General features: G+C 38.9%; 1 long non-coding RNA gene and 2 pseudogenes across 1 annotated transcript; all 3 read right to left on the minus strand.

Moving 5' to 3' along the window:
* Positions 1 to 47,233: 47,233 nt before the first annotated feature.
* On the minus strand, positions 47,234 to 71,316 carry LOC121267212 (annotated as a pseudogene).
* LOC121267440 lies at positions 63,033 to 69,357 on the minus strand. The gene is made up of 2 exons (XR_005940998.1): positions 69,210 to 69,357; positions 63,033 to 63,300 (listed from the first exon to the last, which is right to left on the minus strand). It is a non-coding gene; the product is annotated as an uncharacterized LOC121267440 (long non-coding RNA).
* Positions 71,317 to 96,535: 25,219 nt separating the features above from the next.
* Positions 96,536 to 100,186, minus strand: LOC121267214 (annotated as a pseudogene).
* Positions 100,187 to 144,179: the final 43,993 nt, after the last annotated feature.

The raw sequence follows: 144,179 nt of genomic DNA on the forward strand, positions 1-144,179 counted from the left end.
AGTCCTAGGTTGATCTTCGTGCACACTCATGTTAGATGAAGAAAATGATGAAATAGAATGTGTATCAAAATTAGATGGCTTGTCAAACAGATTAGCAAAGAGAGTATTAGTGTTTACTTCAGGTCTCCATGTAAATCTACCTAACTCATATCTTTCTCTATGCATGCAAACACTGAAAGAGAGAAAAAAAAACAAAAACTAAAATTAAAAGAAAGCAAAAGAAAGGAACAAGTTTACTGCCTTTGGTATGTCAAATTTAGCAAACCTATTCTTTGAATGCGCTTCTTGAACCGTCTCCTTGGTAATGGTGCCAAAATTTGATTATGCCCAAACTATTACGCAGTTGTATTGTATAGTTCAGAGTGTCGATTCACAGGGAGTCGGAAGAAACACTACAAGACGCAAGCTTAAAGGAAAATATTAAATGCCAATATGACAAGAATCTAAAAATTGTATTTAAAGCACGTAATTAAAATGAGATTAGGGTACGGATAAAAATGCAAGTAAAACTTCAAACTTCTATCAACCGGATCCAATACTCAGACTTTTTTAATCTAAACTATATACACAATTAAGAATTATAGTACCAAATCTCTAATTGGAAGATATGACATTATATTCATGTACTTTCTCAAATTTATTTCTAGAATCTATTCTCCCTTTACAAACCATAGTTTTCATATATAAAAATGAACATCACATCTAAAGATGACACTATGTTCCCAAACAATAGTGCAGAAAAAGATCACATCAATGTCATGAAATACCTGTTTAAGTCACAATCATATATTCATAATCCTATAGCTCAACAAAATCAAACTATAGCAAGATTTAATATAATTGTCTCAAACTTATAAAAATCCAAAACAAATAGAGAATTGAATCTTAGAATTTAAACAATAAAGGTTAATCTATGAATTGAAATATCAAAATATTTTCACTAATCAATTTCCGCCCTAGGATTTATCCAAGATTTAGTTCTACATAGAAGAAATAAAAAATAAAAGAGTACTTTTTGTTTTCAGAACTGAGCTCTCTATCCCCTCCTCCCCCCAATTTCATGCCAATGATATGCATATATAGGGTAGAAAAGAAACCCTAACATTATCATGATTCCCACAAAAACAATTGTCTAACTTTTAGGATTCAGCTTGGTAGCCACGTACTCGCTTCAGGATTTAGATTGTAAAAATCCTTACTAGATACAAATTTGTAGCCCGTGAAGATATATTTTCAAAGCATCAAGAATCACATCAATCGGATGTGTAAGTGGAAAGTTATAATCAAAATACTAAAGTAGTATGTCTAGGTTGTCTCCTAGGCATTTCGGACTTGGACTTCTTGCGGTTTCCTTTTGTGATTTCTTTCTTTGTTTTCTTAGTCCAAATTACTCTCAAACCCCCATCATTATCCTTATTTGAAGAGTCCTACACTAGTTGAAAGTTCTAGTTGCTTCCAATGTCTTGCTCACTTGAAAGTCCTCCTACACTGAAATTGCAGCTCACTTTGAAATTCCTTCACTCGTCTAAAATTCCCTTGAATTTGACTTGGCTTTAGCTCTCTCTTTTATGCATTCTAAAATTAAACAGAAAAATGTGCTTAGGAATATCTAAAAGAAATAGAAATTAAATTCAAGAATACAAATTAATTCGTATGATTTAAATTTATATTTTAGCATTCTAGTCCAATAATTGTGTATTTAGAGCGTACTTTTGTACACTCATCACTTGTTGCTCGCTGTAATTCTTGCCAGCGCTTCGGCCTCCACCCACTTGGTGAAGTAGTCTACTGCAACCATCACGAACTTCACCCTCACCTTTGCCCGGGAGTAGGGGGCCTTCCAGGTCGACCCCTTATAGGGTGAAGGGCTAGGGTGAGGAGATCAATGTCAACTCTTCTGGCGGGCGATGGAACACCCCTAGATATTCTTGGCATTTTCTGCACTACACACATATTCCTTAGCGTCCTTCAAGGTGCATGACTAGTAGTATCCCCCCCCCCCCCCTCGGCACATTGCTTTACCCGCTAGCACTCTGTTTCCAGAGTGGTTGCTGTAGATTTCCTCATGTATTTCCTCTAGCACATGTTGGGCTTGCTCATTTGAAATGCACCTCAAAAGGGGTGATGTATCCTCTTTAGTACAAGATGCCATCAATTATGGTATACCTTGTCGTTTGGTACCTAACCTTCCTAGCCCTTCTCTGTCATCGGGTACTTCATCAATGTCTAGATAAATGAGGATTTCCACTGCTCATTCTGGTGCTCTTGGCCTGATCTCTAGCATCTCGATCCCTATGGTTGACACTTCAGCTATCCTAAGAAAGACCGATTATGGAATTGGGGCAGTTTATTACCTGAACACCATTTTTGCTAGCCTGTCCGCTTTGTGATTCTCAGCCCTCGAGATTTGTTGTATATGGAAATATTTGAAGCGAGTGCGCTCAGCCTCTATCGGTGTTAGATACTTCTTCAATTTCTCACTTTTCACTGTGAACTCTCCCTACACCTAGCTGACCACCACTTGGGACTTGAGTCGAACCTCCACCTCCTCAACGTCCAAAGACTTGGCGATCGTCAGGCTGAAGAACAGTGCCTAATACTCTGCCTTGTTGCTCGTAGTTTTGAATGCTAGCTTAACGGCGTAGTCGTGCTCCTCGCCTTTATCCGTAATGATATACACTCCCACTCCCCTGCCAGCTCGGCAAGACGAGCCGTTAACAAAGACTTGCCAGGGCTTTATGGGTTGTGCATGTTTAGTTTCTTCGAGAAAGCCCATGAACTCTGCAGTGAAATATGCCAGTACCTGTCCCTTTTATGGAGGTGCGTGAGGCATATTCGATGTCAAATTCACTTAGTTCCATGACCTAGTTGGTGAGGCAGCCTGAGGCATCTGGTCTCTGTAGGACCTTTTTCAAGGGGATCTTGGTGAGGACTTTGACCTGGTGGGCTTGGAAATAGGATCGAAGCTTCCGACTGGTTACCACCAAAGCAAAGGTGAGTTACTCAATGAGAAGGGTATCTGGCCTTTGCCCCTATAAGCTTGGTTGACGTAGTATACTGGCTGTTGGACCCCACCATTATCTCGTACCAGGGCCGAGGAGGCCGCTTGTGGTTAGATGGACATGTATAAGATTAAGACCTCCCAACATCTGGGTTTGCTGAGCAACAGAGGGCTGGTTAGATATTTTTTTAGGGCGGTGAATGCCTCGTCACACTCCTCATTCTAGTTCTAGGCCTTTCGCAATACCTTGAAGAAGGGAAGTAACTTATTAGTTGACTAGGATGCAAAACGATTGAGGGCTGCCACCCGGCCTGCGAGCTTCTGGACATCGTTAGTGCTCCGCGGAGGAGGCATATCGAGGATGGCCTCCACTTTCTCTGGGTTGGCTTCATTCCCCGTTCTGACACCATGAAGCCTTGGAATTTCTTTGAGCCTACACCGAATGCACATTTTGTTGGTCAGCTTCATCTTGTACTATCTCAACACTGTGAAGGCCTTTCAAAGACTAGCAGGTCATCCACACAGACCTCCATATTTCTCCTGATTTGGTCCTTAAACATACGGTTGACCAAGCACTGGTAGGTGGCCCCTGCATTCTTCAAGCCGAACGGCATGGCTGAGTAACAACCAGCCCCTGGTCCATGATGAACGAAGTCTTCTCTCCGTCGTCTTGGTTCATATGGATTTGGTTGTACCTGGAATAGGCATCCATGAAGCTCAGCATGCGGTGGCTTGCTGTTGAGTCCACAAAGAGGTCGATGCAAGGAAATGGAAAGTTGTCCTTAAGGCAGGCCGTGTCCAGATCGGTGAAGTCCACGCATATTCTCCACTTGTCGCTTGGCTCTTTACCAGCACTACATTGGACAGCTAGTCTGGGTAGTGTGCTTCCCGTATGAAGCCTGATGTGAGTAGTCGGTCGACCTCTGCAACGATGGCAACATTCTTCTCTACGCTGAAGCTTCGACGCCTTTGTCCTACCCTATTGTCCTTGAGATCCACACTCACGAGATGCTGCATGACCTTTGGGTCGATTCCTGGCATGTCCTCATGACTCCTGGCGAAGACGTCACGATGTTCCATGAGGAGTTGTTGCATTGCGGCCCTTGTTTCGACGAACATCCTGGTGTCGATCCTGGTAACGGTCTCTAGGCGGTTTGGGTCCAACAGGACTTATTTTAGCGGCTCATTCGGCTCTACCTTCTTGAGTGCATTCTCATTCTGCACTTCTCCCTCTATTGGGGTGCACTTCGGTGTAGGTGGGAGGACGGCCTATGTATCCTGCCTTGTTTGTACAGTGTTGGTTCCCCCTCCAACATCTCCTAGTTCGTTGGTGGCACCAATACTTGTCTCTTTCTCCGTTCCTTCTGGCCATACTACTTCCATAATCTCTACTTCCACACTTATCTGCACTACTATCTAGCCTTGTTCTCAAGCTGTCTGAGAACGGGTTCTCGCAAGCATACGAAGGACACGTAAAGAATTTTTTGAGGATCCCAAAAATGGTGGCACTGTTGATGTCGTGTTTCGTATGCTTTTGGGTTGGGCCCTCAGTAGCTCGGGTCTCTAATCTTGGCTCTACAAAGACAGAGAAAACACCAGGAGACTACGGTAGTGGTGGTGGGTGGGCTCGAGCATCATTTTTATTCCTGGGTTCTGGGATCAGGAGCCCATGCCCTGTGGTTGGGTGTCGCAAGCCCCCGTAGCTTTTCCAGCCACGCTCATTTAATGTGGTGTGGCCCTCTGGAAGGTGCATTTAATGTGGCGTGGCCTCTGTCCCATTTGCCTGCTATAAGTGTGATACATCGGATCGCCCCTCCCTTTATGCTTCCATTTGGTAGGCTACTTGGTGATCCTACCCCTCTGGGATCTGGTGCCTCTGCGGCTGACTCGAGCATCCACTATTCCTCTTTCTTTGGGCCCGGAGTCCCTCTGTGGGCTGGAGTTCATATGGCTAGCTTAGGCCTCTTGTGCTTGGGCCTACATTCTTGGGCTGAAGGCCCCCAAGGTGAAAAACCCCCTAACAATATATTACAAAAATGCCATATGCTTCTCTCATGTTAATACCCTTTAGTTTTGTGTTACATTTCTTTCTTGCCCTTTAAATTGTAAGTTGGGTTTACCTTACCATATAGGCTTATTTTATTATGGGTATAAAATCTGATTATATTATTAAGATTATAGTTATAAAATAAAGATATGCTTAGGATAATTATGTGACACTAGAAGTTATTAATAAAACAAAACAATTGTTAAATTATTTCCATATGATGTATTTAACTATTAATAGAATATTATGACATGTCCTTCTAGATAATTTAGTGACGTTCAATACTTCGTATTAGGATGAACTACAAGGAGAGATTCCAAAAATTAGCCCTTCAAGGTAAGTAGTTTGATCATAAATTAGGATTAGCATACGTTAGGTAGTTATATATATTATTATTGAAGCCAGTTCTTTCGAAGCCAGTGTTTACATACCATGCATATCATGATATTTGCAAGCACGTCATTCATCATGTTTCATTCTGCATATTATAGTTATGTATGTATTATACATCTCATGCATCTCACGTTGTATAAGACACGTAAGCTTTCATAAGATTAAGAATAAGATAAGCTCAGAACAATTAATTAGATGGCCATTTAGATGCATGGTACCAATGCAGTTTCAGGGTGGGCATGCAAACCAAGGACTCAAGCCTAATCCACCATAGTACACTAGAGTACTTTACAGTCGACTTTCTTTGTTCTAGTAGGGGAAGTTAGTGCACAACCTTGCACTGGCCAGTTAGATAAGTAAGATAAATCAGATCAGTCAGTTAATTCAGATAAATCAGTCATATACATAGCATAAGCATCAACATGATCAGACATGATTTTAAGATCTTAACATTTAATGTTTTATAAAAAACCTTATGTTAAGTATGCTTATGTTATGATGGATTTCTTACTGAGTCATCGACCTATTTTAGTTGTTTTTATGTTTTTAAACCACCCTAGGTAAGCATGATGACGAGTATGAGCAGGTGCGCGAGGCTTAGTTGGAGCAGTTGATTAAATTCCAGACTCCCTAGAATAAATTATTTTTTTTTATGACATAAATTTTATTTAGTTGTTTCATTCAATTTTATTTGGAGACATGTTTTTATAAAAAAAAAAAAAAACTTTTATGAAATAAATGGTTATTTTATAAAAAAAAAATGAGATCTCTTCCCGATATATTTTATGAAAACATGTGGCATCCCTAGCCTATAGGAAGGGGTGTTACACATACACTCGAAAACATATCCTAAAACCAATTTTGCACTTTGAAATAACGTAGATAGAGGGATTTGAACATATCAATTCCCCTAACCAATGACAAACTTTTTTCCTCCAAAATAGACTTTTGGAATCTAAAAACTTTTCAAACTGATGATATCATTGACTCTTCTACATTACGGTTATTTATAAATAACAACAATAGGCATCTAAATTTTCCAACTTCAAGAACATCAATCCGAGCAACAAACCAAGCCATTCTCATTTCACTCCAAGCTCCTATGTTAGATGGAGGGGGTATATTCATCCCCTACCAGGATGGGCCCGATCCACCTCAAGAAGGCCCAAATGCAAGAATATAACTAGGCAAATCGTAAAGGAGAAAAGGACCCAAGAACAGCGTGGGAAGATGGGACAACACTCATTTTGGTACGCCTCTACCCAAATAATCCGTAGGAGAGCTACATTGCATTAAAAGATCATATACGGATTATAGGGAAAAAATCTCGGCGAAAGGCTTTATCCCTAACAGAATGACCAGATAAAAGCCGCACTTTACCACCTGTGGTAGGAGACACAACTCGAGGAAGCCACACTGCATTAAATGTGACGGCATGGTTTCCAGAATAGTGGACAAACACCCCAGGTACATAGGAAGTAGAGGTCCCACTTGAGGAGAGGCTATACAAGCCTAACCACAGGTAAAATTCAGACTCATGTATTATCACCAACTCTCTCTCAAGAGAAAAAAACTAACTTAGGTATCGGAAGTGTCATCTACCCACTGGCCCTTCATGTTTTTTGTATTATAGGTTCATTGAACTCATCGGTCAGGATGCGAAACACGTCTATAACAGTGGTGTCGTCTGTGGGATCTTTGTAAAACTAACGTGTCCTTCACATGCTTGCTAAAACGCACTCTCAAGCAACTTGCGATTAGGAGGCTACCTCGAGGAATATGAAAGGAAGATTCGTAGAGATGGAGGAGATAAGGAGGATGGCACTGGAGATGGAAAATCTCCAATAAGAAACTCTAAAGAGAATAAGCGTTGGGTCTGGTGAGGATGCGACACTGAGTAAAAATGAGCATGCCGAATCACGGAATGCCGGACTAGTAAATGACGACGAGGAAGAAAGGAGAAAGATGCACCATGAGCTATGTAGCCTCATGGATAAGTATGAGGAGATGACCAAGAGAATGCGGGCATCTTCGTTAGTTGACCAGTTGCTTAATCGCATCCACTTGCCCTATAGTGCGGAGGTAATGGCGACAATACTCCAACCAAAGTTCAAAGTACCGCAAATGGATATGTGTGATGGATCCAAAGATTCCCTTGAGCATTTTGATACCTTCAAGGCTCACATGGCTCTCCACGGGTTTCCTGGAGGAGTGGCCTATTCAGCTTTCCCATTGACACTAAAAGGGGTAGCAAGAGGATGGTTCGGAGCTTGACCACTAGGCTCAATTGATAGTTTTGGAGATCTAGCCAGGCTGTTTCTGATGCATTTTAAGGCGAGCAAGAGAAGGAGGCAGCCTACAACATACCTCCTAACCGTTAAACAACGGGAGGATGAAAGTCTGAAGGTATACCTGGTACTATTCAATAAAGAACGTATGACTTCAAATGATCAAGATGAGAATATTACGCTGGCAGCCCTCTTAGGAGGCATTTGGCCCCAAAATCCTTTCATGACTGGGTTGGCGAGAAAGACACTGACAATGCTGTGGGAGTCATGGACAGGTTGGATGATTTCATCAATGCCGAAGATTCACTTAGAGCCTTAACAACCCTAATGAAAATTGAGTTGGAGCAAGCAAAAAGGAGGTCCAATAGACCGGTTAGGGGAAAAGCCCCAGAAAGGGCTAAGAGAGGGGCCATCACGACTGAAGAGGAGAAGGGAACACATCCTTAAGAGGGTAGGGCGCCAAGCAAGTGCATGCCAGTTTGAACGTGCAAGCAGAAAACCAACCAAGCACCCAAGACTGTAACAACCATGTTCAGGGAAGTCGTTGCTTTTGTACATACCATTATACGGAAAGCCATAGGACCAAAGACTACTACACCCTTAAGAAAAAAATGTAAGAGATGAAGGGGAGTGGAGAATTGGGACACATGGTCCCTCAGCAATCGATGACCTGAGGGCAATTATCAAGACAGAGGGTGGAACGGCTTGGATGGTTGTTCAAGAGTGAAAGCCCCAAACAAAAAAGAACAAACCACAAAGATACCTGGAACGCACCTTGCATGAGCCTAGGCTACAACGATGGCCCCCAAGGCAAGATCCAAACCATAGCAGAAGGGTTTACCGTGGGAGGCCCCACCTCCTCTAGCAGGATGGCATACACGAGAAGGTATTTCCACGGAAAGACCCCCAAAACAAATAAGGCGTCTAGATACGGTCACCATTTCTTTCGATGATGAAAATTGCAGGGGGTATTTTACCCCTCAATGGTGCACTGGTGGTAACCTTGCTAGTCGCCAACTATACCACATAAAGGATTTTAATAGATAAAGGTAGATCGACCGACATCCTTTTCTGGGATGCCTTTGCAAAAATGGGGATTGATCCTAGCCGACTACTTCCATCACCCATGTTGTTGAAGGGTTCTCAGGGGATATGGTACAGCCCGTGGGAGCCATAACTTTGTTAATCTCCACCAAAAAAGGCCCCCGCACAGCCACAACCATAATCGACTTCCTGGTATTGAATGCTTCATCTTCATATAACGACATCCTAGGGCGCCCAACCATGAACAGTCTAAGGGATGTGACGTCCACCTATCACCTAAAAATGAAGTTCCTAATGGAGGCAGGTGTAGGGAAGGTCCACAGGGAACAAGTACTTGCACGAGAATGCTATATGCAAGAACTCAGAAGTAGAGGGAAAGATGTTAGGATGGTAGAGAATTGATCATTGGTGGTGGTAGGGGCATAAAAGATCAAAGCAGTAATGGATATGATGCCACCTTAGAACATAAAAGAGGTATAAAGGCTGATGGAACAAATAGCACCACTTAATAGTTTCATCTCTAGGTCAACAGACAAGACCTACCGTTCTTCAAGGTGTTGCAAAAGGCACACTCCTAGAATGACGAATGCAACTAGGCCTTTGAGAAGCCTAAGGAATATTTGGCCAACTTCATAGTCGAGGTCACCAAAAAAGTCCAAACGCACCAATAGGAAAGCCCTAGCAGGTCTTCGTTGACTATTCGTCATGCTGTGCTGGAGGGGAGTTGGGGTGCACATCACAATGGACTCTAGGTAAGAACACCACTATGCAATAAAACTTGCTTTCAAAACCGCCAATAACAAAGCATAACAGTAAGCATTGTTGGCTAGGCTTTCACTAGCTGAAGCGCTAGGTGCCGTAGAAATTGAGTGAGAGCTGACTCCTGAGTGGTCATCAACCAAGTTTAACAAGAGTTTGTAGCGAAAGGTGAGAAACTAAAAAAATATTTGCAATTGGTATGGTAGAAGTGCAATCATTTTCGATACTTTAACATTTGAAAGATACAACGGGGAGAAAACTAGAAGGCAAACAAACTGGCATGAACCACCTCAAGATAGGAAGAGTTCGCCCTTCCAAAATAGGCGATTACCAGAACAATAGAAGTTCCCGCCATCAGGATTGGAGTCTTGGAAGTAAGGCCGGGGGCACCATAGTGGGCAATAGATATGATAAAATACTTGGACATCGGGGAACTCCCAGAACGAAAAATGGGAGGCGAGGAAGGTCAAGAACAAGGTGGCCTATTTCATCTTGATAGATGGGGTGTTGTACAAGTGAGGCTTCTCGGCTCCCATTTTGAGGTGTGTTTCGCTAGAATAAACCTAATACGTATTGGCCGAAATACACAAGGGAGTGTGTGGAAATCAGTATGGCAGGAAAGTCATTATAGCAAGGCACAATGGGGGATCGAACTCGTTGGCCACTTGCCCCAAAGCAAGGGAGGCGTGAGGTTCGTGATTGTTGTAGTAGACTATTTTACCAAATGGGTGGAGACAGAAGCACTGTGACTATCATAGCAAATAGTATCACCGAGTTCCTATGAAAGGTTGTTGTGTACTAATTCGGCATTCCCTGGAGTATAATCTTGAATAATGCTACTAGTACGCAGAACTAGAAATTTAAATACTCCTCTTCGGGTCATTCGTAGGCTAACGAACAGGTCAAGGCAACCAACAAGTCATTGCTCGGAATTCTGAAGAAGAAATTGTCAGATAAGAAAGGAAGTTGGGCCGAAGAACTCTCGGGGGTTCTACTGGCATATCAGACCACCGTTAGGATGCCAAAGGGAGAAATCCATTTTGCCCTAACCTATGGGAGATAGGTGGTGGTACCGGTGGATGTGGGGATGGCCACTTACAAAAAAGAGAGAGGAAGCCAAGATCTGAACGATGATTAATAAAATAAAGGCAGAAAACTACTTTAACAGAAGAGTTAAGTTGAGATCCTTCAAAGTGGACAATTTGGTTCTAAAGGAAATAGGAATAGCCACACAAAAGGTAGGGAAGCTTGGGCCCCGGTGGGAAAGAACATTTGTCATCACTCCAACAACAGACCCAAGTATTCGGACGAGCATGGGAATGAACTGCCACCGCTTGTGGAATGTTAAACACCTGAGAAAATACTTTGCTTAAATGTACTGATGAACACTAAAAGCCATGAATAATATTGTCTTCTTTATCCAACTCTGTGTTTTTCTTACAGAGTGCCTACCTCCAAACTGTAGCCCTAAAGTCGAGTCATTTGACTTGCAGTGAACAACGGGCAATAACAGTCCCTTGACTGCACAACCCTCACCCACTAAATCGAGTCCCTTGACTCACAGCAAACAACGAGTGTGACATCCCCTTGACTACTCGACCTCACCCATTAAGTCGAGTCCCTTGACACGTGGTGAACAATGGACGATGACAGTCCCTTGACTGCTAGACCCTCACCCACTAAGTCGAGTCCCTTGACTCGTGGGGAACAACATGCAATGACAATCCCTTGACTGCTCGAGCTTTCCCCCAGATACCAAGTCTCTTGACTTACGGTGAGCAACAGGTGATGACAGTCGACTGCTCAACCCTCACCCACTAAGTCGAGTCCCTTAACTCATGGGAAACGAGGGATGACAGTCTCTCAAATGCTTGACCTTTGCCCTCAAAGCCGAGTCCTTTAACTCGCGGCAAAATATGGGCGAAGGCAGTCCCTTGACTGCTAAACCCTTGGCCTTTAGACGAAGTCCTTTGACTCACGATGAGTTACGAACATTAACAGTCCCTCAATCATCTCGACCCTTGCTCTGAAATCTGAACATTCCACACCTAAGCCGCCGAATTACCCATCATTCAGGGGCAAACGAATGCACGCTAGGCGCAAAGGGCATAACATAAAAGAGACTAATCGGGCCTATCTCCCACCTAGTCCTCAAAGCGAAGCCCTCATGCTTGTACGATGACAAATGAGGAAACAACTTGCTCAAGCATTTCACTCCGCACTTTCTAGCACAATTATATCCAAGCAAGCAACACGAGAAATCTAAAGAGGCAAGAAACAAGCAGAATCAGGAAGGCTCAAGGCCGCCCTAGGGTACTAACATTAAACAAATCTCGTATAGAGAAACAAAGCAAAGACACAAACGCACAAAGTCATAGAAATAATGCAAAACCAGTACAAGTATAAAATCACATCCTTTATGATATTGTTCATGGCCTTAATTTATCCTCATTAAAAAAATTTACAAGTCAAGTACTCAAGGCTGGATTTGGGAAGGCATCGGGCATTAGATTTTTGCCTAAGGAGTTAACAAACTGGACTGACTGGCGGTCGGGCTTGAGGGTCTTCAAGTCAATGGTACTCAGTAAGGTTTGGAGATTCTCCATTAGATGGTCCCTCAACCTCTCCAAGCCCTCTTTATACCCAAAGCCCCAAGCACTGTTGCAGACCACCTTGGCTACTGTCCGCTGAGGAGAAAGTCAGACCAGGTCTTGTGACGCCCACAGATTCCGTTTGGGATCGGACGGACATCTGAAGCGTCTGGACATGCAACACAAGGTTACCGACCCCCGTTCATGACATATAAGATGCAATGTTCCTAACATGCATCTAGCATTATGCAATATTCGCAGCGGATAATTTTTTTTTTCTTTTGGCAATACTATGTACCAAACTTATGATATCCCAAATACTTAAAACATACTTCATACATAAAGACATACTAACAACCGAGATCACAACACTAGTCCAAAATGATTGTGAACAAAAGAGTGCTGGAGATTGAACTCCACAAAATACAAGTAGTAATCTAGGGCAACTACATCTAAGTCGCACCGTCGCTTAGTCGACCGTTTTCAGCTAGTCGATCCCCGGTTCTCCTTCAAATCCAGTAACAAGATCTACCATTCGGGAGGAATGGTAGTTGAGACTACCACAGTGAGATTTGATTACAAATCTCAGCAAGTTAACAAAAACCTTCACACAGGTAATGATGCATGCATGGCAATAAAGACATAAATGCACAATCAAAGTCAATAGAAAACATAACATATCCTGACATAGCATGGTATGAAATAATAAGCATAGCATGACTTGACATAACATGGTATGAGCTGACATAACTTGAACTGAAACTGAAACTTAGCTTGACTTGACATAAACTTGAAACTTGACATAAACATAAACTTGAACATAACATAACGTGAAACATGACTTGAACGTGAAATACATGAACTTGGAATCTTATTCAGTAGACTTAATCATTAAAGTGACCATACGGGTGCTACACAGGTCCTCCTGAGCCGTGTGTCCCTGTCGATTACTGCATCACAACACATGTGTCTATACCAGCTGTGAGTGCGATAATACGTACTCCACAATTGTTGTGGCCCCATGTATCCTACGTGTCACAATTGCTGTGTCCCACGTAGTGTATGCTCCACAGTTGTTGTGACCCCACACTTCATGCTCCACAGTTGTTGTGGCCCCATGAATTGTTTGTGCCACACTTGTTGTGGATACACATAAAATAAAGTTTGGCTCCATCGGCGTTAGTGCCTGGCGCGCTCCGGTGACCAGCTAATTAGGCCCCATTCGCAACCTATTGACTGTACTTCGTCAACCCAGGGAATTTCACACCTATTTAGACACTCCAGCATGAACAAAGGAGTTTCACTAGGATACTACCCCATCCTAGCGCTTAGGGTCGTGATTGACATGAATAACTTAACAAGACTGTTCTCGAGATACACAAACTGTATTCGAGACGGAATGACAGGAATATGAAAAGACAGAAGTCCTGACGTAGCGTAATGTGACGTGAACATAAGATGACATACATGACTTACTTTGAGACTTACTTGTAACAGAAAATATTTTATAACATGGCATACATGTAACAGATATTATTTCGTAACATAGCATAACATATAACAGACAATATTCCGTAACATGGCATAACATGTGACAGTGAATATTACGTGACATGAAATACATGTAAGAGATGGCATACTTAACTTAACATGACATACTTGCAATGCATAGCAATGTATAGAAATACGTGATAGAATATCTTGTGTAACAGATGAATAATTCGTGATAGAATAAATTCTGTGTAACAGATAAATATGTAATGACATGGCATGGAACATATGATAACATGCATACATACACTTTAGTTCCCTTACTTATCACTCATACACATTAAACTGATAGTAAGTTAAAAGCTAACTTATCTCGATAGTCGCATTCTACGAGAATAAGTGCGAAACACGAGGAACTGTAAGAGGGTATTCTAAAAGTTAGAAATTAATTACTAACAATTAGAAATGTGAAAAGAGGCAACTTAGAGTAAAATTACCATTTTACCCTCTACATGTGGGAAAATGACTATTTTACCCCTAACTTAAGGATTTCACATCCTAACTCCAGAAATTACCAAAATTTATATTCCTCATGTAAATTTTATTCTAAACTCAAATATCAACTCAGAAAAATTTAAAACCATTCACAACTATAGAAAACTCACTATTGCCGAAACCTACATAGGCCATTTCTCTTGATTTTGGTTCAATTCTTTCAAAATTCAAAACTCATGATTAAACCAAAATTTTGTAACAAAGATCTTCCTATCCTAAGTTTAAAAACACACTTAAACTATCCATTAAGAAAAATCTATTCATCAACATCAAACTTTTTGTAATAAAACCCAAACTTTTTAACAAAAAGTAAACCCTTAAATCACAAGTTTTGACCTTAATAAAAACATCTCCAAGAATTCCAAAAAATCAAATCTTACCTCTAACATATTCATAACATCATTTTAAAATCAACCATGCTTTAAATCATCAAACAAAAGTCACCAAAAATCACAAAACAACACTTGGAGTTTTTGGTTTTAAACATAGTCCAAAACAGAAACTTTTCTCTCAACTACATTTGATCAATCTCTTGATCCATGGGTTAAAGACATGTGATCTTCAAACTAAAACATCACATGGTCTAAAAATGTATCCTAAAGAAGATCTAACCATCAAACTTAAAATCACATGGCTCAAATTCAACAAAACATGGATCTAACCCAAAAAACATCAAATCTTTGGCCAAACCAAAATCATCTTGCATAGAAAAATCATATCTTTAAAAATAATACTAAGTATCTTCTAAATAACATCCTAACATGTATATAAGAGGCTTAGGATCATCATATAAAAATATCAAAGCCTTTGGAATAAGATTATACCACGAAATATTTAAACTTTCACAAAACAAAAACTGTTTTCCCACTTACAGTTTTCAAGTTTCTAAATCTAAGGAAATCTATCATTAAAAGCTTTAGTCATACAATAAAACCTCAATGAACATTCATAAACACATGTTAACAACACTCCATAAAATTTTTGGACCAAGATATGTCCATTAGCTTGGTCAAAAATTCCAAAACATATCATACTCTCCAGTTTCACGCCCAGAATGACTTTTCCATGATTAAAAATACTTTTGACCCATCAAATAAGCATGGATTGAGACGAATGATATCCAGAAACTAGACTCAAAGATGAACAACTTAGATGAAGGAATCATCGTGCGAAAATACTTACAAAGGGTCGAAAATGGCCACGCAAAAATACACAGAAATCTGCCCGAGAGAGCGCTTTTGGGTTTCTCTCTAAGAACGGGGGAAAGAAGTGCTGAAATGGAGAGAAGTGTGTCTTGCACGACTTTAGACTCCTAGAAGGGGAAGTTATGGACTTGAAAGACCCTTGATTGGAGTTGGCTATGTGACATAAAGTAGAGAATAGTGAGAGGCATGGACTGCCTGCAGCAGCTGTGAGAGATGGAGGTTGATGAAGTGGATTTCTTCTTCACATCAAGGCACTATTGGGTGCAGCCAATGGCAGTGGATGGTCTGCCATGTGGGGGAGGAAAATTCTCCAAGAATTTTTGCCAAGGTGGCCAATTTCGTGGGCCTTGGTGGGCCCTAACCAAGTGGGCTTCAATTTGGGGTTTAAAGGGGGTTTGGTTAAGGTTTGAGATGCTATCAAGCCCAAAACCAATTTTTCTTGGCCCAATCAAATTTACAAGGTTTAAAAGGTTGGATAATGATGTCATGACAATGATTTGATAAATTAATAGCATGTGGAAGTGATTTAATCAAGTGATTAAACACAAAGCTAGAATTGGATTAAAAAGGGTTTGAAGGCCAACTTAGGGTTTGGGGAAACCGTTTAGGGTTTTGGTTTCAATCAAATTTTTGGGGTTTCAATTGGATTCCAACCATTTAGGGTTTTACTAGGGTTGAAACCCTCTTTGGTCTGGCACAATTTGGTTGAACAAATGAAACAAGGTTTTGCTTAGGTGGCATAATATCACACCTTGATTTGCTTCACAAATCTATATAAAGGTTTCTCTTTGTACCAAGTGTCTAATATTATTCACCATGTGTGGCTAAGATCTTGCCGAGTGTCCAAATAAAACTTCCCTAACCTAATTTGGACATTCCACACTGTGATTTTAAAAACACTGCACTGGGTGCGCTTATCGAGATTACTATTCACTCCAAAAAAATTACATAATAAACTTAGTACTGAAAAATTCTAAATATTCATATTAACCTATAGTGAAAATCGTTTACTGAAATTCAACCCCGAAGTGCCCCTAAAAATAATTTCACAATTTCTAACAGACATTTTGTCCGGAATTATGAAAATAGGCTATTGCGCCATAAAATCCTAAATAATCCACTGATTTTAATGGCGTAGACCATAATGCATTCTGACACTTCTAACTACCTCAAATAATTAAACTCATAAATCTAGCACCATAGTGAGTGATAACACTGATTATGATGACAGACTAAAACCTGAGCGATTGGTCGATTCGTAAAAACGTATGGGTTTTCACGAGGTTCCTAAGGTCAAAAGAAATTCTACCAGTGAATTTTGTGGGCTGTTACAGGTCTTATTTGGAAGAAATTAGCTCATACTCTAATGCGGCTATCTGCAGGGCCCAAGAAATCACTCCTCCCCTAGTAGAGACCAACTTGGATTCAAGGGTCGGGATTTGCCGATCTCGGGATCTAACCTCCTATTTGCAAAACCAAGAGTTGCTGAGCTTCACATACTTCTCCTCCAACCTCTTATATGTACTCTGGTCCAAATCCTACTACCTGACTAGTTTCTTGACCATCCATGTTGCTGACAGAATTGCTTAGAGAGGGGTAGGAGGGGCCTAGACACCCCTCCCAGAGATCCTTGGCGCTGAGTCGAGGTGAGACCCAAGGGAATATGGGTCTGGAATGACAAAAACAAAAGAAATTCCACCTTTAAGGGCGCAACCAAACTACTTTGTGGGGCGAGCATGTTCCACAACAACAAAAATTAGTTGGACAGATTCCTCCTCGCCCCACCTTCCCTGGCAGTAACACCCTCATCAAGATCAGGGGGAAGATCCCCCATCACCCCCAAAGGAAAGATCGAAGGGAGAAAGGATGGAAACCTGCTCCCCACTCACTTCCAAGTCAATGGGTGGGGTCTCACCCATGGAGATGGTGTTAGAAGAGAGTTGGGAGTGGCTTCCTTCTCCCCTAGATCCTTTTGGGCCCAAGGGCAACCATTGACTAGCTACTCGCTCTCCCAACCTGGATCCTCGCCTATCGTTGGTGCAATAACTTCTAGAGGCGTCGAGTCAGAGAGGCCTAGAGAAAAGGTGGCGTAAATATCCACGCCTCCTCTTTGTTGCCCTACGCCAAGTCGATGGAAGGGATTCTAGGAAGCTCAAAGGAAGTCGAGTGGACTATATGAAGATCTTGAGAAGGGAGGTCAAAATCAAAAGTTGTGGCCAAGTCGGTAAGCACTTGCCCCATCAGGTTGTCAAGATCATTTAGGTCGGAGGAAGCCCTGCGAGTCAGCGACTGACCAATCATAAGAGGCAGGGTTTACGAAGGACAATTGTTTATGTGACATGAACCTTCTATGCCTGATCAGGTGTCACTTTGGGCCAAGAGTGTCTTGGGCATCCCATTGCTCCAGCAGCGAAGTGAATCTTGATCTCATTCTTTGATCAATAATGTGAGTCAAACGAGAACTCTTACTTGCTTTCTTAAATGGAGTAATGGTAGACCTCTTCTTCTTAGGAGAAACTACCGCCTTTGTAAAAAGCAAACGATCGCTCACATGGGAACGACGAGGCATAACCAAAAATCGATCAATATTTTCTGGGGTCAGGAGGGCCTCAGTCCAAATGTCATCCTTATTTTCTTGGACCAAGGCGAGAACCATGTCAACATGAGCATGTTCCCGCTCTAACAAAGTGAGGAGCTGGGCACTACGGAGGGGAATATGTTGAGGCCATCATGAGTTGGTCTGGTGATGAGGGTTTTCCTGGTCCAACAGTCCTTCACAGAGAAGTGAGTGGACTGAAATTCAAAGTAGCAATAATTATCAACACAAAACTTAAGCACAGAGACAAGGTTCTTGGTGATGGAGGGAACATGTAAAAGATTTCGAAGTGTAAAAGAGGAAGAGGAAGTAGAGAGAGATGAGTCACCGGAGTTTTGTATAGGCAAACCCGTGCCATCATTGACTCTGATTGTTTCACCACCAGTATACTGTTTAGATGAGAGATTCAAGTTAGTCATATCATTGGTTATGTGATGCGTGGCTATAGAATCTAGGTACCAAGCATTGTCTGGGTACGAGCTGGGATCAATATAATTGGTTCAGAAATTTTGAAGAGCTTCCAATTGAAACGAATGGTCGAATCTGTGTCTGCATTGTAGGGCAACATGCCCAAGCTTGTTGCATACTTGACATGTAGGCCTCGAAGCATTGTACAGATTGGCTGAGGAATTTGAAATAGAGCAACCTTCACGTCCGTTGTAAGAATAACGGCCACGACCACGTCTATGATGACCCCTACGAGGAAAACCACGACCTCTTTGGTCACGAGGTGTAGCTGAGCTGTAATGGGCATACACTTCAACATGAGATATTATATTTCTTGTATTACGAGAAAGCTGATTTTCATGGATGAGAAGCAACTGATAGAGATCATGGGAAGACAGGGGGTTAGTCCTTGTGGTAACAGAGGTGATAAAAGACACATACGAAGGGCCTAATCCATTTAAGAGATATGAGACAAGTTCTTTATTAGAGATAATGTTACCAGTAATTTCCAATGAATCAACAAGGAATCTTACTTTACCAAAGTAATCGGAAATAGTTTGTTCTCATAATCATCTCTTTCTTCATATTGTCTTTTCTTTCGTCTTTCTTTTGCATTCTCACATTTAAGCTTTCTCCTATCCATCTTCTGAAACCCTAGCTTTCGTTGCTTCTTGATTCCACAAATGGCCCAGCAGAGTTCCTCTCAACTTCCTACTCGTGACACCTATTCCTTGGCTCCAAAATCTTCCATTCAAAGGGATGTTCCCTATTGCAAGGGTGATGAATGGCATTCCATCCTTACCCCTGAGGATCTTCCCCACCGTAGTGCTGTCGATGAAGAAGGTTTCGATGAGAAGGTGGCCTTGCCAGCCTTTGCTTTTGTTCATGGTCTGAGGGTTCCTTTTTGTTGCCCTATGTGCGATGTTCTTGATTTCTTGAAGTTGGTGCTCGCCCAACTTTACTCTCATGCTTGGAGGGTCCTCCTGTGGAGTTGTATCATATGGCGAATGGTTCTAAAACCTGCTCAGGAGAAATATCCGAATTTGACTGCTCGAGAATTCATTGTTGTTTATTCAATTAGTAGTTCGGTGGGTAATATATGCAGCTTTAGTACACGTTCCCATCAATTAGCACAGTTTGAGAGTCGACATTCCAAATTCCAATGCCAAACAATGGCAACGAAAATTCATTTTTATTTCTAGCTAGGGTGAAATTTCATTGTCCACTCTGGGTGTTTAAAATGGAGTGGTAACTCCTAGGTTGACAAAGTATCGTCGGCAGATCTCAAATAGATCCTTGTGAAAAGGATACCAGTTTGGGGTAGCACCTAAAGCTAGTGGGTGCCTCGTATGTGTTATATGCAGTGAAAGCAAAATTGTGAACTGCCACATAAGTTAAGGATTATGACGTAGTCACCACGGTCAAGTGGGCCATTGGATGATGCGGTAACTAGCAGAGAACCAACGATGCATAGGGGAGCCGTGAGGCATCCAACTATATGTTACAAGAAGTGAACAAGGCAATGAGCTCAAAGATATGTTACATGTATATTGTTCAATGTGCAAAGATAGAACATCTGTTTTTTTTTTCTTTTAAGTTAAAGTCGCATAAGCCAAGTTTTGTGTCAAGTACATGTGCATGCATTTATTTCATGGTTTGCCTTTATATGTCTATGTTATATGTTGTATTTTGTGTGTTTACTTACTGAGATTTTTCAAAATCTCACGGAAGTAGTTCCCACTATCATTCCCAACCTAGAATGATAGAAGTTGTTACAAGACATGAGACCAATTATGGGGAAGTGCAAGAGGCCAACACCCTGGATAGTCAAAGAGGCCTCGAAGAGCTTTGAGAGTTCGACGGAGCCATCCTTAGTGGAGAGGCTTGAAGCCGCCGTTTATTTCGTTACAGAAGTGCTGCAACTCTTTGATGAGCTAAGAAAGATACTTAACAAGTACAAGGGAAGATATGGAAGGCCTTGTAGGCTTTTTGAGAGGGATCTTAGAAATTGTAGTAAAAAAAATGAAAAAACAAATTGAGGAATTAAGGTTTACTTTTTGAGATCCCTGTTCTTTTGGGAGATTTCAAAATCTATTTTAATGTACTTTGAACAAAATGAAATCTTTTGGGATAAGTAGTTTATGGTACCATGCTATTTTACAAATTGCTTTAAATCTTACTTAGATTTAAATGAATTTTCGTTGCGATTTATTGCACATTGCTAGAACATAATAAGTGCATTGCATCTTAATTGTCATGTACATGGGTGTGTAGCCTTGAGTTACATGTTCGGATACTTCAATCATCGTCTAATTCCCAGCGGGAGCTGGGGGCATCACAACAGTTGATAAGTTCATTAGCGAAGTACTTAAGATCTTCGAGGACTTGCAGAAGATCATAGCGAAAGACGAGCCCAAATAGGATGTGTTTTGGGATTTCCATATGAACAATGTTCTGGATTTGTGGTAAAAAACCCTTCTTTTGTATTGGGATTTTTATAGTTGCTTCGTTTGGTGTAACAGCCCACTAGAAATTTAATGGTGGAATTTCTATAGGCATTAGGAACCTCATGGAAACTCCATAAATTTTCATGAATCAACCAATCACGTAGGTTTTAATCTGTTAGTATAGTCAGTGTTACCACTTACTATAGTGCCAGAAGCACGATTTTATTTATTTGATGTAGTTACAAGTGTGAGAATTTGATATGGTCTACGCCATTAGACTCAGAGGAATAGTTAGGATTTTATGACATAATAAACCCATTTTCAATTTTCGGACAAAACATCCATTCGAAAACACATTTTGATGTTTTAGAGGCACCTTGGAGTGGAATTTTGATTAAAAAAAATTGCACTATTAGGTTAGTATGTTTATTTATGAATTTTAAGTGCAAATTTTATTTTTCACTTTTCCAGATTGAATAATAACCTTAATAGTTCACTAAGTGTAGTGTTTTCAAAATCATAGTGTAGAATGTCCAAATTAGGTTAGAGAAGTTTTATTTGGACACTTGACAAAATCTTATCCACACTCGTGAATAGTATCGGACACTTGGCACCAAGAGGAACCATGAGATGGAAATATGAATGAAATCAAGGTGTGAGATCATGCTACCTAAGCAAAACACTATTCCATCCAACCAACCAAATTGTGCCAAATCAAAGAGGGTTTCAACCCTAAATACCTACAATCCAATTGAAACCTCAAAATGTTGATTGAAACCGAAACCCTAAACGGATTCCCCAAACCTTATAGTTTGCCTCCAAACCTTATTTGATTAGATTTCTATCATTGTGTTTAATCACTTGATTAAATCACTTTCATATGCTATTAATTCCTCAAATTTATGTTATGATATCATTATCCAATCTTTTAAACCTTTGAAATTCGATTGGGTCAAGAAAAATTGGATTTAGGCTGGACAGCATCTCAAACCCTAACAAAACCCTTTTTAACAAATGAAGCCCACTTGTTTAAGGCCTACGAATTTTGACCACCTTGACAAAACTTCTTGCGGAAGTTTCTACCCTCTCATGACAGTCCAACCTCCACCCTTAACAAACTTCTTGAGGAAAGTCCACCTCACCCCTCACTTCTACACGGTAGTAGTGGCAACCCTTTCTCACTCACTATTCGCACCTTTTTGTGACCTAATCACCACCCATCAAGGTGTCACTTAAGACGATACTTCACTTTTCATAAGTGTATTAGGCATGCAAGTCATCCTTTCACTCATATCACCCCTTTTCATTTCCGTTCTTATAGAGAACACATAACAACTCTCTTGAGCAGTTTTTTGAACCTTTTTACATGTTGTTTTTTAAATTCTTTTAAGTATTATCTCACTAAGCTTCCTTCATTCAAGTTATTCTTCTTTGCGTATAGTTTTCGTGGGTACCTTTTTTTTATTTAATGGTCATTTGATCGGTCAAACATTATTTTAAACATGGAAAGGTCAATCTGGGAGATAAACTAGATAGTAGGTTGCATTTTGGAGTTCTTGACCAAGCTAATTGACAAATCTTGGTCTGAAATTTTTAATGGAGTGTTGTCAATAGGTTTATATGAATGTTTTTTTGGAGATCGGTTGCATGATTAAAGCTTTGTTAATGAGTTTCATAGATCTAAAAGGTTAGAAACAGGAAAAGGAAAAATAGTTTATGTTTTAAGAAAGTCTGGATCTTTTGTGGTCTATTCTTACTCCAATGACTTCGATAAATTTATTTGATGATACTAAGCCTTTGATATATATGTTAAGATGTTAGTTTGAGGATTTTTGGTGTTAGTTTCAAGGATATGAATTCTTATTCAAGAGAATACTCGGCTAGGTCAAAAGTTTGTTGATTTTGGGTATATCCATGTTTTGGATTATTTTTAGCCATGTGATTTTAAGTTTAATGTTTGGATCTACTTTAGGACACATTTTTAAACCATATGATGTTTTGGTTTGAATATCTAATTATGGTATGCCTAAAAATTCGGTTCATCAAGTTCATGAATGCTACTAGGGCATTTGTTAGTCCGAAAGTGTAAGACCCGGACCTAATCAAGCTCTATTTTTATCTATTTATTTATTTATTTTTAGTTCATTTATTTTATTATATTTTCTTCACATGTTTATTTTTTTACAGCATATTTTATTTTGTTTTCTTTTCTTTCCATTTTTATTTTTCTTTTCCCCCCTAGGTCTTCCTCTCGTCCGGCATGCATGCACACACACGACTCAGCTTTCATCCTCACACACGTCTCTCTTATCTCTAGGGTTTCACCTAACATATATATAGACACGCGTATGTTTTCCCATGCAATTAGAACTACCCAAACACTTGCCGCCGCACCACCTTAGGCAAGCCCTAGCCTCCATCCCCTTGGATTCTCACACCCCAAGTCATGCAACACCCCAACCGCGGGCCAAGCCGTAACACAACACGGTTGTATCTTCGGTGACGCCGCTGCCCATACCACGCGAACGTAAGCCTCAACCACTGCACTATCATAGGCTGCGTCCTTGTACTTTTGCAACAAACTCGTTCGCACCACCACCTCCATCTCCACGTAAAACCGAAGCAACCCGTGCACACTGCTTCTCCACGGATGGCAGCTCCACCTCGCCGTGCATCACCTCCACTTGACCATCACTGGAAGTCCAGCTCCTCCACCGTACACCGCTACACCACCACCAAAGTACCGAGAACAACCATCTTCGAAGTGATCCGAAACTTCCCTGTTTTAGCCACCGAAAACAAAGCAACACAGCCCAGTGCCCTTGTTGTTCAACGCCACCACACACAGTGCCAGCGCCTCCACGTCGTTACCACCGGCATAGAGAACTCCGACGGTCACTCCACGCCACTCCTTTTCTGCCACGTCCCTTTCGGTAAGCCACCGACAACACCTCCGTGTCACTCTCTCGGCTTACTCTATGTCGTTCATTGTTTTTCCTCATTCATTGGTCTCTCTCTCTCTCTCTCTCGTCCAGTGCTCTGCCGAGATCACCGCCGTCTGCCTAGCCCCTCGCTACGTCGCACGCTGCCGCGTGATTTCCTCCATGAGTAAGCCTTGTAGTGCTTGTTCTGTTGATTTACGTAGGTTTTTGTTAGTTTTTAAAGAATTAATTGAAATTACCGTAATACCCTTTAATACATGATATATTAATGGGCTTTTAATTTTTATTATGTAATAGTACACTCTTATATATTTAGGATTACAGAAAATCACTTAAGTATTTTTAACATGTTATTAAGTAAAGATTTATTTTAAGAGTAAATAATATTGGAGTAATGTTGTTTTTACACTTTAGATATGATTTAGTCTATTTAAAAATAGTTATGTTTATTTTAAAATATTTTGGGATAATTGTATTATCTAGTATTAAACTTTATAGTTTGTTTTCAATAATAAATAGATCAAACTTTTAAATGTTTTAATCATAGTTATTAAATCAACAGTGACGATTTTAGAAAGTGATTATTTGAATTTTAGGTTTTGAGGAATTTAATAGGCTACTTTAGAAGCGTAGGATTGAATATCGAAATATGAGATTAATTGAAAATTTACGAGAATTATGTGATTATTTTATAGGTGACGATTAATTATTATTCGACATTTTTGAGGAAAATTCCGAAAAAGCTAAGAAGTCAAGGTAAGCGGGATTCCTATACTAGACTTTGCATTAAAATAAAACGAGCTGAGGTTGACTTTTTGAAAAATATATATATTTGGTTATGAAAAGAAATTTGAACTACCTCAGTTATTTGTTCTGCATTATTCATGAGATTCTGTTTAAGAAGAAAGTATTTTCCATCATGACTGGTGTAGACATGAGTTTATTTTTGACATTCTATTTCTAATTTATGCAAAAAGAGCGAACATAAAAATTTGTGCATAAATATTATAAATATGTTTTGGATCTGTGTTGATTACGAAGATAATATGATTTTTTTCAGTACTCTGTTTAGATAAGATGTGATTTCTGAAAACCTTTAGCATGACTCTTTGATTCTGAATTTGATTATGTTTCCGTTCTGTTCAGTTACGGCCCTGCCACGGGTTACAATAGTGGATACGGCCCAACCACGGGTAATAATAGTGTATACGGCCCAACCATGGGTTATAATAGTGGATACGGCCCTGCCACGGGTTATATTAGTAGTCTCTGTTTTGAGTGCACACCTTGGTGACAGAGTGATTTATGTTCTGCTTGGTTATCCGCAGATTGCACAACCCTACCACGGGGGTTATACATGACTTCTGTTCTGATATGATGTTCTGATGATGATGATGATCATTTATGTTATGCCAAAAGGATATTTTTGAATGAAATTATTTGTAAATCTTCACTCTGATATATTGATAACATGTTTTGCTTCTGCACTCTGAAAATAAAAATGTTTTGTTCTGCATTTTGATTTCTGTAAATGCTCATGTTTACACACTAGTATATGTCCTCTGCTTACTGAGTTGTTGATAACTCACCCTTTATCTCCATATATTTTTCAGATAATTTTGATGGCTCAGCTGGAGAACAAGAGTATGAAGTTTTAGCAAGGTGTGATGATCGAAGTGGAATAAGTGTCTGTGGGTACAAGTGCTTATTTGAGAGTCGTAGTTAGTAAACTGATTTTATTTTTTGGGTATTTTGATTTGATGAGTTAAGGATAATTTCGAGTCTTGGAGAGTTTTTAATTTATGTTATTAAGATTTTCTTTATTGTCCCCATGGAAGAACTTAGATATTTGGATTGATTAAATGGATTAACATTTTATGGGATTTTCTGGATTTTGTAGTTGTGTTATTTATGTTTGATGTTAAGTGTTAAGAGCTAACTCTCCGGACCTCCGGGAACGGGGTATTACAAAAAGGCATTACCAAAAATTAAAAGTGTCCATAACGAGTCCGAAAAACTATCTTAGGTACATCTTGATCTTTAATCTTGAACTTGTGATACCTTGACTGTAGGTCTATCTTGGAAAATACTGATGCTCCTTGTAACCGATCCAATAAATCATCAATCTGTGGTAATGTGTACTTATTATTAATAGTCACTTTATTCAAGTCCCGATAGTCAATGCACGTCCTCATAGTTCTTTTTGTGGAAAAGAACTGGTGCACCCCATAGGGATGAACTTGGGCAAATAGATCCGTTTTCAAGAAGTGGTAGATTATGAGACAGGAGCTACCTAGAGGTGAAAATCGAGGATGCTCGTTTGAGTGGTTTCTGCAATATCGACACCCAAATTTTATGGGAACGGAAGGAGCCTTGAGAGCCAATAAGTGGCTTATCGATTTAGACAGAACTTTCGACATCAGTGGGTGTACCAAGAGTCAAAGAGTCTAGTATGTTGGACACTTACTTCAGGGAGAGGATGGCATATGGTGGGACATGAAGAGATAGCTTTTAGCACAAGAACTAGGTGATATCGCTACTCTTACATGGGAACATTTTAAGAAAGAATTTGACAGTTGTTTCTTTTCGAAAACAGCCAAATAGAAGAAGGCACTCGAGTTTACAAACTTGACCCAAGGAAGTATGATAGTGGAGCAATATGCAGCTCGTTTCATGGAGTTAGGAGGATTCACCCCACATTTGATTAGCACGAAGAAAATGCAAGCGAGAAAATTCCAAGATGGATTACAACTGAGGATTCGGAACCAGATTGCTTGCTTGCAAATTGAGAGCTTTCAAGGACTAGTAAACGTTGCTTCAATAGCAGAGGCAGAGCAACAAAATTTGATTACCCAGGTTTAGAATGATCGTAAAAAAGGACTTCACTACTCTCTAGGGAAGAATATGGGAAAGAAGAAAGCCCCTTTCACTCTGGATAAGGGAAAAGGAAAGATGGTCAGAAATGTGGTGCCTGTTACGCCACCAACCTGTTGTAGTTGCGGATAGAAGCACAGTGGTGAACTTTGTTTCGCCACCAAAGCATGTTTTGGATGTGGTCAAACTGGCCATATGATTTGAGATTGTCCATGTCATGTGGCGGGAGGAGCATCTATGCTTGGAAACAAGGGAAAGACCTCGTAGAAAGCTAAAGTGTATTCAATCACATCGGGAGAAGTAGATTTGGAAGCTGAAGAAGCTACAGACGCTGGAGTAATTACTAGTAATATTCTAACCCTACTATGGATGGTAGCTTGTGTTGCTAAGAAACCTTAGGTAATCCTAGTTACCTTTGTAGGTAAGGTTAAATTGATGCAACAATTGGTTTGTGCCCTGTTTGATTTAGGAGCTTCGCATTCCTTTGTATCTTATGACTGCGTAAGAAGGTGTAAGTTGAGTGTGGAAACCTTATCCTATAAGGTTTTAGTAGTTATTCCGGACGAGAAGGTAGTTGGATGCGCTCAAATAGTTAGGGATTGTTTGTTGGAAGTTGCAGGATTGAGCCTAATGGCGGATTTAATTGTTTTCCATTTAATGAAATTTGACTTGATCTTAGGAATGGATTTGCTATCTAAGCACTATGCCAAGAAAAATTGCCGAAGAATAAATGTGACATTTGAATTACCCTCAAAGGACAGGATCTGTTATATGGGAGAAGTAGTGAAGTTGATTTCGCCAACCTTAACGGTAGGATGAGTAAAGAAGGCCCTGAAGGAGGGAGCTAATGCTTACCTAGTGTTTATGACTAGTATGATGGAGGGAGTGAAAGGAGTCGAAGGGATTCTTGTGATAGAAGAATTTCCTGAGGTTTTTGCCAATGATTTGCCTAGATTATCCCCAAATCGGGAAACATAATTCGTAATTGAGTTGGAGCCAGCTGCGGCCCAAGTGTACAAGGCACCTTATCGAATGGCCCTAGTTGAGTTGAAGAAGCTGAAGCGCAAATCGATGAACTTCTTGAAAAGGGATTTATTCGCCTAAGTTCATCCCTATGGGGTGCACCAATTCTTTTTATGAAAAAGAAGGATGGTACTATGAGTATGTGCATTGACTATCGGGAGTTGAATAAAGTGACTATTAAGAATAAGTACCTGTTACCACGGATTGATGATTTATTGGATCAGTTACAAGGAGAATCAATATTTTCCAAGATAGACCTACAATCAGAGTATCATCAGTTGAAGATTAAAGATCAAGACGTACCTAAGACAACTTTTCGGACTCGTTATGGACACTTTGAATTTTTGAGAATGCATTTCGGACTGACAAATGCCCCAACAACATTCATGGACTTGATGAACCGAATTTTGAGGTAGTACTTAGATAGTTTTTTAGTAGTGTTCATTGCCGATATCTTGATTTATTCCAGAAGCGATGAAGAGCATAAGGAGCACTTGAGGATAGTATTAAAGATCTTGCAAGAGCACCAACTCTACGCTAAACTCAGCAGGTGTGAGTTTTGACTCATAAAGGTGAAATTTTTGGGACATGTAATTTCCAACAAAGGTGTGGCAGTAGACCTTACAAAGATAGAAGTAGTGATGGAATGGCAGCAACCAACCGACGCCCACAAGATCCAGAGTTTTCTGGCTTTAGCCAGATATTATAGAAGATTCGTCGAAGGATTTTCTAAATTGTTAGGTCCCCTAATGGCATTGACCAAGAAGAATGCCAAGTTCGTATGGAGTAAGGACTGTGAAAGGAGTTTTCAGGAAATGAAGAGAAGATTAACCACAGCACCTGTGTTGCGAGCCTTACAAACTGTATGTGGTTTATAATGATGCCTCTAAGATGGGTTTAGGGTGCGTTTTGATGCAAGAAGAGTGAGTCATTGCTTATGCTTCGTGACAACTTAAGGATCTCGAGCAGAATTATCCTACTCATGACTTGGCACTCACTGCAGTAGTTTTTGCATTAAAGATCTGGAGACATTATCTTTATGGAGAAAATTGTGAAGTATATACTGGCCATACAAGTCTTAAGTATCTGTTTAGTTAGAATAACCTGAACATGAGACAAAGGAGATGGGTTGAAATGATCAGTGACTAGCAGTGTGAGATCAAGTATCACCCCGAAAAAGCCAATGTGGTAGCAGATGCCCTTAGTCTCAATGCCCAGGCCGATATGCAGCCACTTCTTGTGGAAATGAGGGAACTACTAATAGGCAGCTGCCAAGAGATTTCAGGTTAACAATGATACAGGAGATTGTGCCATTAATTGACGAGGACATCATCAAAGGACAGAATAAGGATGATGGAGTGGAAAAGCTTCGACAAAAGATTCTAAAATCTGAAGGACCGCAACATTGTTCGATTGGTAAGGATGGGATGTTACGTTATAAGGAGAGGAAAGTGATTCCTAAAGACCTTGAATTAAAGGGAATGATTCTGAAGGAAGCCCATTGTATGCCATATACTGCTCATCCTGGCAGCACCGAAATGTACCGAGACTTGAAGGGACAATTTTGGTGGGATGGAATAAAGAGGGATGTGGCTGATTTTGTTGCAAAATGTTCAATTTGCCAATTGGTAAAGGCTGAGCACCAAATCCCATAATGGAAGTGGGAAGACGTGTCTATGGATTTTGTGGTAGGTTCGCCAAGCATGTCATCAGGAAAGAATTCAATTTAGGTTATAGTTGACCGATTGACCAAAAGTGCACATTTCCTACCAATTGCTAATACAGATTCGTTGGACAAGCTCTTGCGAGTCTATATTAAGGAAATAGTCAAACTTCATGGAGTGCCTAAATCTATAATATCAATAGAGACCCGCGTTTTACTCCGCATTCTTGGCAAAGTTTACAGAAAATGTTGGGTACAAGTATGAAGTTTAGTAGTGCCTATCATCAACAGACATACAGACAGACAGAACAAACTATCCAGACACTAGAAGATATGCTACATGCTTGCATAATAGATCAGAGTGGCGACTGGGAAAGCCATTTTCCATTGATAGAATTTGCTTACAATAATAGCATTCAGGCTACAATACAGATGGCACCTTACGAAGCATTGTAAGAGAGAAAGTGCAGGGAGAGGATGAAAACAACTCAAAGTCATCAAAGGAGTTATGTCAACAAGCGACGAAGAAACTTAGAGTTTAATGTGAGAGAGTAGGTGTACGTCAAGGTATCACCCATGAAGGAGTCATACGGTTCGGAAAGAAAGGGAAACTGAGTCCCAGGTACGTAGGACCATTCGAAGTTATGGAAAGAGTCAGTACAATCGCATATTGTTTGGATCTACCAACTGTAATGTAAGAAGTGCATAATGTCTTTCATGTATCGTCCTTAAAGAAGAGCTTTGGTGAAAGACAACCTGTAGTGATGGATGCCAGTAGCATACGAGTACAGCCAAATTTGTCTTATGAAGAATGGCCTGCTTAGATCGTGGATAGCAAAGAACAAGAGCTAAGAAACCAAAAGGTGTCATTAGTAAAGGTTCTTTGGAACAATCCAGCTTCTCAAGAGGCAACGTGGGAAAGAGAGGATTCAATGAGGACTAAATATCCTCATTTGTTGTAACCTAGAACTTATGTATTCACAAATCTTGCTTATGAATGATTGATGAATGTATTTTATTTTTTTGTGTATGTTTGTCTTTATGTCATCCATGAATTTTCATAATAATATGTGTGCCTACCATACCCGTGCACAAGGCATGGCTCGTAATAGGAATACCCCTCGCATGTATGTATCTTCGATAGCACAGGTTAGAGCAAGACATGAACATAGTATCCAAAATCGACAAATAAGAAGGGATCAAATGATGAGAGCTCATTGGCAGCAACTGGAGAGATTCGAATATCATCGTACTCACATGTTAGACACGAATTTTCAAAACGATATCTTTTTAAAGAGGGCTCTAACACATGAAGAGCGTCAACCCCCGCATGACCGATTTGTATGGAGAGAAGCTAATAGGTTACATCTTCTTGGACTTAATCCTAAAGTGGAATCCAGTTATGCTGCAGAAGCTCACGTTTCGAGACATAAGCCTTTTGAAACCTCAGATACATCTGTTGATTGTATCCGCCATTGTGAATAAGGACAACCTATTGAAGACACTAAGCTTGAGATAGAGATAGATTGAATGAAATGCGAGTAAATATGTATTACGATTATGACTTGGACGTGATATTCTATTTCTTAGAAGATTCGGTGACAATCGAAGAAGGCGAAATGCCACAACCATCTTCATTTGAGGAATCCATAGCCGTCAGTGTAAGAGGTAATAAGGAGGATTGATTTAACTTCCCCTAGTAAATTTCTTTTGGTAAGAACAAGGTGCCAATTTCGAGGATGACCAAGACTTTCTAGGCTTTGTGTAAATTTTTTTTTAAGCCTATAAGAGTTCCGACCCTTGTAGGAAATTAGGGTTTTGAAGCCTAATGGAATTAGGGCTCATGCCCAACTTAAGGTTTATGTTTGCTATTTGTCATCCAATGAAGTTGTGTATAGGACTACCATAGGAAGATCTATCACTTTTCGCCATGTGTCCCGCATGCATGAAGATCATTGCTTGTGGAAGAAAGCTTTTTGACATATGTCACTATGGGAAAGAGATTCTACAAGAAAATGATTAGGTTATGGAAAAGTAGAACCTAGGAAAGGCCAAGAGGCCATGGATGGCAACAAGGAGAAAGGCAGGTTGTTTTTTTCCATGTGTCATACATGCATAGAGGTAGGTAAAAAGTTGTCTTGGGAAAGGGCAAGATCAAGGTGGAAGAAAAGACCTTACACACCTAGCGTTCTAGAAGGAAAATCTTGAGTAAGACAACTTCAGGTGGACGACTAGGGCATGGTTCTTTGTGCTAGAAGCGACCAATCATATGCTTGTCCAAAAGTATGGTGAAAAGAAGAACTCCTAGGGAAGAGAAGGGTTTAGCAAACCATGCATTTACACACACACACTCCTCACATGCCACTTGGCACACATGTAAGAGATTGAGGAGGATTTGAGTTTAATAAAAGACTTTATAGCCATTAGATACATTGAACCAAGACATAAAATGGAGGTCAAAAGGGGAAGCAAGTTTCAATTTTGGAAGAGGGAGCTGCCACATGTTAAAAATGGTACTTTTGGTTCCCAACACAATCAAATGATGAGCTATAGGAAGAGGTCATAGGGCTACACGCCATTTGGCATCCATGCATGTGCTTGATGCATGCAAGAAGCTTTTTGAGTGTCTATAAAAGAGAAGGAGCCGAAAACCCTAGGACCTTTGGCCATTTTGTGCATTTCTCTTGAGGGTTTCAGTCATCACCTTTTTCCTCTAAGTTTCCATCACTTTCTCACCAACCAAACACTCCTCAACATTCTCTTCTTACCCAAACATTCTTTCAAGGATAAGCAAAGTGAGAAGATACTTTCAAGAATAGAAACATAGGAGGTATGAAGCCAACTTTTCTTTTGTCCCACACACACACATGCACGGCTTCAAGAAAGAAGAGAAGTTTCAGTTTAAGCAAAGTTCATCTAGACCTTATGCTCTAACACCCACACACTTGAGCTAGAAGGAGTTCGCTTGTGTTTTGAAAGGTTCTTCCATATGAACCCATGCCTACTCTCACATGGTTAAATTAGGGTTTTCTTCAAAGAAAGATAAATGTAACCCTACTTGTTTTAAACCTTAAAGCATGATATTTTTTAGGTGAGAGAGTCACGGCACTTGTGTTTTCTTAAGCTAGGGTTTTGTCAAAAATGAGTTTCGGATTCAAGGAGGAAGGGCCCGAAAAATTTGGAGTTTTTTTCTTGGAAAGAAAAAGGTGTAAAGAGCACTAGACTTAAACACATGGGTTAGGGCCCTTCTTGAATAATGATCCTATCTAGTATTACACGTGATTTTTCAGCTTGCTTGCTATAGATACATATTTCAGATTTTTGTAAGTACACATTTAACTTGTACTTGGATATTTTATGCATATGGCTTGTGAACTTGTTGGTTGTTTCGATTTTGTATGGTCATTAGTGACATTGTTGTTCTTCCATGTGCTATGAACTTCCTTGGGCATGATTAGTTTGAAGTATGATTAAACTGGTCTAAGGAAGATGTGTATGTTATGAAAAATGGAACAAGAAGCCATGCTAGGGTTTTGGCTTGTACTATGTTTGTTTGAACATGAATATTTGTCATTTCACCGTTTTGGTATGGGACTAAGTTCATGAAAATGTCATTCATAACCACAAGAAAATGTTTCGGCTATCTATGAGTATTCTTCATTAAAGTTTTTGTTCAAAACAGTAGAAAATTCTAAGTTCATGAAAATTGAATGGAATGCATGATTTTCGAAAATAAGAGGTTTCGGCCAACCCCATAGATGAGGTATGATCATTAGTGTTTTAGGTTTAACCCCATAGATGAAGTATGATCATTAGTGTTTTAGGTTTAATATGTTAAGGATGATTCTTGGTTATGTTAGGGTTTGTATGTTTCAGCCCTTTCATGGGATTTATTAGAATGTATGCTCTTGTTTGATGTGAATGCCTTTAAATTGTTACAAAGGAACATGTTCGCATGTTCTAATATTTTCAAGCCGTAATGCGTTATGTATTGCATGCATGAATGTCTCATGGTTATGATGAAGTATTTTGGCATTTCATGTGTCTAATAAAAGTTCTAAGATTCATTGTCATGTCACATGCATTAGCATTTGTGAAAACGCTTTTGAGAGGAAAAGAGTCATTTTTTTAAAAGTAACGTTTTTATCACGACCCCAAATGCTGGGACGGGGAAATGTCCTAGTGGAACTCCTCTATCATCTCATGAGTGTTTAAAAATGAGGGATACCCCTAGGTCGACAAAGTACTGTCGGCAGATATCGAATGGTTCCTAAAAGAAAAAAAGGACACCAGAGCGAGATCACACCTAAAGCTAGTGGGTGCACCTATGGTGAAGGCGAAATGTGAGCTGCAATATATGAAAGACAAGACATAGTCACTTTGATCAAAGTGGTCAATGGCTGATGTGGTAACTAGCGGGAAACACATGGTGCATAAGGGAGCTGAGGTATCCAATTATATGTTGTAAGTCAAGAAAGGCCACGAGCTCATAAGTATGTTAATGAACAAGTATGAAATAAAGAAAGAATGTTTACGAAAGCAGAAGGTATGAAATGTCATGATTTTACACGATGTCTTTTGAAAGGTCAAGTGCATACGTATAAGTTCATGTCCATGCATTCATTATTAAGTTTGCTTCATATGTTTATGATATATGTTGCACTTTATTTCTTTACTTACTGAGATTTCTCAAAATTTTACTGTTGAATTTACCCACTATCATTCCCTACTTGGAATTATACAAGTTGTGACAGTGTAACCCCCGCTCATTTCTTCTTACGTAAGCTTCTCTCTTTCTTACGTAAGGCTCCTCCTTTCTGAGGTAAGCAAATTCCGATGACGGAATTATGCAACAATCCACCATTCCTTCTGGCGACTGCGAGCATCGTCATGTGTGCCGAACCATGATGACGTGTCTCTTGAGATATTAGGTGACTTCTAAGGCACGCCCAGTGTTTTAAATGTACTGAAATATTTATATGAGGTGTTTCCAGTATCATTGAGTTAAACTTGTTTTTAAATGAGACAACTATAATATTTTGAAGAGCTCCAAAATACTATAATTGTCGGAGATCATTTTAATATTAATTATTAAAATGATTCCAATTATTTGAAATATTATGGGATTTAAATTATGTTGAAAGCTTTAATTAATTTAATGGTTTTATTCTCTTAAAGATATTAAATAAGTCTTCATCATTTTATTAATGAAATATTATTTTATAAACTAAAGTTAGTTTAAAATAATATTTACCTTAATTCCTCTAAGTGCTTTTAATTAAGTTAATGTTTATGCATTTTCAAATCAGTATTTTAATCCTTCGTCGTTGGATCGTTTTGAGGACCCCAAGACAAAGGGATTGGATTATAAACCCAAACCCTCTCTCTTTCCCCTCACTTTTCTCGCCCCTTTCTCTCGGCTTGCATAGCACGCAGCATTCCTCTCTTCTGCCATAGCTTCCATCGCACAGCCCAGCACCGCCATGCGTCGGCAGCCCTCACCGCAGGCACCACCAGCTCCACCTCACTCCGGCGAGCTCCCCCATCCCGGTATCTCTCGCTCACGCTCTCCCTTTCTCCCTTTCGGAAGTGTAATGCCAGAATGGGCATGATGCCCATTCCATCACCGTGCGCGACTCCTACGGCCACTAGGCGCCACCATGGACCTCCCCTTACCTCCCCCTTCCTCCCCCACCTGACCCAAAGCCCATAGCCTCTCTCTAACACACTGGTTTCCTCCTCACACACGCATGGCTTTGCACAGCTCTCACTGCCGTGCACCGCCACCCACTGTGGGTAACCACCGTCATCAGCCTCCTCAGGCCACCACCAAGCCAACCCAACCACCCAAGGCCCCGATGTGCCACCCATGCACGCATACTCTCTCTCACTCTCTCACGGCTTCTCCTCCACCGTGCGGTTAGATCCGCCGCCGTGAGCCACTGTGGCGCCACCTCAGAGCCACCGTGGCGTCACCTCAACGCCACCACGAGATCTACCGCATTTCCCTTAGCCAAGCCCTAGGTCCAAACCACCACTTTATGTGGTGGGAAATCATTGCAGGTGGACAGTCACTGTGCGTGACTGACCGCCATTGTACACGGCTAGAGCCACCATGTTATGCCCCTCACCACCATCACGAGCCTTTCCAAGACCACACTTAGCTATCTAAACGCCCAAATAGTCAATGTACGTGGGTTAGCCGCCACGTACGACCTCTCCAATGTCATTGGCTGTGACGATCAGCGAGCAACGTATGGGTTATCCCGTCGATGGTATAACTCTCTATCCCTCATTAATTATGTTAGATATTGATTAGTTTATTAGGTTGTGGACTGTGCTGTTAGTATTAAGGGAATGACTGTGTAGTATGGAGATGTACTATGTAGCGAAGTGATGGGCGTTTTATGATGTGTTGTGTTGTGAAGTGTTGGGCATTCTATGTGGTGAAGTGTTGGGCTTATCTGTGTAGTACGTTGTGAAGTGTGGAGCATAGTTGGGGATTGTACTGTGCAGTGTAATTGTGGGGCATGTGCTGTATGGATGGAGGGGTGTTGTGTGGAATGGGAAGAGTACACGCTGAGTGTACTCTGTGTGGCATGTTAGGTATGAAGGGAGTACCTGTAGAATGTACTCCATATGGTGGAGCGATGCACCATACGGCGGGTATGCCGTAATGGTGATGTGGCATAACGTGTATGGAGTACACGTAAAGTGTACTCTGTATGGTGTGATGTGTGTAACGGGAGGATGGAGCGATGCACCATATGGCGGATATGCCGTAATGGTGATGGGTTGTAACGTGTGTAAAGAGAGTACACGCAGGATATACTCCATGTGATGGATTGATGCACCGTATGGCGGGTATGCCATAATGGTGATGTGGCGTGTAAGAAGAGAGTACACGCGGAGCGTACTCTATATGGTGGAGTAATGCATCGTATGGCGGGTATGCCATATTGATGATAGGTTGTAACGGGTATGAAGGAAGTACATGTGGAATGTACTCCATGTAATGGAGTGACGCATTATACGGCCGGTATGCCGTAGTGGTGATGTAGCGTAACGTGTGATGGAGTACACATGGAGTGTACTCCATGTGGTAGAGTGATGCACCATATGGCGAGTATGCCATAGTGGTGATGTGGCGTAACGTGTATGAACGTAGTACACGAGGAGTGTACTCCATGTGGTGGAGTGATGCATCGTATGGCGGGTATGCCATATTGATGGTAGGTTGTAGCGTGTGGAAAGGGAGTATAGGTGGAGTGTACTCCACGAGGCAGCGACACTCCGTGTGACGTGTCACAGAGATAAGGATGGTTGTGCAGTTGATGGGCGTAGAACGTGGTGAATAGTGTCGGGAACTGTGGAACAGTACCCCGAAATAGTTGTGATGTGGCCTGCAGTCTAAGGTGACAGGCGTCACCTTAATTGACTTACGACTGGAAGTATAGGTGTAGTAGCAGAATAAGTGTAAGAGTGCGCAGTGGAAGCATGACTGGGCAACGTCACGAAGTGACGTGGTTACTGATAGTCGTGCTTACGATGTATAAGGAGTTAGCTTTGGAATGGAGTAACGGGAACGTGACGAGATGTCACGATGTGACGGGAGTGCTTGAGGAACCGTACTCATGATGAGTAAGGAGTTGGCGTAGAAGTGACGTAACAGGATGTCAGGTGACGTGACAAGGTCACGGTGTATCTTGGGAGTAGTCTCGAGCTATGTGACGTGACATAAGACGTAGTGGGGAACCGAGTCTTGTCACGTTAAGTGTTGGGATGAACTATAAGAAAGGACGGCTAGCATGAAGAGTCATGCTGACCAGGTCAATAGAAGATTGGTATCGGAGTATGTGCTTGTTTACACAAGCAGATGATCAACGTGTTATATGTTGATCTTATGTGATAAGAGGTAAGGCACATGTGTAATCTGGTTAGACACATGTGCCGAACGGATTCACCATATGTAATGGGTAATCTGTCATGAGCAAAGTTACACAGTGCTTAAGCCTCAGAGTTGGCTTAGAGCCGTGTGGCTTGTATAGATGAGAATAAGGATTTAGTATGGGCTAAGGTGCATGAAGGTAATGACGGGTGCATTGTCTAGGATTGGGATGCGTGACTTAGTTAGTCTGAGTCATGCATCAAGATGAGTTCAATGAGGAGAATAAGACGAATGTTTTAGTGTCTTAATCCTAAGATGAATCATGGGTTCCCTTTAGTGAATGAGCACTCGAGGCAGGACTTTGAGTTGGAAGATGTAGTGACCGTAAGTGATCCCCGAAGGTTGTAACATAGTGAAAAGCACGTAAGTGCACGGGATAGAAGGAGAGTGTTTCAAGTATAGTGTAGTTCTATTTCTAGTTCAGTTGTTTATGCATTAGATAGAGAATGACGTTAAGGTGATGTATGCATGTAGGTTGCCAGCTGACACGCGCATGAATGGACAACATGGTACGAAAGTAGCATGGAGTCCAAGTAAGTATTACGTTCATGCCCTTCTAGAGTTTTCTAGAAATTACGAAATGAAAATAAAACGCTTCTCTTTAAGAAAATGCTTACGAAAGAAGATGCTATGCTTTCAAATGTATATGTACGTACGGCCCCTCCATGAAAGCCCCTTTTTATGCACCCAAAGTATTAATTGTACGCATGCGAATGGATAACTATAAGATGTATCTATTGTACATATTTTTAAGAAAATCCATGAACTGATGTAAATGCACAAAAGACGAGCTTGAGCCGACGCCTTCACGGATCCTAGGAACTGACGCTCTCGCGAGCGCTACGAGGTGATGCTCGTGGATGCCGCGAAGGCCGACATTCAAGGTGATGCTTACGGATGCCGTGAAAGGCGAAGTTTAAGCCCATGCTTTATGTTTTATGGACGGTACGAACTGATACTTTTACGAATGCCACGAGGTGATGCTCGTGGATGTCGTGAAAGAGGACGTTCAAGCCCATGCTCACGAAATGATGTTTTCTCACGAAAAAAAATGTTTTCTCATGAAAGGGCTGTTAAAGGAAAGAAATAACTGAATGAAAGCTCCAGCTCTTTAGAGCTGACATGAATGAATGAAAGAATGAAAGGAAAGTATGAAATGTATGAAAATACGTAACAACCACATGAATGAATGAAAAGGGGTACCCAATGAATGAATGGGCAAATTGCAATGCTGGGCAGTAGTACTGGTAGTGCACCCAGTGCTGCACCCTAAAGGAATGGGGTTCCAACCCGTGGCCACGGGTGAATCCATTGGCCATAGGGCCGCTAACCCTAACACATGGGGCGTAACAGTGTGTACTGGCCTATGAAAGTGAAAGAAAGAATGTATGTAAGTATGTATGTACGTATGCACGAATGCACTTTAAGAAATGAAGGCACTGACGGGGGACATGTTTTACGAAAAGAAAGTCCTTTTTTTTAAAAAAAGAAAAATCCCATCCAGTGATGTTTTCAAATGAACGCACGTATGCACGCATGCATGTATATATAGTATGTACGAATGATGAATGCATGAATGAAAACCTATGTCGTTATATTTTAATTGTATGAAGTAATGCTTACGAGTCTTCGACTCATTTTAGTTTTTATGCATGTCCCTCTCCCCTCACAGGGACGGAATGAGAAGTACGCATTAGGACAGACACGGCCATGGGGAAGAGCACGGAAGTCTAGGCATGGGTTTTAATCGTACGAGGGACCATTTTATTGTAAGATTAATGTTTTCCGTTGTAAACCTCTTTTATTGTAAAAGCACATTTTATTTTATAAACGTAAAGTCTTGCACTCTGGGAAAAAGCAAAAAGTTTTAAATCGGACAGTTATTCCCGTCGTCCTTTATCAAAATATTTTATAAAACGTCCCACCACAAGGACGAGCATTATAGACAGGTTTAGTCAACACAAATGACGAAGCGCAAGAGGACAACACCTCCTCCAGAGAGGATCGTGCCTAAGATGGTCATAGCCCCTTCTGAGCCTTCCATTTGGGGCCATCTCGAGTCGATTGATAAAGTAATTATTGAGATAATTGAAGACATAGAAAATTTTAGAAGGTCCCATAATAGGGACAAGGACCGGGCTTCAGAGAAGTGAGTGAGGCCAGAACCTCACTGAAGATCAAGAATGATGTTATGAGACCACTTTTGGGAAAGGACTTTCTATTTAGCTTTAATGTTTTGGTAGTTCTTTGGAAACTCGTAACAATTATATGTCTCTTATGGATTATGAACTACTATTGGGATTTTATGTCTTCATTACCATGACTAATGTTCCTTTAATTGACTTAAGTTCACTTTCCGTCGCGATATACTGCATGTTGTTAGTTATCAGGTGCATTGCATCTTATTTGTCATGTACGAGGGGCAGGTGACCCTAGTGTTGCATGTCCCGGTATTTCAATTTCAGCCAAATCCCAAACGGGGGCTGGGGCCACCACATCAATTCATGCCATATTATATGTCAAGTCACGTAATACATATTTATGATTATGATTATGCATTCATGTCTTTACTGCCATGCCTGCATTTGTAAACTGTATATTAAGTTATCTGTCAACTTGTTGAGATTTGTAATCAAATCTTACCATGGTAGTCTCAACTACCATTTCCTCCAAAATGGTAGATTATGTGCCAAGATCAAGAGATGCGGTAGAAGATCTTCTGAAACCGGTCAACTAGACAATGATGGCATGACGCGGAGCCCATCGCTTCAATGCTTAGCTTCATCGATAGTATTATGGCGTCATTGACCGAGTTGCATAAGCTACTTGATGGATTAGCCTATTAGTTACCTTTATTTTACATGTACTTAAGGAGTTGTGTCTGCAATATTCTTTATGTTACAGACCTGTTGGACGAATATTGTAACCTTTGGATACCAGCTCTCACGTGAATTTTATGAAGCATGTTTATATTTGATATATTACTTCTGGTACATAGTATTGCTCAAAGAAAAACAAATTATCCGCTGCGAATATTGTATATTGCTAGATGCATGCTAGGTGCATTGCATTTTTAATTCTCATGAACCGGGGCAGGTAACTGGTGTTGCATGTCCCGACGATTCTCATGTGAATTTTATGAAGCATGTTTATATTTGATATATTACTTCTGGTACATAGTATTGCTCAAAGAAAAATAAATTATCCACTGCGAATATTGCATATTGCTAGATGTATGCTAGGTGCATTGCATTTTTAATTCTCATGAACGAGGGCAGGTAACTGGTGTTGCATGTCCCAACGATTCAGAGTTTGTTTGGTCCCAAGCAGAAAATGGGCCGTCACATTTGGTACCATGCATTAATTGCTCTAATCTTTACTTAGAATCAAACTTTTTTCGTTGCGATTACTGCATACTGCTAGAAACGTATTATGTGCATTGCATTTTAACTGTCATCAGCGAAGGTGTGTAGCCTTAAGTTACATGTTCTAACGCTTCAGTATCCATCAAATCCCAAGCAGGATCTGAGGGCGTAACATATATGTGTATAGACTATTTATCGATAGCCTCTTTTTATATATCCTCTTATTATAATATGTGATGTATGAAATGAAATTGGTTGCATATTTCTAACTGTTATATGTAGTATCTCCATGTATTAAATGAATAAATCAATGATAAGATAAGGAAATAAAAGACTAAATGAAAAATGACAGGAAATGGACTAAACTGTATTTTTGTCTGTTTGAAGAAAACTGCATATAAAGTGCCATGACAGTAAAAATGGTAACCATGATGCTAAGGGGTGGATTGCAATGCCGAAAAGAAAGACTGGCAATGCACCTACTGATGCCTATTCTCAAAACTTAGTTTTTAGCCACTAGCAATGGAAGAACATGACAACAAGGATTGCTAACCTAAAATACGGGACTTAATAGTATGTACTGACCATGAGGTTAAAAGAGGAAAGAATGTTACAACACAAATGAGATTGATGTGACTACACAATTAAATTGTATGATTGAGGCCTTGAGAAATCAAGGGGATGTATGCATACCGATTAATGTGATTGAATGTGATGAATGTGACTTCGAAAGTTCTTGCGAAAACCTTTGTTTTTATATGTTTACTGTATGAAGTAGTACTTGTTGAGTATTCAACTTATTTTTATTTCAATGAATGGTTATCCAAAGAAATGCTTAAACTGAGGTTTGAAGCCACAGAAGGAACTTAGCTTAGAGAGAAGAGGCAGATGCCTAGATAATGTACATATGTTTTCGTTTATAATTTTAATAGAATAAGACTTGAGGAAATTTTTAACAAGAGCTTCCACAAACTCTCTTTTTGTTTTTCATAAATTGCGTTTTATCTAATGAAAGGAGATCTTGTATACCTGATGCTTCATTAAGAAAATTCTTTTACAATCGAGTTTCATTCTACTCCCTCTGTTATCTAAAATAACTTATTCTTAAACTTAGGGCACTCTCAATGACTTCTCTATTTTGCAATTTTATGTAAAATAACTAACAATATGTCAAAATAAGGCTTTCATTGAATTATGTAATATCAATGTAAAATACATTTGAGCCAAAGTGCTTTTGTACATTTAACATATTCATCTATGTATCATTATTTATTATTTTTTTACTTGCCCCAATCCTTTTTTATATATATTTCTCACATTTACACTTTTAATTATAAAAACATGCAAATTTCAAAATATTATTAGAATATTTTATCGTAATAAAAAGAAAAATACTTATATTAACAATTGTGCAAGATATGACAAAAGGATAAAAAGATCACAAAAAATAGAAAGAACGAGTTTTTTCCATTTATTTATTTTTTTTAGTTTTTTATTGAGCTATTGATAATATTTTGTCAATAGAGAGATATTGCGTTCATATTAAAATATGAAAAATATTAAAAAGATATGGAAATATTACACATTTAACGGTAGGTATAAAAAAAATATTTGAAATGAATATAGAAAGAAAAAATCAAGAATATTTAAATGATATATAAAAAGAATAGATAAATTGATGTATGTTGTATTGCAAAAGCCGTTAGCTAAAATAGAAAAAAGTGAGTTTTAATTATTAGATGAGATGAGATGTGGAGGGGACATTTAGACCCCTGGGCTAAGAGCCCGTCTAAGGCCAAGCCCAAATATGAGGCCGAGTCCATCCGCAAGCCTGGGAGACTTGTGGATGGCTTGAGGCTAAGAGCCCTATAGGTAAAGGACTCACAACCACAATTACGGGTGAGATAACCTCGAAGAGTGGGGGATGAGGCCCAAGGCAGAGTATGAATATCTTGCATGAGATAACTCCCACAAAGTAGGAGATATCCTCTCCGTTTAAATGATAGATCACGAAGGATAAGCACAAAGGACTTGCGATCAGAGTTATTCGCCACCATGCCACATCCTTCTATAAATAACTCAACGGAGGTAACATCTTCGATCATGATCTCTACTTTTATATATTTATTCTTATATTGTTACTGACTTAAGCATCAGAGTTTACACAGGGTGACCAGTGCCGTCTCTTCATTGTTGCAGGTATCGTCCGTGTGGTTGGTGGTGTAGAACATGTTCTTAACAATGGCGCCGTCTATGGGATCTTTACAGACTTCAACATGATTTTCACATGCCAACCGTCACGAGAGCACAAGTTGACCTAGATTCGGGACCAAGCATGACAGAGGCAGAAGGAAGATTAGCGGAAGCAGAGGAAAAGCTGAAGCGAGTGATGGCAGTTGTCAAATAGCTGTAGAAAGAGAACGAGGAATTAAATCGGCAGAGGGATAATCCCCCTGTCCAGAATGGGCAACCTGAAGCAGATGCGCATAGTGCCGAAGGAGTTAATAGTGAAGAAATGGAGAAAAAAAAGATGCATGATGAAATACGCAGTTTAGTAGACAAATACGAGGAGATTGCCAAAAGGATGGGTGGCTCTTCTTCCGTGGAGCAACTCCTCACACGCACGGACCTCCCTTACAAATTGACCTATATGACAGGTCTAAAGATCCCATTGATCACCTTGAGAATTTTAAAGCACATATGACTCTCTATGGCTTCCCAAGGGAGGTGGCTTGTCGTGTCTTCCCATTAACTCTAAAGAGAATAGCACGAGAATGGTTCGGAGCCCTTCGCCCCGGATCAATTGGAAGCTTTGAGGAGCTAGCTAAACAGTTTCTTACGCAGTTTATGGCTAGCAGAAGACGTCGTAAACCGGCGGCCTATCTGTTAACCGTAAAACAAAAAAGAGGGGGAGACTCACCAATGAGGATTAGGATGTGAAAATCACATTAGCTGCACTACTAGAAGGAGTCTGGCCTCGAAGCCCCTTCGTGGCTGAACTGGCTAGACGAACTCCATCCACCGTAAGGGAGTTCATGGATCAAGCATATGACTTTGTCAATACAAAAGATACTCTACAAGCTATGATAGAACCACGGAAGCAGGAGGCAAAGGCAAAAAACAAAAACCAGAGCAACTCTAAAGACAAAGACAAGAAACCAAGCGGGCGAAGCCACCAAGAAGATAGGTGAGATCATGGGCGCCAACTTATGCATAATAACCACAGTGTACAAGAAGATGGTAGGAACTCGAGAAAGGAAGAGTTCACACCTGACAAAGGGCGACGCCATTGCACCTACCACCAAAGTTACACCCACTGGACCGAAGATTGCATCACCCTGAAAAGGTGGATTGAAGACATGACTAGGAGTGGGGAGTTAGAAAGAATGGTGGCTGATTACATGAAGCCACCAAGGGAGGCAAATCAGGAAAGACGAGACAGGAGCCCCAAGCACCAAAAATAGGAGGAGCTGAGAAGAAATAACTCCCCACGACTCAAAGGAGATCAGGCGCAGGCCCCCTTGAGCTAAATCCACACTATAGCAGGCAGATTTGCTGGCAGCGGCGCCATGACATCCGGTAGAAAGGCCCATGAGCGAAGAGCAAGTACCATGTGGTATATATGGCAGATCAGTCGTGAAAATACCCTAAGGTGGAAACAACCCTGACCATCTCATTCGGGGATGAGGATTGCAAAGGGGTTATGTACCCTCATGACGATACCTTGGTTGTTACACTACTAATCGCCAACTATAATACTAGATGAGTCTTGGTCGACAATGGAAGCTCTGCTGACATCCTCTTTTGGGACATGTTCGTTCGAATGGGGATCCCAATAGACAAGTTGCGACCATCTCCCTTCCCACTGAAAGGGTTCTCAGGAGAAGCTATTCAATCTGTCGGCGCCATCGCCCTTCCGATAATAGTAGGACAAAGTGCCCACATAGTCACCAACATGACTGACTTTTTAGTAGTCAAGGTCTCGTCGTCTTACAATCCCATATTAGGCACCCAACCCTCAATAACTTAAAGGTGGTCACCTCCACATACCACCCTAAGTTGAAATTCCCAACAGAAGTGGAAGTGGGTGAAGTCCAAGGAGAGCAGATATTAGCCCGAGATTGTTATGTTCAAGAACTGAAGACAGGAGCACTGATGGTATGCTCGGTAGACGATTTGAAAGAGCAATTACCTCCAACACCTCAACTTGAAGAAGGGCAAGACATGGAGACCAGGGATGAAGTTAACCTGTTACAAGCCGAAGCCAACGAGCCTTTGCATGTAGTGAAGTTGCATCCAGAATGCCCAACTGCCACCACAAGGGTTGGCTCCAAGCTCCTGCCAGAGTATCAAGAAGCCCTAGAACAATTGTTGATCAAGCATAGAAATGTATTCTCCTAGAGCCACGAAGAGATGCCCGAGATCGATAATTCGATCATAGAGCACAACCTTTGTGTTGATCTTGAAGCCAGAAAGTACGACAAAAGATGAAGTCATTCAGCGCTGAGAAGTGCACAACGGTAGTAGAAGAAATCGAGAAACTCCTGGCGGCAGGCTTCATACGGGATGCACACTATCTAGAATGGCTCTCCAACGTAGTACAAGTCAAAAAGGCTAATGGTAAGTGGAGGATGTGCGTAGACTTCACCGACCTTAACAAAGCTTGCCCCAAAGATAGCTTTTCACTGCCGCAAATTAACGTCATTGTGGATGCCACAGCCGAACACCAATTTTTAAGCTTTATGGATGCCTACTCCGGGTACAATCAGATTAGGATGAACAAGGCGGATGAGGAGAAGACAGCATTCATAACTGACAGAGGATTCTACTACTACCTAACAATGAACTTTAGGCTGAAGAATGCCAGAGCAACATATCAAAGGCTAGTCATCAGGATGTTCAAGCACCAAAACAGAAAGTCTATGGAGGTGTATATGTAGACGGTTTATTGGTAAAAAGTGAGGATGCTAAACAACACCTAACGGATCTCGGGGAGTCCTTTGCAATATTGCGAAAGTACCAAATAAAGTTAAACCCAACCAAATGCGCGTTTGGGATAAATTCAGGCAAATTTCTAGGGTTCATAGTCTTGCAGAGGGAATAGAGACCAACACCGAGAAGATAGAGGCAATCTTGAGAATGGTGCCACCCCGAACCATCAACGATACTCAGCACCTAGCAAGGAGAATAGAGGCTCTAAACAGGTTTGTGTCTCGGTCCATAGATAGATGTCTCCCTTTTTTTCATGTTCTGAAGAAAATGCACCCTTGGAAAGAAGAATGCGACCAAGCTTTTCAAGAGCTGGAGATATATTTAGCCTGCCCACCCCTATTGAAGCAACCTAATCAAGGGGAAGTTTCGTACGTGTACTTCGCAATATCCTCCCAAGCAGTATCAGCTGTCCTAGTAAAAGAAGAAGAAGGGAGGCAAGTGCCAGTATACTATACAAGCAGGGCACTACGAGGCGCCAAAGTCAGATACCCGCAGATGAAAATGCTAGCATTCTTGCTGGTAGTGGCCGCCAGAAGGTTGCGGCTGTACTTTGAGGCCCACCCAATAAAGGTCTTAACAGAAAACCCTCTCGGAAGAGTGTTGCAAAAATCATATTCCTCTGGGAGTTTGGTAGCGTGATCCATCGAGCTTAGTGAGTTTGAAATCAGCTACTCCCCCAGAAATGTTGTCACGGGCCAAGTATTCGTAGACTTTGTTGCGGAGTTTAGAGGGTTCCACACTGAAACCACAGCCCCGCCGTCAGGGAAGCACTGGACAATCTACGTCGATGGCTCAGCATGCTGTGCTGGCAGTCGCATAGAAGTACATATCATCATAGAAACAGGACAAGACCATTATTTTATGGTGACGCCCGGCTTCAAGGTCACCAATAATGAAGCAGAATATGAAGCCTTGATAGCAGGGTTATCCGCTGCCAGGGCGCTAGGCGCCAGGCAAGTAGAAGTTAAGGCGGACTCTCAAATAGTGGTGAACCAGATCACAGGGGCCTACACTACTAACGGGAAAAAGCTCAAAAAATATCTCGAGCAGGTATTAGCATTGTGCAACCTATTTAAACACTTCACCATAATGCAAATTCCAAGGGGGGATAACTCTGTGGCGGACAAATTAGCAAAAGCGACTTCAACCATAGACGAAGCAGAGTTACCGTGGGAAGCTCAGCAGAGACAAATTGAAGTACCAGCTATTAGGATCTCGATTGCACAGGTAGGGCTCGGAACGCCAGAATGGGCCAAGGAAATATAGGAATTACTGGATATGGGAAAACTCCTTGTGGAGAAGGAGGTGGCAAGGAAGATTAAGAAGAAAGCTATGCAATTTCTCAAAATCGACGGCGTTCTATACAAAAAGGGCTTTGCAACACCCTTACTTAGGTGCATCTCACCCAATGAAGCACAATATATACTTGCAGAGATACACGAAGGCATCTATGGCAACCACTCAGGTGGAAAAGCATTAGTAAGGAAAACCCTGAGGATGAGGTACTATTGGCCCAACACCCTCAAGGATGCCCAATAGTTCGCCAAGAGATGTGCCTAATGTTAGGCATACGCCCCAGTTCCCCACTGTCCACCAGAAAAATTATCATCCATCACTTCCCCGTGGCCCTTTGCCCAATAGGGAGTTGACCTGGTCGGTCCTTTCCCACGCCCCAGTTTTGTGAAAGTTTTATGCCAAACGACAATACGATCTCCAAAAATTTGAAAGAGATGTTCGTGGTGCCCTTAATTTTTAAAAGAGCAATGTTACATGCAGTCGTGGAGTGTGTCGAAAAAGAATGGACTTCATTATTAAAAAAATTAATTTTATTTTCATGTGGGTCTCGTATATATTTATTTTTTTAAAGTGATTATGCGGCGCTTACGCACTCGCGACTGCAACTATCATTTCTTCTTTTAAAATAATGCTATATATAGTAGCAACATGATCAGTGTTTTGTGCCGATGGATTGTGCCATTGGCAATAAATTTGCAATGTATTTGGATGACTAAGTCAATACGTACGGGTCATACAAGATAGAATCCATGAAAGTTCAATATTTCACTCACCTTCGTGAAGATTGCATCTCCTTCAAGAACGCCTTTGAACATATCTCCTCCTACATGTTCCACACCTGCAACTTGAGCTAGTTAATAAGCTTTCATCTACATAGCTCTTATTTTTCCAAACCATAATGTTATCTAGCATTTAAACTTAAGATCCAGAATTATTATTCTACAATCTGTACAGAGTTATATCTAATGCTAGCGATATCTGATACGACCTGTGTGAATCCGAGAAGTACGATCTAGTGTTTCCAGGCTTGGGTCAAATGGCAGGTTGACTCAATTAGATGACGTGATTAATAAAAAAGTTAATTGCACCCCAACCCTTAAACTTGCAATTAATTAAACTGCATAGCTGTTTAAATTAAAATTATATTGTTATACAAATCTTAACCTTAAAACTTCAAAAAGTACGCTATTATTGCTACGTGTTAATTTGTTTGTGTATTATACTGATTTAATGAATTTTAATTAGATTTTCAGTAACATTTTGGATTATATCCTTAATTATTCTTACGAATATTTATTTGTTTTGTTATGAATATAGGTGTAAATGATCGTAATTGATACATATATATTATATATAATATGATTATTCCAAGTTATAAATGTAAGAGTTCTATTTGAACTCTATGTCCCACTCACCCATATCATGATAGAGTTTTGAATAGTTCAAAGAGTTATAATGGGATAAAAACTCCTAAGAGATAAGATTGACTCTTAATCTCTAATCATAGTCAAACTCAAAGACTTAGATTTCATGATGGCCAGAAATCTATAAATAGTACTGAGGGGTTAAAGGGTTATCACCTATAACATTAGAGTGTCTCTAGCCATCAGGAGACATGAGTGAGGCCAAGTTGTTAGGGTGATCCTTCTCTCATAGTCAGATTCATTTCTTCATCAAACAGATAGAGAAAGGTACGTCATTTACTGCTATTGTTTATTATTGTGGATCATAGAAAATCAAAGATCCAGTTATTAATGTTCATGTTAAAATATCTAACATGTGGTATCAGAGACAGGTTGTAGATTTTTTATGATCTCAATAAAACATACAGTGAATAAATATTTAGTTTTATATGTGGTTTCGTATATGTGATTTTATCACGCTGAGAAAGACTGAAAATATCGTCCTTTCTATCTGGCAAATAAATTTACGATGGTGATTTTAAACATCTATTTTATGTTTCTTATCAAGAACCACGCACTGATGTATTTCGGTTTGAGTTTTCTTATTTTCTCCCTTTCTGTATTGTTTACACTATGAAAGTGAAGGAAGGAGGTTGAGGAACTGCTGTGTAGCCGCTGAGTGTGGGCAGAGTACCGTGTGTGGTGGCTAGTGTCACCGTGCCAGTGGCTCAACACGTATGGCGGCATAAAGGAGCGGCGTAAGGGTTTGTAAAGCCTGAATGGGTACCGTCGTAGTGATTTTTTCCTTGTTTTTTTGTTTCGATTTGGACGACACAAGAACAGGAGGGTTTTCGGCACTGGGAGGAGGTTGAGAACCTCCTCCACGACATTTCTGTGGTGGCGGCGCAGAGGGCTTTAAAGCCCAGTGGCCGCCGCGGTGTTGATATTTATAATAATAATAAAAAAAAAAGGAAGGGGAAAGAGATCTGGAGGTCAGCGGCAGGAGGAGGATGGAGACACCTTGCCGTCCTCTCCTCGCCAGCAACTCCCATAACCACGGCTGAAGGTTGCGGTAGATCAAAGTTTGAAAAGAAAGGGGCGGCTAAACTGGCTGAAGGAAGAATAAGAAGAAACCCTAGGGTTTCTTCTTAACTTGTAAAGGGCTTGGGCCGTGGGCCTTGGCCCAGACAAAGAGAAAAGAAACGGGCCCTTGTTGTGGCCCAGCCCAGAAGAAAAAAAAAACACAGAATGGGCGGGCCTGTACAGTAGGCCCGACGTGTTGTCCAGCCACCTCAACAATGAACCGGGTTTTAGCCCGGGTTACTGTACCGGTCTGGTCCAGACCCGGATCGGTCAGATTATATTATATTATAATATTATTTTAAAAAAAATCTGAAATTTTATTTCTCTTTTATATACATGTTATTATTATTAAATACATGTATTAAATTTTATTAAATTTTCTATACATATTTTGCTATATACATGTATTAAATTTTCTATACATATTTTGGTATATACATGTATTAAATTAAATTTGATGAATGTTATTATTATTAAAGACATGTATTAAATTTTATTAAATTTTGTATACATGTTATTATTGGTATATACATGTATTAAATTAAATTTTATGCATGTTATTATTGTTAAATACATGTATTAAATTTTATTAAATGTCATATTCATGTTATTATTGTTAAATACATGTATTAAATCTTATGTACATGTTATTATTAAATACATATATGAATTGTTTATTTTGGCTCTCATTAACATGCCATGTATATTTGTTTATCTAATATGAGGCAAATGATTTACATCAAAATTAAAGAAAAGATTGGTTGCCCAAAGGTACAAGATTTTCTTAATTTTGGTGAAAAATCATTAAACTCCATAGTAAGGTGGATAAATTTGGAGTGAACAATTTGTGTGTCAAGATCTACTCCCAAAGGAGGGTCTTGATGACATTACTAGTTCATCCATTAAAGTAAAAGTTGGGGTGAACAATTTGTATGCCAGAGTTTACTCCCAAAGGAGAATTCTGGTGATACAGCTAGTTCATCCATATAATTTAAAGTTGGAAGGAACACTATGTATGCCAAAGTTTACTCCCAAAGGAGAATTCTGGTGATACAACTAGTTCATCCATATAATTTAAAGTTGAAGAGAACACTTTGTATATCAAAGTTTACTCCCAAAGGAGAATTCTGATGATACAACTAGTTCATCCACAGAATTTAATACTAGTGAGAACACTTTGTGTATTAAGTTCTACTCCCAAAGGAGGGTCTTGATGACATTATTAGTTCATACATAATTGATTAAATTCTAATTATTGTTTCTGAGTGTCGAACTCAAAGCATTAATGTGATTAAAATGCTTTTCTTGCAGTAAGTATACAAATATCTTTACAATGTTTTTTGTACGGAATTGACTCTAGTATAGAGAAACATGAGCATATCATATTTACACTAAGAGTTGTAGACCCTTGTTTATCCATTTTAAATCTTTACATCAATTATTATTGAGAATAGTGATAAGAGTCAGAAAAGTACAACATTTTAAGAATATTGGATTAATTACTAGATATCAAACTATAGGAATTTCTTAGTTTTGTACATAATGGTTTACATCAAACCCATTATTATTTTATTAAAGTAATAAGATATGAAAAAATTGGTAGTATGATTGTTAGTTAGATACAAATTTATCTTGTTAATTTGTATGAAAAGTCATTTGTATCTTTTGGGAAATGAGGGAAATGATGATGATGAAAATATAACAATTGTGTCAATTGAAGTTTGAAAGAAACAATGATACATGAAGGTTTATGTGCCATAAGCATGAGACATGATTCGAAGGGAAGGGTAAGTATTTTTTTTGTATAAGTTTCGAATCAGATCTTATACATGTTTATACATTCTTTTAGATTGAACTTGAGTGCAAATATTCATATGTATTTTGTTTGTATAAGTTTCAAATCAAACTCTATAAATGTTGATACTTATTTTAGTGGTTGAACTCGAGTACAAATGTTCAGTTTTTTAAATTGTTTCAAAATGTCATTTTTATTTGTTCCATTTTTCCTTCCAATAAAATTCTTATTTGCCTTTATAATAGTGCTTTTATTAAAAGTTTTTCTTTTTCACCCATATGGCATGTATTGGAACCAAGTGAAAAATGAATTAGGATATTTTTTTTACAATTTGTGGCATAGAATTTGAAACATAATTTGTGACATAAAAGTTTGGAGAATATCTCCAAGAAAAGTTGTAGAGATTAGTAAATAAAATATTTTCCGCATTTAGGTTTTATAATCTCAAGATGTGTATTGATTTGTATAAAAAAAAAACAAATCAAACATATCAAGAATAGATGGTACAATGATAGAGAGTTTATTGAGATAATGCATATAAACGCATGTAAATCTTTTCTCTATAATATTTGATAGATATAAGTATTTCATTACCTTCATAGATAATATTCATGGTATGGATGTATCTATCTGCTACATGAGAAGTCTCAAGCCATTAGTAATTCTTGAGGTACTTCTCATAGGGAGGAAATGCAGCTAGGTAAAAATATGAAAATCATCGAATTGAATTGAAGTAGTGAGTGCCAAGAAAAGTATTATGAGTCAGGTTATAACCTTGACCTATTTTGTTAACTAATCATGTGTAGTAAAATTAGTAAAGACAATGGTATATATCTTAAATTGTGTTCCCAGTAAGTAGCCTCAAAGATTTTTGAAGTTGTGGAACTTAATTTAAGGCTTATACATGTATGAATAGTTAATCTAAGGTAAGGCTTTACAATCCAAATGAAAGAAAGTTGGATCGTATAATAGTTAATAGGTACATTATTGATTATTCATGGAGATCCAAATGATTTAGGTTGTATTATCTCTATTCATAGTTTGAATTTTGAGAAAATTTAAACGTCAGATTCCTTATAGTTGGCAAAATTAGTGAAAGTATAGAAACTAGAGATGTGATTGTTGTGAAGTGCATTCTTGTACTTCGAAATTGCTTATAGTTCATTTTATGATTATCTTAATGATAACATGGAATAACAAACAAATGATCATCTATCTCATCAGAGAAACACCACTGAAGAATTGGCCATGAAGACATCAACATAGGCAACCTCATGTGATCTTCTTGATTTGATTTTAGTTACGTGGTGCATTTTCAAAATTTGAATTTGACATAGAACTAAATGAATGTTTGCATATGTTTTCACAAATTATAGAAATAAGTGATTTTATAAAAGACCGATGCATAAAAGAGTGATTGAAATCCATGAATCAATGTAAAGTCTGTAATTTCGTCTAACTGTCTGAAATGTATAAAAAGTCGAATGTAAATGGGTGTTGGAGACAAGACCCTGACTTTAAAGGTAATGTTGAACGATATAGAGTCAGACTTGCAATTAAGGATTTCACTCAGAAATGAACATTAATTAGAAAGAGATTTCTAATAAACCTGAAAGAACTCATTAAGAATTACTATGGCATTAGTAGCTCATTATGGTCTAGAGTTACATCAAATAGATGTAAAAATAATTGTAGAATACAAGTCTGAAGTCTACAAGAAACGAATAAAATGATTACTTAGAAATGTAACAGTTATTTTGAAAATTGGTATCTGAAATTTGATAATACCAATATTGTTTTAGAATTAAGAAAAATATTGTTAATGTATATACCCGTAAGTCAGTGAGAGCATATTTGTATTTATGGTCATGCATGTATATGACTTTTGACAAGTATGAATTATGGTTTATAGTATAGCATTAAAGTTATGTATCTAAAGAATTTTAAAAATGAAATTTATTAATGATACATCTTTCGTAATTGGGATTGAATTTTAACACCAAAACGATGAGTGTTAAGATTGTCTTAATGTAGTGGCATAGGATTTTGGAAGATTTTACATGAAGAATTGTTGTTCAATAGATACTTTTAAAATAAAATGTGGCATGCTCAGTATTTTACAGTGTCCTCGAAATGATTAAGTTGTTAAGAAAATTTTGTATATGATTGTTATAATAAATCTGATGATTGCACAAACCTGTATAAGGTTGAAGGTCAGTTTTTCAGTTGACATTATTGGTTGTTGCCAAAGTAATCTAATGATGTTTGACCCAAAAGCTGTGAAAAGAGTGCAATGTTATTTGCAAGAAATTAAAGACTATATTGTTGCTTTAAGAAGAACTGATACTCTTAAGGTAACTGTAAATTCAGACCCGATTTTGTGGAATTACGCTAATGATAAAAAATACAGTTATGGTTATATATTTTGCTATCTAGTAGAGTTATTTTATGGAAAAGTATGAGATAAATCTCTTACTGCTTCGTGTGCAATAGGGACTGAGTTTGTGGTATGTTTTGAGGCCACAATGTATGGTATCTAACTGAGGAAATTGATCTTAGGACTTGGAATTGTCGACTTATATCCAAGCCGCTAAGAAAGTATTGTAAGAATTATTCAGAATATTTTTCTCCGAATGATAAGTATTTAATGAAAATTTAAATACATAAGTGTTAAGGAAAAAATACATAAACAAATATGTCCATAACAATAGTGTGTTAATGATTATACTTAAGGGACATGCTGAAAAGATGGGTCGTATGCTTATACCCATGATGTGAACATATTAAAAAGATCATTGATATGCTGAGTATTTTGTTATTGGAAATTAAAAGATATCTATTATGGTTGTTTCTGTTTTCTTATCTTTCTACTTTATATGTACATAGAACAGTGTGGATGAATGACGACAAGATAATGTCTACAATAGACATGAATTGGAACCCAATGCATTATAATATTAGCCTTAATTATCCCAATCAAAGATCATGTTAAATTAAGTTACTGGTGTTGTGGTACATAGAAGGGAATTTATTGATTATATAACAGAAGACCACCATGACTCGCATTAGTAGCTAATTTGATATTAATATTACGAAACTCATGAAATGTATTTTGATCTATGAAAAGTTTTAGGAAATGAATTTGGGCAGTATGGTTAATTTCTTGTAATAAACTCATGAACGGAAAATATCATTTATGGGCGTATGGGCCAAGTGGGAGAATGTAAGAGTTCTATTTGAACTCTATGTCCCACTCACCCATATCATGATAGAGCTTTGAATAGTTCAAAGAGTTATAATGGGATAAAAACTCCTAAGAGATAAGATTGACTCTTGATCTCTAATCATAGTCAAACTCAAAGACTTAGATTTCATGATGGCCAGAAATCTATAAATAGTACTGAGGGGTTAAAGGGTTCTCACCTACAATATTAGAGTGTCTCTAGCCATCGGGAGACACTAGTGAGGCCAAGTTGTTAGGGTGATCCTTCTCTCACAGTTAGATTCATTTCTCCATCAAACAGATGAAGAAAGATATGTTTTTTACTGCTATTGTTTATTATTGTAGATCATAAAAAATCAAAGATCCAATTATTAATGTTTATGTTAAAATATCTAACAATAAAAGGTTGATTCAATTCAACCAATTACGTAATATATTTATAAAAAAGATTTTTTTAATCAAATTTTAACTTGGTAAAATAAGAAGATAGGTAAACAACATTGCAAATTAGGTGGAGATTTATGAATTGAAATCATACCTGGATAAGATGGTGCTTGTTGTACGACATGAGGCAAGTCGAACTTAATGCCCTTGATGTGGGGATACTTAGAAGTAATTGAGTGAAGCGCACCTAGACCACCACCAACATCGACCAATTGCTTGAGTGGCTCGAACCCCTTGTAGGACTCGAGGATCTTCTTAAAAAGCATTGTAGCGTTATTGAGCATAGCTGTGTTAAAAACCTTATTCAACCTGGGGTCCATGCCAGGATACTCGACGGCACTCGTGCCATGAACCCTCTCGAGATTGGAATTCCTCCCAAGAATTGCATCTTTTAGCTGGGGATCTAGGAATAGATTAGGGTTAAATGCCATGATCCATCTAACCATGTTAATTTTAGGACAGTGTTACGTCCACCACTTCCGGCTCCTGCTTATAGTTATCATTAGGTATAATTGGTCTAATTTTTTTTTTATTATCTTTTATATATATATATATATTATACTTTTAAATATTTAAAAAAATCACAATATTATTAAAAATTATTTTCTTACTAAGTAAAAAAAGAAAAAATTTTAAAAAAAAATCTAACTATAACACCAAGCTGTAAGAACCAGTGATGAAAATATCATTTTTCTTAATTTTTAGAGCAGCACTACAGCCACTGCTGATTCCTGCCAGTTATTTTGGTATTTTTTGTAACTTTTTTTTATGTGTATTTTTTTAACACTTATTTTTTTTTAAATTTATTATATTATTAAAAAATAATTTTTTAATTACGAAGTAAAAAAAAAGAAAGAAAGAAATAAAAACATGTCAGCGGTGGGACGTGGGAGCTGGGAGGGGTTGAATTAGTATTATCCTTAATTTTTATATCAGGAAAAAAAAAAAAGATGCACAATCTTAGTAGCACGTGACAGATGGCGAATAGTTTATATCAAAAAGAAGAAGGAAAAAAAAAAAAGAAAATAATCTACACATAACATTTTATATAACAATATGTTAGATAAGTGATATTTTTGTAAAATATCTTATAAAAATAACATAATAATATAAGAATACCCATATTTTATAATGTTATTGTATAATGTGTTATATAATTTATTATGTGTATATCATTACACAATCATAATAGCACGTGGCAGATGGCGAATAGTTTTTGGAGAAAGGTGGTGGGGGAGATAGGGTCTTGCCTAGGCCCGCGACAAAAAATTCTTCATGACTTCATGTTCATTATCTCTAACAAAGTAAAATTAAAAAATAAAGTGAAAGAAAGTCGATAATTTCTATTAGTCGCTTAAACGACATTACATTTTTATTTTTAATCCGAATTGATGCGTTCAAATGCATGGGAACTGGGCACGTGCCTTTTTGGCTTTTAGTAAGTACTTGTGCTTTTTATTTATTTTTATTACTTTTGATGTAAGTTTGAAAAAACAAAGTAAATAGCACGTCAAAGAAGGCCAGATACAGGGCGAAAAGAAATTTGGTTGTTGTGAGAGAGTATAATAACAAACTAAGTTTTGGTATATCTCCAAAGTGTTCAAGCCATGCATGCATCCCATGCATCTCACAGTACACTATCTGCAGCAGAATGCAAGCACTACATGCAGCAGCACTATGTGCAGCAGAGTGCACCAGCACCTCACTCAAACCTGCATCGTACACAACAGCAAAATGCAGCAGCACCCATGCAGACATGCAACGTACACAGCAGCACTCACCACTACAGTCCAAAATCATTGCAACTAACCATCCACCATAAACAATTACATTACCAACTGTATAATGTAAAAAAGACAAAAATGAGTATTTGTTTATCTTGTGTATAAATTGAGAGGTGCTGCCTCATTGTAAAGTGTGAAGGTTTTTTTATCAATATACAAATTCTAGCATGGTATCAGAGAATACCTAAGGACTCATCGCCCATCATGACTAACTCATCTAGCTCTTTTCCTCCTCCTCGCCCCCTCTTCCTCCTCCTCCACGGTCTCCAACCCCTTCTCCATCTCTATCTCTACCCAACTTTTCCCATATATTATCTATCGAACTTAATCCTGATAATATCTCCTATGGAAAGTTCAACTTGTTCCTTACTTAAAAGGCCAACGTCTTTTTTAAGTTTGTGGATGGTTCCCATCCAGCTCCACCAAGCCAGCTTCCTAATTCCTCACCCAATCCCGAGTAAGATACTTGGGTCCAACAAGACCAGATTGTTATGTCAGCCTTGATTACTTCCTTGTCTGAATCTGTTATAGCTCAAGTTGTAGGTTGTGCTTCAGCCCGTGAAGTTTGGAAATCCCTTGAATCCACTTATGCATCTTCCTCTCAAGCTCGTTTGATGCAAACTCAACTTCAACTAGCATCTCTTAAAAAAGGCTCAGATTCCATTTCAGCTTATTTTCAAAAAGCAAAAGGATTAGCTGACATTATGGCTATTGCAGGAAGGCCTCTCCCCTCCAATGAATTTGTTCCCTACCTTTTAGCTAGCCTTGACCCCGATTACGATGCCTTAGTATCATCAGTAGCCACTCGGATTGAGCCCATTCCAACTGATACCTTGCTCGGACATCTCCTTGCTCATGAGGCCTAAATGCAGCATCATGCTGCAACAGCTTCTTTATTTTCCCCTCCTGAAATGTCAGCTAACCTTTGATCTCGATCATCTCCTTCATTCAGTCGAGGTTGTGCAGCATGTGGCCGTAATAACTTTGGCCGTAATCGTGGAAATGGTTGCCCAAATAGGGGTCGTGGTAACTCTGGTTTTCCAGGTATGTCTCAAAATACTTCTCCACCTCCATTGTCTGACTCTAGACCAGTTTGTCAAGTGTGCAACAAGCTTGGTCACACTGTCCTCACTTGCATTTACCACTTCAATCAAGCATATACTTTTGTGGCTCCAACTTCAGCTCACTACACCAACTATAACCCAAACACTGCCTGGTACCCTGACACAGCGGCAACAAATTACGTTACGAGTGACCTCACAAATTTGAACTTGCATGCTGCGGATTACACAGGTGTTGAGCAATTACAAGTTGGTGATGGCTCATCTGTGCCAATATCACATTCTGGTTCAGCCCTCTTCCCATCTTCTTCTTCCAAATTTCTTTTAAAAAAATTGTTGTGTTCCTCTCTTTACAAAAAATTTAATCTCAGTTAGACAATTTTGTTCTAACAATAATGTGTTCTTTCAATTCTTCTCAGATCAGTTCTATGTGAAGGATTGCAATACAAGGACCCTTCTGCTCCAAGGGACAACAGCTCCTAATGGTCTCTATACCTTCTCTCCACAACCTCCTCAAGCGTACTCAAGTTGTCCTTCCCTGTCACAATGGCATGCACGGCTTGGTCACCCATCCTTCAAGATTGTCAAGTCTATTCTTGCTAAACATGGTATTCCATTTGATGAATTTTCAACTATGAACTTTTGTAATGGATTTGCTATGGGAAAAGATCACCGAAAACCTGCTCATGCTAGAGTCACAAAATCTGTTGCACCTTTTCAATTAATCTTTATTGATTTATGGGGTCCTTCACCTCATGTTTCAAATGAAGGCTTTCGGTTCTATATCTCTTTTGTAGATGATTACTCAAGGTACACATGGTTGTTTCCCATGCAACATAAATCACAAGCTGTGTCCATCTTTCTCAAATTCAAATCTTATGTTGAGTTACAGTTCAACACAAAAATTAGACAAATGCAAACTGATTGGGGAGGGGAGTTTAGACCTTTTTTCTGAAATCCTCTCTAACTCATGCATCATTCACAGAATAAATTGTCCACATGCTCACACTCAAAATGGCATCATAGAGCGAAAGCATAGGCACATTGTGGATTCAGGCTTAGCACTACTTGGTGACGCCTCCATTCCACTTACCTTTTGGCCTTATGCATTTCAACATGCCATACATTTAATCAACATACTTCCATCCTCCTCCCTTCATAACGCATCACCACACCTCCTTCTTCACAACACTGAGCCTAATCTTCAATTCATCCGTGTGTTTGGATCAGCAATTTGGCCGTTAATCAGTCCTTTTAACAAGCATAAATTTGACTATTGGGCCGTGCAATGTGTTTACCTTGGTAAAAGCCAAAATCATCAAGGTTGCATCTGCTATCATATACCAACTAAACGTGTGTATATTTCAAAAGATGTTCAACATGATGAAAACTCATTTCCCTTTACCAATGTATCTCAGCCAAAAACTCCACCTGAACCTCAACTTGCATCTCTTCCATTCATCAATCTCAATTCAGCTTAAGATCAACCAACTCCATCTATCCTTGGCCCACCAACCAACCCACCTTCCTCCCCATCATCTTCTACCTCAGCTCAAGCCCCACTCCCGACACTCAACTCTGAAAATCTGCAGCAAGTAAGTTCAATGGTGACACGCTCTAAAACTAATTCTGCTTGCCCTCGTCAGTTCACTGATGGCACAATTAGATGGCCACCTCCACGAGCTCATATCACCACGGTCTCTTTAATTCTTGAAACCCCAACATGCTACTCAACAGCCAGCAAGTATCCTGAATGGAGACAAGCCATGACAACTGAATTCAATGCTTTATTGGCAAATGATACATGGTCTTTAGTATCTCCCTCGGAAGCTCTCAATGTGGTTTCATGCAAGTGGGTGTTTCGTACGAAAAGACTATCCAATGGAAAACTTGAAAGAAGGAAAGCTTGCTTGGTGGCGAAAGGGTTTCTCCAACAGTCCGGTATTGACTATGATCAGACATTCAGTCCTGTTGTTAAAGCAACAACAATCAGATTAGTTTTGGCTCTAGCAATGAATAAAGGATGGCCAATCACACAATATGATGTCCAAAACGCGTTTCTACATGGACCACTATCTGAAACTGTGTTCATGACAACCACCGGGGTTCATTCATCCTCAATACCCAACCCACGTATGTAAGTTACGGAAAGCCATTTACGGCCTTAAGCAATCTCCAAGGGCATGGTATTCACGTTTAAGTCAAAAATTGGTTGATCTTGGATTCTATATATCATCGGCTGACTCTTCACTATTTGTTTATATTAATGGCAGTGATATCATTTATGTTCTTGTTCATGTAGATGATCTACTTGTAACATGATCCAATTCAACTCTCATTGCTCACATGCTTAAGGCTTTAAAGCTTGAATTCCCAATCACAGACCTTGGCCACTTACATTTCTTTTTAGGAATTGAGGCAACATACTCTCCTGATGGTCTCCTACTTACACAGAGTAAGTATATCTCAGATTTACTTCAAAAGACAAACATGAGTGCATCAAAGCCAATCAAAACTCCAATGGCTACCTCGGAGAAACTAAGCCTGCATGATGGCAATCTGTTTGAAGACCCATCACTGTATAGAAGCACCGTCAGATCCCTTCAATACTTATCTTTCACAAGGCCTGACTTGGCCTTCGCTGTCAACAGGGTATGCCAGTACATGCATGCCCCTAGAGTACCACACTAGCAAGCTGTGAAGAGGATATTATGCTATCTCAGACACACCTCTGAATATGGCCTCTTATTCTCTAAATCAGATTCCATGAACATCACAGCATTCTCAGACGTGGACTGGGCAGGGTTCGGATGACAGAAAATCAACCAACGCATACTATGTCTTCTCAGGCTCTAATTTAATCTCATGGTCCTCCAAGAAACAACAAACAATCGCCAGGTCATCTACAGAAGTAGAATTCAAGGTTGTAGCAAACGCTACTACAGAGATTATTTGGATCCAACAGTTATGCCGTGATCTTGGTATTCATCTTTCCACTGCTCCAACATTACTCTGTGACAACTTGGGTGCAATGTATTTATCCTCCAATCCAGTATTTCACGCAAGAACAAAACATGTGGAAATCGATTTCCACTTCGTACGAGAAAGGGTCCAAAACAAGTCACTATCTGTGGCTTTTATTTCAGGAAAAGAGCAGTTTGCAAACCTGCTTACCAAGCCACTTTTTGTCGCAAGGTTCCAGTTGTTATGTTCAAGTCTTTACCTATGTCCATCGCAGCTTAACTTGAGGGGGGCTGTTCAAGCCATGCATGCATCCTATGCATCTCACAGTACACCACCTGCAGCAGAATGCAAGTGCTACATGCAGCAGCACTATGTGCAGCAGAGTGCACCAGCACCTCACTCAGACCTACATCATACACAGTAGCAAAATGCAGCAACACCCCATGCAAACATGCAACGTACACAACAGCACTCACCACTACAGTCCAAAATCATTGCAACTAACCATCCACCATAAACAATTACATTACCAGCTGTATAATGTAAAAAAGACATAAACGAGTATTTGTTTATCTTGTGTATAAATTGAGAGGTGCTGCCTCATTGTAAAGTGTGAAGGTTTTTTATCAATATACAAATTCTAGCACTCAACAACATGAAAAAAGATCAATTTTTTCATTAAAAAAAAAAAGAAAAAAAAAAAAAAAAAAAGAGTTACAACTCCGGATAGAGAAAGGGGAAGAGGGAAGACGCCCAGGGTAGTCCAGCCCAGCTACCTGAAAGCGATGCAGCGTCGTGCTCCCCCGCCTAGATCAGCCGATGTGATATGCCACTAAGAGATGCACCGAAGTCGTCTAGCAACCCCTCGCCTAGTCCCTCTCTCCCCGATCTCCTCCCTCAACATCCAAATAAAAAACAAAAAATCCAAAATCAGATCTTGGATCATCTTCAACAACATGAGAAAAAAGAAATATTTTTTCATAAATATGTAAATCACCCAACTAAAAAAAAGCCACAACTCCGGACAGAGAGAGGGGAAGAGGAAAAAAATGAGGAAGGATAAGATCACAAAAATCCATTTACAATCTTCAAACCAATTCAATGGTATGAAAAAAAAAGAAAAAGAAAAAAACTCAATGATACAGAAAACAAACCTGAAGAGAGAATACGAACTTAAAAAGGGAAGATGCAGAGAAGAGAGTGAAAAAGAAGAAGAGAGAAGTGGGTCACTTCGGTGAGAAGAAAGAACGTGTAGCAGCTCAATAAAGGACAAAACATTCAACCAGAAGCGAAAAAGCATAAAAATATGTACTGATACAACCGGCAAAATATAAAGGAGAAAAATAATAAACCAAAACAATCTAAAACTCAACGGATAAAAATGTCAAAAAAGCAAAACCTAATTGGAAAGACATCGACATTACTGTTTTCAAAGCTGCGATAGTCATGTAACGTTGATTTAACGGGGAGTAACGGAAAACAAGAATTTCCATTTAGTATCGGTTTCATAGCCACTTATATAATAGTAGAGATATATATATATATATATATATATTTATATATGTTAAGAAAAGCTTTTATTTTTTATTATTAATTATTGGCAATTCTAGATTTGGGAGCACGTGGCCCGCTACAATTCTGAAGCTGGGCGATTTTATCTTGTTTGATATTCGTGTATTTCAGAGAAAGTGTTATTACCGTAAAGAATTTTATAAATTTCTAGATTAATAAAATTTTATATAATAGGTTAGATTTAATTTACAACAAAATAATTTTACAGTTAATTTACAAATTATATTTTACGACATTTTTTTTGTAACCAAACCATTTCACTTATTTTTAAGTATACATTATGGATCAAGACAAAGCTAACTTAACTATGCATATATAAATAGAAGTAGAAGAAATAAATAAAAATACCAAGGGAAAATAGGTACAGACCAGCTAGCTAAGAAGACCTTGTATTGAAGGAGGGCCATCACAGGGCGGAAGGAGACCCCGTCTTGGTCAGGAACAAAGTGTTTAGACACAGGTGAAAGAGCGTAGAGTCTCTGAAAAGACCCAGCACCATCAGCACCCGCAGAGCAACTCAGCACAGAATGGCTGGTTAGCATCCTGAGGATGCGGTCCAGCATCTTGGGTAGGGCTGTTCACCCGCCCCGGTTCGACCCGAAAATTGATATTCTGATCTGAACCGATTCAAAGCTCTTCTGTTTGGCCGTTTAACCGAATACCCGATTGTCCGACCTGAAATGTTTTTCGGAATAAACAGGTATTCTGACCCGAATTTTTTTTTTTTTAAATGATATAGAATAAAATAAAGGCATTTTGATAGATTCCAAATCATCATTTGTACCTTTCAACGAGAAAAAATCCATTTATAAATCTGTTTGTTAAAGCATTCATCATTGGTTCTCCCAGGCATAACATCTGAACCAAAAAATTATACTGCACATATCTTTTAACTTGACCGCTAGAGAACAATATTTACAATTCAATCCAGGCTCAGTAGCGGCTACATTGATAGGTATTCCACCTTAGAAACTTCCTGCAACACAATCTGCCTTCTACAAAATCTACATCAAATGGAACACAAATAAGATTAGTTCACCTTGTTGTTTGACACAATTATGGCAAAAAAAACTCAAATGCACAAATTTTCTGTGAGAACAAGAAAATGTACATCACAAACAGAAAAGAAACAGATCTGGATCAGCTCAAAATAGCATCAGCCTTAAACATAAAACAATACCCATTAAAGAGAAAAAGCAAACCAAAAAGATCAATGCATTGCCAAATTAAAAAACTACAACTTGAGAAAAAGGGCGACAAGGTAGTAGAGACTGTATAATGTAAGGAACTAAAACAGTGGTAATTTGAGCAAGGAAAAGATGAAGAGCAGATCAATGGAAGAAAAGTTTCGTCTCCATTGTTTTGTCAAAATTTGTTACTGTACAAGTCTGTGCTCTCGGGCATATATACAGAGAGCCTTTCAACAAACTAACAACCTAAACAGCTCACACTATGCCAGCTAATTAATGTGTACAAAAAGAATAAAAGAATTATAAAAGCATACGACAATAAAATGGAAAAAACTGAATGTATGAAACGACTTGCAGTTTTAGTCTTGGTCTATATCTGTTAACACCCCCCCGCAAGATGGAGAATAGTAATTACTATTCCCATCTTGGACAAGTGTGCTTGAAGAAGATAGGATGGTAAAGCTTTGGTGAATGTATCGGCCAGCTGTGCTTGAGATGAAACATGAGCTGTAGTTAGACTTCCTTCTTGAATTTTATCACGTATCAAATGACAATCAAGTTCGATATGCTTGGTTCTCTCATGGAATATCGGATTTGCAGCAATGTGAAGAGCTGCCTGGTTGTCACAGTAGAGAATGGCAGCTTGTGGATGAGAAACACCAAGATCATGGAGAAGATATCGAAGCCAAGTGAGTTCGGAAGAGGTGGCAGCCATGGAGCGATATTCAGCTTCAGCTGATGATCTTGAGACAACCGTTTGCTTCTTAGTTTTCCAGGAAATAAGTGATTGTCCTAAGAAAACACAATATCCTGTTGTAGATCGACGGGAATCCGGGCAAGAAGCCCAATCCGAGTCATAATAAGCTGTAAGTTGAAGCTGAGAAGAGGATGGGAGCAAAAGGCCTTGAGCAGGTGCAGTTTTAATGTATCTTAAAATACGGTAAGCTGCTGCCAGGTGTGAGGAAGAAGGCTGATCCATAAATTGGCTTAATAACTGAACAGCAAAACAAATGTCGGGACGGGTTATTGTGAGGTACAACAATCTACCAATTAACCTTCGAAAGATACTAGGATCAAGAAGTGGAGTGCCTTCAGACTTGCTGATTTTGAAATGTTGATCCATAGGCAGTTTAAGGGCTTGCATCCAAGCATACCTGAATCTGCCAAAATGTCTAAGGCATATTTCCTTTGACAAATGTGTATGCCCTTTGAAGATCTAGCAATTTCCAACCCCAAGAAATAACGAAGACAACCAAGGTCTTTAATCTTGAATTTTTTATTCAAAAAAGTTCTTAGAGAAGCAATGGAATCATTGGAATTGCTAGCAACCAGAAAATCATCAACATAAATCAGCAAAGCAATAAAACTGTCCCCTTCATGCTTAGTAAACAAGCGTCAGACTTTGACTGAATAAAACCAAAGGCAATGAGGGATGAAGTGAGTTTAGAGTTCCATTGCCGTGAGGCTTGCTTGAGACCATAAAGGCTTTTAAGTAATTTGCAAACCTGATTTGGTTTACCTTTAGTGTATCCCGGGGGTTTCTTCATGTAAATTTCTTCATGTAAGTTACCATTAAGGAAGGCATTATTTACATCAAATTGATGCAAATACCATCCTTTGATGGCAGCAACACTAAGAAGGCATCTAACAGTTACAAGCTTTGCAACAGGTGAGAAAGTTTCAGTGTAATCTATGCCTTCTTGTTGAGTGTAGCCTTTAGCTACAAGTCTAGCTTTAAGTCTTTCTACAGTACCATCAGACTTGAATTTAATGCGATAGACATACTTACAACCAATTGCTTCTTTCCCTTTAGGCAAATCAGTGATGGTCCAAGTATGATTATTTTCCAAAGCTTCAATTTCAACATCCATAGCTTTGCACCACTCAGGATCTTTAATTGCTTGTTTATATGAAGTTGGCTCATTTTGAATGGAAATGGATGAGGAAAAAGCTTGAAAAGAAGGATTAAAGTGCTTGTAAGATAAGCAATCAGAGAGAGGAAAGGACTTACCATTTAATAAAGGACCTGTTTCGGAGTCTGATTGCTGAGGTGAGGCAAGCCTGACTTGTGTGCAGTGAAAATCCTTCAGATATTGAGGAGCAGTTTTGTGTCTGGTGGATCTGCGAATTGCAGGGGCAGCAGGCAAAGGAATAATGTGATTGACTGGTGAAGAAGGGGGGGAGAGGGAAGAGGGAGTAAGGCAATCAGCAGAGACAATGGGAGAAGTATGTTGTGAAGGAGAAGAACTTATGGGAGTAGAAGGGTTGGAAGTTGAAAAATCTGAGAAAGGTGCTAAGGGAGGAGAAAAAATGGGTGTAGGTAAGTTTGTGGAAGGAGGTAAGAGAGATGTTTGAAAAGGATAAGTAAATTCATGAAAAGTAACATCCCTTGAAATGAATATGGTGCTAGTTTTGAGATCCAAAAGTTTGTAGCCCTTGGTACCAAAAGGATAACCAAGGAATGCACATGCACGACCTCTAGGGTCAAATTTTTTTCTGTTTTGGATAAGTGTGGCAACAAACCATAGGGAACCAAAAATTCTCATATGAGCATATTCGGGTTTCTTTTTGAAAAGAAGCTCATATGGGGTTTTATTGTTTAGAATGGGTGAGTGAAGCCTATTAATAATGTAAGTGGCTGTAAGGATGGATTCAGTCCAGTAAGTTAGAGGAAGACCAGCTTGAAAAAGAAGGGCACGAGCCACATTTAATAAGTGCTGGTGCTTCCTCTCAACAATACCATTTTGTTGAGGGGTTGCCACACAACTTTTGTGATGAATAATTCCTTTTTGATTGAAAAATTCTTGCATGTTAAATTCAGCACCATTATCACTTCTTAGAATTTTAATTTTCACTTGGAATTGTGTTTCAACAAGATTGTAAAAGGCTTCAATGCATTTTCTTGTTTCAGTTTTGGCAGCAAGCAAATAAAGCCATGTAGTTCGTGAAAAATCATCAACAATAGTTAAGAAATACTTGGAGCCATCATGGGCAATGGTGGAACAAGGGCCCCATAAGTCACAATGAATGAGCTCAAAAATTCTTGATGAAGAGTGTGAACTATCAGGAAAAGGTAAACGATTAAGTTTAGCTATGGGGCAAATCGTGCAAGATTTTTCATTAATAGATGAAAGTTGCTTCTGTACAAGAGAATCTGAAATTAACTGTAATCGAGGAAATGATAAATGGCCTAGGCGACAATGCCATAGGTGAGTATTAGAAACAGAGTTTGCAATGGAAGTAAAACAATTGAAATTGTTGTTTTTGCTGTATGAATTTGTTGAGAGGAAAGTAGATAGAGTTGAGGGGAGAACTTCTTTGCAAATGAGGTGGTATAAGCCATGCTTGAGCTCACCCTTCCCAATCGTTATCCATGAGTGCAGGTCCTGAATAAAACAGTGAGTAGAAAAGAAGAGCAAACAACAATTGAGAGTAGAAGTTAGTTTGTTTGCCGAAATAAGGTTGAAGGAAAAAGATGGTACACAGAGAACATCATGTAAAACGATAGAGGTCGTTAACTGAATTGTTCCAATGTGTGTAACAGGGGCGGAATTGCCATTAGGCAATTTCACAAAATAATTAACCGTGGATGTGATGGAGGTAAAAAAGTTGGTGCTGTAGACCATGTGATCTGTAGCACCTGTGTCGAGTATCCAATTGATGGAAGATGTATGTGCGAATTTGTGTGTGTGTGTTGACAAAGAAATGAATGTACCAGACATTTTGGAACATGATGCTGTATGAAGAGAGGAGTGGGTGGATTTCTGGAGTGAATGGCAGAAGCCGCAATTGGAGAATCCTGAGGTTGGATCAATGCCATTAGTTGCTGATATTGTTGCTTAGTCAAACCAAATTTGTCATCACTGTTGTCTTCAGAGTCATTAGCAAATGAAAGAGAAGTCTGATTTGCAAGGAAGCCAGAGTTCTGCTGCTGCTTGGTATGATATTTGTGGCCAGGTGGATATCCATTGAGTTTGTAACATTTCTCAATGGTGTGGCCAGTCAAGTTACAATGTGAGCAGACTGGAGGCTCAGCATTGCCAGCCTTGAAACAGGTCTCGAAGGTGTGACCAGTGATTTTACAATGGCTGCAATATGGACGATCTTTTTTGAAGGATTGGTTTGGTTTAGAAATAAATTTGGAAGGTTTCTTGACTGCCATAGCCATGGTTTCGGGGGATGGGGTGTGGGAGGTCATTTGATGGTGTCGTTCCTGCTGTTGGATGAGAGAAAATACTTTGGGGACAGGGGGAATCGGATCCATAAGCATGATCTGGTCTCGGATGGGAGAATAAGAGTCGTTGAGACCCATTAAAAATTGCAGCACACAATCTCTTTGATATCTATCCAGCAAGGTTTTCATAGTACCACAATTGCAAGAGGGAATGGGATCGTATACTGAGAGCTCATCCCAGAGGGCTTTCAATTTGCCATAGTAAATACTTATAGGATCGTGGTCTTGAAGCAGAGCAGCTAGAGCCTTCTTGAGTTGGTAAATACGGGGACCATTTTGTTGAGAAAATCGTTCTTGAAGATCCATCCAGATTTCTTGAGCATCATCAACAAAGAGAAGGCTGGGCTGGAGAGAAGGACTGATGGAGTTTTGGAGCCAAGAAACTATCATGTCGTTACAGCGCTCCCAAAGTGCAAGTAAAGGGTCTGTCGGTTGGGATGGTTTTAGGAGTGAGCCGGTGATAAAACCGAGTTTGTTTTTCGCACGAAGAGCACGACTCATTGAGCGAGACCATGTGGCGTAATTGTCTGTGGTAAGAAGGTCAGCGACAAGGGTTAGGGCTGGGTTATCACCATGGTCAAGGTGGTATGGATTCGCCGGATCACTAAGATTAAGATATGGAGATGATGTGTTTGATTTTGGGTTTGAGTGAATTTCAGAAGAATCGGAGCTAGGAGTTGCCATTGAAAGTGCTCTCCCTGGCTCTCTGATACCATGTAAGGAACTAAAACAGTGGTAATTTGAGCAAGGAAAAGATGAAGAGCAGATCAATGGAAGAAAAGTTTTGTCTCCATTGTTCTGTCAAAATTTGTTACTGTACAAGTCTGTGCTCTCGGGCATATATACAGAGAGCCTTTCAACAAACTAACAACCTAAACAGCTCACACTATGCCAGCTAATTAATGTGTACAAAAAGAATAAAAGAATTATAAAAGCATACGACAATAAAATGGAAAAAACTGAATGTATGAAACGACTTCCAGTTTTAGTCTTGGTCTATATCTGTTAACATATAAAGAAGGATGTATTAGTAAAGAAAAATCAGAAGCTAGTCTTCATTCCTGAAAGCTCTTCTCATTCAAGTCCATTCATGTATGCTCTCTCCTTGGCAAAAGCTAGTCTACTTGTCAAGAAATGGTCCAAACATCTGTTATTAGATATATCAGTTCGTCTGCAAGATACAACCCTGTTTGGGCATTACTTATCACAGCAACCATTTCAAATTTTGAAAGCTATAGATCGCAAGAAACAGATTAAGACCCACTATGAAGAATTTCAAACACCCACAAAAACGAAAAAACCCCCACAAAAACATCCAAAAATCCCACATCAGAATAAAAACACCCACACAAAAAATACTAGAAAAAAAATGAAAGATTTAGAGAGAGAAAGACATTTGTAAATTGTAGATTTGTAAACATATAGTGGGTATTTGGATTATTGATTATGCCGAAACCCAAACCCAACCTAACCTTCAAATAATTCTTACCTTAGAAAGTGAAGATGCGCTTGAGTCTCACAGAATGAGAGAAACATGGAGATGGGACTTGGGAGACAGAGTGAACTCAGTGAGAATGAGGGAGTGAGCTGAAAAAGTGAGACATAGAGAGAGCTCAGAGAGGAGAGGAGAAAGGGTTAGTGTCTAAGAGGGTAGAAATGAACGAATAAACGACGCTTTTCGTTTAAAATCAGGTAATGGGTAATACCCGTTAAAATGAAAAAACGGTGCGGCCATTTCCGTTTCCGATTTTACCCGTGAACGGGTCGGGTATTCGACTGTTTTGTTCAGCCCTAATCTTGGTTGCCTCAGGATTTGTGGTGGGCATCTCTATTGGGATCTGTGAGGGGGAGAGCTTAGGCGCTCCATGACCTGCTTGGCCAGGATTTTGAAAACGCCGAGCTCAATGGCCGTTTGCAGGGCCATGGGCAGCACAAGTGAGTTTGCCAGTTGGCCGGTGTAGACGAAGCTCTCATCTTCTTCTTTTTGGTCACCATCAAGATTGCTTGGGTGGGATGCCGTATGAGATGCCACTATAGAATCTGGACTGAACTCTGTTTTGATCACAAATTGGAAATTTATTAGATCATTGGTAGATTTATAAGGGCCAATTATTATTATTATTATTATATTATTTTCAAGGAGTGGGGTCGGTTCGAACTGTTTGTTCCATGCGAGACCAGAGCCAAATTATTGAAGTAGGTCATTTGTGCCATAAAAGTAACCGTACATGCATGTCCTCCCAAAAAAAAAAAAAAAAAACAGTAGGACAATCTCATACGTGAGTGAAATAATATTAAAATTTTATGAATAATAATAAAATAATTTGTGAATAATAATAAAATAATTTGAGTTAAATATTTTTTAAATTTTAGAAAATGAGAGAGAAAAAGTTGAATAAAAAATATTATAAAATTAAAATATTATTAAAATATAGTTTTATAATATTATTTTTATATATAATTTGAAAAAGTTGATTTTTTTTTTTTATTTGAAAGTTTGAGAAAGTTGTAATGATCCGATTAAAATGTTTGTATTTGAATTATATTTGAAAAGGAGATGGGATGAGATGAGATGAGATTTATTTCCAAAATAAAGGCTATTGTATGGTTTGATGAACACATTATATAATTCAATAATGTGTACCCAACATAAATGTAGAGGGCTACATGACCTTCAATGGGAACCCAACTGATCTCATTAAGATTATTGTGCTATGATACCATTGATTCTGAACAAACATAAAGGAAGATTGTTATTTTTTTTACCTCACTTTGGTTAGTTTTGACCAAACATAGTTCTATTTTAGTTTTGTCAGAGACGTGTTCCACCGACTGTTCAATCTACAACAACAATTGAGGGTGGCATGGTTCCCAATGCACCTATGATACCTAAGTTAGTAATTGGTAAATTGAGTTAACACAAAAGTATTGGATGATAGAGTTGCCTGAGATTATCATCTCCTTTTCGATATATAGGCGTGAATGTTAGTGATAAGTACAGGATATCCATTCAATCTTATGGTTTCCCTTATCGGTTTAAGTGATTGACATTGATACCAATAGGAAATTATCCAACAATATGACAAGCTTCTTGTTGTTTCCTTGGGACAGTTATCCTTTCTTAACAGGTCGGTGGTTACCGTGTCAATCCATATTGCAAACAATCCTCTATGATCTTAATTTTATATTCTTTGGGCCTCCTTCTTGGGCTTGGATTCATTGGGGCAATAAAAGTCCCTCCAGTTACCCTACTAATTCTCGTCGCATGGACGTGGCGGGAATTAAATAAGCGGAAGGACTAACGCTCGCCTTGGGCATGAATTTAATAAGTACCCTGCTTGACGATTCACATTCACGAGGCTTTGAGGGTTTTAATGACTACCCTACTTCATGGCATGTGTCCCCATGCTTTGGGGAAGATGTAACTGCTCCACGTCCTCTTTCCATCACATCATTAGATCGTGTAAGGATGTCATTGTCAACCTCTTCATTTTCCCATTCAAAAATCACAAGATATGTACTTTGGTTATCAAGTAATATGATACAAGATTCACTGTTTCTTTGTCCTTGTACAAACTTTTGCACTTCTCCCTCATTCTTGTAATTTTTGAATTGTTGCTGGCTTGATTCTCTAATAGGGGTCAGAGGGTTTTGGGACTCCCAGGCGCTCTCTGAGATTCTATAATCAGCTAAGTGTCATTGATGAAAGTGTAACTCATTTGGATATTGGAAAAACGAGGAAATTTGATATTGGGCTGAGTTCTGGGAGCTTTGGGTCCCGCAGGTATCCTAAATTCGATAGTAGTATTGAGGGAGTTGGAGGCCAAAGACGATCTCAGAGGGTTTATAATCGCTTTACATGAATATGTTGAGAAGAGTGGTAGCATGACTAGCACTTTGGATAAAGACGAAACAGATTACTGGGCTTACGAAAGGTTGGACAAAGGAAGAAGAAAGGGCATTGCAGAGAGCATACTTTGTATTAGCCTAGACCACTCTGCAACACACTCAGCCTCACTGCAGCAACACACACACAGGCATCACAATAGTGAAATTGTTTATAGAATATCGCTGTAGAGTATAGTTATTGGTTGTTATTCTCTACTGTATTTGTTGTTATCCTTCGCTGTTTTCGATAACAACTTTTATTCCTTGATTCTCTGTAGTCTATATATAGACTGAGCCACTATGAATGATATATGAAAATGAAGAAATTCTTCTCTTAGACTTGCTGTCAAACATGGTATCAAGAGCCACACGAGTAAGCTGTCAACTCTGATCCATGGCCTCGTATTCCTCCTCTCCTCCTTCTGCCATTCCCTCCATTACATCCTCCTTCTCCCACATCGTCACCACCAAATTAAATACTGAAAATTACCTCCTATGGAAGGTCCAAATGTCTGCCTACTTACGAGGCCAAGACTTATACTCCTATGTTGATGGCACTCTGCCCTCCCCACCATAATTTCTCACAGATAACTCAGACCCAACTACAAAACCCAACCCATATTTCTTGACCTAGAGACGCACTGACCAATTAGTTTTAAGTATTCTTTTCTCATCTCTCTCATAATCAATTCTTGGTCATGTCCTCTCCTTTGTCACAGCTCGTGCACTTTGGAGTTCCCTTACTTCTATGTTTTCCTCTCACTCATTGGCCAAGGAATGTCAGGTTCGATTCCAACTCACTAATCTCTTGAAAGAAGGACGAGTAGTAGCTTATGCTTCGTAGTAGCTCAAGAATCACGAGCATAATTATCCCACTCATAACTTGGAATTAGATGTAGTAGTTTTCAAGATCTGGAGACACTACCTGTATGGAGAAAAATGTGAGGTGTTTACGGATCATAAGAGCTTCAAGTATCTATTTAGTCAAAAGAATTTAAATGAGGTAAAGAAGGTGGGTCGAGACAATACGTGATTTTTAGTGTGAGATTAAGTATCACCCTGGAAAAGCTAATGTAGTAGCAGACGCCTTTAGTCACAAGACTCAGACCAAATCGCCATCGTTATTGGTGGAGATGCAGAGTTTGTTAATTGAAATTCTACCAAGGAATGTTGTACTGACAATAGTGCAAGAAATAGTCTCGTTAACCGAGGAAGAGATTCGAGAAGGAAAATGTAAAGATGATAAGCTGGAAGGGTTTCGACAAAGAATTTCAGAAGGCAAAGGACCACAACACTTCAAGATTGAGAGGAACGCAATGATGTATTTCAAAGGAAGGAAAGTAATCCCTAATGTTCCGAACCTAAAAGAGAAGTTTTTAAGGGAAGCTCATTGCAACCCTTATACAGCTCACCTTGGCAACACTAAGATATACTGAGACCTGAAGGAAAGATTTTGGTGGGAAGGAATCAAGAAAGATGTAGCAGAATTTGTTGCGAGATGCTCAGTGTGCCAATTGGTGAAAGTGGAACATCAATGGCCAACAAGAGAATTGCAACCGCTACCAATTCTTGAATGGAAATGAGAAGATGTGTCGATGAACTTTGTAATAGGATTTCCAAGAACGTTGACGGGAAAGAATTCAATTTGGATTATTGTCGATAGACTAACAAAGAGTGCACATTTTCTACCCATAGCCAACACAGATTCTATGGAGAAATTATCTCGAATTTATGTTAAGGAAGTAATTCATTTGCACTGAGTGCCAAAGTCTATAGTTTCAGATAGGGATACAAGATTCACTTCACGTTTTTGGTAGAGTCTATAGAAGATGTTGGGCACAAATTTAAAGTTTAGTAGTGCATATCATCCACAGACAGACAGACAAACAAAACGCACTATTTAGATACTAAAAGATATGTTGCGGGCATGTGTTGGAGCAAAGTAGTGATTGGGAAAGTCATTTACCTTTGATAGAGTTTGCCTACAACAATAATTTCTAGGCTACGATACAAATGGCACCTTATAAGGCACTTTATGGGAGGAAATGCAGATTACTGTTGTATTGAGATGAAATTGAAGAAAGGAAAATTCTAGGGCCCGAATATTTGCAAGAGGTACGGAAGCAAGTAGCAGCGATTCAGGAAAGAATGAGAGCGGCTCAAAATTGACAGAAAAGTTACGTCGACAAACGATGTAGAAATCTTGTTTTGTGTGATTAGAGCAAGACTGTCGAGGAACATCTTGTGTGTATCGTGATGCATGTGGAATTATGTGGATGAAAATCGTATTTGATGAAATTCATACGTATGAGTTGGAGGTCAGTCAATCTATCTCATCGCTCTATCAAGTACAGAAGCTAGTTTTGTTCTCTGGGATATGTGAATTTGCAACTATCCTCAAAAGGATCAACATAGTTTACCTAACTACCAGCATGCTAGATGGTTTCTTTAGCCTTACAAGTGACTGATGTCAAAGAGTACTAGTTGCTTTCTTATTACAATCTTTGCAAGAAAATGTCACTTCTGGAAAAGATGTTACATTTTTTGCTAGATATAGTGGAGAACATTATATATGGGGAGAAAATTATAATTTTTTTTATTTATATTTCACTCCTTTACTTTTCATTTATCCTACCGATGATAACTTGGAACTGCAGGGTACAAGCATTTTGGGCAATTTGCTCCTTTCGATGGAGAGTAGGCAGCTGCAGAGCCACCTGCAGACTGGGTTTCGGTAGGTCATGGTACTCGGTGGATCTGGTATTCTGTATATGCAAGGTAATTATATTCTGCTGTTTATGTTTTCCATGTGCTTGCTTGTCCAGATATCAGCAATGTGTGCAACATTATTGCATCTGATTTTAGAATAATTCTTTCCAGAATTTAGCAAGCAAGTGAGCTGGCGGACAAGGTTTCTGGTTGTATCTGATTGGACAAGACGATTCATTATTGGAAGAGATTCAAGCCGAATTTGAGGCAACATATGGGAGGCCTATAAATAATATCTGATTGTACCACTTGCAGATGCAGTCTATTTATGCACCTAAAACGTACGTATATATGCTTGCGATTTTCTGTGTTTATATTCTCAATGATTGATAAATACTTGGACACCATGTCCAGATTGCATGCAATGCACTGCAGACTGAGAGCAGCATCACATTTAATAATTTAGCACCTCCTGTCATTTGATGTTATACTGCATTGGCATCTCTCTTCTCAGATCTCCAAAGACCAACGCTTTTAGAAAAATGATAGATGCAGTCGTGAGTACGCAAGTGCCGCTCATGTGTATCCCCGCTCATAAGAAATAATATGTGAATAAAGATAAGTTCGAACTTAAAGAAAGATGGCACTCCGTAAGATTTAATTAACACTCCAACTAATTAATCATTAGGATTAATCCCCAAACGCTCTAGATTAAGCTTATGATTTTGGGTTTTAAATATATTTTTTTCTTTTATTTTTTTATTATTTTATTTACTTTATTTACCTATTTCAATGTTGATAGTGAGATTAGTTTAGATATTGACACTTAGTATCATTAAGCAAAGGGTTAGAGAAACACGCCCATTAGTGATACTAGAAAGGCCTTTAGGACCTTAGAACATTTATGGGCTAAGCTTCAAAAGCCTTTAACCAAGCATCTTAGGAATTTAAGATAGCTTTGACCCAAGTATAAGGAAGGCTTAAGGCCTTTGGGCAAAACTTGGTGTAGAATTGACCTATGACCCAATTAGGTCAAGACAAGCCCTGTCAAGCCCTACCTTTGTGGACTTGAAGCCTCTTTTTAATCCCTCAAAATCTGAAAATAAAGCCCCCTCTCACTCAAGCCCAAAAGCCCATGAGCCATTGACCCACACTCATGACCCTTGTAAGCCCATCAAAGCCTAAAAGCCTTGTCTTCTATTTTTTTCACTTCCAATTGAAAGCCCAATGCACCATATCATGGGTTTCCTTAAGCCCATATCACACCCTAAATGCCCAAATCAAGTTTTGAAAGTTAGCTAAGACCATTAATCAACATACAAGAGATTAGTGATCTTTAAGCCATGCTTTGTGGCTTAATTTCGTCTTAATCTTTTATTAACCTTTTAATCATAAATTTTCTTGATTTATTATTTCATTTCATCATAACTAGACCTTACTAATACCCTAGATAAACCTCCCCACATGTCATTAAAGAAAATGACATATCAAACCCCCAACTTGCATCAATCGGCTCATGTGTATCCCCTTTGAGTGCATGGACAGTTTTGTCCTTAGGTCCAATAATTTGTGCCATTTACTCAAGAGTAATATGGTCCTTAGACACCTCATGAAACCCCTTCAAACCCAGATTAAACCTTGGACGAAATTGGTTTCACAAACCAAACCACGAAGCCAAATCGATTGCACCTTAGTCTAATTTGAGTGGGAACCGGTTGGGTTGAGATTTAACCAACCATCTACCTTGGTTGAGCCACCATCACATGCCACCTCCATCACCACCAAATCCCCAAGAGGACCCATGACCATCATGAGAAATTTGACTCAGATTTTCTCAACCAAAACCATCCAAAACCGAAGCTCAAATCTACCAAGTAAAAACCACTTGAACCCGATGGTTAGCACAAGTGGTTTGCTTGACTTTTTGTCAACTGAACCATGCCCCACGACCTAGCCACCACTGCAAGACCATTGTAGCCAAAATAGAGAGGAAATCATGATGGTTTTAGACCACTATTCCCCCGTTACAAGTGGACACAAGCTGATGAAGGCAATCTGAAATTTCAGCAACCACCCTCCATTGCATCATCTTTTTTTAACTGCACCTCCATGATCACTTGGTAGCCAACCCTCCTCCTTCTACCAAAAGAAAAAGCCTTCAAGAAGTGACCTTGCACCTACACAAATCAGCCATGATGATGAGTCAAAAGGATGAGTCAAGACAATGAGCAAAACTGTCCAAAGAAAATCACTTTGAACTCGTTAGCCCAAGGTTGGTTTTGTTGGTTTTCCTTATATTTTTTCTGCACCACGACTTGACCAGCCCCCATAGGAGAAATGTGGCAACTGTAGAAGTGAAATCATGGTGGTTTAGGGCACTATTTGTGTTTGCACAGGATGACACAAGTGATGGAGTACAAATCTGGAAATTTCAGCTTCTCACACCACCTTCCAGCAATCACATTGGACCAAGGCCAACGTCCCCTCCCTTTGGCTGCCTATAAAAGGACCCTTCACCTCCTTATTTCCTCCACATCTCAACTCCAAGCTCTCTCTTGAGTCTTGAGAGAACTTCTCTCCCATAGAGAGCAATAGAATGAAACCGAGTAGGTTTTTGGTAAGTTCTTGAGTGTTCTTGAGCAAGGTTGTCTTGAGAGCTTTGAAGGCCACGAAAATTGTAAATTTTCTTACTCTTGATCTTAGTTTTCATGTCAAGCTTTGTTTTAAAGCGTTGGTATGAGATATGGTGGAGTTTAAATGTAACACCCGGGTCCAGCACCCAACTTACTTTCAAAATTTTTCTTGAGTCTTTTTTTTTTTTTGTATGAAAAGCCCTTTTGGCATTTCGGATAAATTTTTTTTAGAATGTACTGTGGGCTTATGTTTTTTTTGTTTTTCGTTGGGTTTGATTATGAGGTTAAAATTTTTTTTTATGGGCTGAGAAAAATTTTTGGACAAGTTGGTTTATTTATTTTTAAGTTGAGTCAAGGCCTATAATTCACTGAAAAGCCCAAGCCCCTGTTACCTTATTTCAGACTCCACGTTATACACGGTCTCACGTCTGTTTTATCCCTATGCATGAACGCCACTTTCTCTCATCTCCAGGGTTTTATCTTGGTCTTTCAATCACCTATTTATGCACATCCTTCGTGCATGAAGAAAACCCAAATTGGGGTTATCGTCTCCGCCTCTAGGGTTTTCTTTTTATGCTCAATCACCTATATTATATATATACATACTTCCAGCACGAAGAAACCTCACGCCGCTGCCTTGCCACACGAAACTGTAGACAACAACTCCTCCTTGCAAACATCACACCACCCTCCAGCCCAGTCCTCACCCATTCGGAAAAACACCACCCCAACCTCACGGGAAGCCCCTTTCATGGCAGCTTCATTCTCATTGGAGTAGTTCCACCGTGAGCAGACCTTGCTCCCCCATAAGCCACTGCCAGTGCACCACCCAAGGAGACGCTGCTTAACCATCACCGAGAGTCAAGAACAAACTGAAACTACACAGTAGCCTCCCACGTAGTTGCACCCTCACGGCCTTCCCATAGTCCACAGCCTCTGTTACGTCCAACAACCTTGCCACCTCGAAGCCAAGCCAACCATGTCGTTGCTTCTCCCTCAGATCACCACCTTGCCAGCCCACACGAAATCATAAGTACCTCTATTTTGGCTTTCAAAAACAAAGTATCTTTGTCTCAAATACCCATTGCCCTTAAGCCACTACCCACGTAGCTACATAAGACGCCGTTGATAGCAGAAGATGCCAGAGGACAAGCCTTCACCGTTGGACGCTGCCCTGGGTGATCCCAATCGGTAACTCCCTGTCGTACTTGGTGCGTAAGTCCTCCCTCTCGCCATGGTCTCTCTCTCTCTCTCTCTCTCTCTCTCCATTCTCTCTCTCACACTCATCTCTTTCTCTCTCTCTCAGTGTTCCACCGTCGTGTCTCAACCACCTCCCACTCGCCTACCCTGCTGCGACCTCCTTCAGTCGCAGTAAGCCTCCATCGCATGACTTGGGTCTATGTATACTCCCTGTAAACAAAAAGAAAAAAAAGAAAAAGAAAACATGGCTTATTGAGTTTTTTACGTAAAGCTTAGTTGTTATTATAATTTTGTCCTTTGAATTACAACAAGCATTTTTTTATGTTATTTTTGTAACCATGAGTCTGTTTACAGGAATAAGTATATTATTTTTTTTAGTGGGTCTAATACCACTTCATACTAGTACCAAAAATCTTATTTCATAGAAATATTTTAATATTTAAGGTTTTAGTCTGGGAATTTAAGTGGATATTGATGGGTTTGGAAAATGATGGTATTTTAGGAATTATGAAAATTTTAGGTTTTGAGGAATTACATTAGGTTGATTTCAAGTTTAAATATCGAAATACATGGCTAATTAGAAATTTATGGGAGTACGTGACTATTTTATAGGTGACGATCGATTTTTTTGTTTAGTACTGCCATGGAGAATTTTTGAAAAGCTAAGAAGTTCAGGTAAGCGAGATTCCTATATTAGACTTTGCATAAAAATAAAATGGACTGAGTTCAATTTTGAAAATTATGCATGTTTTGTTTTGAAAAGAAATTTGAAACAATCTCAGTTATTTGTTCTGCATTACTTATGAAATTTTGTATAAGAATAAAGTATTTTCTGGCATGACTGGTGCATACATGAGTTTATTTTCTAGCATTTTGTTTCTGAATTGTGCAAAAGAGAGCGACTATGAAATTTTGTACATAAATTATATTTTTGTGATCTAATTCTATTCTATTATGAAGATGATCTGTACTCTGATATGATGTGATTTCTGAAAACTTTTGGCATGACATTCTGAATCTGGATTTGGTTTGTGGATGGTGATTTGTTTGACCTGCCACAGGTGCTAATAGTGGCTTCTGTTTGGGTTGGTACGAACTGTTCTGTTTTTTATGCACCCACTTTGGAAACAAAGTGATTTTTTTAGTGGTCTTTCTTGTGTGCACACTCGGGACTCTGAGAATAAATAAGGGGAAGATTCACATTCTGTTTCTACTCGGTTAGCTACTGGGATTTACACAACCCTACCACAGGGGTTAAACATGACCTCTAATGTGATATGTTGTTCTGATAGGATGGTGGTCAGTTATGCTATGCCAAAAGACTTTGAATAATAATATTTTCTGAAACTCTCGCTCTGATATTTTTTATAACAATTTTTTTTTTGTATGAAAAGCCCTTTTGGCATTACGGATAAAGTTTTTTTAGAATGTACTGCGGGCTTATGTTTTTTTTTTTTTTGTTTTCGTTGGGTTCGATTATGAGGTTAAAATTCTTTTTTATGGGATGAGAAATTTTTTTGGACAAGTTGGTTTATAATTTTTTTTTTATGTTGAGTCAAGGCCTATAATTCACTGAAAAAGCCCAAGCCCGTGTTACCTTATTTCAGACTCCACGTTATACACGGTTTCACATCCGTTTTATCCCTATGCATGCACGCCACTTTCTCTCATCTCTAGGGTTTTATCTTGGTCTTTCAATCACCTATTTATGCACATCCTTCGTGCATGAAGAAAACACAAATTGGGGTTGCTGTATCCGCCTCTAGGGTTTTCTTTTTATGCTCAATCACCTATATATACACACACACACACACACACACATACTTCCTGCACAAAGAAACCTCACGCCGCTGCCCTGCCACACGAAACCGTAGACAGCAACTCCTCTTTGCAAATAGCACACCACCCTTCAACCCGGTCCTCACCCACTCGAAAAAACACCACCCCAACCTCACGGGAAGCCCCTTTCATGGCAGCATCATTCTCATTGGAGTAGTTCCACCGTGAGCAGACATTGCTTCGCCGTAGGCCATTGCCAGTGCACCACCCAAGGAGACCCTGCTTAACCATCACCGAGAGTCAAGAACAAACCGAAACTACACCGTAGCATCCCACGTAGTTGCACCCTCATGGCCTTCCCATAGCCCATAGCCTCCATTACTTCCAGCAACCTCGCCACCCCGAAGCTAAGCTAACCACGTCTTTGCTTCTCCCTCATATCACCATCATGCCTAGCCTATACAAAATCGTAAGTGCCTCTGTTTTGGCTTTCAAAAACAGAGTATCTTTGTCTGAAATACCCACTGACCTTAAGCCACTACCCACGCAGCCGCATAAGACCCCGTTGACAACAGAAGATGCTGGAGGATAAGCCTCCACCGTTGGACGCTGCCATGGGTGACCCCAGTCTGTAGCTCCCTGTTGTACTCAGTGCGCAAGTCCTCCCTATCACCATGGTCTCTCTCTCTCTCAGTATTCCACCGTCGTGTCTCAGCCACCTCCCACCCACCTGTCCCGTCACGACCTCCTTCAGTCACTATAAGCCTCCATCGCACGACTTGGGTCTATGTATTCTCCCTGTAAACAAAAAGAAAAAGAAAAAAGAAAAAGAAAACATGGCTTATTGAGTTTTTTGCGTAATGCTTAGTTGTTATTACAATTTTGTCTTTGAATTACATACAACAAGCATTTTTTTATGTTATTTTTGTAACCATGGGTCTATTTATAGGAATCAATATATTATTTTTTTTAGTGGGTCTAATACCACTTTATACTAGTACCAAAAATCTTATTTCATAGAAATATTTTTAATATTTAAGGCTTTAGTCGGAGAATTTAAGTGGATATTGATGGGTTTGGAAAACGATGGTATTTTAGGAATTATGAAAATTTTAGGTTTTGAGGAATTACATTAGATTGATTTCAGGTTTAAATATCGAAATACATGGCTAATTGGAAATTTATGGGAGTACGTGACTATTTTATAGGTGACGATCGATTTTTTTGTTCAGTACTGCCATGGAGAATTTCTGAAAAGCTAAGAAGTTCAGGAAAACTGGGTTCCTATGCTAAACTTTGCATAAAAATAAAATGGACTGAGGTCAATTTTGAAAAATATGCATGTTTTTTTTTTGAAATGAAATTTGAAACAATCTCAGTTATTTATTCTGTATTACTCATGAAATTCTGTATAAGAATAAGTACTTTCTGGCATGACTGATGCAGACCTGAGCTTATTTTTTTGGCATTTTTTTTTCTGAACTGTGCAAAAGAAAGCGAATATTAAATTTTGTGCATAAATTATATTTTTATGATCTGATTCTGTTCTATTTTGAAGATGTTTGTACTCTAATATGATGTGATTTCTAAAAAAATTTGGCATGACATTCTGAATCTGAATTTGGTTTGTGGATGGTGATCTGTTTGTCCTACCACAGGTGCTAATAGTGGTTTCTGCTTGGGTTGGTACAAACTGTTCTGTTTCTGGTACACCCACTTTGGAAACAAAATGGTAGTTTCTAGTGGACTTTCCTGTGTGTACACTCGGGACTCCGAGAATAAATAAGGGGAAGATTCACATTCTGTTTCTGCTCGGTTAGCTGCTGGGGTTTGCACAACCCTACCACGGGGTTAAACATGGCCTCTGATGTGATATGTTGTTCTGGTATGATGGTGGTCAGTTATGCTATGCCAAAAAACTTTGAAGAAGAATATTTTCTAAAACTTTCACTCTGATATTTTTGATGACAAGTTCTGATTTTGCATTCTGAAAGTAAAAATATTTTGTTCTGCATTCTGAAATCTGTAAATGCTTATATTTGCATACTAGTATATATTCTTTGCTTACTGAGTTGTTGATAACTCACTCTTTATCTCTAAATATTTTTCAGATAATTTTGATGGTTCAACTGGAGAACAAGAGTATGAAGTTTTAGCAAGGTGTGATGATTGTAGTGGAATAAGTGCTTGAGGGTACAAGTGCTTATTTGAGAGTCGTAGTTAGTAAACTGATTTATTTTAGGTTATTTTGATTTGGTGAGTAAAATATATTTTTGAGTCTTTGGAGAGTTTTTAATTTATGTTATTGAGAATTTTTTTGTTGTTCTTATGAAGGAACATAAATATTTGGGTTGAGTAAATGAATTAAATATTTTATGGAGTTTTCTGGATTTTATAGTTGTGTTATTGAAGTTGATATTAAGTATTAAGAGCTAACTCTCCGGACCTTCGGAATCGGGGCATTATATTAGAGAAGAACATCATGATTAGTTCAAAATCGGGTCATTAAAGGATGGTTTAAGTGTAAAGGGTTTTACGTGGGGATTTAGCTATGGCATTTCTTAATTATGTTTTGATATGATTTATTAATGTCTTAGAATTATTATGGAAGGTTTGATTCTTGGTTTAAAAGCATGTCATGATGAGTTTTAATTCTATCTTGTTTTGATCATCAAAGCATGCATAGGTTTTATTAAGTTTGTGATTAAGGCATGAAGCATGATTTGTCCCACCTAGGCTTGATGATTAAGCATATAGGAACCTTCTTATTGGGATAACAATGAAATTTTCATGATTTGGACGAGCTTTTGCAAGCATACTTTGATAATTTGCACTTAGAATATCAAACTTGATTAATGAAGGATTATTGAAAATTAAGGTTCTTAGCCATGATTAAGTGTTGGGATGAACTTGATTATCCAAGAATTTGCGTTTATCATATATCATTAAAGACTTTAGTGATTGTTTATGATTAAAGAAAGTTGGGATCAATAGTTGAAAACACTTGAAGGCATCAACTAGAATGCATGCCATGGGTTTGGAATATTTGAGATAGTTCCACTTTGAATCTTACAAATCTAAGACTTTAGATGATTTTGGAATATAAAAAATATGAGGTCCATGAAGTTTGGTTGAATTTGAAATTTGTTTACAAATAGTGAAAATTTAGGGCCTTAATGGCAATTTTGGAAAGTTTAAGGGTATTTTTGTGAATACTCATTTTTGAAACCCTTGCTTATGAACCTCACCAATAGTAGTATTAATCCTAACTTAGTATGAATTTGATTTTAGCCACTATGACCTTTATTGAAAACTTAGGAAGTTTGTAAGTTGGCCTCTAACTTACATTTTGATATATTATTTATGATTTATTGATAAATGCCTCATTCATGTTTCAGTTATCACTTTTAGCATAAAATTTCATGTTATATGATACGTTGAGTGCATATTTACATGACATATGCTATTTCTACCATTTAGCATATTGCATCTATAAATGTCATTTTCATATGAAAAGCTTGCTGGATATGCACATGTCATGAAACACATTTTTCATGACCCCAAAGGCTAGGATGAGAAATTATCTTAGTAGAACTCCTCTATCCACTCTGAAGTGTTTAAGAATGGAGTGGTAACTCTTGGGTTGACGAAGAACAGTTACCAAGTTTCGAATGGGTTTTTCTTAAAGAACGCAGGAGCGAAGTCAAAAACTTTATGATACCTAAGGTTGGTGGGTGTACATGTTATGATGTTATGTTACATTACCAATGTGTTGAGAACGAGTCTGAAGACAACGTAGTTTCAACGTGAGTTGTACTATGGTCACTGGCAGGTACTCACAGTATACATGGGGAACTGTGACGATACCACACGTCATGATTAATTTATGAATTGCTAAAAATGATGAAATTTTATAATGAAAATATTATCTTTCGACAATTAAAGTAAAAATGTTCTCTGAACAAAAATATGTGTCTCCGTTTTTCTGAAAATGTTGAGGAATTTAGATGGGAGACACATGCACATTTTTCTACACTTCATGCATTTCATATTTATCATTCTTCATATATATATAATCGGACATGTGTGTCTCCCAATGATGTATTCTGAAAATACCCTTTTGCTCTGCTAAGCTTTTACGTGTGCTCTTTGCATGGGTGCCGTGGGGGGCACTGGTGGCTCGATGACAGCGGGGAACTCGTGTTCTTTTGCAGATCTCCTATATGCAACCCCTCATCCAATCCCTGATGTATTTCTGCCATCAAGGATTTCTGTTTCTTAGATAGAGACCACCCTTGGATGCGATCAGACTCTTTATTAAAAACCGATGGGGATTATATGGTATTGTTGTGGTTTCAGCCAGGAGAAAGCCGCACAATGTGTTTGTTCGATTAATGTCGGAGGAGGATTTCAACAAGGCTTTTTCCAGGGAAGTTTGCGACATAGATGGAGTGGTGTATAGACCGTTTCATTGGACCCCTGAATTTTCTGAAGAGGAGGAGCCGTCGGTGGTTCCAGTTTGGATTTTCTTACCAGGTTTGGCTTCAAACTTTTATCATCCTTCCATCCTGAAAAGTCTCATTGCGCCTATTGGAAAGTATATTCGAAGTGACAACTCTACCTGGTGTGCTACAACAGACGGACCAAGGGTATGTTTAGAACTTGATATTGCTAAATCTCCTCTATTATCTTTTTGGATTGGTGCACCATCTTGTCCTGCGAGTCATAGGCAGGAGGTGGTGAATGAAACGATGCCTGCGTTCTGCACCAAATGTAAAATCTAAGGGTATAATTTGAAGACTTGCAAGAAAGGTATTTTAAGGAAGGAGATAGAGAGGCAACCTGCTCGAATTGTGTATTAGGAAGTGCCAAAGCAGTTGAAAGTTGTGGATCCATCATGTTCGAATCCAGCGCTAACAGATGTGGCGGTGATGGTTACAGAAAGCAAAGTTTCGGATGCTTTGGTGCTGGTTAGTGTTGATCAGTAGTGCATTGATATGGAAGGTGAGAAAGAGACTACGGTACATTCTGTGGATGTGCATGGTATCGAATTTGGAGGTATGGCAAAGGATGGGGTGCACGTCCATACAGAATTGGTATCCTATGTGGTGGTTCCAATGGCTTTTGATGTGCTGGTTAGTGTTGATCAGCATAGAGTTGTTATGGAAGGCGAAGACGACGCTACGTTACAATCGGTGGATGTTCATGGCATTGGCTCTAGGGATATGGAAAAGGATGGGGTCTTGCATGCCCATACGGAAGTGGTATCCTCTGAAGTGGTATCCTCTGTTCTTGAGGAGATGGTTTCAGTGGCTTTAGAGGTGGTGGAAGTGCCGTGCTCTGGTGCTATGGAAATGGTTCCGAAAGTAGTGGAGTTTGGGGTGGTTTCTGAAGAGGATCCTCTGGTTTTTACGAAGGTGGTACCTTGTATAGCACTTGGCGTGGTGGGTTCCTTTGTTTCTATGGGGATTAATGTACAGGGTGAAGAAGCACTGAGATTGAATCATGAGGAAGTGGATCAGGAGACTCTTGTCTCCATTGTGGTTAATCATTCGGTAGATGCCCAAGGTGGTCTATGTGGTGGGCAGGCCTCTGCGCAAATGTTGAATGGGGATACTATTGATATGGCTGATTCATTGGCCAGTATCTGATACTGAGATAATGGAAAGAAAAATGGTATAGGCAAAGGATGTTTTCTCTGACTCTGAAATGCCTGTGCAAATGAAGAAAAAGGGTGAGGGTATAACCACGAAAGTCCGTAGCAGTAAGCGGGTTATTACCCAGTCATCCAAATTGAATTTATGAGTAGTCTAATTTTGTATTGGAATGATAAAGGGGTAAGATCTTCTCGGAGTAGGTTGAAAAAGATTATGCCAGTGTATAAACCGAAAGTTGTTACGATAGTAGAGCCTTTTTAACGGGATGAGCAACTGGATGAAGTTAAGAAGATGCTGGGTTTTGATTATGGTTTTTCAAATGGTGCTTGGGATGGTAAATTGTGGATCTTATGGATGAAGGATATTATGTGAGTATGGTAAGTTGTGGTACTCAACAAATTTCTGTTCTTGTGACTGTTGGTATGATGAATTGTAAAATCTCTTTTGTCTATGCTAAATGTTCTTATGAGCAAAGGTGTGAGCTATGGGCAGATCTTGGCAGGGAGTGTAACTCAGCTGATCCATGGTTAGTAACAGGGGATTTTAATATCATTGCTTCTGATAGGGAGCAACTTGGTGGTCGTCCACGACCTGTGGTGGCTATGGAGGAGTTTAATTCTTGGACCCACTCTTGCGGATTACTGGAATTAAATTTCTTGGGCAAGAGATTCTCATGGTGGAACGGGCAAGCCGGTCGTTCTCGTAGTTGGGCTCAGTTGGATCGTTCTTTGGTTAATCAGCATTTTTTTGATGCATTTTCGGATTCAATTATGAGATATCTACCTATTACCTCATTGGATCATGCGCTTATGGTCATTTCTCTAGTGAAAAATGTTGAAGGGTATGGGCCGTCACCGTTCCGTTTTCAGCAAATGTGGGTGGATCATGTTGATTTTACTAGATGCGTTCGAGAGGCTTGGGAACAATTTCATGTCGGCAGTGGACTCATGAATCTTGTAGCAAAGCTCAAAAGCGTAAAAATAGCTCTCAAAGGATGGAATAAGTCAATTTTTGGATGGACGAATGGGCACATTTAGGAGTTGGAAAATCGTATTGAGCGGGTGGAAGATCAGTTACAAATTAGGTATGATGAAAAGGTGGAGCTTGACTTGTTTGCTTCAAAAATGGAGTTGGACATTTGGCTTCATCTTGGTGATAAAACTCCCATTATTTTCATGGCATTCTTAATAAGAGAAAGCAAGCAAGGATCATGGAGATGAGCCTTCCAAGTGGGTTCATGTTAAGATCACCGCAAGAAATCCATGATGGTGCCGTGCAATATTTCATGGATTTTTTGGGCTAGTCTACACGAGTAGTGTTGCCGGATTTGGGTGACTTAGTGGCTAATGTGATTCCTTATGAGAAAAATTTGAGACTTTGTTTGTTGCCTACAGAAGAAGAGGTGAAACAAGTAGTCTTCAGTATTCCCATAGAGAGTACTCTGGGGCCTGATGGTTTCGGGTCAGGATTCTACCGTGCATGCTGGGATATTGTTCATTCGGAGGTGGTGGAGGCGGTGTGGGAATTTTTTCGAGGGGTTCCTCTTCCCATATTTTATATGGCTTCTTTTGTAGTGTTTATTCAGAACATGGTTCAACTGATGGGATTTGATAAGTTTCGGCCTATCAGCTTATGTTCCATGTTCTATAAACTATGCACTAAGATATTGGTGGCAAGGCTTGCGCCTTTTTTGTCCTCTTTGATCTCCTCAGAGCAGTGTGCGTTTATTCCAGGTAGAAGTATTTTCGATAATATTAGCCTTACGCAAGAAATGGTGCATTCTCTTGATAAGAAGGCAATGGGTGGTAATGTTATTTTGAAGCTTGATATGGCAAAGGCTTATGATAGGGTGGAGTGGGATTTTCTTTTGCATGTGTTGGCAGCTTTTGGTTTCTCTCCTTCGGTTTGTGAATTGATCAGGAATTGTATTGCTTTGCCTTAGTATACAATCAAGATGAATGGCACATCTCGGGGTTTTTTTTCCAGGATGTCGGGGATTGCGTCAGGGTGACCCGTTATTGCCATATCTTTTTATCATTATGGAAGAAGTGTTTTCTTGCTTAATAAAGAAGAATTTTTTGTGTGGCAATATTAAAAATTCCTCTCACCCAAGAGGTACGCCTCTTGTTTCTCATCTTCTTTATGCGGATAATGTTGTTATTTTTTCTAATGGAGGGAAGAAGTTGATAAGAGAATTGATGAAGGTGATTGAGACTTATGAGTCTTGGTCTGGGCAGCAAGTGAGTAAGGAGGAAATGACCATATATTTTGCGAAGAAATTTTCAACAGGGCAGAAGCGGGAGCTACTCAATATCATTGGTTTTATCGAAGGTACTTTTCCTTTTACTTATCTTGGTGCACCTATTGTAAATGGGAGGCTAACCAATTTACCTTTGGATCCTATTTTCAATCGGGTGAGGAATAAACTTGGGGGGTGGAAGTTAAAATGTCTCTCGACTGGTGGAAAGTTGATTTTGTTGAAGCATGTGCTAGCTATTATGCCTATTCATATTATGTCTATCCTTCAATTGCCAAAAGGAATTTTGAAAAATCTAAATAGGGCTTTGAGCTCTTTTTTTTTGGGGGAAAAAGATGGAAAGGATAAAAAGAAATGGGTGGCTTGGAACTCGCTGTGTAAGCCAACTGATGAGGGGGAAATTGTCCTTCGTGGTTTTGATGAGGTTTAGACATTGCTTCATATAAAATTTGAATGGAAGGTTATGACTGGGAATGATCTTTGGTCACAATTTTTTCATGCTTAATATATTGGTGATAAACATGTTTCTTTATTAGACCCCAGAAAGGGCTCGCGGTTTTGGAAGATGGTGGTGAAGTGCATTCCGGTGGTGTTAGATAATTCAAGATGGAGAGTCCGGGATGGGAATATTTCATTTTGGGGGGATCATTGGTTGAATGAATGACCTCTTGCTAATTCATATCTTGTGGTGGATGTGCTGGAGCTGATGTTGACTGACTTAAAAATTGAAAAATGGTTGGGACATTGAAGTCTTAGAAAGGCTTGTGGGGTTACAAAAAATGGAGGAGATTTGTAGTTTCTTGGGTGCTCACAAAGCTGGGCAAGATTTACTTGTTTGGCTTCATAATAAAGATGGCAGCTTCTCCATCAAAAGTGCCTGGCAATGTATTCAGGTTTCAGCGCCAGCTGCACCTTGGGCTAAGTGGATGTGGCACGAAACTTTACCAAAAAACGTTTCTATTTTAATGTGGAAGGCTTTTCACAACAGTTTAAGTGTTGATGATAGGTTCCGGAGAGTTGGTATTCCTATTATGTCCAAACGTAATTGTTGTGTCCAAGGAAGGTATGAGGATTTAAATCACTTTTTTGCTGCAGGTGATTTGGCTTCCGGAATTTGGAAGAGGTTCTTAGTTATCTTGGGCATTCCTTATGACCCAAATAAACAATGGTTTGAGTTGGTTTCACTTTGGTTTAGACGTGCGTCTAACAAGTCTCAGGTGGGTTGTATTTTTGGTATTCTTCCCTCTATTATTATTTGGAAGTTATGGCAATGTAGGTGTAAGGGAAGGATGGAAGGTAAATGCATCTCGGCGGAAGGGCTTTGGAGGTCTATTTGTGTGTGGCTAAGGAAAGTACAAAGTAGCTTGCCTACATTAACAAAGATTACCTTTGCCGATGAGGCGAGGTTGAGTGATTTAAATATTCCGATTATTCAGATTAAATCCGTGAAGGTTACATTTGTTAGTTGGGTGAGGCCTAGACATGGAAGATTTAAATTAAATATTGATGGGTGTAGCCTCAGCAATCCGGGGAGTTTAGGTGCAGGGGTGGTATAATTCAGAATTTGTGTCGTGATATGGTGCTTTCTTTTTCATCCTATCTTGGGGAGGGTTCTAATAATCTTGCTGAGTTGAACGCTTTATAAATAGGGTTGAAATATTGTCGTGCTTTGGGACTACATCAGGTGGACATTGAGTCTAATTCCTTGGTTTGTGTATCTTGGATTTAGAAGAAGTATTGTGAAGTGTGGTACTTAGAAGATTTTTGGGAGGAGGCGATGAGATTGTATGAAGGTGGGGATTTTGTTATTAATCATATTTATCGAGAAGGAAATGCGCCAGCTGATTATTTAGTAAAAATTGGTGCTTAAGGTTCGACTTTGGTTTGGAGATCTCTTTTGCATGTTCCAAAGCACCTTAAAGGATTGATTAGAATGGATAAATTGTCCTTGTTATACTTGAGGGGTCATTGAGCTGTTTTTTTTTTTTTTGTTTTTTTTTCCCTCTTGGTTAAGTTTGTTAGCCTTAAGTTTACGTTGATTTATGTTGATTTTTTTTCTTCAATGTGTTGATTTTTTTTCTTCAATGTGGTCAGCTGCGTTTACATTTTGATTTACGTCAATGTGGTCTGTTGCTCTTTGATTTACGTTCAACACGTTGGTTTCGTCGAGTTGCGACTTATTTAGTCTTTTTGAGGCTTGTTAGAATTTGTTTTGGTCTTGGCTTATTTTGATACTTGGTTTTGGGTTAGTATATAGCATTTTATCCTGTAAGCCCCCAAGTGTAATGATGTTACCACGGTATTCCTCCGTCATAAGTGAGAGCTTTTTAATAAACTTGGGACGAGGCTGCTATGTGTGTGGCTACCGGCTCTTAATAAAAAAAATAATATATTTATCATTCTTCATGTATAATTTATCTTTGTGCAAGTTGGTTGTTAACTTACTGATATTTCATATAAATCTCACCCCTTGTGGACCCACTATCATTTCACTTGGAATGATAGAAGTTATGTTAGGATACGAGGAGGACGTATTAGATGGAGTACTGGATCTGACTGATTGAGAAGGAGCCTGATCTCGAGAGGAGACTAGATTTGATCATCATGTTTATAGCCCTAGTCCTTCATGCTCTAGAACGCATGAAACAATTAATTTAACTTTGAAGACTTTAATATCTAGTTGTATTAAGTTATGCTACAATTTGGCTTTGAACTTATGATGATCAGTAATGCATTGGGATGTTTTAGTTATTCTAGCAAAAGTTTTGTTTTCACCCTTCTATTCGCTACGGTTATTACGTACTAGTAGTTACATACGGATGCATTGCATATTAACTATCATGAACTGGGGTATGTGACTTTGTGTTACATGTCCCGACGCTCTAAGTCTCTGTTCCATCCCAAGCGGAGGTTAGGGGTGTCACACTTAATAGTTACACAAAAATTACTGTAATTTTTTATTGATAATTATATAAAGAGTTTTACTCATCATCTTTATATCACACACCTACTATGAAAAAGATAAAAAAATAAAAAATAAAAGAAGGTGTGTGATATAAAGATGATGAGTAAAATTTTTCTTATAGAAAACATGCTAGATTTGGGTACAAAGATGGTTTCAACTTATCTCATCTAATTATTACAATTTTATCAAATTTTCACACAAAATATAATAAGTAATTCAACTTTTTCAAATTTCAAAACAATAATAATATTAAAAATTAATTTTCTAACGATATTTTGTTCAACTTTTAACTTTTATCTCAACTCATCTCATTTCAACTCACTATTCAAGCCTCACCTCAATCACATGTAAGCAAACATAAAATTGGTGTAGAAGTTCTTGACAAAAAGATTGGCTAACATTATGTAAGAAAACGACTTCAATATTGATTTGGTGAAAACTAAATACTTTATGCCATTCACATCAATGGCATAATGTTAGCCATCGATCTGTTGGATGGCAAAAGAAAACTGACCAGACGAGTGGTGAGTGCGTCTCACGCATGACTCACAATGCCCCAACATTGTGAACGTACTCTACATTATGCCCCAACAGTCCTACCGTTTGTAAGTAAGGAGTTAGTGATTGCACTTGTACATAGTCCAAAACAATACCTTTTTCTTTACCTTTTTGCTTGTGACTATTTGTATGCCTCTTAAATCACATTAACATATTACACACATATTCACTTTCTTCACCTTTTTGCAATTGTATGCTTCAAGGGTCAGAACCCAAAAAGCTAGTGTCCATTCATCATATTCTTTTAGAAAGATAAGAACAAGAGCTGGAATAGCCACTGAATGAATTGTGTGAACGCTATTACCTACTACAACATATTTCAAGTGGTTCAAGTTGAACCATGGAGCACACTTTCTGATGGCATCGACCGCCAGGCCAAGATTATTTTGCACACCTAACTTGTGGAGCAAATCCATCTCTGATTGCTACGAAGTGTGTTTTGTATATTTCACTGAATGAATCAATAGTATAGACAATGCTTTTTATAGGCGCACGCTAACAACCTTGTACAGAGAATAGAATATTCTAGACTGGTAAAAGGTAAAGTTTGTTACAAAAGGTACAATAGGGACGTGCATGGATGTGCTGCTTTCTCTCGGTTACATGACTGCATTGTAGTCTTGAAGCTGTGATGGTTTTGAGCTCGTATTTGGTGCAATGATTGTTTTAGCCTTGACATCCCCCTTCAGGTGAAGCTGCAGATTTTTTGGACAAAAACTTGAACACATTTGCTGGAAGCGTGTTGTTGTTAAGGGTTTGATAAGCATGTCGGTAAGTTGATCTTTGCCAGAAATAAAAGCCACATTCAACGATTTATTGAGGACACGATCTCTAACAAAGGGGAAGTCGATCTCGACGTGCTTTGTTCGTGCATGAAACACTGGGTTAGAGGAAAGGTAAGCAGCACCTAAATTATCACATTAGAGTAAAGGAGCACTGGTAAGTGACAAACTGAGGTCTCAATAAAGGTGTTGTAGACAGATAACCTCTGCAATTGTGTTTGCAACTGCTTTAAACTCTACCTCAATTGAAGACTCGGCAACGGTATGGTTTCTTTTATAACCAGGAGATCAGATTGTTGCCGAGGAAGATACAAAACCCACTGGTGGAGTGCTGTCGTCGGGGCACCCAGCCCAATCCGCATCGGAAAAGTTGTAATGTTGAAAGAGGATGAAGTGGAAAGCTGAAGACCGAGAGTAGCCATGTGTTTAAGATATCGTAGTATACACTTAACGGCTATCCAGTGAGGTATGTGAGGGGCATGCATAAATTGGCATACCTTGCTTATGCCGAATGCAAGATCAGGCTGTGTGAAGGATAAGTACTACAGCGAGCCAACGATGCTTTGATATAATGTTAGGTCCTAAAAAAGATTGCCAATGAATGCACTTAGTTTATCAGAAGTGGCCATGGCCAATTTTACAAGATTTGCTAAGTGCGTGTTTGTCTTGTGCAGTAAGTAAATCAGTGATATACTTTTGTTGGGTGAGAAGTAATCCTTTTGAGTTAAAGGTCACTTCAATGCCCAGAAAAAAATTCAAGCTGCCAAGATCAATTATTGGAAATTCATTTCGTAGTGCAGTAGATTAGAGATGCACTGAATGGATGATCTTGTGATTAAGAAATCATCGACGTAGACCAAGACAAAAGTAGCAGAGGAGGCAGTCACACGTATGAACATAGAAGGATTTGCTGCAGAAATTGTAAAACCAAGATCCACAAGTCGGCAACTCAACCTAGAATACCAAGCTCATGGAGACTGACGAAGGCCATAAATGGCTTTGTTTAACCTGCATACATGAGATGGAAATTGTGGATTAGAAAATCCTGGTGGTTGAGACATGAACATGGTTTCATTGAGGAGACCATGCAAAAATGCATTTTGCACATCGTATTGCTGAATGGGCCAGTGTTTGGAAACTGCCAAAGAAAGAACCATGCAAATTGTCGTGGCCTTTACTACTGGACTAAATGTTTCTTCAAAGTCTATGCCAGATTGTTGTAGAAACCATTTGGCAATGAGACGAATTTTCTTCTTTCAATTGAGCCATCAACAGGCCTTTTGGTTCAGAATATCCATTTGTAGGTCACGATGTTGGTAGCTTGAGATGCTAGAACTAGAGACCAAGTTTGATTGGCAAGAAGGGTGTTGAATTATTTAGCCATTACTTTGCACCACTCTGGATATTTTTGAGCAACTGTGTAAAATGACAGAGTCTCAAGAATAGAGTTAAGTGAAGTAGCATGAACACGAGGGAGAGGCCATTTTACAATGCCATCTGTAAATGGGATGTGTTGGTGAGTGTGCATGCTGCTGAGGGTCAGTCGAAGAAAGACTCTATGATGTTGTTGATGTTAGTGATGGAGGTAGGGAGGGAGAAGGTGACAAGGAAGGAGATGGTGGGGGGCCCAGAATAGAAGTTGAGGAAGGAGATGATGAGAGGTTCGTAGGAAAAATAGGTAAGGCCACATAAGTGGGTAGTGAGGTGGGCTTGGGCTTTGATTGATGGGCAAATGGAAATTTACTTTCATTGAATTTGACATCCTTTTGAGATATACATATAGCCCAGAGGAATGTTGTAGCAAAGAAAGCCTTTGTGGCTAGGACCATGTCCAAGAAAAATGCAGGGAATTGATCTGTATGCAAACTTATTTGAATTGTATGGAGAGGTTGATGGCCAGAATTCAGCACCAAAGACACTTTAATTAGTGTAATCAGGATTTTTGTTATTTAAAAGTAAGTGAGGAGATGAATTTTTGAGAGAAGATGAAGGTAAGAGGTTAATGAGATACACGACATGAATAAAAGCATAAGTCCAAAATGTGAATGAAATTGATGCATGAGCTAGAAGTGCCAACTTGGTATCAACTATATGGCGATGCTTTCTCTCAACAATACCATTTTGAGTGTGTGTGTCTGTACATGTAACACAATGCTTTATTCCACATGATGCTAAATAATCTGAAAATGGTCTAAACTTCCCCCCCCCCCCCCAAAAAAAATCAGATTGTAGTTGGTTGATTTTGATATCGAAATGAAGTTCAATTTGAGCTTTAAATTTAACAAATATATCAAATGCTTGGGACTTATTCTTAAGAGGAAATAACCAAGTATATCGAGAAAATTCATCAACAAACTAATATAATATTTAAATCCACCATGAGATACATGTGGTGAGGGATCCCATAAGTCTGAGAAAATAAGATGAAATGGTGTAGCAGATCGGTTTAGCCGTGAGTGAGCTAGGACTCTATGGGATTTTGCCATTGCACATGCATCACAAAATAGAGGTAACATAGAAGGGTCATATTGTAGATTGTGTTGATTAAGTATTGATTGAACTAGCTTGATAGATGGGTGGCCGAGTCAAGAGTGCCAAAGAGGAACTAAAAGTGAGCTGGTTTGAGCTGATGGAGGTGTGGACAGGGAGACGTTGTTATCAACACAGAATTGTTGGACTGAAATCAAATTTTTGGAAAGAGGGACACAAAGAATTTTGTTGAGAGTAAAAGTAGAGTGAGGTAGAAGGAGGGAGGCAGAACCAGTGTGGGATATAGGTATGGGTGATCCATCACCAACTCGGAGTTGTTCATCACCATGATACTCAGAAGCATGCAAATTCAAGTTAGCTAAATCACTTGTTGATGTGATTGGTAGCTGCAGTATCTGGGTACCAGTTTGTATTAGATGAATAACTGGATGAGAAATTTGCTGAAGCTAGTGGTGAGGTTGTGTAAGCCTGGTTGAAGCAGTAGAGATAGGAAAGTGTAGAGTGCCCTTGGCGATTGCACACTTGATAGATCAGAGAATTGTTAATGGAAGAGGAAAAATTATTTCCACTGTTACCTGACAAGGGACCTCGACCACATTGGGAGTTATAACGGCCACCACCACAACCACGATAATTATTGTGACCATCTTGAGGTCCTCGGTCACCCTGGGCAGGATGGGATTTTGTAGTGAAGTTGGCTGAAGTTTCACTGTGAAATAGCTGGGTATTTGAGTGGTGAAGCATGCGAGCTTCATGAGCTAAAAGGTGGCCATATAATTCTTCAAGTGATATTGATTCAATACAGGTAGTGACTGAGGTAACAAGGGCATCGTAGTCACTGCCGAGTCTAGCGAGCAAGTATGGCAGAAACTTAGAAGGAGGAAGTGGGTGACTTGCAGCTGCCATGGTGTCAGCCAGATATTTTGGTCAGTGAAAGTAAGTGGAGATTGAATCTGAACCCTTCTTTGAGGAGGTAAGCTGTAGTTGGGTTTGGACTACGTGGGCTTGAGAACCAGTAGCAAAAGAGGACTCAAGAGAGAGCCAAACAGCTCGAGTAGTCTTACAACCAACAACTTGGGCGATAAGTGGTTTTGAAAGGGAAGAAATGAGGGCAAACATTACCATTTGATCAGTTTGAAGCCATGAATCATAGTCTAGATTTGGGGAGGAATCAGGGAGTTCAGGTTTTGGAGGAGGGCAGGTGCCATCTACATATTTGTAGAGATGCTGCCCATGAAGATACAGAACTAGTTGTACCTTCCATAAGAGATAGTTTTCGGGTGTAAGCTTAACTGTAATGGTGTGTGAAAGATTTGGATGAGGATGAAGAAGAGTAGGGGAGGGAGAAGAAGAAGAATCAGAGGGGGCTGCCATGGATGTTTGTCCCATACGAGCTCTGGTACCATGCTACGAAATGTGTTTTGTATATTTCACTAAATGAATCAATATTACAGACAATGCCTTTTATAGGCACATGCTAACAACCTTGTATAGAGAATAAAATATTCTAGACTGAAAAAAGGTAAAGTTTGTCACAAAAGGTATAGTAGGGATGTGCTGTTTTCTCTCGGTTACGTGATTGCATTGCAGTGCAGAAGCTGTGATGGTTTTGAGCTAGTATTTGGTGCAGTGACTGTTTTAGCCTTGACACTGACAAAATCCTAGATTCAAAAGCTTGAAAAGAATTTCATAAGAGGAAAATTCTATGACGAGGCGACTTAGGAAAAAATCCTTCAATACAGCATATGCCCTACCTTAAATCTTGAACAGGTACCAGTAATTGATCATCCTCAAATGATATCAACCTCTAGAAGCATGTTAAAAATTTGCAAATGGTTCCCAAATTAGCAACTGAAATTTACACAGCAACACAAGCCAGTCAGATGAACAAGCAGGCTGCCCATGTGCATCCTCTAAAACTTTTTCGGGGTACACGAGATATATCAACATAGGAGCTTCAGTACCTATCACCACAGGGAAACAATAATTCGTTATTACCGTTTATTGAACTTTATGTTGAAGTCCCTGCCCCAAGCAAGCAGTCAACAATGACTGCTTGCTTCTCAACCTCCAGCGCGCAGCGCCCAGGGCCCAACTGTCTATTGAATGCATATTAAATGCATTCATACGGTAATGCGATATACATTCGCTTATAAATTGAAGCTCCAAGCGAGAGCTTCAGACACACCCAAGAAGAGAAAAGAGAGAGAGAGCCTGGAGAGCTCTGAGAGAAAAGAAGAGAGTTGAGTTGAGTGGAGTGTGATCCTCCTCCTCTGTAATATTTTCTTGTGTATCACTATTTAATAGTGAAGCTCTTTTCTGTGGATGTAGGTAGTTGCCGGACCACGTTAAATTCTTGGTGTCACTGAGTGCGTAGAGTGTACTCTTTTATTATCGCTTTTATCCCTTCCGCTGTGTTGATTTCCCCAACACTTTGAATCAACTTCTTTTGAACTTCCATTTAGACCAGTCAACTACAAATGAAGTATATCATTTCACATGCATTCATCATTAAGATGATGCTAATAATAATGATTCCATCATGCTGATAAGAGTGATGGAGTTGTCCTTGGGTGAACTGCATAAGTAGTCTGTGGTTTGGGTTGTGGAACAAACCCATTAGAATGAAACAAACTAGCACTCCTATCTTATGATCAACTGAGCGTTTACTGAAAAAGAAGGATAGAAAAAGGGCAGAACCACATACCAATACCACCCACACCACCAAAGACTTCCAGACATATCTTGGCTTGTATTAAACAAAGAACATGGAGACCTTGAAGTTATCTAAGTGCTCAACTACCTTTTTTCCTTGTGAAATCATTTGGACCAGCATGCTTTGAAAGACATGAATTCATTTCTGCCAAATATTTCATCGCCAACTCCACCTTCCCTAACTTCTTAAAATTATTTATTAGTGAATGATACAAATAGATAGAATGAACAATCTGCATTAGCTTCATCTTGTTGAAGAGTCTTATAGATTCCTCAAGGTTACCTGATCGACCAAAGCTCTCAATCAATGCAATATAAGTAAGCAAATCTGGCTCAATTCCATTCTCACCCACTTCCCTGAAATATATTAGGCATAAATCAGTCTCCCAACTTTCTACAAGTTGTTTAATAATGTATTCTAAGAAATGGTATCTGGCAAAATACTAGCTTCTTTCATGGACATAAACTCACCGGGAACTTCATTGGTGCGTTCTGCACGACCCAAGATATCCATAATGGTATTATATGTTACTAAATCTGGTTTACATGTTAGACTCTTAATCATATCATATATTAGAAGGGCATTTTCAACTTGACCAAATTCTGCAAACGTAGAGATTATTCTATTAAGAACTATTACGCTTGAAGAGGTCAATGCTGACACTTCTTTGATGAATCTGAGTAGCTGTACACCATCATCTGTCTTCGTAAAAGCCTTGGCAACCTTAAGACAATAGGACGAATGCCCAACATACCAATAAATCTTTGAAAACTTGAGACAAAAGATCAATGTCATGCCTTTCATTTGCTGACACTAGCGAGAGATTAAATGCTATTGGGCTCAGAAAGATATGTTTATCACGTAAGGAATGAAGTATTCTAGCAGCAGTAGAAAGATTTCTCGATTCACACAGCTTGTTAACAATAGTACAAACTTTTCCATTTGGCCTATGAGCATTTATTATGGTGGTAAGAATATGACTTGTGACTTCATCTGTCCCTTCCTCTTCATTAGGAAAGGCTTGAGTTGAAAGCAAATGGTATTTGCCAATAAGATTATTTATAACAACAAAGAATGGCCAGATCAAAGGGAAGCGAAGTGATGGAAGCAATACATTTCTGCAAGAGAAGCATAACAATTAATTATAAAACATCAATTTTTACAAATTACATATGATATTCATCATAATTCCCTCTCCCTCTCTCTCACTGCTATTCTCTAATGGTGGCCATTTCCGGTGACTCACACGTAAAAACTCTCAATCTCTTCACACATCTTTGCAATCATGTTTTTTGTATCAACCATGGTTTCAAATTTGGTTTATTCATATCGGTTTTCTATTTGTTCTAAGCTTCTTGAACTGCCTCCTGGTTTGCTTTCAAGACTAAAACCCAAAATTTTGAAAACTTTGATAACATCTCATCTCATCATTACAACTTTTTCAAATTCACACACAAAATAAAATAAACAATTCAACTTTTTCAAATCTCAAAACAGAAATAATATTAAAAAATATATTCTAACAATATTTTATTCAACTTTTTAATTTTAATCTCAACTTATTTCATCTGATCTCTGAAAACAAACGATTAAAGTGTCATTCAAAAGAGTCAGTGTGTAGCAAGAAAGTTATCCTTCAGCAGAGTTAGCATGGGTTGGTTGCTGGTCAACGTGAAGTGCGTTCAAGGCTGGGGGGTCGCTAGAGTTTAGAAAAACTTCTTGCATTGGGAACAGAGCATATCTTGAGCAAAGATGTGTCAATCTTCATGGATGATACTTGGCCATAGTTTTTTCTCTTCCTTCTTCTGTAATGGGTCTCGGCCTATACAACCACCTACAATTCTTCAGTCATTTAAAGTGAAAGACTTCAACTCTAGGGGTATGGCAAAATTCATGACCAGCACCTTAGAGGTGAAGTCGTATATAGAGGCCTATTGAGGGGACCAATTTGGTGCCAGTAACCAATGTTGGAGATGGGAAATATGGGTAACATAGATGGAGGAATTTTCTGAAAAACAATTGGAAGTGTGGCACATGAGAAAAAGCCAAGACATCCATCTGTTGATTCCATTGGAGAGGACTCTGAGCTTTGCTTCCATTGGAGAGGACACTGAGCTTTTTCGCTAGGAATAGCGTGCATGGTGCATTCGGTGTAGTTGTAGAGGATGGTATCCATAGCACTCTGTGGCGCCCCCAGCCCTCGCTTCGGATTTGACGGGAACTGAAGAGTTGTGATATGAAACACAAGGTTACATACCCCTTGTACATGACAGATAAGATGCAATGCACCTAATGATAACTAGCAGGATGCAGTATATCGCTGTGGAAAGTCAACTTAGGTCAAATAATAGAACAATAATCAGGGTACTGAAGAACATAAAATCCCAATATTTCTTATTTCATAAAAGTCATCAAAAGTAGTTAAGTGTTTCCCAAAGAACTCCTAAATTGCGGGACCAATACATCCATTTATCAAAAGAGTCATTTCCCAAAAGTCTATGGATCAGAACCAGGGTTCCATCCTGAACTAAACTTAAGAACACTCACCTAATCTTCAGGGGTCCAAATCCAGCATCCCAACTCAACAACGACTTCCTAAGCTTCTACAGAAGAATTTCTAGCTTGCTCCAGATACCTTGACACGAAATTCATATCGTTCTTAAATCTCAAAATCCTCTTAGGATTCAAGGGTGAAAATCCAACATTTGACTCATTGAGGTTTGCTATAATTTTCTTGAGCCGTTGAGCCGTAAACTTAAGCAATTCTAGAGTGGATTGATGACGAGCCTCCACTGTGAACTTGTCCTCCACAATCTCATAAATCTCGTTCATGTCTAAGGGTCTTGCGTACCTAGCACAACTTCTACAATTCCTAGTAGGGGAATGATAGTGAAAATTACAATAGTGAGATTTCGAGAAATCTCAGTAAGTAAACAAATAACATTTAATAGATATCGTAAGCAAACTTAACAATGAATGCATGGACATGAGACTTTACTTATGCATTTGACTTTTCAAAAAGACATTTTGTAAATCATGTCTTTCATAACCTTTTCTTTTATAAAACATTCTTTCTTTATTTCATACTTGTTCATTTAACATACTTGTGAGCTCGGTTCTTGATCATATAACATAGCTTTGAGCTCGAGGCCTTTATTGACTTTTAACATATAAATGGATACCTTACGGCTCCCCGAAGCACCGTGTGTTCCCCGCTAGTTACCGCATCAACTATTGGCCACTTTGACCAAGCTAACTACGTCTTACTTTTAATCTTTCATATTACGGCAATTCGCTTCACCTTCATCGTGGTGCACCCACTAGCTTTCGGTGCGATCCCACTCCGTTATCTTTTTCTTTTAGGAATCATTCAAGATCCGTAGACCGTACTTCGTCAACCCAGCGGTTACCACTCCATTTTAAACACTGCTGAGTAGACAGAGAAGTTCCACTATGACATTTATCCTTCTTAGCATTTAGGGTCATGATAAAAGCTTTAAAAGACTCTTTTTCTTTTCAAAATATTTTCACAATCCCAATGCATGTGACATGACAATGAAACTTAGGAGTTTCATGAGACACATGCAATGCCGAATGCTTCATCATAACCATATGACATTTAATCATACAATTCCAATACATTTCACGTTACAGCTCGAAAATATTAGAACATGTGAACATGTTCCTTTATAAAAATTCCAAGGCATTGAATATAAATTAAGAAACAAACATTCAATAATTTCCATGTAGTGGCCGAAACATGTAAACCCTTGCACATCCAAGAATCGGTCTTAGCTCATTAAACTTTATTCACAAAATGATCATACCTCTTCCATAGTAATAGCTGAGACCTTTAAGTTTGGAAGTATGCATTCCAATCAATTTTCATGAACTTAGAATCTTTTAACGTGTTTAATAAAAATTTTAACAATGCACATTCATGGGTGACCGAAACATTCTAGTGATCATAGACAAGCATTTTCTTGAACTTAATCCCATACAAGATTCGGTCAAGTAGCAAACATTCATATACAAGTCAAATATTATGCAATCCAAACTCTAAGATGGCTTCTTATTCCATTTTCATAACATGAATAAATTCTGCAGGCCATTCTATTCATACATTAGTTAGTCATGCTAAGAAGAGATTATATCACATGGAAGAAACATCAATATCACAAACACTCACATAAAACCAAGTAACCAACAAGTTCACATGACATATACACAAAATATCCAAGTACAACTTTAAAGTTTACTTACAAAAATCTGCAATAGATAGCAAGCAAGCTGAAAGTATATATAGTAATCTTAGGTTCATTATTCATGAAAAACTCTAACCCATGTGATTATGTGTTGTGCTACTGACATATTTTTCCAAGAAAAAGACTCTCAAACATTCAGACCTCCATTCCCTCAAGTCTGAATCTTATATAAGCTAAACCCTATCTCAAAATAAACACTAAGGCCGTGGTCCTCTTCCTTCAAAACATCATGCTTATGAACTTATAGCAAATAGGATTGAATCTACCTTCCTTGAAGAAAAACTCTAATCTATCCATTTGTACATAGGCGTGGGTTCATGTGGAAGGGTTCTCAAAACATGGGCTAACTTCTTCTAGCTCAAATGTGTGTGAATGAGTATATGTAACAGCTCGCTAGAAGTTCACTGGTGGAACATCTATTGACTTTAGGAATCTTGTAAAAACTCCATAAGTTTTTACGAATCGACCAATCGCGCAGGTTTTAATCTGTCAACATAGTCAATGTTTCACTCACTATGGTGTTAGAAAGATGGAGTTTAATTATTTGAGGTAGTTAGAAGTGTCAGAATATGTTTTGGTCTAAGCCATTAGACTTAGGTGATTATTTAGGATTTTATGATGCAATAACTCATTTTCATAATTTCGAACGAAACGACTGTTCGAAATTGTGAAATTATATTTAGGGGCACTTCGGGGTTGAATTTTGGTAAACAATTTTCACTATAGGTTAATATGAATATTTAGAATTTTTTAGTACTAATTTTATTTTGCATTTTTTTAGAGTGAATAGTAACCACGATAAGCGCACCCAGTGCAGTGTTTTCAAAATCACAGTGTGGAATGCCCAAATTAGGTTAGAGAAGTTTTATTTGGATACTTGGCAAAATCTTAACCACACATAGTGAATAATATTAGACACTTGGCACAAAGAGGAACCATTAGATAGATTTGTGAAGAAAATCAAGGTGTGAGATCATGCCACCTAAGCAAAACTTTGTTTCATTTGATCAACCAAATTGTGCTAGATCAAAGAGGGTTTCAACCCTAGCGAAACCCTATATAATTGGGATCCAATTGAAACCCCAAAAGTTTGGTTGATACCGAAACCCTAAACGGTTTCCCAAACCCTAAAGTTGGCATCCAAACCATTTGTAACCCGATTTCTAGTATTATGTTTAATCACTTGATTAAATCACTTCCATATGCCATTGATTAATCAAATCCTTGTTATGAAATCATTATCCAACCTTTGAAACATTGGAAATTTGATTGGCTCAAGAAAAATTAGATTTGGGCTTGATAGCATCTCAAACCCTAACCAAACCCCTTTTAAACCCCAAATTGAAGCCTACTTGGTTGAGGCCCACCAAAGCCCACGAATTTGGCCACCTTGGCAAAACTTCTTGAAGAAGTTTCCTCCCCCACATGGAAGACCATCCATTTCCATTAGTGTCTTGATGTCAAGAATAAGTCCACTCCATCAACCTCCATCTCTCACAGCTGTTGCAGGCAGTCATTTGCCCTCATTACTCTCTACTTTATGTCACATAGCCAACTCCAATCAAGGGTCTTTCGAGCCCATAACTTCCTCCTCCAGGAGTCTACAGTCGTGTAAGACACACTTCTCTCCTTTTTATCACTTCTTTCTCTCGTTCTTAGAGAGAAACCCGAAAGAGCTCTCTCGGGCAGATTTTTGAGTCTTTTTACGTGGCCATTTTTGACCATTTATAAGCATTTTCTATTGATACTTTCTTCATAAAAGTTGTTCTTCTTTGGGTTTAGTTTCCATAGATATCTTATTAGTCTCATTCCATACTCATTTGGTAGGTCAAAAGTATTTTTAACCATGGAAAGGTCATTCTGGGCTTGAAACTGGAGAGTATTTATGTTTTGGAAGTTTTGACGAAGCTAATGGACATATCTTGGTCCGAAAATTTTATGGAGTGTTTTTAGCATATGTTTATGAATGTTCTTTGAGGTTTTATTGCATGAATAAAGCTTTTGATGATAGATTTCCTTAGATTTAGAAACTTGAAACTGGAAGTGGAAAAACAGTTTCTGTTTTGTGAAAGTTTGAATATTTCATGGTTTAATCTTATTCCAAAGGCTTTGATATTTTTATGTGATGATCCTAAGCCTCTTATATACATGTTAGGATGTTAATTTGAAGATATTTAGTATTAGTTTTAAATAAATGATTTTCTATGCAAGAGGATTTCGGTTAGGCCTAAGATTTGATTTTTTGGGTTAGATCCATGTCTTATTGAATTTTAGCCATGTGATTTTAAGTTTGATAGTTGTATCTTCTTTAGGACACATTTTTAAACCACGAGATGTTTTAGTTTGAAGATCACACATCTTTAAGCATTGGATCAAGAGATTGATCAAAGTTAGTTGAGAGAAAAGTTTCTGTTTTGGACTAAGTGTAAAACCAAAAACTCCAAGTATTGTTTTGTGATTTTGGTGACTTTTGTTTGATGATTTAAAGTATGGTTGATCTTAGCATGATGTTATGAATATATTAGAAGTAAGATTTGATTCTTTGGAATTGTTGGAGATGTTTTCATTAAGGTCGAAACTTCTGATTTAATTACTTTTTGTTAAAAATTTGAGTCTTTTTACAAAAAGTTTGGTGTTGATGATTAGCTTTTTTTTAATGGATACTTTAAGTTTATTTTTAAACTTAGGATAGGAAGATCCTTGTTATAAGATTTTGGTTTAATCATGGGTTTTGAAGATGGAGGAAATTGCAAACCAAAATAAAGAGAAATAGCCAATGAATGTTTCGGCCATAGTGAGTTTTCCATAATTGTGAATGGTTTTAAATTTTTCTGAGTTGATATTTGTGTTTATGACAAAATTTAAAGTTAGGATAAGAAATCCTTAAATTAGGGGTAAAATGGTCATTTTATCACATGTAGAGGGTAAAATGGTCATTTTAGTCTAAGTTGTCTCTGTTCACATTTGTAATTGTTAGTAAATTAATTTCTAACTTTTAGAGTACCCTCTTATAATTCTTCGTATTTCGCACTTTATTCTCGTAGAACACGATTATCGAGGTAAGTTAGCTATTAACTTACTATCAATATACTGTGTATGTGTGATGGGTACGGGAATTACAGTTTGTGTTCGTATGTTGTTATATATGCCATGTCATAATATGTTTATCTATTACACGAATTATTCTGTCATGAAATACTTATATGTTACATAATATATTCTGTGTCACGTTACTATCTGTTGCAAGTATGTCCCATTAAGTATGCTATCTATTACATGTATGTTATGTCACGTAATATTCACTGTCACATGGTATGTCATGTTATGAAATGGTGTCTGTTATATATTATGTCATGTTACAAAATATTGTCTGTTACATATATGCCATGTTATGACATGTTGTCTGTTATATTTATGTCTCAAACTATGTCATGTATGACGTCTTAAGTTCATGTGATGTCACATCATGTTATGAAATGTCCTATATGCCAGTTAAGTTGCTCATGTCAATCACGACTCTAAGCGCTAGGATATGGTAATATCCTAGTGGAACTCTTTTGTTCACGTTAGAGTATTTAAATAGGTATGAAATTTCTTGGGTTGACGAAATTCAGTCAACAGGTTACGAATGGGGCCTAACTAGCTGGTCACCGAAGTGCGCCAAGCACTAACGCCAATGGAGCCACACTTTATGTTACGTGTGTCCACAGCAAGTGTGGTACAAACAATTCATGGGGCCACAACAACTGTGGAGCATGACGTATAGGGCCATAACAACTGTGGAGCATACACTACGTGAGACACAACAATTGTGACATGTAGAATACGTGGGGCCACAACAACTATGGAGTACGTATTAATACACTCACAGCTGGTATAGACACTTGTGTTGTGATGCGGTAATCGGCAGGGATACACGGCTCAAGGGGACCCGTGTAGCACCCGTATGGTCACTTTTATTAATTAAATCTATTGAATAAGATTTCAAGTTAATGTATTTCACGTTTAAGTCATGTTTCACGTTATGTTATGTTCAAGTTTACGTTCATGTCAAATTTCAAGTTCATGTCAATCATGGTAACTCCATGAGATAAGAATACGCAATCATGGTAACTCCATGAGATAAGAATACGCAATTATGGTAACCCCATGAGATAAGATTACTCAATCATGGTGATCCCATGAGGCAAGAATATGTTTCAAGTTCATGTTTATTTCATGTTATGTTCATGTTCATATTATGTTCAAGTCCACGTTTACGTTCACGTTATGTTTAAAGTTCAAGTTTATGTTATGTTGTGCTCAGATTCATATTATGTTCAAGGTCATGTTCAAATTATGTATGTTCACGTTCATGTTATGTTTCAAGTCCATGTTATGTTTCAAGTTCACGTTCATACTATGTTGCTAGTCCATGTTATGTTTTAAGTTAACATATCTGCCATGTCACGTAAAGCTAAGTTTCAGTTCAAGTTATGTCATATATGCCATGCTATATATCAAATTGTGCTATACTTACTTATGACTTGGATTATGCATTCATGTTTTTACTGCCATGCATACATCATTAACCTGTGTGGAAGTTTCCTGTTAACTTGGTGAGATTTGTAATCAAATCTCACCATGGTAGTCCCAACTATCATTCCCCCTGAATGGTAGACGATATGTCATGATCAGAGTAGGGAGCAAACACTGGCGGATTGGAGGAGGTTGACTAGACTCTATAGATGCAACACGGAGCTTGCAGCCTCCATAGTTAAGTCTTTGGATAGTATGGAGCCTTGTCTCTGTTGCTTTGAGATTATAGTCTTCTAAGACCCGTGCTGTAATCGTGGATATTTATTTTGTTAAGTATGCATGAATTATGTTTTAACTATTTAGGATGCTATAAGTTTGGTGCATAGTATTGCTAAAAAAAAAATTATCCGCTGCAAATATTACATAATGTTACATGCATATTAGGAACATTGCATCTTATATGTCATGAACGGAGGCAGGTAACCTTGTGTTGCATGTCCCAACACTTTGGATGTCCGTCTGATCCCAAGCAAAATCTGAGGGCGTCATAGTATGAGTTCTAGATGAACTTACTAGAAACCGAGACTTCACCCCTTTAAAGTCGTACGTGTGTGTGCTAGAAGGGTGATGTTGGCTTCATACCTTCTATGACTCTCCTCTTGGAAGTATTTTCTAGCTTTGCTTATTCTCAAAATGACTTTTGGGTGAGAAGAGAACAATGTGAAGAGTGTTTGGATGGTGAGAAAATGAAAGAAAGTTGGAGGGAAAAGTGGTGGCCGAACATTTCTAGAGACATTCACCAAATGACTAAAAGACTTAGGGTTTTCGGCTCCTCTCCCTTTTATAGACATAAAAGCTTCTTGTATGAGCCAAACTCATTTGCATGGTTGCCAAGTGGCGGCTCACCCGAAGGCCTCTTCCTTCTTCTCATCATTTGATTGTGTTGGAAACACAATAGGACCTTTTGGACAAGTGGTGCCTCCTTCCTCAAAACCGAAACCTCATTCCCACTTTGCCCCTTCACCTCATGTCTTGGTTCAATGAACCTTGTGCCTAAAGGTCTTTATCAAGCTAAAAATCTTCCTCAATCTCTTACATGTGTGCATGTGTGCCAAGTGGCCTGTGAGGAGTGTGTGTGTGCATGGTGGCTGCCGAAACCTCCATCTTTTCCCAAGAATATCTTCTTTCCCTAAACTTTTGGATAAGCATGTCATTGGTCAAAAGCATGCACAAACTCCCTTTCCCTAGTCATCCATCTTGTGGCACCCCCAGCCCCCGCTCTGGATTGGAAGGTTACTAAGAGGCCGAGAAATGTAACACAAGCCTACACACCCCTCGTACATAATAGATAATATGCTATGCACCTAAGTACACTAGCAGTATGTAATAGCGTAGCGGTGGAAAATTAAAAAAAATCAGATAAACTAAGCAATGTGATAAGCAATTGCAAAGCACATGTCACCATACTAATATTATAACCCAAAACATTGTCCAAACATAAACAAGAGTCATAAAAGCATAATATTCCAAAACCATAAAAGCAAAGTTTAAAATTTCCAAAACACAAGATTTCCTCAAAAACAACATAAATCCACATAAGTATTGTTGCCTTCTTCTTCTTTTATTTTTTATTTTTTTCCCCTTTCAAAAAGATTTAGGCTTCACACGTTTTTCCAAAGCCTTATCCTTGTCCCTATTGTTACGCCACTTGAACTCCGCAATGAGTTCAAGTATACCAGTGATCTCTGGATCAATGGCCTCGAGTCACTCCAGGAAAGAGGGCTTGGGCAGATTCATAGCCATCTTAGGCACAATCCTCTCCGGATTAGGAGGTGTCGTTCTCTTCTTCTTGGTCATGATTGTCGTTTACTAAACCCGTCACAACTTTTACCATTCCGATTGTAGAATGGTAGGGGAAACTACCATAATGAGATTTCAAGAAATCTCAGCAAATAATCACACAACATACTACAGTTAACATAGGCATACAAATAGTATATCATGATATGCGTGCATAGACATATACTTGACTTATGCCTTTGACTAGAACTTGACTGTTGCACTTGACCATTATCAAAAGACTTATAACAGAGACTTGAGCTTTTCATAAAAACTTCTTAACTTTTTCTTATTCACGTGAACTTATCCTAAACTTGCCTTATCAGAACATATCACAAGATTTGCATCAAGTGATCCATATCATATCATGCGATTTTCATCAAGTGATCCTTATCTTATGAGCTCTTATCTTATCCTTGTTCGAAGGGTGGACACAACATGGTTTTCCTTTACACCGCGTGTTCCTGCTAGTTACCGCACCATCAACGGTCCATACACCGTGATGAATATGTCATAAACAGAGATTCATATTAACTCGACCTTAATTTGTCAGGTTGCATGCCTTATGTACCCAGTAGGGTTAGGCGCTTCCTCGCTCCTGCATCCTTTGAAAAGAATCTATTCGAGGCTCATCGTCGGTACTTTTTCGACCCAGGGGTTACCACTCCAGAGTGGACAGAGGAATTGCACTAGGACATTTTCACAAATCCAGAACATGTACTTCCTTCCTTAAAGTTACTCAAGATCATATTATCATAAAACAAACAACCAAGAGATAACGAACAAAGCAATCAAAAACCATGGAAAGATTTACATAATCATATACGAATGTTAACCAAGAGTAAGTTGAGTGTATACTTACAAAATCTTCATAAAGGAATATTAGCAAGCTATAAATCCGAACATACTATATTAGAAAGAACATGTAAAACCCTATCTCGTGTTCTTGAGTGTGTGTGTGTGGATTTCTAGGGCATCACTTGGTCTTAAACCATTCGGCCTCTAGGGTTTTTAGGTTAAAAGCCCTTCATTTCACTCATAAGGTAAAACAAAACTGTAGGCAAAAATGCATGTGATGGTCGAAGCATGGAGGATGAACTCCCCCTTCACTAATTGGCCTCAAGGGTTTCTCTTGAAAACCCTAGGTTATTTCCAAGAAAATGGTATAAAGTGTGTGTGTTCTATCTTTCTCAAAGTCGAATGAGATTTGAATCTCATTTTCGGATTAAGAAAAGATTTGTGTGTGTGCAAGACTTAGACGAAACCGATCCTTACCTTGCTAATCCCTGATAATGCTAAAATTCCTTCTCTTGCAAGGACCCTCCTTGTTTGGTTGGAAAGAAAATACAAGAAAATTAGGGAACTTATAAATGAACATGGGAGAATTGTGTGGAGAGAGTGGAAGCTTATGCAAATCTGAAAAATGGAAAGGGAAAAGCCCCCTTGGCATGAACCCTTCTCTTTACATATGAGACCCTTCACTTCCATCTTTGGTTGCATCCAAAGTCCTTGCATGGAAGTAACTAGCAAGGTTTCTTCTTCTCCGTTTCCCTATTGCTGAAATGCGTCTTGGAGCTCCCCATTTAGATTGCATTGGGAAAGGACACTTTGGGAGGTGGTGTGTGAGATTTCTTCTCCTTGGCCGAAATCCCCTTTTTCCCTTTTATTTCCTTCCTTTCCTTAAACAAGTAAATATCTCTTCAGGGATAGCTTAGTAAAACCATACATTCCTTTTCCTATTCCCAACAAATAACTCTTGGCATGGAAGACAAGTGGCTTTTGGCGTGTGCCATAGCCCTAGCCATCCCCTCCATTTTTCCTTTCCCAAGATGTTGCTTCATCTTCCAAGTATTCCTTCCCTAGGTGACCTTTCATATACCATTGGTCTAAAATGCACTAGGTGACAAGTGGCAAGTGATTGGAATGCTTTGGAGTGTGCTAGCCGAAACTCTAAGGGCAAACTTGTCCTTGATACAAAAGTCTCTTCACAAAATCTTCTAGAAACTTGGTACATGCTTGACACATGGCAAAGCTAGCTAAATTCAAAATCTCATAGGCCTCCCTTCAGTTTCCTACGCAAAACTTCTAGAAAAGCTCCATTTCACTTCCCTAAGTTTCCCTTTCTAAGAAATCTACCTTGGAACTTGAATTTTGGATAAAAACAATGGGCTAGGCGTGTAAGCCCATCTTGGTGCCTTCCTACACTAAGAATAAATTCTAACTGCCAAGCCTAGACAAAACTCGGGTCATCACATCCTCCCTTCAGAAAAAGATTTTGTCCTTGAAATCGGCACCATAGGCATTAATCAAAACACTCATAAAAAGAGATATCTGACTACTACCTCTTCCATAAGCGGTCGTAGACTTCTCAGATGTTGTTGAGGATGAGGGCATTTCATCTGCCTCCACAATCATGGAATCGTATGGAAATTAAAATATAGCTTCCAAATCGTTGTTGAAATACATATTGACTCGCATTTCATTCAACCTATGCTCTATCTCAACCTTCATGTCCTCGATTGGTTGACCTTATTCACGAAAACAAATACGATCTGTAGACGTATCAGAGGTTTCAAAAGGTACGAACAGACTTACGCGTTCTTCCGTTGTATGACTCAATTATGCTTCTGGATCGAAATTATGCTGATTTCTTCTTTCTGCTTCCTTTGAACTACACCACGGTTGTTCTTCCTCATGTGTCAATGCTCTTCGAAAATGAAGCATTCCTTGAATGTCCACATCCTTCACATGAGTGTGATGATGCTCAAACATTTCCATTTGTCTTGATTGTTCTGCTAACACCTGTTGTTTTCTTCTAAGGCGCTCTCTAATACGACGTTCTCTTTGTTCTCTCAACTGTTCCATTGAAAAAACAAACATACGCGGGGTCCTTCTAGTTCATGCCATCCCTTGTTTCAAGTGTTTGGTAGGTGTATACATGGTTACCACACTTAAACTAACAAATACAAAACAAACAATTTCTCATAGAACAAAACATTCACAACATATATATACATCCATATCACACAATTCATGCATAAATCAAAGATTCTAAGATACAAACAAATGAGGATATTCACTTCTCATTGTATCCTCCCATTCCCAAGTTGCTTCTTCAAATTTTGGGTTAGTCCAAAGCACTTTCACTAGAGGTATCTTCTGATTCCTCAACTCTTGTTCCTTACTATCCACGATCTGTACTGGCCATTCTGTATAAGACAAGTTGGGTTGAAGCTAAATCTTGTCGGGCTCCATAACTATTGTCTGTTTGTCTCCAAAACTCTTCTTCAAAGTTGACACATGAAACACATTATATATTCCCTTGCATCTTTGTTAGCAGATTCAATCTGCAAGCCACTGGACCGACTCTTTCAATTATCTCATAGGGTCGTATGTATCGGGGACTTAACTTTCCCTTTTTACCGAAACATACGACTCCTTTCATGGGCGATACTTTAAGGTATACCCAATTTCCTACTGCAAACTGCAAAGTCCTATGTTACTTATCGGCATAGCTCCTCTGTCTGTTCTGTGCTACTTTCATTCTTTCTTGAATCACAGTTACTTATCTTTGAACTTCTTGTAAATATTCGAATCCTAGCATTTTTCCTCTCACCCACTTCATCCCAATACAACAAGGATCAACATTTTCTTCCATAAAAAGTCTTGTAGGGTGCCATCTGAATGGTAGCCTGAGAACTATTATTGTAGGCAAATTCCACCAAAGGTAGGTGACTTTCCCAATCACCACTTAGTTGCATGATGCATGCTCGCAGCATATCTCCCAAGGTCTGGATTGTACGTTCCGTCTGTCTGTTTGTCAGTTTGAGGATAATAAGCATTGCTAAAATTTAGAGGAGTGCCTAACATTTTTTGCAAACTCTGCCAAAATCGTGAGGTAAAATGGGTATCTTGGTCCGATACTAGGGTCTTAGGTACTCTGTGCAATCGGACGATTTCCTTAACATAGATTCGAGAAAATTTCTCCATAGAATCTGTGTTAGCTATGGGTAGAAAGTGTGCGCTCTTAGTCAATCGGTCGACTATAACCCATATCGAGTTCTTTCATGAAGATGCCCTTGGCAGACCGATTACAAAGTCCATAGACACATCATTCCATTTCCACTCTGGGATAGGCAATGACTATAATTCACCTGCCGATCTCTGATGTTCAACTTTTACCATTTGGCAGATGGAGCATTTTTCCCAAACTCAGCTACTTCCCTTTTAATTCCATCCCACCAAAATTGACCTTTTAAATCTAGGTGCATTTTTGTACTGCCAGGATGTGCTGTGTAACGGGTGCAATGAGCCTCCCTTAGCAGCTTTTCCTTAAGTTCAATGATGTTAGGAATTACTTTCCTCTCCTTATAAAAGAGCATCTCATTCCTTCCAATAGAGAAATGTAGCGGCCCTTCGGATTTCAGAACCTTCTGTCGAAGCTTCTCCAGTTTCTCATCTTTGAGCTGTCCCTCCAGGATTTCTTCTTCAGTCACATATATGAACTCATGTACTACTACAATAATGGCATCTCACGGCGGATCTCCAATCACTAGGTTCCTCAATCTTGTTAAGACCGATGGAAAGTCTATCTGAACCTTGCGGCTAAGTGCATCAGCTACAACGTTAGCTTTGCTGGGGTGATATTTAATCTCACACTCATAATCACTAATTGTCTCCACCCATCTTCATTGCCTCATATTCAGATTTTTCTGACTGAACAGGTACTTTAGATTTGACGCCCACAGATTCCGCTTGGGATCGGACGGACATCTGAAGCGTCGGGACATGCAACACAAGGTTACCTGCCCTCGTTCATGACATATAAGATGCAATGTTCCTAACATGCATCTAGCATTATGCAATATTTGCAGCGGATAATTTTTTTTTTCTTTTGGCAATACCATGCACCAAACTTATAATATCCCAAATACTTAAAACATACTTCATACATAAAGGCATACTAACAACCGAGATCACAATACTAGTCCAAAATGATTGTGAACAAAAGAGTGCTGGAGATTTAACTCCACAAAATACAAGTAGTAATCTAGGGTAACTACATCTAAGTCACACCGTCGCTTAGTCGACCGTTTCCAGCTGGTCGATCCCTAGTTCTCCTTTAGATCCTGTAATAAGATCTACCATTCGGGGGGGAATGGTAGTTGGGACTATCACAGTGAGATTTGATTACAAATCTCAGCAAGTTAACAAAAAACCTTCACACAGGTTAATGATGCATGCATGGCAATAAAGGCATAAATGCACAATCAAAGTCAATAGTAAACATAACATATCTTGACATAGCATGGTATGAAATTATAAGCATAGCATGACTTGACATAACATGGCATGAGCTGACATAACTTGAACTGAAACTGAAACTTAGCTTGACGTGACATAAACTTGAAACTTGACATGAACGTAAACTTGAACATAACATAACGTGAAACATGACTTGAACGTGAAATACATGAACTTGGAATCTTATTCAGTAGACTTAGTCATTAAAGTGACCATACGGGTGCTACACAGGTCCCCTTGAGCCGTGTGTCCCTACCGATTACCGCATCACAACACAGGTGTCTATACCAGCTGTGAGTGCGTTAATACGTACTCTACAGTTGTAGTGGCCCCACGTATCCTACGTGTCACAATTGCTGTGTCTCACATAATGTATGCTCCACAGTTGTTGTGGCCCCGTACTTCATGCTCCACAGTTGTTGTGGTCCCATGAATTGTTTGTGCCACACTTGCTGTGGACATACGTAAAATAAAGTTTGGCTCCATCGGCGTTAGTGCCTGGCGCGCTCCGGTGACCAACTAATTAGGCCCCATTTGCAACCTGTTGATTGTACTCGTCAACCCAGGGAATTTCACACCTATTTAGACACTCCAGCGTGAACAAAGGAGTTTCACTAGGATATTACCCCATCCTAGCACTTAGGGTCGTGATTGACATGAATAACTTAACAAGACTGTTCTCGAGATACACAAACTGTATTCAAGATGGAATGACATGAATATGAAAAGACAGAAGTCCTAACGTAGCTTAACGTGACGTGAACAGAAGATGACATACATGACTTACTTTGAGACTTACTTGTAACATAAAATATTTTATAACATGGCATACATGTAACAGATATTATTTCTTAACATGGCATAACATATAAGAGACAATATTCCGTAACATGGCATAACATATGATAGTGAATATTACGTGAAATGAAATACATGTAACAGATGGCATACTTAACTTAACATGACATACTTGCAATGCATAGCAATGTATAGAAATACGTGACAGAATATCTTATGTAACAGATGAATAATTCGTGATAGAATAAATTATATGTAACAGATAAATATGTAATGACTTGGCATGAAACATATGATAGCATGCATACATACACTTTAGTTCCCTTACTTATCACTCATACACATTAAACTGATAGTAAGTTAAAAGCTAACTTACCTCGATAGTCGCGTTCTACGAGAATAAGTGTGAAACACGCGGAACTGTAAGAGGGTATTCTAAAAGTTAAAAATTAATTACTAGCAATTAGAAATGTGAAAAGAGGCAACTTAGAGTAAAATTACCATTTTACCCTTTACAAGTGGGAAAATGACTATTTTACCCCTAACTTAAGGATTTCATATCCTATCTCCAAAAATTACCAAAATTTACATTCCTCATGTAAATTTTGTCCTAAACTCAAATATCAACTCAGAAAAATTAAAACCATTAACAACTATGGAAAACTCACTATTGCCGAAACCTATTTAGGCAATTTCTCTTGATTTTGGTTCAATGCTTTCAAAATTCAAAACTCATGATTAAACCAAAATTTTGTAACAAAGATCTTCCTATCCTAAGTTTAAAAACACACTTAAAATATCCATTAGGAAAAATCTATTCATCAACACCAAACTTTTTGTAAAAAGACCCAAACTTTTTAACAAAAAGTAAGCCCTTTAAATCACAAGTTTTGACCTTAATAAAAACATCTCCAAGAATTCCAAAAAATCAAATCTTACCTCTAACATATTCATAACATCATTCTAAGATCAACCATGCTTTAAATCATCAAACAAAAGTCACCAAAAATCACAAAACAACACTTGGAGTTTTTGGTTTTAAACATAGTCCAAAACAGAAACTTTTCTCTCAACTACATTTGATCAATCTCTTGATCCAAGGCTTAAAGACATGTGATCTTCAAACTAAAATATCACATGGTCTAACAATGTGTCCTAAAGAAGATCTAACCATCAAACTTAATATCACATGGCTAAAATTCAACAAAACAAGGATCTAACCCAAAAACATCAAATCTTAGGCCAAACCAAAATCCTCTTACATAGAAAAATCATATCTTTAAAAATAATACTAAATATCTTCGAAATAACATCCTAAAATGTATATAAGAGGCTTAGGATCATCATATAAAAATATCAAAACCTTTGGAATAAGATTATACCACGAAATATTTAAACTTTCACAAAACAAAAACTGTTTTCCCACCTCCAGTTTTCAAGTTTCTAAATCTAAGGAAATCTATCATCAAAAGCTTTAGTCATGCAATAAAACCTCAATGAAAATTCATAAAAACATGTTAACAATACTCCATAAAATTTTCGGACCAAGATATGTCCATTAGCTTGGTCAAAAATTCCAAAACATATCATACTCTCCAGTTTCACGCCCAGAATGATCTTTTCATGATTAAAAATACTTTTGACTAATCAAATGAGCATGGATTGAGACGAATAAGATACCTACGGAAACTAGACTCGAAGAGGAACAACTTAGATGAAGGAAAAATTGTGCGAAAATACTTACAAAGGGTAAAAAATGGCCACGCAAAAATACACAGAAATCTGCCTAAGAGAGCGCTTTTGGGTTTGTCTCTAAGAACGGGGGAAAGAAGTGATGAAATGGAGAGAAGTGTGTCTTGCACGACTTTAGACTCCTGGAAGGGGAAGTTATGGACTTGAAAGAACCTTGATTGGAGTTGGCTATGTGACATAAAGTAGAGAGAAGTGAGAGGCATGGACTGCCTGCAGCAGCTGTGAGAGATGGAGGTTGATGGAGTGGATTTCTCCTTCACATCAAGGCACTATTGGGTGCAGCCAATGGCAGTGGATGGTCTGCCATGTCGGGGAGGAAACTTCTCCAAGAATCTTTGCCAAGGTGGCCAATTTCGTGGGCCTTGGTGGGCCCCACCAAGTGGGCTTCAATTTGGGGTTTAAAGGGGGTTTGGTTAGGGTTTGAGATGCTATCAAGCCCAAAATCAATTTTTCTTGGCCCAATCAAATTCCCAAGGTTTAAAATGTTGAATAATGATGTCATAACAAGGATTTGATTAATTAATAGCATGTGGAAGTGATTTAATCAAGTGATTAAACACAATGCTAGAAATCGGGTTAAAAAGGGTTTGGAGACCAACTTTAGGGTTTGGGAAAACCATTTAGGGTTTTGGTTTCAACCAAGCTTTTGGGGTTTCAATTGGATTCCAACCATTTAGGGTTTTGCTAGGGTTGAAACCCTCTTTGGTCTGGCACAATTTGGTTGAACAGATGAAACACAGTTTTGCTTAGGTGGCATGATCTCACACCTTGATTCCTTCACAAATCTATCTAATGGTTTTTCTTTATACCAAGTGTCTAATAGTATTCACTATGTGTGGCTAAGATCTTGCCGAGTGACCAAATAAAACTTCCCTAACCTAATTTGGGCATTCCACACTGTGATTTTAAAAACACTGCACTAGGTGCGCTTATCGAGGTTACTATTCACTCCAAAAAATTACATAATAAAATTAGTACTGAAAAATTCTAAATATTCATATTAACCTATAGTGAAAATCGTTTATCGAAATTCAACCCCGAAGTGCCCCTAAAAATAATTTCACAATTTTCAACAGACGTTTCGTCCGGAATTATGAAAATAGGCTATTGCGCCATAAAATCCTAAATAATCTACTGAGTCTAATGGCGTAGACCATAATGCATTCTAACACTTCTAACTACCTCAAATAATTAAACTCGTAAATTTAGCACCATAGTGAGTGATAACACTGATTATGATGACAGACTAAAACCTGAGCGATTGGTCGATTCGTAAAAACGTATGGGTTTTCACGAGGTTCCTAAGGTCAAAAGAAATTCTACCAGTGAATTTCTTGTGGGCTGTTACATTAGACTTTTGTGGTCCGTGTACCTTTGCATTTCTCTCTTTTCAAATAGTGCCTCCAAATTTTTAGTGCAAAAACTACTGCTGCCAATTCCAAGTCATGGGCAGGATAATTTTGTTCATGGTCTTTGAGTTGTCGTGAAGCATAAGCGACGACTCTTCCTTCTTGCCTTAGAACACACCCCAAACCCATCTTAGAGGCGTCACTGTAAACTACATAAGGCTTATGAGGTTCTGGTAATGCCAATACTGGGGCCGAAGTCAACCTCTTCTTCAATTCCTGAAAACTATTCTCACACTGCTCAGTCCATACATATCTAACATTCTTTCTTGTCAGTGCTGTTAAAGGGCTAGAAAGTCTAGAAAACCCTTTTACAAACCTTCAGTAGTATCCTGCCAAACTAAGGAAACCACGTACTTCATGGGCATTAGTTGGCCTTTCCCATTCCATTACAACATCAATCTTGGCAGGGTCCACTGCCACTCCTTTACTAGAAATCACATGTCCCAAAAATTTTAGTTCGGAGAGCCAGAACTCACACTTACTGAGTTTGGCATACAATTGATGTTCCTACAATATTTCCAGTACAATCCACAAATGCTTCTTGTGCCCTTCCTCATCATGAGAGTATATCAATATGTCGTCTAAGAACACCACTACAAAACTGTCTAAATATTGTCGAAAAATCTGATTCATCAATTCCATAAATGCGGCAGGGGCATTTGTCAGCCCAAAAGGCATGACTATGAACTCGAAGTGTCCATAGCGAGTTTGAAAAGCAGTCTTAGAGACATCTTGCTCCCTGATTCTGAGTTGGTGATATCCAGATCGTAGATCAATCTTTGAGAAAACCGCAGCTCCTTGTAATTGATCCAATCATCTATCCTTGGCAAGGGATATTTATTCTTGATAGTCACCTTATTCAGATCCCTATAATCAATACACATTCGAATAGTCTCGTGCTTGTTCTTAACAAACAAGACTAGTGCTCCCCACGGTGATGAGCTAGGTCCTTCGTAAGAAGCACTTCAATTTGCACTCTAAGCTTTTTCAATTCTGCTGGGGCCATTTGATAGGATGCCTTATGCACTGGGGCTGTGGCCGGTTCAAGCTCAATTACAAATTTCGTCTCTTGATCTGGAGGTAATCCGGGTAGTTCATCGGCAAAAACCTTAGGAAAATCCTCAATCACAAGGATTCCTTGGATTTCTTTAGGTCTTATCGTTACGTCCCTCATCATTACTACATAAACATCATCCCCACTCACCAAACTCTTCCTGACTTGTTCAGCTATTACCATAGACAGATCAAGCCAAACAGTCTCACCCATAAGAGAAATCCTTTCGTGTGAGGGTAGATTGAATACTCCCTCCCGCCTTCAACAGTCTATCTGGGTGTAATGCCTGGAAAACCAATCCATTCCTAAGATTAAATTGAATTCCATCATGTGAAAGACAATCAAATCTGCGGTCAAGACCAAGTCTACGATTTCCAACGAACAATTCTTAACTACACTTGTGCAACCGATTACCTTCCCGTTGGGAATAGGTACTAAAATTTTCTGATACATTGGCTCAGCCTCGAGCTCACATGGTCGTACACATCTATTAGAGATAAAAGACCTTGATGCTCTGGAATCAAACAAGCACATATCACGTACTGCTTCAATCTAATTTTACCTAAAGAGGTAACTATGATTACTCAAAATTCCAAAACACAAGATATCTTTGAATTAAGGCAAAGTTGGAAATGTTACCAGTAATCACTCCCACATCTGCCGTCTTATTACCTTCTAGGTCTACCTCACTTGGCGTAATAGCATAACCCTTGGCTTTTGCTGCAGTCTTGGGTTTAGTGTTTGGCGTTGACACTCCTCCAGGCGTAATATGTGGACAATCCCGAATCATATGGCTGGTTTGACCACATCTGAAACATGCTCTCGAGGCCTTTCGACATTCTCCACTATGCCTTTTCCCGCATTGGCGACAAGGTGGTGGAGTGACGAGTGCTACCTTCCCAACTACCACGCCATTTCCTTTGTTTGGGGTTACCAGGGCCTTTCATTTCCCCGTACTACTTCCTGATGAGTAAGGAAATCCCATTTTCCTGTCCACTTGAGCCTATGCGATTAGTCTTTGTTGCTCCGCCTCTGCTATCGAAGCTCCATTGACCAATTCTTGGAAATTTCCTATCTGTAGGCATGCTACTTGGTTTCGGATACAAGGCTGCAAACCGTCTTTGAACTTCCTTGCTTGCATCTTCTCGATACTGATCAGATGCGGTGCGAACCTCCCCATTTCCATAAAATGAGCGGCATACTGATCCACTGTCATATTCCCTTGGGTCAAACTTGCAAATTCCAAAGCTTTTGCTGCTTAGCCATTTCTGGAAAGAAATGATTGTCAAACTCTGTCTTGCATTGTTCCCAAGTGAGTGCGGTCAGACTTCCCAATTCTTGCTCCAAAAGCTGCCGTTTGGCATGCCACCAAATTCTAGCTTCTCCTTGAAGCATATGACCGGCATACTGGACCTTCTGCTCCTCAGAGCTTCCACTAATTTCGAAGGTTCTTTCTAAATCCATAAGCCACTTATTAGCCTTCAAAGGTCCTTCCGTTCCAATGATATTCGAGTATTTATACACCATGATCTTCTTGTAAGTACTTCCTTGTTCTCCTTTAGGTGGTACTTGTCTGGCATTTTGTCCTTGTTCCATCTAAGTATGAACCACCTCAGTCATCTAGCGAATGGCTTCAGCTATAGCCTATTCCCCTTCCATTGGAGGATTCCTAGTCTCTTGATCCCCACCTCTCGGAGTTGTATTCTCACGTTGATTCTGAACCATAATTTCCTTCTTTCAGAAAATGCACAAAACCAGCGTGGGTTAGTCCCTTCCTTAAGGAGAATAACCTTTCTTCCCTTGAACTCATGATCTCACAGACGTAGCTTCTTCTTCCTCTGAATTCAAGCCTAAAGCTATAAGATCCAAGCCTACGACTATAGATTTCAAGTCTAGTTAAAGGTACCATGCATTCTTTGGACAACGTGTGGGTTTACCCAGAGACATAATTGCTCTGATACCATGCTCCATGGTAGCCCCAGCCCTTGCTTGGGATTGGACAGTTCCAAAGACGCTAGGACATATAACACAAGGCTACACACCCCTTGTACATGACAAATAATATGCTATGCACCTAAGTACACTAGCAGTATGCAATAGCGTACCAACGAAAAATTAATAAAAGTCAGATAAACTAAGCAACGCGGTAAGCAATTGCAAAGCACATGACACCATACTAATATTATAACCCAAAATTTTGTCCAAATGTAAACATGAGCCATAAAGGCATAATATCCCAAAATCATAAAGCATAGTTTAAAATTCCCAAAACACGGGATTTCTTAAAAAACAACATAGATCCACAAAAAGTTGGCCATAAGTATTGTTACCTTCTTCTCTTTTTTTTTTTTTTTTTCTTTTCAAAATACTTAAACTCCCGTACTCTTCAAAAAGATTCAGGCTTCACACATTTTTCCAAAGCCTCATCCTTATCCCGGTTGTAACACCGCTTGAACTCTAAGATGAATTTAAATATACTAGTGATCTCCCGATCAATGGCCTCGAGTGGCTCCAGGATGGAGGGCTTGGGCCGATTCATAGCCATCTTAGGCACAATCCTCTCTGGAGGAGGGGGTGTCATTCTCTTCCTCTTGGTCATGGTCGTCGTTTACTAAACCTGTCACAACTTCTACTATTCCAGTTGGGGAATGGTAGTAAAAACTATCACAATGAGATTTCGAGAAATCTCAACAAGTAATCACACAACATACTACTAACACAAACATACGAAATGTATATCATGATATACGTGCATGGACATGTACTTGACTTATGCCTTTGACCAGAACTTGACTTATGCACTTGATCATTATCAAAAGACTTGTAACAGAGACTTGAGCTTTTCATAAAAAACTTCTTAACTTTTTCTTATTCACGTGAACTTATCCGGAACTTGCCTTATATGAACATATCACAAGATTTGCATCAAGTGATCCTTATCATATCACGAGATTTTCATCTAGTGATCCTTACCATATGAGTTCTTATCTTATCCTTGTTCAGAGGGTGGACACAATATGGTTCCCCTTTGCACCGCGTCTTTCTGCTAGTTATTGCACCATCAACGGTCCGTACACTGTGATGAATACGTCATAAACAGAGATTCATATTAACTCGACCTTACTTCATCGAGTTACATGCCATATGCATCCACTAGCGTTAGGCGCTTCCTCGCTCTGGCATCCTCTGAAAAGATTCTATTCGAGGCTCGTCGACGGTACTTTGTCGACCCAAGGGTTACCAATCCAGAGTGAATAGAGGAGTTCCACTAGGACATTTCCCCGCCCTAGCACTTAGGGTTGTGATAGAACTTTTACTTTGAAAACATTTTCTTTGAAAACACTTCTTGAAAACACTTCTTTGAAAACACTTCTTTAAACACTTCTCCCCCTAATGCATGTGACATGGGACTTAAACAAGCTTACTATTACTTGACGTATGACATATGAAATTCCATGCATAAACAACCAAGCATAACATATTCATTTCATAGTACGATAACATAAACCGTAAGACATATCAAAAGATATACACGAAACCATGAAAACCTGCTTAAGCCGAAACTCATGGGTACAAAAACATGAAGATTCATCTCATAAACATGTTCCAATCCTCAAGCATATATCATAGAAATCAAAGTATAATAAGCTAAGACATGAAATCATAGATTTTTTACTAAGTTCGAAACTTCCAAAGCATGTGCAAACCGAAACATCATGTTGCATAAACCATCAACCTCAATCAAGTGAAAACTGAAACTCATAGGCATATTTCATGGCATTTTCATCACAAATCTGAAACATGTACTTCCTTCCTTAAAGTTAGTCAAGATCATATTATCATATTCAAACAAACAACCAAGAGATAACAAACAAATCAATCAAAAACTATGGAAGGATTTACACAATCATGTACGAATATTAACCAAGAGTAAGTTGAGTGTATACTTACAAAATCCTTGTAAAGGAGTATTAGCAAGCTACAAATTTGAACATACTATATTAGAAAGAGCATCTAAAACCCTATCTCATGTTCTTGAGTGGGTGTGTTGATTTCTAGGGCATCATTTGGTATTATACCATTCGGCTCTAGGGTTTTTATGTTAAAACCCCTTCATTTCACTCATAAGGTAAAACAAAACCTAAAGTAGGCAAAAATACATGTGATGGTCGAAGCATGGTGGATGAACTCCCCCTTCACTAATCGGCCTCAAGGGTTTCTCTTGAAAACCCTAGGTTATTTCCAAGAAAATAGTAGAAAATTTATGTTCTATCTTTCTCAAAGTTGAATGAGATTTGAATCACATTTTCGGATTGAGAAAAGACTTGTGTGTGTGCAAGACTTAGAGGAAACTGATCCTTACTTTGCTAATCCTTGGTAGTGCCGAAATCCCTTCTCTTGCAAGGATCATCCTTGTTCGGTTGGAAAGAAAATACAAGAAAATGAGGGAACTTTCAAATGCACATGGGAGAATTGTGTGGAGAGAGTGGAAGCTCATGCAAATCTGAAAAATGGCAAGGGAAAAGCCCTAGGTGTGAACCCTTCTCTTTAATATGAGACCCTTCACTTCCCTCCTTGGTTGCATCCAAAGTCCTTGCATCGATGACAAGTGGCAAGATTTCTTCTTCTCCATTTCCCAATTGCCGAAATGCCTCTTGGAGTTCCCAAGTTCGACTGCATTGGGAAGGGACCCTTTGGGAGGTGGCATGTGGGACTTCTTCTCCTTGGCCGAAATCCCCCTTTTCCCCTTTATTTCCTTCCTTTCATCAAACAAGTAAATATCTCTTCATGGGTAGCTTGGTAAAACCATACATGCCTTTTCCCATTCCCAACAAATAACTCTAGGCATGGAAGACAAGTGGCTTTGGGCATGTGCCATAGCCCTAGCCGTCCCCTCCATTTTTCCTTTCCCAAGATGTTGCTTCATCTTCCAAGTATTCCTTCCCTAGGTGACCTTTCATATACCATTGGTCTAAAATGCACTAGGTGACAAGTGGCAAGTGAATGGCATGCTTGGGAGTGTGCTAGCCGAAACCCTAAGGGCAAACTTGTCCTTGATACAAAAGTCTCTTCACAAAATCTTCTAGAAACTTGGTGCATACTTGACACATGGCAAAAGCTAGCTAAATTCAAAATCCCATAGGCCTCCCTTCTGTTTCCTATGCAAAACTTCTAGAAAAGCTCCATTTCACTTCCCTAAGTTTCCCTTTCTAAGAAACTATCTTGAAACTTGAATTTTGGACAAAAACAATGGGCTAGATGTGTAAGCCCATCTTGATGCCTTCCTACACCTCTCTTTCCCCCTTAACCCACTATCAAGACTAGGTTCAAGGTGTAACATTCTCATGACACATGGCACTAGCAACTTAGAATTGGATCATGGGCCTAAACCATTGAACCTAAGTTTCCAAATAGGGCTGAAATTCCAAAGTAAACTAGGGCCACTTTCCTCTTGGGCTCAAGTTACTACATCAAAGGTTCTAAGGCCTTCCAAAGTAACTAAGGTTTCTAAAATGCCATGGCAACCTAGAACAAATTCTAAGGGCCAAACCTAGACAAAACTCAGGTCATCACACATCTCAAGGATCTCCCACCAAGATTTCTCCTAGAAACCCTAGGCGTGTGACTCTTTCTTTCCAAGTGGATTTCGCCCCTTTCCAAGACAACATCCTCTCTTACCTTTTTGCATGCATAACACATGGCTAAATGCAAGAATATTTCCTTCCCCTTTTTCCTATGGTTGTCGTGCAAGGTCTCTTGGCGTTCCCTAGGCTCCACTTTTCCATAAGCTCATCGTTCTCCTTCTAGAATCTCTCTTCCTTAGTGACAAGTGTCACAAAGCTTCTTCCTACAAGCAAACCTCCTTGCATGCATGACACATGGCAAGAAGATGGGTGATCTCCTATGGAAAGCATGTAAGGCTAAATCCTAGATCCTTCTCACCTCTTTTCCCACATTTCCATCTAGATTCATCAAGTCCTAGACATAAGCTCTATTGGATGACAAGTGGCGTGCAAGAACTTGAGTTGGGCATGAGTCCTAGTTCCATTGGGTTGTAAACTCTAATTTCCTATGAAGGCTGAAACTCTCATGGGCTTATAAAAAAAAATTACACCGAAAAGCCTAAAAAGTCTTGGTCGTCACATCCTCCCCCTTAGAAAAAGATTTCATCCTTGAAATCGGTACCATAGTCTCAATAAAAAGTTACTAGGAGAGGTTAACCAATCCTCCTTAGTTCCTCTTGCACTGGCGGCTACAGACTCCTCAGATGATGATGGTTGTGGCACTTCACCTCCTTCGTTTGTCAACAAATCTTGTGGAAAGAAGAATATCACGTTCAAGTCATAATCATAATACATGTTTACTCGTATTTCATTTAACCTATGCTCAATCTTGAGCTCAGTGTCTTCAATACTTTGTCCTTCTTCACGATAACGGATATGGTCAATAAACTTGTCTGAAGTTTCAAAAGGCTCATATCTTGAAGCGTGAGCTTCTGCGGCGCAAATGGATTATGCTTCAGATTTAAGTCCGAGTAAACGTAACCTATTGGCATCTCTCCATACCAACGGGTCGTGTGGGGGTTGACGCTCCTCATGTGGTAGAGCTCTCCTTAGAAAAATATTATTTAAAAAATCCGCATCTAGTACATGAGTGCGATGATGTTCGAATCTTTCCATCTGCTGCCAATGAGCTTTCATCATTCGATCCCTTCTTATTTGTCAATTTCAGCAACTACATTCACATCTTACTCTTATCTGCGCTACCGAAGATATAGACATGCGAGGGGTATTCCTATTATGAGCTATGCCCAGTTCATGAGTATGGTAGTTGCACATATCATTACTAAAATTCATAGATAACACAAAAACAGTCACACACAATAAAATAAGATACACATAATCAATCTTTCAAAAATGAAATTCATTGATACGCAAGTTCTAAGTTACAAATAAATGAGGATATTTAGTCCTCATCGAATATTCTCTCTCCCACATTGCTTCTTGAAAAGCTAGATTATTCCAAAGAACTTTTACTAATGACTGTAACACTCTGCTTAATTAATCTTGATTAACCCTTAAGTACTCTAGATTAGGTTTTTATTTTTGGGTTAATCACTTTCATTAAGGTTGATAGTGGGATTAGCAGTAATGATGGTACTTAGTGCTAATGAGCTAAGGATTAGAAATGCAAGCCCATTAGTAATTTTGGTGAGGCTTTTTAGGACCCAAGTGCATTCATGGGCCTAGCCTAAGTAAACCTTGAACCAAGAGCTTAGGAAATCAAGGCTAGTCTTGGCCCAAGTATAGGAAGGCATAAGGCTTTTGGTGTAGATTTGGACCCTTGGCTCTTTTCAAGCCCATATGGCCCAAAGCCATATTTGGACTCATTTTACCATTCAAAGACTAAAGGCCCAACACACCATACCATTGATTTTCTTAAGCCCAAATCGAACTCAAAGTATCCAAATTAAGTTTTGTAAATTGGCTAAGGCCATTGACCATCATACTTGAGGTTAGTGCATTTTAAGCTATGCTTTGAAGCTTAATCATGCTTAATCTTTTCTTAAACTTTTTAATTCAAATTTTCTTTAATTAATACTCCTTTAAACCATGATTAGAACATGTTAATACCCTAGCTAAACCATTCCACATGTCATTAAGAAAAATGACATAACAAGCCCAAACCATGCTTCAATCAGTTTTGTGCATTGCCCTTTGTAATACTTGGACTGTTTTGCCCTTAGTCCCAACATTTTTGTGGTTTATCCTCAACGGTAATATGGTCCTTAAACACCTTATGAGACTCTCCCAAACTCATTTTGAGCCTTGGACGAAATTGGTTGCATCAACCAACTCAAAGAACCAAACTGGGTGCACCTTAGTCTAGTTTGTGTAGGAACTATTTGGATTGAATTTGAACCAGTCTCCTGCCATGGTTTGCACCACCACCCCACACCACCTCCTTCTCCACCCAACTGTCACAATTCTTATACAACACGTATGCGTTAGACGTTGGTGTTCTTTCCTATAGTGTTGCCACCACTAAATTTTATCGGTGAAACAATTTCTTCATGTTGTTAGCTAGGTAGCACCCAAGGCCAAGCAAAACAAATTGCACCGAACGCCATCCTCCACACCGTAGCATCACCAACCTCATGCATATTCATCTTTTCTCTGCTAGCATGACCTCTATAAGCCAACCACCATAGCCCACTGTCCAGCAGCCACTTCTCCTAATGTCAACCACATTACCCCCGTGAACAAGCCACGTCGTCCCAGCTCCATCACAGCTTAGTTTCCCACTCACTCGGAGATGAATAAATTTTTCTCCACCTCATGGCACAACAACTCTAAGCATCAGGACGAGACTTCCCTCACACGGCAAAAGCCACTGACGCCACCACCCCTCCCCCATCTCGCAGAAAACCCAGTCGTTTATCCCTTCTTTTAGCTCTTGAAAACAGAGTCCCGTCCCTGTTGGAATACCACAGACCAACGCCCTCTCAGCCACTGTGACCCTCCAAGTGCCACCAAAGTTGCCCAGCTGCTATCACTGATCCTCCATGTCGTTGACGAAAGACTCCCCTTAATGCCCTGTAAGTCATAGTCATTGCCACCCCCCATCTCTCTCTCTCTCTCTTGGTATTAACTTCTTCCTCATGCCATGATTACACTCTCTCCATTCTCTCAATGTACTGTCGTCGGGATAGCCACCTTCCACTAGCCCAGCCCGTCGCGCCTTGCCCTTCCATGCATATCTCGGTTTTAGTTGTAAGTCCATGCCGCTGCACTTCAATTCATTTGTTTGTTGACTTAAAGAGTTATATATTTATATATGGGTAATTCTGTAACCTAATAGAATAGGAGTTATTACCGTTATGTCCTTTGATCATGTTTTCAAATGAAAGGTATTACAGAAGCTATTGCATAGTTTGTCTACTAAATAAACAAAATTACATTATTACCTTTGAGTTACAAGTTGCATTCTTGTGTTTTAAAGTTTTAATATGTATTTGTAAACTCTAAGTTTTCCATGTTTACATAAATTATTTTGGTAATTTAATTTTATTTGAAGTAAAGTTTTCTTTCAAAGGTAAGTGATAATGTTGTAATTTTATTATGTTCTAGTTTATTAAATAAGTTAGAGTTTAATACTTTAGTCAGAGATTTAGTTGGAATTTGGGAAGTGTTAATATCTTGAAATTTCGTGAATTTAGGTTTTTGAGAAATTAAAATAAGTTATTATAGCATCTTAGGCTTAAATATCTAAATATGTGGATTGGGAATTTATGGAAGTTACATGACTATTTTATAGGTGACGGTTAATACTCGTTCAGCACTGTTATGAAAAAGTTCTAAAAAGTTAAGAAGTTCAAGTAAGCGAGGTTCCTATGCTACATTTTGCATAAAATAAAATAATATGAGGTTCATTTTGCAAAATATGCATATTTTGTTATGAAAAGAAATTTTGGAAATGACCTCAGTTATTAGTTTTGCATTGCTCATGAAATTTTACGTAAGAAAAAAGTATTTTATGTCATGACGACATGAGCTTATTTTGACATTTTTTTTCTGAACTATCCAAAAGAGAGCGAATATGAAATTTTGTGCACAAATTATATTTTTGTGATCTGATTTTGTTCTGTTTTGTAAATGTTTTGTACTCTGATATGATATAATATGATTTCTAAAACCTCTGGCAAGACATTCTGTTTCTGTTCTGTTCTAACCTTACCATGGGTGTAAAAACTATGGTCTCTGTTTGGGTTGGTACCAACTTTTCTATTTTTGGTGCACCCACTTTGGAAACAAAGTGGTTTTTTACATGGTCTTTCCTATGTGCACACTCGGGGCTTCGAGAATAATAAGGGGAAGATTCACATTCTGTTTCTGCTCGGTTGGCCACCGAGATTTGCACAACCCTACCATTAGGGTTAAACATGGAATTCTATTCTGATATGATGTTTTAATTATGTTGTGCCAAAGGGATTTTGATCATGGATATTTCTTAACTTTTGTTCTGATATTTTTGATTACATGTTCTTAAAATAAAAATATTTTGTTCTGCATTCTGAACTCTGTAAATGCTCATGTTTGCATACTAGTATATGTTCTCTGCTTATTGAGTTGTTGATAACTCATCCCTTATCTCTATAATATTTTTCAGATAATTTTAATGCATCAGCTGAAAGTCAAGAATAGGGGGTGCTAGCAAGTTTTGTTGATCATAAAAGCTTGAGTGCTTGAGGGTACAAGGATTTTTTTTGGAGAGTCTGTTTCGTAGTGTTGATATTTTATCTTGCTTTAGTATTTTCAGATGATGTGGAGAGTCCAACTGAGGACCTGGATTAGGAATTGTGAGCATGATTAAGCTGAGGAAAGGATGTTAAAAGAAGGAATTCTGATATCTTTTAGATTTGATGTCTTTTAGATTTAATTATATTTTTGGTTTAATAGGACTTATGGAATTATCAGTTTGGTATGTTACGAATATCGAGAGATTGTGGACCCCTTGGTTTATTATTATTTCAGTAATGACTTTACAGAGTTTTTAATGTGTTTGTTTAGAATATATGAGATTGGTTTTTGCTATGAAGTTTTGTGGAGATTTTTAGATGTGTTGGATTACATGTTTATAAGTGACAGGTAGTAATTCTTCAACCCACTCGGGTATGGGGCATTACAAGCCTCTTGCCATGGTTTGCACCACCACCTCACGCCACCTCCTTCTCCACCCAATCACTGAGAAGTCCCATGACCATCATGAAGGATTTTGACTCATTTATGTTGCCAAAAAAGATCCAAAACCGAACTGATTTTCTGCAACCACAAAACCACCTTCATCCACCTGTTTTCAAGGGTGGTTTGAGGGATCTTCTGCCATCCAAATGATGCCTCACAATCTGGAGTCATCTACAAGACCCTTGCAGCAACTTTGGAGAGGGAATGATGGTGGTTTAGGGCATTATTTCATTCTGTACAAGTGACCTAAGCTCATGCAAGCAAATATGAAAATTTTTCAGATTTGAGCACCTCCCACTTCACTCAACCACCAAGCACCCAAGCCAATGTCCCTCACCCCTTGGCCACCTATAAATACTTCTCTCCCCTTCTCATTTTACCCACACCACAGCTCCAAGCATCATCTTGAGCCTTGAGAGCATTTCCCCCTCTTAGAGATCAAAAGAGTGCAAACCGAGTGAGTTTTGGTGAGTTCTTGAGTGTTCTTGTGTAAGGCAGTCTAGAGTGCTTGGAAGGCCACAAAATTTGTAAGTTTTCTTCCTTTTGATCTTAGCTAGCATTTCAAGCTTTGTTTCCAAGTGTTGGTACGAAATTTGGTTGAGTTTTGAGAAGGTTATGATACTTAATACAAAACCAAAACCGGGTTAATTAAAGGAAGGTTTGAATGATTAGATGTTTTTAATTAGAAATTTAGCTAGGGCATGTCCTAATCATGATTTTATATGATCTATCATTATTCTAACATGATTATGGAAGGTTAAATTTTTTATTAGAAGCATGTCATGATAGGTTTTAAATCTATCTTGTTTTGCTTATCAAGCATGAATATCTTTTAAGCATATTGGTGATTAAGGATTTCTTAGTTTTGACCAAGTGTTGGGATGAACTTGATTACTCAAGGATTAGACTTCATAATGTTCCTAAAGACTTTGGTGATCATTTGTGATTAAAGAAAATCTCATAAGCATGCATTCATAGGGATCAATAGTTAAAAATACACATAGGCATCAACTAGGATGCATGCCACGGGTTGGGACTAATTGGACAAGTTCCACTTTGAATTTTGAAAATCGAAGACATAGATGGTTTTATAATGCCAAAAATATGAAGCCCATAAAATTTGGTTAAATTTGGAGTTCGTTTGCAATTAGTAAAAATTTAGGGCCTAAATGGCAATTTTTGAAAGTCTAGGGGTATTTTGTAAATACTTAATTTTTGAAGACTTTGATTTTGAACCTATCCATAAGAGTATTAACCCTAACTTAGTATACATGATTTACGTAGCTACGGCGCTAATTTCAAATTTCCCTAAAAGTTTGTAAGTTGGCCTCTAACTTACATCTTGATAAATTTCTTATGAATTATTGATAAATACTTCATTTATTCTTCAATTATCATTTTGAGCATAAATTATCATGTTATATGACACATCCAGTGCATACTTACATAACATATGACATTTTCACCATTTTTCATATTACATTTACAAATGACATTATTTTGCATGAAATTTACTACATATGCACATGTCATGAAAAATATTTTTTTCTAAAGCATAGCATGAAAAAGGCCAGGATGGGGAATTATCCTGATGGAACTCATTTGTTCACTCTGGAATGTTTAATAATGGAGTAGTAACACCCCTGGGTTGAGGAAGAGTAGTCAACAAGCTTCGAATGGGTTCTCTTTAAAGAACACTGGAGCGAAGTTAACATGTTATGACACCTAACACTGGTGGGTGTACATGTTATGATTTTTATGATGTTATGTTATTTACCAATGTATTGAGAATGAGTCTATAGACAACGTAGTTTCAACATAAGTTATACTACGGTCACCGGCAGGTACTTACAGTGCATATGGGGGGAATTGTGGCATTACCACACATTATGTTATTAATTAAGATAATGATGTAAGTCTATGATGAAATTTTTATGAAGAAGTTATGTCTTTTCAAAAATGATGATGAAATTACTTACTGAGTAAAAACCCGTGTCTTCATTTTTCTTAAAAGATGTTGAGGAATCTGGATGGGAGATATGTATACTGATTTTCTGCATCTCATGCATTGTGCATTTATCATTTTTTATGATTGATTTATCTTTGTGTCAGTTAGTTGTTTAACTTATTGAGATTTCGAGTAAATCTCATCCTTTTATGGGACCATTATCGACCAGGACGAGATTGATGGAGCACTGAATTCACATGATTGAGGAGGAGTCAAATTTAGAGAGAAAGCTGGACTTAAATTTGATGTTCATAGCCAAGTCCTTTATGTTTTAGATCGCATTAAGAGAATGATGTGACTTTTATAAGTCTATGCTACTTTAGTATTTCGAACATGATGATTATCTAATGAAGTTGTGATATTTTAGTTATTCTGGCATATTTTTCACCTTAATCTTTTATTTGCACTGCGATTATTGCATTTTGCTAGTTGCATACTAGGATGCATTGCATGTTAACTATCATGAACAGGGGTATGTAACCTTGTGTTGCATGTCCCGAAGCTTTAAGTCTCCGTTCCATCCCAAGCGGGGATTGGGGGCATCACAATGACACTTTTCAATTTCTTAGTTCTTGGTCTTTGCTATCCACGATCTGTAGATGCCATTCTTCATAAGACAAATTCGGCTGAAGCTGTATTGTGATGGCCCAAGTTTTGTCTAGGCTTGGCCCTTAGAATTTGTTCTAGGTTGCCATGGTATTTTAGGAGCTTTGGTTACTTTGGAAGGCCTTATAAACATTTGATGTAGTAACTTAAGCCCAAGAGAAGAGTAGCTCTAGTTTACCTTAAAATTTTGGTCTTGTTAGGAACTTAGGTCCAATGGTTTAGGCCCATGATCCAATTCTAAATTGCTAAGTGCTATGTGACCCAGGCATGTTATACTTTGAACCTAGTCTAGAAAGTGGGTTAAGGGGGAAAGAGAGATGTAGGAAAGCACCAAGATGGGCTTACACCCCTAGCCAATTGTTTTGCCCAGAATTCAAGTTCCAAGGTAGGTTTCATAGAAATGGGAGCCTAGGGAAGTGAAATGGTGTCTTTCTAGAAGTTTTGCATAGGAAACTGAAGAGAAGCCTTTGGGATTTCGAATCTTGCTAGCTTTTGCCATGTGTCAAGCATGCACAAGTTTCTAGAAGCTTTTTTTGTGATGAGACTTTGTATCAAGGACAAGTTTGCCCCTTGGGTTTCGGCTAGCATACCCCCAAGCCTTCCATTTGCTTGCCACTTATCACTTAGTGTATTTTGTACCAATGAAACGTGAAGGGTCACCTAGGGAATGTATATTGGGAAGATGAAGCAACACTTTGGGAATGGAAAACGGGAGAGGACGGCTAGGGCTATGGCACACGCCCAATGCCACTTGTCCTCCATGCCAAGAGTTTCTTGTTAGGAATAGGAAGAGACATGCATGGTTTTACCAAATTACCCCTTAAGAAGATATTGACTTGTTAAAGGAAAGGAAGGGCATGACAGGGAAAAGAGATTTTCAGCCAAGGAGGGAAGCCAACACGCCACCTCCAAGAATGCCCATTCCCAATGCAATCTAAGTGGGGAACTCCAAGAGACTTTGCAGTTTTTGAGAGAGGTAGAAGAAGAAACATTGTCACTTGTCTCACATGCAAGGGTTTTGATTCAAACAAGGAGGGAAGTGAAGGTCTCTTATATAAAGAGAAAGGTGCATGCCTAGGAGGCTTTTCCCTTACCATTTTTTAGATTTGACATGAGTTTCCACTCTCTCCACACAAATCTCCCATGTTCCTTTGAAAACTCTCTCTCATTTTCTTGTATTTTCTCTCCAACTAAACAAGAAGGATCCTTGCAAGATAAGGATTTTGGCACTACCTAAGGATTTGCAAGGCAAGGTTCGGTTTTTCTTAAGTCTTACTCATACACAAGTTTTTTCTCAATCTGAAAATGAGATTCAAATCTCATTTGACTTTGAGAGATAGAACACACACTTTCTACTATTTTCTTGGAAATAACCTAGGGTTTCTAAGAGAAAACCTTGAGGCCGAATAGTGAAGGGAGAACTTATCCTCCATGTTTCAACCATCGCATGTATTCTTGCCTACCTTAGGTTTAGTTTTACCTTATGAGTGAAATGAGGAGGGTTTTAACCTAAAATTCCTAGAAGCCAAATGGTTAAAGACCAAGTGATGCCCTAGAAACACACACACACTCAAGAACATAAGATAGGGATTTAGATGCTCTTTCTAATATGGATTTATAGCTTGCTAGTATTTCTTTACTAGGATTTTGTAAGTATACACTTAACTTGCCCTTGGTTAACATTTGTATATGAATGTGTAAATCTTTTCATTACCATGTTTGCTTTGTTTGCTATTTCCTGATTGATTGTTTGATTATGTTGTATTAATCTATGGAAGGAATTATATGCTTTGAAATTGTAATGAATATGCTATGAAATACATGTATATGTTTCAGTTTTCACATGTTTAAGAGGAATATGTATCATGATATTTCGGCCATACCATGTCTTGAATGATTCGAATATTAGCCAAATGTTATGATTTCATGCATTGTTTTACTATGCTTTGATCCCTATGTTATTTGCTTGATGATTGGAACATCTTTAAGTGATGAACTTCATGATTTTAACCCCTATATGTTTCGGCCTAAGCAAGTTCTTATGGTTCCATGAATGTGTTTGGATGTTTCATGTGTTTCATGTTATCATGCCATGAATTGAACATGTTATGTTTGGCTATTTCATGCATAACATTCCATATGTCACATGTCAAGTATAAGTACGTATGTCTTAAGTTCCATGTCACATGCATTTGGGGAAAATGCTTTTAAGAAAAGTGTTTTTCAAAGAAAAGAGTCTAAACATTTTATCACAACCCCAAGTGCTAGGGCGGGGGAATGTCCTAGTGGAACTCTTCTATCCACTCTGGAGTCTTAAGAATGGAGTGGTAATCCCTGGGTCAACAAAGAAAAGTCGACAAGCCTCGAGTGGATTCTTTTTAAAGGATGTTGGAGCGAGAAAGTACCTAACGCTAGTGGGTGCATATGGCATGTAACCCAACAAAGAGATCGAGTTAATATGATTCTCTATTTATGATGTATTCATCATGGTGTTCAGACCATTGATGGTGCGATAACTAGCAGGAACACGCGATGCAAGGAGGGGAGCCATGTTGTGTCTACCCTCTAAACAAGTATAAGAGCTTATATAATAAAGATCACTCGATGTAAATCTTGTGATATGTTATGATAAGACAAGTTCTAAATAAGATCACGTGAATAAGAAAAAGTTAAGAAGTTTTCATGAAAAGCTTAAGTCTCTGTTACAAGTCTTTTACAAATGGTCGGTGCGACACCGAGAGAGAGAGAGAGAGAGAGAGGGAAGCTGTCAAGATTGACAGAAATAAAGGGAGGGGAGGGTGGCGGACGATAGTAGCTTACCGGAAAGGAGTGGGCTCGACAGGGTTGGGCTGGTCGGCGATCTCTGTGGCCGCCGAGAGGTTGTGCGACGTTTTCTAGAGTGATCGACGGTGGCTGGCCATAACACCCAGCGACTTTGGTCATTAACGACAGAAGGAAAGACTTAAACGGCGATGACGTACTTCGAGGTGGGGGAAAAACCCACCATTGGCGGCTTCTGTGGTAGTTTCCAGCGAGGTGGCTGACTTGGTTGAGGGAGGTCTGTTCTCAGTTTGCAGGAGTTGCTACGATGGCTATGTGTATAAGGTTTCTTGGTTTTTTGCTAAGGGTCTTGTGGGTTTTATAAATGAGGTGTAGGAAGCTATCATGAGTGATCTGTAGTGGTTTGAGTTTGACTAAACTTTGGAAAACTACTCCCACAAGGAAAGGGACACTTGAGAGGATATTAGAGTTTTGAAGTGTTTGAGTTAGGGATAATTTCAAATCAAGAACTCCTAGACCAAACAGAAAGATAAAAGAGGCGTATAGTAGAGAAATTCTATTCAAAACAAATTACTATCCCCAACATATCTAATAAAATAATAACAATAAAGATAACCAAAAAATAGTAGAAGTAGTAATAATAAAATAAAAATAATAATAATAAAATCACACTTTTGGAGTCGGGGTGTTACAGTACCTGGCACAACTTCTACCATTCCTAGTAGGGGAATGATAGTGGAAATTACAATAGTGAGATTTTGAGAAATCTCAGTAAGTAAACAAATAAGATTTAACAGATATCGTGGGCTAACTTCTTCTAGCTCAAATGTGCGTGTGTAAGTATGACTTCTAGATGAACTTACTAGAAACCGAGACTTCACATCTTTAAAGTCAAGCGTGTGTGTTTGTTGGAAGGGTGATGTTGGCTTTATAACTTCTTTGACTCTCCTCTTGAAAGTAACTTCTAGCTTTGCTTATTCTCAAAATGCCGTTTGGGTGAGAAGAGAACAATGTGAAGAGTGTTTGGATGGTGAGAAAATGAAAAAAGTTGGATAGAAAGGTGGTGGTTGAACACTTCAAGAGACATTCACAAAATGACTAAAAGACTTGGGGCTTTCGGCTCCTCTTCCTTTTATAGACACAAAAGCTTCTTGCATGAGCCAATCCCATTTGCATGGTTGCCAAATGGCGTCTCACCCTAGGGCCTCTTCCTCCTTCTCATCATTTGATTGTGTTGGAAACACAATAGGACCTTTTGGACAAGTGGCACCTCCTTCCTCAAAATCGAAACCTCATTCCCACTTTGCCCCTTCACCTCATGTCTTGGTTCAATGAACCTTGTGGCTAAAAGGTCTTTGTCAAGCTAAAACTCTTCCTCAATCTCCTACATGTGTACATGTGTGCCAAGTGGCATGTGAGGAGTGTGTGTGTGCATGGTGGCTGACGAAACCTCCATCTTTTCGCAAGAAGATCTTCTTTCATCAAACTTTTGGACAAGCATGTGATTGGTCAAAAGCGTGCACAAACTCCCTTGCCCTAGCTGTCCATCTCAAGGATATCCCACCAAGATTTCTTCTCGAAACCCTAGGCGTGTGGCTCTTTCTTTCCAAATGGATTTCTTCCCTTTCCAAGACAACATCCTCTCTTACCTTTTTGCATGCATGACACATGGCAAAAAGCAAGAATATTTTCTTCTTCTTTTTCCTATGGTTGTTGTGCAAGGCCTATTGGCCTTCCCTAGTCTCCACTTTTCCATAACCTCATCATTGTCCCTCTAGAATCTCTCTCTCTTAGTAACAAGTGTCATAAAGCTTCTTCTTACAAGCAAACCTCCTTGCATGCGTGACACATGGCAAGAAGATGGGTGATCTTATATGGTAGGCATGTAAGGCCAAACCCTAGATCTTTTATACCTCTCTTCCCTCATTTCCATCTAGATTCATCAAGTCCTAGACATAAGCTCTATTGGATGACAAGTGGCGTGCAAGAACTTGAGTTCGGCGCGTGGGCTTATAAAAAAAAAAAAAAAATACACCAATTAGCCTAAAAAGTATTGGTCGTCACACACTCTCTTTTGGCATAGAAGCTAGCTGGATTCTATAAGAGGGAAGGTGGATCAAGCAAAGTTAATGCAATTATGTGTTTGCTACAGTTTTTCTTGCATTCTAAAGGCTCAATAGGAAAAACAAAATCAAAGTTGGAAAACAATTTTCGCTTTCTCCACCCTAAACTCGTCGAGAAAGAATAAAATATTTCAGCCCCCACACCAATAAAGCTCCTTGAGAATCTACTTGCGTGGTATGGGTTTTAACTTATACCCACAATGATTTAGGTATCGTTTGGATTTGAAGATGAGTTGAGATGGGTTGTGAATAGTAGTGAGATGAGTTGTGAATAGTAGTAAGATTTGTGAGTTAAAGTTGATGAATAATAATAAATAGTAGTGAGATGAGTTGAGATGAGTTGAAATGAGTTGAGATGACTTGCGAATACAAACTGGGCCTTAGTGTATCACTATAGTACCGAACCCCTACTCTTATAACGTAATCACATTTATTGCGTTAAAATGAAAATACTTTACTAGCCCTTATAAGCTCGACTTTGATAAGGGATTAGTATATCAACATCAAAGCTTGGAAAAAGATTTACACTATCAACATCAAATTTTGGATGTCTACCCCACTACGACAGGACTAGCCTTTTGTCGCGTATTATTTTAGGGCAAATTGCTATCGACCGCAATATGGTTCTTTTAACTGCGATATACATATTCACGTTTATTCTCAATGAATGACCAAATTGAAAAGATCAGGTTCCAAGCTCCCTCTCTCAGATGAGTTCTCTCTACCTCTGGTGTGAGTCCTTCCCCTCTTATTAGTACTCCTTGTCAAGAAGACAAACTCTCATAACGCACTTCTCATCCACAACCTCCCATCCGTCCAACCCTTCCCTTCAACCTTATCCACCACCCTACAAAAAAAGAGTCATCCATCACCCACAAAATCCCCCAGCCCCTGCACAAAAAAAACCTCCTCACCATAACTAGAAATGGTATCTCAGCAATCAGACATCGAAAAACTCATAAGGAAGGCTCAAGCATTGACATGGAGTGATCTTCAACCGGAAGCAGAGATAGCCCAAGTCAACCACTTCTCCAACTTAACGCTAGTAGGAAAATTAATCTCTTCAAGGAGATGAGCACCTACTTTACCATAGCCGAAAATCAAAGCACATCTATCCATATATTTGTAGGTACCTAGTGCATGGGACATTGGTTTGATATGAACGTACACACGGAAAATCAAAGGCAAGCCCCATAAATTTTCAGAGTCGTAAATGGAGGAAATGATGAACAGTGGTCAATTAATGTATTGGTGGCACCATTCAATGTTAGCAACCCACATTTTCTCCCGCCAGATCTTCTACAAAACTTGATCCCACCATCAATCACTTCCCCAATCAAACCCTGTCCCTCTCAAGAATCTCAACAGGAGATTTTCAAATTTAATTCTAACCAAACCACTACAAAAACAATCCCCTTCAGCTTCATAGCAAAAGACACAAGTACCTTCCGCACAGTGCTAATGGGCCCATCGGTCCTCTCCCAATTCAAAGAAGCCTCTTGCCCAAAAAGTCAAAAGTCAAGCCCAGAGAAATGGACTGCACAATGGAGATAGTTATGGAGGGGCCCAAGTCTGCATTTACCCCTTTTAAAAAACCCCATCTGACCCAAGAAAACCATGCCCACACCAAATCCAATCTTCTACAAAAAAGCCCCTGAACCCTTCCCTCCTCCATCTCACACGCTCCTCCCCTCCCCCCTCACCGATACAACCTCTTAACTCAGTCAACCCAGCATCCCCCAGAAACAAATCCCTAGAGATCCCAGTTCTCATCCCACCAGAAACTCATTCAAACCCAAAAAAAGAAAACCCAATCAGCCAGAGGTAGAAGTTCCACCGAAGAAGAGACTTGTGAATCTCCAACCATGTGGACCAGAGAAGCACAATGACTCACTGGCAGCAATCCTTTGGGCTAAAAGGTCAACTAGAAAGTCGCATGGAATCATAAAGAACTCAAACAGGAAAGATCCACTCCAAGCTCCTACCTCTTACGATAATCCTAAGATGGCCCAAGACAGTAACACTCAGTCCTGTAACTCATCCTACTTTGATGAAATGGCCAAGGTGGCAGAGCCAAATCTACCACTGAACAGAAATGAAGATGTTATGCTGGAACTGCAGAAGGGTTGCCCGACCCTCTGTAGTGCATTCTTTAAGGGCTCATGTAACACCCTACTTCTTTACCCTATTATGTTAACCCTGAATTTTAGAAGGTTAGCTCTCTCACTTAGAAAGAACACTTGACTTTCCGCTAGGCGAGCTTAGTTTGATTTCTTTCTTGAGCTTTGATTCAGTTTTTCCTTAGATTGATCATCCATTTCTATCATTTCTTAGCTATACTTAAATTTTTTGTAAGCCTTAGTACATGTCATTTTGGCAACCATGTGTACTTTGTGTGCAATGGACCAAAATACCCTTAGCTCAGATTATTTTCTTCAAGGTAATTCTATCTTTTGTCCCATGAATTATCTGTGAAAATGCTTATGATTGATTGTGGAAACCATAGCCAAAACCCTAAATATTTTCAAAATGCCGATTTTGCCCTTGTGTGTCTTGGCCAACCCCTATTTCTTTTATTTTTATTTTTATTTATAAGCCACCTCTCCACCGCCCAATCACCACCATTTGAGCCACCATAGATAGCACTTGAGTGCACTTTACCTAGACCACTAGAACCAAAAGGAAGAGACAAGAGAATTAGACAAAATTGCTAAACCCTTGCCCAAACCCTAACCACCGGTCATTAAGGGGTAAAACCCTAGTACTAATTACACCACATTTTCTATCTCATCACCCACACGAAAACTCTCTCTCTCCACACTTTGGTTAATTTTTCCTACAACCTAGACACCATCATGCTAACCTATATGGAGGAGCTAAGCTTAAGAGGCATGATGAACCACCACGCAAACCATCCAATGGGGAAGCACCATCCCCAACGCCACCCCCATTCCCTTGGCTATAGAAACCCCTCTTCACCTCACTTCTTCCTCACTTCACTCCATTTCCTCTCTTCTCTCTTAGTGTTCTTAAGTGTTCTTCAAGTGTTCGTGAGTGTTCTTCAGAATTCTTAGGAGTTGAGTGGGAAGATTTCAAGAGCTTCAATCTTTGTGAGTATTCCCTCTCTTGATCTTAGTTTCCTTGTTATTTTATGTCTAGAGGTGTTAGTAGTTATTTTTAAGCATGAGAGTCCATCGTAGCCGAGTTGCATATTAAGGATAGGGTTGAGTCACATGCATTTAAAGGAAATTAGCTATGGTATGATTATTTATGGTATAGTTGATCATAGGATATTCATGGAGTTTAGATTAAGATGAAACATGTCATAACTAGGTTTGCATTTCTATCTTGTGTTTATCATCAAGCATGCACATAGACTAGGGCAAGACCCGAGCATTTAGAAGAGCCTTATGATTAGGATAAGAGAAATGCATGATTTAGCATTTCATTGGAGATAGGATCACATCATGAATCATAGAGGTTTAGTTAGCATTTAAGGATTTCATTTAGGCATGACTAAGTGTTGGGATGAACTTGCTCAAAGTTAGGATTAAAACATGTCATTGAGGATTTTAGTGAGCATGTTCCTTTGAGGATTTTTGCTTTGCTTGCATTCATAAGGATCATTAGTGAGTCTATTTAGGCATCGACTAGAGTGCATGCCATGCATCTCATGAGATAGGTTATCGAAGTTTCAAAGGTTTAGATAGCATGAATCATTTAGACGTCTAAGGTCATTGTCATAATTTTCCTTCCATGGCAATGTTTATTTTCCTTGAATTAGTTAGATTCTAACTTAGAATAATTTATTTCAAAGCCAGTAATTCACTTACAGCTCCAACAATCTATAAGTTGACCTCTTAACTTACATCTTGATTGATTATGATTTATTGATAAATTTCATTTTTATAACTGTCATTTTTGCATGAACTGTCATATCATTTTTACATCCAAATGTCATTTTGTGGCACTCATATATGCATTTCATGAAAATATTTTCCAAAAGCCTTTGCATGAAAATCATTTTATAATGACCCCAAAGGCAAGGATGGGAAGTATCCTAGTGAAACTCTTCTGTCAACTCTAGAGTGATTAAATATGGAGTGGTAACTCTTGGATTGATGAAGAAGAGTCAATGGGCTTCAAATGGGTTCTTTTTAAAGAACGCTAGAGCGAAGCCATATGTTCATGATACCTAATATTGGTGGATGCACATGTTATGTTATGAATGCTAATGTTATGTTACCAATGCATTAAAAATGAGTTTTCAAACACGTAGTTTTCAACCCAAGTTATACTAAGGTCACTACCAAGTACTCATAGTGCACATGGGGAACTGTGTAGTTACCATACGTCATGTTTAATGCAAGATTCAAGTGATTTTTATGATGAAAGTTATTTTTTATGACGAATGTGAAATTATGTTCTTTGTAAGAAAATATGCATGAAAATTTGTTTTCTTAAGAAATTTCGATCTGAGAAAAATACTTTTTCTGTATTGCATGCATTTTTATCATTTATCATGCTTGGTTATTCTTTGTGCACGTTAGTTGTCTAACTTACTGAGATTTCAACTGAATCTCACCCCTTGTGGACCTTAGCATTTTTCAAAATGATAGATCTTGTAGATGCAGGAGTTCATGGACTAGTGGATCTGGATAGTTGAGGAAGAACTAGAAGTAGATAGGAGGTTGGACTTGATCCTGAAGTTTCTAAGGCTAACTCTTTATGCTATAGAGTGCATGAGGCAATTAGTTTAGTTCATCTTGGAGACTATCTTTTGTATCAAGATGATGATACTTTATGATTTTGTGGATCTGACAATTTTTTATGACATAATATATTTTGGGATTATTAGTTATTCTAGTATAAGTATGATTTCACCCTAACATTCCATTGCAATTATTGCATACTGTTAGTTTCATTTTTGGATGCATTTGCATGTATAGGGGTATGTAACCTTGTGTTGCATGTCCCGGCACTCTAAGTCTCTGTTACATCCCAAATGGAGGTTAGGGGCGTCAAAGTGATGACGTCTCTGGGTAAACCCACATGTTCTTATATAAATTCCAAAATATAGGTTTTGAACTTAGAATATAGGCTTTGATAATTAGATCAAGCAGGCTTGAATCATGAAGTAAAGATTGGATCGATCTAAAGTACGTACCTCTTAGGATGGCACGTGATAGAAAGGAAAAGAACCCTAAAGGATCCAATAACTGCCATGAATAGGATCATAGTTTGGATGGAGGGCATGATTTGGTAGACGCCATACGCTAGATGATGAAGACTATGAAGTAGCAACATGAGTTGATACTGAGGTAGAATCCTCAAGTAGAAAGGCAGTAGAATCGAGGCTGCTTTTATGAGAAATTATTGATTTATAGAAATCCTAGTTTCATGGGTGTCAAGGGAACCCTGAAAACCAAGAAGTGGCCACTAGATCTCGAGAGGACATTCGAGTTTAGAGGTTGTACTGAGGAGCATAAAGTACAGTACGCATTTGCTTCAAGGAGAAGCAGGTATCTGGTGGGATACTAAGAGGTAATTATTGATAAAGAAATTGGGTCATACTACTGCTTTGACTTGGAAAAGGTTTAAGATGGAGTTTGATAGTTAATTCTTTCCCGAATCAATAAAGACGCAAAAGGCCCAAGAGTTTGCCACATTGGTATAGGGCAATCTCACTGTGGAGCAGTATGCAATGAAATTTATGGAGTTAGGAAGGTTCACTCCTCACTTAACAGATAAGATGTAGGTCCAAAAGTTTCAAGGAAGACTGCAACCGCGAATTCGTAGTTACGTAGCTAGTTTTTGTATCGGGAATTTTCAAGAGTTAGTTAACATAGATGCGATAACCGAGGTAGAACAGCATAACATAGTAGCTCAGACTAGTTTAAAATGAAAAATGGCGTCTTTCTCCCTTGCTGGAGGAAATAATGCCAAGAGGAGGATTATTTAGAATACTAATAAGGGTAAAGGCGTTACGATAGCACCAATGCCCACATGTAAGAAATGTGGGAAGAAACACGGTGGGTAATGTCGAGTAGGTCTAGGAGTGTGTTTTCGATGTAGTCAACCCAGAAATATGATATGCAAATGTCTGCAAAATATGCAAGGTGGAAATACTTCTAGTAATAGGCCCCTAGCCCAAGCTCGTGTGTACGCTATTACTCTTGGAGAGATTAGCGAGGAAATATCTAATGGTGAAGAGGCAGGAGTTATCACCGGTATTTTTCCTTGAGTGCCCCTCTTTAGTAGCTAGTTGCTCGTTTTAGTTCAAGTAGTTAGTAATTATGTGTTAGGTAAAGTCACACTATTCAAGTATACAGTCTGCACTTTGTTCGACTCCGGTGTTTCGAGGTCTTTTGTGTCTGTATTGTTTGCACGTATGTGTAAACTGTCAACCCAGAAGTTACCTCAAGCCTTAGTACTATCGATTCCCAACGGACGCTTGGTCATTTGCAATCACGTTATGAGAAGCTGCTCGCTGAGCTTACGAGGAGTGTTGATGGAAGCCGACCTAATCGTTTTTTATCTATTAGGATTCGACATTATTTTAGGAATGGACTGGTTGTCCAAGTTCGGCATTAGGATAGATTGTAGGAATAAGGAGGTTATTTTCAAATCACCTTTAGGAAAGCAAATCCGTTATACCTGTGGGTTAGTGAAGGCTACCCCCTTGTTAATTGCCGCTTTGCAGGCTAGGAAATGCATTGCTGACGGTGCTACTGCTTATTTAGCATTCATGTTAGGAGAAAGTAGTAGTAGTAGTAGTAGTGAAGAGGTTTGAGGGATACCAGTAGGTGAGGAACACTCGGAAGTTGTCTCGGATGATTTGCCTGGTTTATCTCCCAATAGAGAGATCGAATTCACTATAGAATTAGAACCCACTACTATGTCCATAAGGCACCTTATCGTATGGCACCTTTAGAGTTGAAGGAGCAGTTAGAGGAGTTGTTATGAAAAGGATTCATTTGACCTAGTTCATTTCCTTGGGGTGTGCCAGTGTTGTTTGTTAAGAAGAATAATGGATCTTTAAGGATGTTCATTGACTACAGGGAATTGAACAAAGTGACAGTGAAAAATAAGTATCCATCATCGCGTATCGATGATCTGTTAGATCAATTTCAAGAAGCGTTGGTGTTTTCGAAGATAGACTTAAGGTCTGGTTATCACCAACTTAGGATTTGGGAGTAGGATATCCCTAAGATGGCATTTCGAACTAGGTATGGGCATTACAAGTTTTTAGTTATGCCTTTTGGATTGACGAATGCCCCAACTGCATTTATGGATATGATGAATCTTGTGTTCAAAACTTTTCTGGATAGTTTTGTAGGTGTATTTATTGACGACATACTGATCTATTCTAGAAATGAGGAAGAAGATAGGAAGCATCTTCGTTCGGCTTTGGAAGGGCTGAAAGAGTAACCGTTGTATGCCAAATTCAGTAAATGTGAATTTTGGTTTAAGGAAGTTAAGTTTTTAGGGCATGTAATCTCTAGTGAATGAGTGTAAGTGGATCCAATAAGGTCTGAGCTGTGGTGGATTGGAAACATTTGACTAGTGTGCATGAGATAAGGAGTTTCCTAGGTTCAGCTGGATATTATCGATGTTCGTGAA

Source organism: Juglans microcarpa x Juglans regia, chromosome 5S, assembly GCF_004785595.1.
Source record: "Juglans microcarpa x Juglans regia isolate MS1-56 chromosome 5S, Jm3101_v1.0, whole genome shotgun sequence".
Classification (NCBI taxonomy): Eukaryota; Viridiplantae; Streptophyta; class Magnoliopsida; order Fagales; family Juglandaceae; genus Juglans; species Juglans microcarpa x Juglans regia.